Source organism: Coloeus monedula, assembly GCF_965178545.1.
Source record: "Coloeus monedula genome assembly, chromosome: 2".
In the NCBI taxonomy this organism is placed as follows: domain Eukaryota; kingdom Metazoa; phylum Chordata; class Aves; order Passeriformes; family Corvidae; genus Coloeus; species Coloeus monedula.
Genome location: NC_138782.1, coordinates 18234542 through 18378720, shown reverse-complemented (window position 1 = coordinate 18378720; position 144179 = coordinate 18234542). Strand labels below are relative to the sequence as shown.

General features: G+C 41.6%; 2 protein-coding genes across 2 annotated transcripts; one reads left to right on the top strand and one right to left on the bottom strand.

Moving 5' to 3' along the window:
• Positions 1-59493: 59493 nt before the first annotated feature.
• FBXO11 (F-box protein 11) lies at positions 59494-128425 on the top strand. Its single transcript, XM_082302954.1, has 23 exons — positions 59494-59915; positions 94463-94590; positions 94705-94786; positions 100493-100637; positions 101894-102023; positions 103031-103114; positions 103203-103335; positions 108356-108462; positions 108555-108666; positions 113654-113760; positions 113846-113983; positions 119930-120147; positions 120461-120546; positions 120628-120722; positions 121779-121901; positions 122004-122089; positions 122462-122538; positions 122654-122797; positions 123706-123816; positions 124991-125098; positions 126382-126490; positions 126912-127010; positions 127089-128425. The coding sequence occupies exons 1-23, from the start codon at positions 59804-59806 to the stop codon at positions 127216-127218; spliced, it is 2664 nt and encodes an 887-aa protein (XP_082159080.1). The 5' UTR covers positions 59494-59803; the 3' UTR covers positions 127219-128425.
• On the bottom strand, positions 128392-143180 carry MSH6 (mutS homolog 6). Its single transcript, XM_082302953.1, has 10 exons — positions 142912-143180; positions 140772-140974; positions 138170-138345; positions 134453-136991; positions 132876-133141; positions 132213-132330; positions 129971-130060; positions 129272-129426; positions 128909-129108; positions 128392-128548 (listed from the first exon to the last, which is right to left on the bottom strand). Exons 1-10 carry the CDS (start codon positions 143121-143123, stop codon positions 128467-128469), a joined length of 4041 nt encoding a protein of 1346 aa, XP_082159079.1. The 5' UTR covers positions 143124-143180; the 3' UTR covers positions 128392-128466.
• Positions 143181-144179: the final 999 nt, after the last annotated feature.

The following is a 144179-nucleotide window of genomic DNA, read 5'->3' as shown; positions in this document are numbered from 1 at the left end:
AAGGCTGGCCTTGCTGTGCGTTATCCGAGTCCCTCTCTTTAGGGGATATCACATGTACAAATCCAAGACACTGAACTTGATGGCAGATGGGAACTTTGCAGTTGGACTCTGCAGAAAAGCAATTAGGTCATCAGTGTAAATTAGCTTCATTTTATTTATCCAGGAAACATCAGGCTGATGCAAGCCCCATGATTTTGCTACTTAGAGCTGCTTTCTGGTTACCGTGGTGGGTACATTCTCCATTATGTTTCTTCTGAGTTTTCCTGCTCTCTTTTCCCTTTACCCATGTCTTGCAGAATGTTGTGCTGGCTATCAGCATTTAGTGAACTACAAAGAAACAAAAGGGTAAACTTTTCCCATGAGAATTAAACCCAAACACAGCAGAATACTGTTTAGCAACTTTATGAAGAGCAAGGGAAGACAGCAGGGCTCCTGAAACACCTCTGTAGCAGTGTTTCATTAAGTTTTATAACTAAAACAAAGCTTAATGCTTTATTGCATCTGAAATAATGTTGCAGACTCAGGGCAGGGATATTTTCCTCCCAGTTATGTGACCAGACAGCCGCTCCACACAGCCACCTCCAGGCTGCTCAGGTGAAGGCTTCCATCCATCGTCAAAGCCACGCTTTGGAACCGAATGTGCAACCACAAGGACAAGAAAAATGCTCTCCCACTGATGAAGCAACGGTGGCAAAATAAGCCACCAGCACATGCAGAACTGACAGCAGCAGTAGAGTCTTTTTAATGTATTAATCACACTGATTGGGAGAATTTTATCTCTCTAGGAAGAAGGTAAGTTTTATCATTGCGGGTGCTGTCTCTACTGCAATCTTTGCTGACAAAATCCTACCAACAAAAACATCTATACGGAAGCCTTCAGTCACTCCTGGGTCTGTATCTTAAGATGTGGATGCAAATATTCTGTTTGTATTAACTGAAAAAAACCTGGTCTTTCTGCTCCTGGCAGTATTAAACAGCTCCTCACACATCCTCTTAATCATATTAATTTATTCCCAGTTTTAAGTATGTTTTCCCAGCTGCTAAGGCAAACCTTACTCCCACTTACAACAATACAGATTTTAAATCTGTATCAATCTGATAATATTCAGACATTCATCTTGAAAGCACAATTTGAGCCACAACCACAGAAGCAAGTGCACTTGTTTATCACCACTGTGGTTATTTGTAACACTGTGGTTGCTTGAAAAATACAAGATTCTTTTGAGTAAAGTCTTTTGGCATTCACTAAGATGTATGTAGATGTAGGTAGCACATTTTCAACAACTACAGCCATGTATTCTCAATAATGACTGTAACAGTGAAACTGTTTTTCGTGTTTTTACCAATGTGATAATTGGTTTGAATATTGCAAAGTATGGGACAGGATAAAGTGTGGTTGTTACATTCTGAAAAAGCTCTCCATTCTGTTTCCATAACACGGGGAAAGTCATAATTAACGTAATTTGTAAAGATGGTATTACATTAGTGGTGCCACACAAATCAAACAAGGCAAACAACTGGTTGAAAGCGTTCTCAATATCCACCACACATTTTGTGCAAAGTGATACCTCTGTAGCTGCGAGTTAAAAAACCCTTAACCACCTCCTGTAGTGGTGCTCAGTGATATAACTAGAGGAAAGAGCTGGATTTGATTCCGTGTGAGAATGGTGAGCAAGGAGAATTATAACAAATTTCTTTCTTTTTTTCAAATAAACAGCCATTGGAAGAGACAGAATCAGAATAAGAGTATCACAACACTTAATTTAGCACTGAGATTTATAACAAGCTTAATGGCAAGGTGAAGACTTTAAACAAAGGAGCAAACTTTACCCATGCTGTACCTCCAGAGGTGCCATGAAGATGCTGAGCTACTTCATGGAAGAAACGACGCCTGCTGCCTTTCTTTTGCAAGAGTTACATCTTGGAAACTTTGAGCTCCTGTACTTGCATTTTCAGGAGATAAGGCAAGACAGTATTGCCAACTTCCATCCATTCACCTTGAATGTTTCACGTCCAGCCCACTCAGGCTCAGCACACGCTTCCAGGTGAGCCCCTGCTTCCTGTTTTGGTTTTGATGTTGCTTTGATACAGGATTTTTCCTTCTAATAGTAATTTGCTCCCCTTATTACTGAAGCTGGAGCTCACAAGCTTCCCCAGCAGATGCTGGCTGCAGATTGTAGTGCAGATCCCAGCCAGTGAGGGGTGGCAAGCCTTCAGCACAGATGGCACTGCCAGGCTGCCTTGCTGCTGTTTTCTGGGTTTTTTTTTCCCAAAACCCTCAAATAACAAGGTGAGGACTAACCAAAACCCAACTCTCTTGTAGTGGTGGGTTGGAAGAGTGAGTCACTTCAACCTGACTGCAATGGGGAGCAAGGCTGGGGCACAAGCCACATTGTCATCCTGCATCCAAATGAGTCTTTGGAGAGTGGTCCCAGGCCATATGCAAACTACACAACTTCCTCATGAGGGGAAGCAGAGGGGCAGGCACTGATCTGTTCTCTGTGGTGACCAGTGACAGGACCTGAGAGAATGGTATGAAGCTGTGCCAGGGGAGGTTTAGGTTGGATATCAGGAAAAAGTTTTTCACCCAGAGGGTGGCTGGGCACTGGAACAGGCTCCCCAGGGCAGTGGTCACAGCACCAAGCCTGACAGAGCTCAAGAAGGGTTTGGACAATGCTCTGAGGCACATGGAGTGACTCTTGGGGCTGTCCTGTGCGGAGCTGGGAGTTGGACTCAATGGTCCTTGTGGGTCCCTTCCAACTCAGGACATTCCACAATTCTATGATGACACTGTCTACACAACCTGAGTTTCCAGTGGCTGCAGGGATGGAGCTGACATGGAAACTCCACCTGGCCACCCCACTCCTACCACAACCAGCATGGATTAAATGCACAGTAGCCAAGAGTAGGAAAATGATCTAAGGTTTAGTAATCTGTGAGGCACCAAATGTACCAGGAAGAGAAAAAGACAATGCCTTAATTGTTGATAAAAGTGGTGGTAGGGGTTGATTCAGGGTCTTTTTTCCACCACCCACTTCCTAGAGAGATAAGGCACAGACACAGGACTGGGATGCAGATGGACAATTCCTGCACTTCATGACCCACACAGCACTAAAATTACTGTTGCATTTTGTCCACTAAATGAGACAAAGTTTGTAAGAAGAGATCACATCTTTTACTAAAGCAACTGCCCACACAGGAAGAAAATTATCCATCCCTTTCGGTGCACAAGCCCCTTTCCTAGTCACGAAGAGGACTTCAGAATAAGATGCTTGAAGCACCACACAGCTGCATTTGGCAACAGGTCATGCCCAGTCTGAGGTTTCTGCACAAGGGCCTTGCCTGTCTGCCCTTTACCATTGTTCCAGCTCACAAAACCAGTACTGAAGTGCCTGTTTTTTAATAACTCACCACTCCCAGAGGCAATCTGACTACAGGTTCTCAATTACTGCTGCAAAGGAAAAGGGACCTCCACGGTTTTGGGGATTCAGGAAAAGACAGCTCTGCTGCAGCTTCTCAATTAGCTCGAATTGCCAGACCTGGGAATTTTCCGTGCAGATACCCTGGTTTGATCCTCAGGAGATAGCCACTGGCCCACTGAGCACAGGCAGTATGTGTTGGGAAAGGACACCATAGGCATCACCAGCGCTCTGTGTTTTACTCACACAGGGAAATATTATTATGGATCAGCTTCTAAAATGTTTAAAAATTCACCGTACCTCAGTACTCAGACACTAAACCCAAACTTGAAACTATATTCTGCTTGTACCAATATTTCAGAAACTGAGCACCTCATGATACTGTGCATAAACTATTCACAACAGTCTGACTAAAACCACATTGCTGATAGAAACCCTTTATCAATGTCTTTGAACTTGTAAGGCTGCAGGAATGTTTTATCAAGAGGAACATGGCTGGACAGGCAGAGGATGTGGCCTCTGTGACCTTTGCTCAGTCACTGTTTATCTGTGTGATGTGGATGTTGATGGTCAAAGATAACTTCAGCTAGGAGATTTTCATGGAAAATATAAGAACATCTGAATATCTTACCTGCCTCTCTGGCATCTATACTGAACAGGGCAATTTGTGCACTGAGTCGATCCTGTGCTTTTAGCCAAGTGCCTAGCACCAAGAGGGTTTCATAGCTGAGGGTTTAGGGTCACGTACTCGAAGCCTGAAAATGGGCAAGGAGGGAATGTCCCATCTAACAGAAGCTTTCTTCTAAATCCTGACTAATGGCAGTTGCCTCACATCTAGTTTGCAGCTCATCTGATGTAATTGGGGATATTCTCATTGTTCCCATACGCAATCTAACATCTGCTCAGCGCCTGTGTGTACCAAGTCCTGTCACAGCGAGTGCTGTGCCCCTTGGTGCAGAAGTGTCTCCTTCCCTGCCTTCAGTGCTTCTCCATAAAGAGGGACAGAGAGTGCTTTTGGCCCAGGCTCTGTGAACACACAGGTATTTTGTGCTGCAGTCCCTGTGGCTCTCAGCATCTTCCATCAGTTCAGGGCCGTGGCAGGAGCATACACCACAGGGTCACACTGAGGGACACGAAGGAGCGAAGGAACTTGACCTGCCTCTTACATCTGCAATGCAAATGCTCTTTGCCTGACATGTAATAGAAAGTGGAGCCTGTTTCTCTTGCTGTTGCTGTGACCAGTATGAGCAAAATATCAGACAGAGCACAGAGCAAAATATGAGGAAGGCAGTATGGGATACAGATAATCACACCTCGCATGTGATGAAAGTAGACTGTGCCAGTCCATGCTGCCTGCAAGGACAGGGCTGCCGAGACATCTAGGAAAACATTATCTACTCCATGGCAATAAGCAGTGTTTTGTTCCACTTTATTTTTAGCTTGGTTCCTCCTCTTCCTCCCCATATATGAGCCCTCCAGCTCAAGGCAAAGGTCCAAGAACAATAGTGTTTCAAGCCAAGGACTAACCTCACAATTGGAAAACGAGAGCCTAGATATGACAGGCTGCTTTATTTACTAACACAGAGCACACAAAACCAAACCAAACCAAAATAACCTACTTCAATATTTTTGCTTCATAGAGCAAGGAAAGCAAGTCTCCTTTGCACTCAGCTCTGATGTGCTGCCATGAGGAATACCCTGAGAAGTCAGATGAGATTTATTTAGAACACTGAAACCCTTGTGTGCATGTTCTTGCTATAAATTCGAACCCCAAATGGAAATGTGATTTGAATTTAAACACTTAAAGCTGTGGCCTTAACAGTAGCCACTTTTGTATATTCATGCTCCTGCCACTGTCCTCAATCTCCCGTGGTCTTGAATGACGTGTTGTTTTTAGACAATTGGCTTCTTGTCTGCAGGAGAGCAGTTTGGCCCTATCCCTTCCATTGTCTTTTATGTCCAGCAAGGAAAAGGGGGGAGGAGACAGAAAGAGAGAGACAGATTTCAATCAAAAGCACTGCATTGATAAGGGATTAGTAAAAGCCTGCCTTGTGATCAGATGAAACCTAACAGTCAGCCTGAATGCCTTATATTTGATAACAAAAATGATCACTTCCGAGTATTGCCTGTAGAGTCAAGTACCTACGTCACCTGAAGCAGCAGCAGCTCCCAGCAGTGCCTTTTGCTGGTGGGTTTGGGCTCTGGCAGACCCTGCTATGGCCAACTGATCTTAAGGACAAGAATTTGTCAAGATAATTGAGTAATGTAAGGATGGTGTTTAACAGCTGCAAATAACGCTTGAAGACACAAGCAGCTCTTTCCTAAAGGCACACAGCAGAAGTGGTGATGAAGAACAAAGCAGGCAAAAGCAGGTAGTCTGCTGCTGAGCATGGTGTTCCAGTGCTGTGTTTTAACTGTTCCAGCAGGGTTTTAGTGCTCAGTGTTTTAAGGGCCAGACATCCCATGACTGTGGAGGAGCTAAGTGGCACCATACAAAGGAGAGAGCAGCAAATACGGGGCAGACGGATGCTGCAGAGGGAACACGGCAGTTTGGGTGCAGGCTTGGGGATGTGTGAGCTGGGGGACAGGCAAAGTCCCTGGCACACCTTGCTGTTTCTTGGGGTACCCAAACCAGTCCCCACTGAAGAAAGCAGCAGAAGCACCATCAGTGTGTGAGAAATGTGCTTGCGCTATGAGAGCGATGCTCAGAGACTCCAAAGAGAATAAAATGTCATGGATGATCGCACCATCCATCAGGCTGGATCCATCCATGTCTCTGGGGATGTGTGATTCACTCAGTGAGCTAACTCCATTGCAATACCATTCCCACTGCTGCAGACAGCTGGTACTGCACCCAAACCAGTCAGTCATCCTTTATCCCACTCTTCACAGAGACAATTCAGCGCTTGAGTTACTGTCACCATGTGCTGCTACACTTCTTTTCATTCATATTTTTACAGCCATGTGTATGTTTGACCTGGGCCAGTCCCAGGGAGCCACTGAAGGGAAGGAATACCTCTTAGGCAACTGGGACCTGTTTGCCAACTTTGATTTCCCTTTCTGCCCACGGGAAGGGAAAAAGGGGCACATCCCTGTGTCACTTTAGGTTGCCACAATGAAACACATAGAGGTGCTGTGTAGATATCACAGGTAAACATGGGCTTGTTGCACTGAGAAATAAACCAGCTAACAGGAATAACAACTACCCCATGCTTTTCGTAGGCTCCTCCTCCTCAGCCTCTCACATAGATTGCTGGGAGCAATACCTGCCCTTGCTGACAGTGTCCCTGTCAGGACACTTACTGGTGACAAGCCTGTCTGTCACCACTTCCCTCAGCTAGAGATAGCTCAGTCCCAAAGTTTTCTCTGAAGTTGAAATGGGGTCTCTTCCAGACACCCACCTATGGCATAACTCTTAAAATCTGCACACAAAAAAGCAGCACCCACTGCGCGTGCACAGAAAGCCTCCTACATCTATAAGGCATCGCCCATCTCCATGTGCACTCCCAGCATGCCAGGTTCACCACACACAAAATGAAGAGGACTTCCAACTCTTGTGTTGGAAGCCAAGATTTCCAGGAATCTGCCAAGATATTACCAGGAAAAATTGGAGGATGTAAGATTACTGGTAGAAGTGGTAATCCAAAGCATCTGAGCTGTCTGAAAGAGGCTTGACACATCACAAAATCAATGTCACATGCAAACAACACACAAACCAGATCACATAACTGGGAAATCAGTGCAGGCTCAGAGAGCACTAGCAGAAGCACAAACACCCTAAATGTAAAGGCATGTTGGCCCTGGTAATTCACAGTGTCTAGGGATGTTGAACACAGATTGTTTTCTCTCACCTGGCTTAGTTATCCCAGGAACATCAGACACTCTGCACTGATTAAAATTTCCCATTGGTTTCAGCCTGTCACTGTAACCCTTCTAAACAATCCCTTCAGTCACTCCTGTTGCTCAAAGCTTCATAGAATCATAGAACGGTTTGGATTGGAAGGAACCTTAAGGAACATCTCATTTCAACCTCCCTGTGATGGGCAGGAACACTTTCCACTGGGCCAGGTTGCTCAGAGCTCCATCCAACCTGGCCTTGAACATTTCCAGAGGTAGGGCATCATCAGTTTCTCTGGGCAATCTGTTTCCACGATCTCTCCCATCCCCTTCCCTTTGGAGCAGACAAAGTTCCATTACCTGCCTAAATCAGCCCTTGCCACCCACTTACTTTTGTGAGCCTTGATACAGCCAGGACCCACCTCAGATGTGCACAGAAATGTGCTTGGACAGGTATGGGTGGCACAGTGGTTAATACAACAGTTTTCACAGCTATGGTTCATACACCATCAGCTGTGATTCCCAGATTCCCCAGCTCATCCTACAGTGGTACCCATTTTCTCTTTAGACATCTTCACCTCCTACCTCTGGGAGATGAAATAGAAGAACCAACACTGATTCTTCTGTCAGGCTGAATTTGCTAAATATCAAGTTAAACGCAATGGATTTGAAAGGCTCCTGAGAATGACTGCAGTCCTGACAAGTGTGGGTTTGTCAGAATTCCTTTACAGCTGTCCCATGGCCAGCAAGTAATCCACACGTGCAGCCTCTTGCCTGAGTGTGTCCCACAGACCCCTCATGACCACTGTGCTTTGAACATTTTTTCTGGATAATTTGGCCACATCCAACGCTATGGAAGATGATAGCCTATATTTCACCTAGCTCAGGACATCACAAAGGAACGCTGACAATTTCTTGCATGGAAGCACAGTCCCATTTTCCATCCCATATCAGGTGCACGCTGCCCTTAGTGGCAGCTCACCTCTGGAATGAGGAGAAACGGCGATATCCTGGTTCCACAGCCCCAGCCCTCGAACAGCCTGACAGGACTCTTTAAAAATGACACCACAGATGTTTTACCAAGCTCCTGTTCACCATCTGCTCCAAGTGACACCACCAGTTTTCCTCATGAAAGGTCAAACCCGGCGTCAGTGGGAAGACGAATGCGGCTCTCGCACGCTTAGCTGCAGCTGCGCTGTGCCTGGTTACAGGGTGTGCACACAGTGGCCACAACAGCCTGGCCCCTCGGTATGGAAATCAGCCGGCAGCCCGGTGAGCAGAGCCAAGGAGCCTTGGGAAACAGTGGGAAATAAAGGCACGAGCCCTTATCCAGCAGGAGGAGGCACAGCTTCGTGCCACACTGTCCATGTCAGCCTTGGCTCTTGGAGGGTGTGTCATCTGCTGGGCTGGTGCAGATGTACCTGTCAGGGTGATCATTCCCTGTGGGAAACAGAGATGCAGTTTTCCAAGTATGTGTTAATCACGGTCTGAGTTCTGGGAGACAGCGAACACTTTGTGTTCTAGATAATCAAGCACTGCAAAACAAGATGTAGTCATACCTGCAGACTAAATCACAGTATCTACTCTGACACTCATTTGCCTTCTCACATGAGGTGCTTTAACTGTATCTGTATAAATAAACCCACTTCACAGCAGGATAATGTACGCTGTCAGCATATCCTGTCATTAAGGCTACATTCCAACCTCATCTATAACCATTCATTTCAGTGCTTCCTAAGCATTGACAAAACAGCTCCTCTCAGACAGCAATTTTTTATATTCAACTTCTATTTAGAACCATAAGGGGTTTTTTAAACTTAAAAAGGGCTGAAGAAACCTTTCTTTCTATATATGGAATTAGTGAGCTCTGAGCAATAGGTTCTGTTCACCACAGGATGTGCAGTACTGTTAAGTTGTGCTATCACAATTTATTATACTTTTATACAGCTGATATATTTAAAACAAGAGGAACAGAAATATAAAAGCAGCCTGGAGTTACTTTTGAGGCATGAACTACATAAGACTTAGTGCAAGGGAATTTTGACAAACAGAGATCCCAGGGATGGGACATGCAAGGAGTATCAGACAAGAAGTGCCTGCAGGAGCCACCATCACCCAGCCTTTGCTGTCCCAGAAGCTATGAGGAGCTCAACAGCTTTCACTTTGCCTTTCACTTACAGCTTCCAAGCAAGTTTCAAGAGTCTTCGCAGTTCAGCTGAGAAGGGAACAGGGAATGCCTAGAGGCAGCTCAGGCATCTGGGCATATTTATTGATCTGTCTCTGTGAACACACCTCATTCAGAGCTCCTTTCAAAACCAAGCCAGCCAGCAACTCCCAGCACAACACATTTTCTTCTGCTCTTCAAAAGCACTTTGCTTGACAACAAATTCCAAAACAATTTGTATATCTCAAAGGAGACATGCAAGTGGGCTTCAGGAAAAATGACAGTGAGGATGATTGGAAGAAGCCTAAGGAATATCTAATGACACCAGCACGAGGATCCCCACTCACTTCAAAAAGAAGAAAATTAAAGCCTTGCAAACTTAGGAAGATAAGACACTTTGTACATACCTATGTCTTTGGTGGGGGCCTAGGGGGGAGGGCAGCATAGAATTCTGTCTGTTATTATCATAACATTTGCTGTTGTACAGTGCCCAGGTTATTTCTCATGGACTGAGGCTGCTATGGAGCTTTTCATGCCAAGAGAAGACTGCAAGATCTCAAGCCCAAAGATACCTACCCAGATGTTTCAAGGCATTCTTTACTTCTGTTTGAGGGGGTCGGTGTACACACATATATATACATATATATATATATGTATATATATACCTGCCACTGTCAGGCTTTCTCAGACCCCAATAACCTTTAAGCTATTGCAGTAGTGTAGCTTTATAGTCTCATTTTATATTTCAGTATCTAAGGAACAGAGAGATCAGATCCACGTCTACAGGGTATTTTTGGCATCTAACTCCCTTCAAGGTAAATTGGAGGATTAAGGCTACTAAAGGCAAGAGTTAGCAAGGAAGATCTGTCTAGATAAACTTCAAGAAACAGAGCAAGCCCAACAGAAAACAACGCCCAATAATGTCGTCAGTGATGTTTTAGTCTGCACACTTCCCCAGCTCTGGAACTGGTTGGGGATTTAGTACCTCACTTTGGGAGATGGACTACACAGCTCGAATGAAGCAGTAATGGAGCATTAACAGAATTAGTGCACTGAAAGTGCTTTGTAGGCTGGAGTTAGACATTTTCATCCCGGATGATGGGATCACTTTCCTGCAGTAATTAGTGGAGCGGCTGACATTAACTCTGTAAGTGACCTGTTTGTTGCCACCACTGTGAATCAAAATTAGATTAGCAGCCCCCCTACAGGTGTGGCTGCAGTATGGAGGTTAAAAGCACACAAAATGCTCTGCTGATTCAGAGGAAACCAAGCTACATCAGAAGGATTACACAGCATTGGGATCAGCTGCACGCAGCGAGGATTTGGGAGAGATCCTATAGCCCCAGGGAAGGGAGGTGAAGTGTCAATGCAAGAAACAGTTCTTGCTAAATATGGAAATATTTATTCCCAATCCATCATGAAATTTACAGTTGTCCCAGGTTGCACATATGTGCTGTGTTCAAAAGCAACGGATGAAAACAAATAAAAAAAACAGTGGCTTGAATAAATAAAAACCCAGAAACCTTTCAACGTCTTGAAGGGGTCGCTGTAAAAATACATTTTGGGAGAAGATCAGAAGAACTGGCATCTCTCAAATTATATGTCTTGCAGTATTTGGTTGTTTGAAGTGATGACCTCTTAAATTTCAATTTTATAATAAACTATAAAGTTTCAGTCTTCACGGTTGCAGAACAAAGCTTGAAAATGTGACCCAAATATAGCCACAGGACTTCTTAAAAATCCAGACAAAATAAAAAGAGCTCTAATCTCTTAAAAACAGTCTCATGATTCCTGAGCTACTCTCAAAATGCTGTGGGGGCTTAGCAAAATTTATAACACTTCACTTGTTTCAATTCTGTTGACAGGCATAAAATCCAAAGCACAGGAAGAAAAATAATTTAAAACCCACAAGAATTAAAAAATCAAGTAGCATCTTCTGGAGCTGCATCCTTTAACTTTGTTCATGACTCCCTCATGACCGAGACAACAACAACAAAAAAAGAAAAGGCGAAAAATGAATCTGGGAAAACAATATGCAATTTTTAAGGCAGGTCAGTGCTCCAGAAAAGGAAGAGCTCCTGGAGCAGAGACATTGGTGTCAGCACCCAGCAGAACCCGGTGTAAGGCGTGCAGGACAGAGCCTCTTGTAACTGTGGAAGGAATAAAAGATGGGAAGCAAACTGACATGGAATGGAACGGCAGAGGGAAAGGAGAGCAGTTGGGAGAAAGTAAACAGAAAATTGAATAGCAGCAAGTTAACAAAAAAAAATTTAAAGAATAGAAAAGCATCTCTGACTGAACTAGACAGGGAACTTTCACATTGCACAGGCTCCTGATCATGTAATTAGAAGAATATGTATTGACCATAATGGATTTTCCATAAATGCTAAGTGTCTCTGCCAAAGCTCTGGTGTTTCAAGCACACAGATATCAAACTGTGTTTCCCTGAGATCAGATTTCTCCCATGATTTCTGGGTAATTAAGGGCATTCATTGCCATAGAGAGGAAAAGAATTTCCTTATATTTTCTAGTATAAGGAAAAACTGAACAACAGGCCAGATGTAGACAGACTTAAGCCATGTTAAACTGTGCCCAGCATACCAAGCTGTTCAGATAAACTGACATGGTTATTAGAAATAAAGTTCTTACACACACCTTGGACCACAGGATGTAGTAAACAGCCATTTAAAAATAGTCGTGTCACCCCATCCCACCTCACAAAATCAGATTGCTGCCAAACGACAGACTGTGACCAAAGCTACCCCTCCTTCCCCAGACCTGACCTATAAATGGCATTGTTTAAAGTAACCACAAGCGCTACTGCTCCTAATCTACCTTTAAGATGAAAGAAGTGCAGCAAACACCTTAAGTCTGAAAGAAAACATCCTGGTAAAGGTTTTGCTGCTGACCTGCAGCTGAAAAACAGCTGAAGCACCAGCAGGATTGCTCATAGCAATAGGTACCATGGCTCACCCCGCAGCACTGAGACAGGGAGATGTGTGTCCTGAAAGAGAACAGGCTTTTTCCTGCTCATTAATAGTTAACACTGCTGACAACAACAAAAAGGCAAATAGCATTTGGTGTCGTGGCTGTCAGCCACCGTGCAGATTTTGTCACAGATGCAAGTCAATGACAGTATTCTGCCACTGCTTCAGATCAGGGGAGGAGACATTTAGGTCTCATATTTCAGTATGTGTTTCATTGCAAGAGAGGACAAGCGGGACACGCTAGGAAGTGCTGACTCAAATACTAGGTATCAGTGTCTCGCAGTGCCCACGTTTGCTCGAGTGAATATTTTGGGGCCCCTTGTAGGTTGCAGACCAGTTGACAGCACTATCAGTGGTCTAGAAATGTCTAACCAAGCTGGGTCCCTTCCTCTCTCTCTCTTTATTTTTTTGGGGTTTTTTTTTTAACACATGCAAAACTTTCAGCCTTGAGCCTTCAGTCAGTGAGCAGTGGAAGGAAGAGACAGTTTCTAGGTAACAGTGCTATTGAAATCCACCCCAGCACTGGGGTTGACCCATTTGGGAACTGGCCAGAGGAGCAGAAATTCACAGAGGCGAGAAGCTGCTGGTACACAGGGCTGTCACCTGCTGCCGTCGCCCCCTGTACCTCTCCTCTTCACGCCCTCTTTTGGCTCCAATGGGTCCAAATCCTGCTGCTGGTTCACCAACGGGCAAGGTCTGGCTTAGGAAGCCTGAGGAATGGGGTTATTCAGCAGAGGCCAAATGCTAAGCTTGGTGTTAGTTACAGTTATTCTGGCTATGCATTTCTCCCCGGGTTCTGCCTCGTGTTAAGTCTCCCTTGCCTGAGGGGGATGGAAAACACCATCCCCTTCAAAAAGAGGAAGGGAATAAGTGAAGCCATAGTTCACTGTGCACAGCTATTGACATTCACTATCTCAGTGCAACTAACTTCAGTGTAAAAAATCTTTAAAGATGAAAAAAGACTTTCATACAGTCTCCAGGCAAAAGCATTGCAAAGTACCATGGATCCAAACTTGTTAAACTGTGTGGTGGCTCATAATCCTCGAGGAGCTGGTCATCATCTGGTAATGGTTCTCCCCGTATTTATAGTGTCAGAAATTACACACTTCCCCAGCATACTTTCTACAAAATAAGTCGTGGCTGTAATTGCCACATATACAAGATGTGACTGTAAATAAGAAAAACCGAAGGCTAAGAAACTCTAAAGAGAGCATAAAAGCCACACTGGTAAGGGGTTCTCCCACACACACATACACACACAGAGAGAACAAGATATTAAAATGTGGGAAAGCAGATTTGGGACTGCTTCTAACCACTGAAGAAATAAATGTCCACTTATTTTCTGGGGAAGCAAGATCAGGGACATTGATATCGTGGCTGCATTATCAGTTGCTGATCAGCAACATCCTCTAACACAAGGTGCACACAAATTAGGACATGCTTTTGAACATTTAGGACATTGCTTTTGAACACTGCACAAATTAGGGCAGTGTTAAGACCATTTGTTCTAAGTGCTGAACTAATCAACTTCAGCCAGGGTGCTTATGTCTGAGAAATAGCTACTAAACCCCGTCAATTCTGTATCTCAGGGAAAAAAATGTCATCAGGAGCATTAATACTTTTAAAGCTAGCAAGTAAGAGTATCATTTATATGCTGATATTAGTGTGTAATATTGGCACTTTCAGATAAAATCACTGGCATTTATATATATAATATCACACAGTTTCATAATCTTGAGCTCAGATGTTCCTGGATATGAAAAGTTGACTGGAAACTCATTTTCCTTCTGCATTTTATTGACAACGCAACTACTCAAAGGCAATTCTAAGTTGTATTAATAGCATAGGTTGTTGAAGGCTACCCATCTACAAAGCCCCTAATGAACAATTTGCTGCTGTGTTTAGACTTACACTCGATGGATTTTTTAATGTAATATGCTTTAAGAAAACCACAAAAGAAGCCAGACCCTAAGCTGATATCACTGTACATAGCTGTGCTGGAGGAAATGAGGGAAACGCAAAACATAGCAGCTGTAAATCTGTTTCTGTGATCTTACAGTACAAAATTGTTTCACTTTAATTTAAAATAGAAATACATAAAATCATAGAATCATAATCCAACTCCTGGCCCTGCACAGGGCAGCCCCAAAAATCACATCATGTGCCACACGATGGAAACTGAAGAAGAGAATCAATATGAGGAAGATGAACTAGAATAACCCAGGGAGAAGAAAAAAAAAATCTTTCATCTATAAAGCAGTTTTTAGAATGAAGCTCTGTAAGTCAGACATCCTAGTGCTGAGTGTCATGCAACTGAATGCATTGATTTTTTTTGCCTTTCATGATTTCTATCTACTATTTACTGAAACAGATGGAGAAGATTGCAAGCTGATCTATAAAGGTTCTCCACCCCAGGCCTCCCTCTTTCAGAGGTCCATGCAGAGACAGTAGGAAAAACTTCCCAGGCATCCGAGACACATTAAGTGGGACATACCTTAATTCAAATCAACAACATTCTTGGTGAGGGCAAGAAGGTAATTGCAGATTTGGGAGGTTGTGATCCTTCACAATCGTGGGTTGATTTGAGTTTTTGGTATTTTCAGTAAATGCAGAAGGAAACACAACTGTTCACATTACAAAGCCCTCTCTGCCATTGCTTTTTCCACCCAACCATGACAAGGCCCCAGCAGAAGCTGCATGGACATTTGCTAAGCACATCCTCTTTCTCTGTAGCTGCTCAGTACTTGCTCTAGAAGTAACCAAATCCCTTCTTGCTTACTTTTTTTGAGTAGGGAAAATAATCAGAAGGAAACATGGAAAGGGCTTGTCACCTTTCTGTAGCTCCAGCCTCTGAAATCCAGAGGCTTCCACACAGCAAGTTACAAAGGAGGGTCAGTCAGCTGATATAAATCTGCTCAGCTGCACTGGAGGGGAGAGGTTTTAAGCCATTGTGCAGCAGCTGATGCTCTGGCAGGGCAGGGTGGATGATGGCAGTAGAGGAGAGGAGGTGGCATTCACTTGTCTGCTGTGAGATTTGGGGTTTGGTTTCATGTGTGATGTCACTTTGGATCATTAATGTGTTTGTCATAAGGCAAAACAGGAGAGGGAAGAGTAAAAGTGGGGTGCAGATTAATTCATAGTTTCCCAAAGGCTCATTGTTTGAGAGGCTGGAAATCAGCTTCACGTGCAATTTTCAGAAAGTCTTAAGCAGGTTTCAATGCAAAATTCCTGCAGCACTCACATGTGCTAATTTTTCCATAATTCAGAGTATGGAACCAGATTAATTGGTAATAAATCCACATTAGATAAAATGAAATTTTGTGTTTGCCTTGAAATTGCAATAAGTCTAGGAATTTTCGTTTTGTGGATTTAAAGCTGCTGATACTTCTGAATCCATTCAGAAAAATCTCTCAGCTGTCCCCATATCTTGTCTTATAAAGACAGAGGAAAAAACCTCATTTTAGAACAGTTCATCCTCTTCATCAAGATCCAAATCTGCTGGTGTGGAAATAAAAAGAAAGAAACCTTAACACTGCTATGGAGCTGATGAGGACTACCGGAATGGAAGAAGATGAGAGTTTAGGATTGCATACAGAATAAAGCAAGAATTCCCAATGTGTGCCTGTGCCTTCCTCGTGGCTCAAAAGCCATTGGATGAGGTGCACAGACATGCTTTTGAATTGCAAAATCCATGCGATCATTTAGGCTGTTTTCCTGCCGTGAAAGGATGGGCAGGAGTGTCTAGACACTGAGAGGCCGAGCCTATTGATGCCGGCGGGATCCATCCCCATGGAGCCGCCGGCTCTGTGGAGCGCTGCAGCTGCAGGCTCCGGCTCTCCAGCTGTGCTGCGCCGGAGCGCGCTGACAATGCTCCTGCCCAAAACAAAGCACAGCGTTCAGATCACAGTGAGAACTCAGCTTCTGAGGAGAATCACCTCTTCAGGTCCCCAGCACAGCGCAGCGGATCTTCTCCAAAAGCCTCTAGGGGAGTATATTCAGAAATGTGGGGGAAACAAATAATCAACCCTTAATTGTGTCCCACTTTGTGTGTGTAGGGGCATATGAGGCAGAGGAGATTCTGCTTCTGAGCATTGTGGGGGAAAAAAACAACGTGGACCCCCAAGTATCATTTTGCTGAGAAGAGCTGGGGTTGGGGTACCTCTCTTTCCTGTGTCCCAGTCTGAATTAACGCCGTGGGGGAGGCCCAGGGATAGATGTGCTTGGCATTCTCTTGGCTGAGCCTCGCTGAGGGAGGCTGAGGAACCAAAGGGGCTGACAAGGAGCGGCAAAGTGGAATACACAGTAGTGGCATTTTTGATAACTGAGCTGGTGCCAGCCTCCAGTGATTTTTCATGTCCTGGAAAGAAGCAGATGAAATTAAGAATCAAAAGGAGGAGGACTTAGTTTAGCCAAGCTATACAGAACAACAGTTTAATTTGGCTTCCTCAGGTGATTCTGATCAGGTAATGTTTCTTTGGTTAACTTGAACTGAAGTGCAATGCCAAAGAAAATTTGATTTATGGCTGACAGAGAAGTGAAATCATTCAAGAAGAAAGTCAGTGAAGAAAAAATATAGGGAAAGCAGTAAGACTCCGGCACTTGAGCAAATACTTGAAGATCCCAGAATACTTATTAGCAGAATTCAGTTAGCGTTTCACAGATTTCAGCCCCAAGAGCAAGCGTTTGCTACTTTTCAAGGGGGGTTTATACTTGTGACTTGGAAAGTCCTCCAATACAGACCTCCACCTCCAGCTGTTAGAGTTTATTGACTTCAAGTGAGTGTAGAGACAAAGGTTTGAATGAAGTGTAGCTGGTTTCTGTTAAAGGCTGCCATTACGAGCTACTGCAGTGCTTATTCAGTTCTACCATAACCATTGTTGAATCTCTCCCTACAGAAAAAGGAGAAAATCTTTTCCACTGTGAATATACATTAATCAAGAAGCCTAAACTCTGCTCACCATTGATGAATGCCTGCTCTCAGCTGCATTCTTGCACTGTGACCTGCATAAACCCCATTGACACATCAGCTGGGAAATGACTGTCCCCATTGTAACCCTGCACGTGTAGGCATGGTGCACCAGTTTAGCATAAAGGTGCTAGACTGCAGGTGACACCCTTCAGCAGCTGCTGGCCAAATGTCCCACACTTTCAAGGAGAAAACATGACTCACACTTGGGGAATCAATGTTTTAAAGATTTATTCATGTAATCTTCACTGATGGAGCACAGGAGCCTCTGCAACACTCGTCTGCCACCAAATGAAGTTGGTGCTGCTGCCTACAGCAGGAGTGGGGCTGCACCAGCTCTTGCTGGTACAGCAATAAGCTGTGATACATCAGTATAACAAAGAAAACAAAGATTAGCTGTTTCAACTTATTCCTACTGCTTTACACATACAGTAAGATATTATTTGTATGTAGAGGGTAATTCCCCTGAAGGACACCACGTTTAAGTGGCAAATTAATTTGCTGCTTACATTCACTGGCTCTTCCAGCTGGCTTAATTCTCATCAGCCACCATAATTTATTAACAGTGAGGTGAGAAAAGACATGAATCAGCTTAATGTGCTATAAGTAGGGCATTGTCATGGCAACAAGATGCGGACTGTTTTCTACTATTTATGTATGGTTTGTTTTGTGCTCAACCTTGAGACACTGCTTGGAACTGCTAGAATTAGAAACATCTTTTTTTTCAACTTTTTTTTTTCCTCTTCGGTGTATTTTTAATAAATGTTTAAAATAAGCATGTGAAAGGCTCCAGAGCATCTCTCCAGGAAAACAGCTATATGCTCTTCAATGAGTCTTCCTAGAAACAGAAGCCTTAACTCTGATCTCCCAACCATTTTCTCACATTGCCACACAACTGAGTCCATGGATTAGCTCCCAGTTCATACCAGTCTGAGATTAAAAACAGATCTTCCCTGTTCCATGCTCTACATTTAATTATTACCTGGGGGGGGGGGGGGGGGGGGGGGAAGAGAGAGAATTAAACAATATTATTGAAAAAAGAGAAAGCCTTTGTATTTTCCTAAGTGTAATCCATTGTACTTAATACAAGACATGAAAAAAACCCCGGATGTTGCATTTTTACAGACTCGTGATGAAGAAATATAAAGTTAAACATTAAAAATTAATAAAAAAGGATTTTTATTGCCTTCCCAGCTAAATCCCATGCACCTTTTGCATCAGCAATTAATGCTTTTAAATAAAGCTAGTTCTTCATTTATTCATTTTATTTACTACCCTGCTGCATAAAGGGTATGGTTGAAATGCTAACACAGCCCTTTGAAAAACAATTACCAATGTTACTCTTTTGTTTTCTTTTATTTTCTCCACTACCTCAGGAATCTGCTATCAAATAGTTAATGAAAATCAAAACATGTCTAAGATGTGTCAGGAAAAACACATGGAAAAATGAAATCCCTTTCACGAAATATTTTGCAGGCTTTAAACATTGCTTTGTTCTGAGTAAGGACAATAAAATTTTGAAAAAATCGAAGAATTATTCCCCTTTTCTCCATCCAGTACTCATTAATATTTTTTTAATGTGTCTGGGTTTATATTACCCTAGGTATTTGTTTGCATAATATGTAGGGCAACAGGCAACTAGGCCGTACCATAACATACAAGAAAACCGAGTTAGAAACTCGAGAAAAAATAGCAAACAATATAATTTTGAACTCAAAAAATTCTGTCCAGCTATGAATGCAAATGTTCAATTGAACACTATTAAATGCCTGTGGTGGTATTAACAATAAAATATGGAAGGCAAAGTCCTACAGGCAAGGGAAGGGAACAGGATGGTCACTGTGGTGGTCTGTCCAGGGGCAAGGAGTACCTCCAGGCATCCACTGCCACTGGAAACCACCTGGGCTCCCTCCACAGCTGAATGTGTTTTCCAGAGAGCCTCAGCCTCAGTGGAGGAACAAACACTCCTGGGGAAAACCAGAATGGCCATCAGGCCATGCCTGCCCTCGGATAACACACCTCCTGCTGCCGTTGGTGGCACATTTTGCCGCCCACACGTTTATCCAGAGGGAAATAGGTTGTAACCAGCACCCTTCACAAAAGCTCTGGAATTCCTGGAAACTTCTGTGGCTTTCTCCAGCCACTGCTCCAGGCAGCAGAGCCCCCATGAGCCTCCCTGTCCCTCACAAGTGACACCTTTCAGCAATAATGGATGAGCTGTCAGACCGCCAGCTGCTTGTAGGACACGGTCCAGTCCTTCCTGGATACTTGGTCACTGTTCAAGCTACGTCCTTCAAGGCTGCAGTTTCTCATGGACAGATTACATTTCAGCTGCCTTCTCCTCACACAGAAGGTGAGTATAGTTAACTTTGAAAAGGAAGGTTGTTTTGAAAACTGGCTTGTGATCTGTTTTCCTTCCTCATATGTAAGAAGACAGTCCGAAATGTTTCTCCCCCTTTGACATTTTTGACTGCTCAGGGCCACAGGGCATGTCCCTCATGTTGGTGAGATCCTGACTGAGAGGGTGGGAATGCTCACCACTTTCACCAAACACTCACACAAGGAATGCTTTTTTGATGTCAGAAAAGTGTTAACAGCATCCCAATAAAAATTTTCCCCCAGTGTTACTGTGTGTGGGCGTTGTGACCCAGTTTATTACAGGTCATGTCCATCCTGACTGCAGGCAAGAACATTGGATAAGACCTTAAAATAAAGTAAAACAAACTAAATCCCTGCCTTTATGTAATTACCTGATGTTTTCTGCACCCAGAAAATGAAGGACATACAGCCTCACTCTACCCAAAGCTAGCCCTTCTCTGTTAAAAATGAACATATATTTTGATACCAAATCTATCTTTAGCATTTTCAGCCTATGCCTGCAGGAAGTAATAACTGACACTGAATTACTTATTTGTTATTTGACCCTAAATTGATCTTTTCACCTGCCTGGGATTCTTGTTACTGAAAAGTACTGATGCAAGAATCCATCAGGGGAACCAGACTCTGAAAAATTCTTCATTATTTGCCTTAGCTCTGTGTTAGCTAAAACTGCATTTCCACATTAATCAGAAGCATCACTGGTATCACATATCTCTTCCCAGTCCTGACAAGATGACAGAAGGAGAGAAAAACCCCAAGAAGAAGCTTATGGTTCCCAAGATGAGAGGAAGGAGAAGGAAAAGGAGAAGGAGGTACCTGGGCTCAGTTTGACCCTATTATTGGTGATCTGGGAAACACGAGTTTGGGCAGCCATTTGCCGGAAAAGCTAAAGGAACTACATATTCCAATCCCACAGGAAGCAAATAGGAGGCAGGGGACTTCTTCTGAATGTGCTGTACGAGTCCAAGCTTCATGGGAAGGGATTCACCAAGAGGCCTGGAGGCAGAAGTCCCAAGGATATTTTGAACTCCTCACCTTGCTGCAACATCTAAATTTTAGAGAGAAAATATTGCTTTTGGTGGTAAAAAAAAGGTGGTTGTTTCAGGACATTACTTTTGAAATGAGGTGATTAGCCCTGCTGTGTGGAGTCAGGGGAGACCCTTCCCCACTTTGGGAAGTTTGGGCTTCAAAATGGAGACTCTGAATACCATGGGTAGGAGACAGCTCTTTGTCAGTTGGAAGGAATGGCTCTGATTTTGCTTTCAGCTAATGACACTGGATGTAGGGCCAGACAACTGGAAAAGAATTAAAGTATAGAAGATGAAGAATACAGCTCACATGGCACTCATGCCATGCAATTTAAAAGAGTCAGTAAAAGCAAGCCCTATCTTTCATAACACAGTGCCAAATTCTGCGAGAGTTGTAGGATATAGAGGACAACTGATGGGTATTGAGTGACTTAGTAAGTAAGACTTTAAGAGGTGTAAAAGGACTGCCACGACTGGAGAGATGCGAGGAGAACCATATGGAACCCTACAGAGCTCTCAGGATCACAGAAGTTGCTGTGTTAACCACTGTGCTTTGCCACAAAAACACTATCTGCTGTGGTGAAGAAATGCTTTTCCTGGTGGTGTGACACAGAGTAGTGAACTATATTTGTGGAGGAAATGTGATTTATCCCATAAAAGGATCTTGGAGTTGCCATGTTAGAAGTGTTGGTGTTCATAAGGTCAGCTCCTGGTCTAAAACCTGGGCTGTAAGAAAGACAATCAAACAGTTTATTTCTATACAGGGGAGCACATATCTTACACTTGGGTTGGAGTTTCCCAGTATCCACTGAGGAATCTCTTCACACTGAGATAAATTAACTGATTAAAATAAGGCAACACGCATGACTGATGGGGAAAATGAGTATTTTCATTAAGTTCATAAGAAAATTAAGATTGATTTAGACAATTTTTAGGCTTTCCTAAAATATATGTAAGACTTTATGTGCTTTATGTACATCTCACAATATGGCAAGACCTGAGGTTGCTGCAATTCCGGCACCACTCTGATTTTCAGTGTGTGCCCATTTCCTTGGGGATTGATAAAGATCGGGAGAAGACCAGGTTCAGTAGAATTGCTTTCTTACCTTACCTCCTAATGCTTTCTGAGATAACCATCAGGGAGGGAAGTGCAGAAAAGGCTTTTTCCCACCCTACACAATGTCCTGAGCCTTGAAAAACACCTCTGTTCTCCAGAACACCCAGCGCCAGCCTGGGCCCAAGACAGGGAGAAAAGCCAGGGCTGGAGGAGGAGGGACGGGGGGTCTTTGGAGAGTGTCCAGCTGCTGCTGAGACCTGTCCTGCAGAGCCCCGAGCCTGACTGAGTGACCGCCTGGACCTGTGCCCCTATGGCCTTGCTCTGAGCATCACCAGGAGTCTCCACACGGTGGAAAACTGCAGGAGAGCCCTGGTTCCCAGCTTTGGAGGGACAGACACCTGGCAAAGCATCTCATAGCTCTTTACCGTGTAGAAGCTCCCAGGGAAAGCTTTGAGCCGGGTGCCGAGAAGGAGTGGGGCAGTAGGAATGCCGGCGGCCCCCTGGGTGTGTGCAGGGCTGGGACCTGGCTCCCATCCCCATCCCTGGCCGCACACGGCCCCAGGCACGAGCCCCGGCAGCTCCAGGATTTGAAAATTAAAGTTTGCCATCTAGCGGCAGCCTCGGGCTTTTGGGAGCAGCCGCACATCCCCCTCCAGGTTTTTGAGCGATCTGTTTATGATTTCTGACACAGATCTGATTTCTAGAGCTGTCGGAGCCTGTCCGCCATCCTGGTCTGCCTGCAGAAGTGATGGAAGAAGCTCTGAACCTTGTCACTGCTGGCTGTGACAGTGTCACAGCCCTGGGGCAGCTCCCTCGGTCATCACACGGTGCAATGGGGATGGTTCTGGGTCGCATTAAATCCTGAGTAGTTTAAAAACACTCCCACAACCAAACACCTTCAAAAATTTCGCTGGGATTGAAAAACGATGCAATGAAATGCAATCAATTCCCTCCACGCTTTTCTCTTGCTCTGGTGACTGTCTCCTTCTTTGTTTAAGTGTTTTGTTTTCTCTTTGAATGGAGCTGCACCTGGAAGTGACACCCTTGCCCTGGTTTGAGTGATGCTCCCATGTGTCAGAACAGAGCTGCCAGGAGCCAGCACCTCTGCAAGAGCAGCACATGTTCCCTGTGTGGGATCCATATAGGATGTGCCTATAGGATTCATATGGAGACTACCCCTGGCATCACCAGTTACTTATTTTCATAAGAAGAAACAACATGAGGCAGCAGGAGTCTGGGTAGTGTTTTCCAAAGGGAAGAAGTCAAGGATCCTTCACAGAGGAAGGCAGCAAAGAATGGCTGTGGCTGAGGAAAGGGCCTGGAGAGGGAGCAGAGGGAAGGTCTGAGAGGTGATGGGCAGCATGGTCTACTTGGGTGACCAGATTGCAATTAAGGAGCTGCAGGATGCCTGCACAATCTCCCCTCTTCCACATACAACACTTCTATTAGCAGAACTCCAGGTGGGATTAGCAAATTTTGCAGCATAATCACATTGTTGAGTCATATTTAATTTATGAACCACTATACACACAGTATCATTTTCTCATATTGATGCTGAGCTGATTATTTCTCAATTCATATTTATGCATTTGATATCTCCCTCTTCAGTGTAGCACTTCATATTTGTCATTAGTGAACTTCATCTTGTTGATCTGAGACCATCTCTTCAATTTAGCATTTCGCATCCTGATCCTGCCTGCCAGACTGAGCAAATTTTATAAGTGTACTCTATATTTATCCTGAAAATCACTAATAAAAATATTGACTAAAATCAGTTCTGAAGATCTCTGCACATCTGCTTGGAATGCTCTCTTGAAATTTCCTTCCAGTTTGACACTGAGTCATTTGCAATAATACTTCAGGAGTTTTTTCATCTATTTGTATACACACTGATAATCATAATTTTGCATAAACTGCATTTTGCCAGCTTATGTGTATGAATTCAGGTTATTAGTGCCAAAAGTCTTATTAAATATATTTTCTACTGTTTCTCCCCATCATCACTACTTAGAATACAGATATGCAGGTCCTGCTACAAAACTGTGCAGCTATGTCAGAAAGAAGTATTTTTTACCCCTTCCTTCAAATTTATTAATTTCATTAAATGGGAATTAAGTCTCCTTCTCTAATGAAGGAACTTATGAGGCATAAGCTATTCAAATTATGTTGAGAGTCCAGAGGAAAAAAAAAAAAGCTCTGTACCTTCCCATTTCACTTTGTGTGCATTGTCAGCACAATAAAAATATTCGCTGATGATGTAGATGCTCCTTAATACAGCACATAGGACTGAAATGATGCAAGTGCCTGGTAATCCTAAGACAGAATTTCTGGTAAAAGGTGGAAAAAACGAAAAGTGCTTAATAACCATAACTATGTCAGTTTTACTGCTAGCACATAATTAGATCAGAAGAAGATGATTTCAAAATGTCCAGAGCATAACTGCTTCTTGCTATTTAGATGATCTGTTTCTGAATAAAAAGCTGCAGTTCATCTTACATTTTTAAGGGTAAGAATCTTTTTGGGGCCTACATCCCCAGAGTGGTGGCTGCAGGCTGCTTCTTCCCAGCCTCTGCATTTTATAGTTTGCACAGGAAAAGTATCTAAAACAAACAAAAATTACCATGTTTATAAAGGGGGTTTGGTTTTTTCCCTGCATGAAATCTCTCACATATAATGTCTCTGCTTCTGGCACGGGCTGGAGGATTTTCGGGCTGCCACAGATCTGGAATGTAGCATCTGCATGCCAGCCCTCTCAGACAGGTGCTTGGGAAGAGGCCAGGAAAAAAGTTGTCCACAGCCCCACAACGGAAACAAAGAAATTACTCAACAACCTCTTCCCATAAAAACATGAGTGGAGGGAATGCAATCAAGGATCTGATCTGGTAAACAGCTTGAGGGACAGGGCCAGCAAAGCCCGACCTGTGCTGCGAGCAGCGAGGAGGCAGGAGGGATCTGGGCCTGGCCCTGACTCCGAACAGCCCTGCTGCTTTGGGGGCGGCAGCTGGTCACACTGCCTTCCTCTTCTTTTTAAGCTTCCTGCTGCTTTTTCCTGCTGAAGCTGTCCCACTGTGAGCAGCAGTAAATGTCATTTTGTAGGTGTCTGCAAGAGAATAAAAGTGGCCCCGATGCAACACCCCGCGGAAGGCGTCAGTGCAGACAGAGATGAATCACGCCACCACCGAGTCAGCTCTCACACAGAGCCCGTGTAGGTGTTATTATGACTGTAACAGGCTTCAAAAGAATCAATTGCACAAAAGGCAGGCTGGCAGCGGTTCCTGTTAGCAGTAGTTTGGGTAACACTGCTCAGATCACCTTCTCACATTACGCTCACTGTTCCTTGAAGGAGGTTTGGCTGTAAACTGCTCCCGACTCCATGCTAATTCCAAAGGATAACATGAGCAGCAATTAGGCACTACCATGACTCAGAAAATGAAATACTGCCCTTGGTGGGGAGTCAAGACCGCGTGTTTTCCCCTGCCTCCACTAGCACACGTTGTCCTACCCACTAGGTGTCCCTGCCAGCCAGGAAAACAGAACGCCGCAGCCAGGGCTGCATTTGCTTCGTTCCACTTGGCTACAGCTGAAAACATCAAACACAAACAACAACCCAGGAAATATGTCTGAAATAACTTCTTCTCCTTTTTTTTCTTTTCTTTTTCTTTTTTTTTTTTTTTAATTGTTAAAAAACCTCCCTTTTTGAAGCACCTTCAAATTCATGCACAGCACACAGGATGGAAAAGGCAGCTCTCCGTTTTGCCCTGCGGCGTAATGGAAAGTTTTTGGCCCTAAGGAAATGGTTTCCCCTCCTGGATAGCAAGCAGGTGATGGGCTGCTTTAGCCCAAGCACCACCGGCTTAATCCCTCACCTCTGAGTTCTGTAGGAGCCAAATAAATTGTACTGTAATCCCTCACCTCTATTTGTCCATCTTTAGAATAGATCCTGTTCCATTTTGTCTCCTCCACCACGGAGCTGAGAGGTTAAATGAAGAGTGATGATGTTGCTTTTGCTTCCCAATTAAAAAAAAAAAAAAAAAAAATCCGATTACTATCAATCTGTGGATGTTCAAGCCTCACAAAAAAATTCCTATCTCACAAAAAGAAATCCTAATTTGTGGGTAAATAGGGCTAGGTGGATGCAGGTGTTCATAACCTCAGCATGGATTAGGCATAACATACATGTTCAGTGGCTGCCTCTGCAAAGAAGAGACCATATTTCCCCAGCTAAAATTTGCTCCAGTAATCCCTGGAGAGTTTCCAGAGGTCAGCAGAGAATCAGGGAAGAAAGTGAAGACATTAAAGGAAGCGCATATTTGCAGATGTGGCAGCTTCTACCAGCCCAGGAAGAGGGAGAGGAAGCAGGAGGCAAAACCTTGAAGACATGCAGGGAATTTTTCGCTTTGGAAAAGGTTTTGCCTCTTTGTAATTCTGAGCTGGGGGAGAGAGGGGGGAAAAAAGCCTGTTTGCTATATAAGCCAGAGAAACTCATTCCACGTTTTTGTAGTTCTCTTTCCTGATTTGTCACAGAAGGGAAGCAGCATTTCCATGTCTCGTGTTGATGTTGCTTTACGAGCAGCCTGAAATCCTTAGAAAGGAGAAGGAAAAACGCAGCAGAAGCGGGTTTTCTGAACCATCACACAGGGTGACTTTTGTACCAGAATCCTCATCCGAAGGCTCTGTGTTTGGGAGCCATCCATGGGGATTGGGGCCTATTGTGCCGTGCACTGTACAAACACCCACGGAGAGCCATCCCTGTCACAAAGGACCTGCTCTCCAAACAGAGACGGCAGAGGAAGAATAGCAGGAGGATTAGAAATCAGTAGACGAGCTCAGAGTTGCACGGTTTGGCGTTCTGATTTCCAGCCCAGCAATCTGCTCTTTCTCACGGCCAGCCACCTTTTGCCGCTCTGGTGCTTGCAGGGTGTTAATGGCACTAAAGATAATTGCGTGTGGCTCGGTATTTTTAACTCCTGGGAGCTTTACATACAGGCACACACCCGCTGAACTTGGTTGCCCCCAGGGACAGTGTCCCCTCCTGGCCCTAAGAGAGGGTGCTCAGATAGTGACTCTAAGGTGACCTTCGCAGCAGAAATGCCGTACAAGCAAAGGGCCAGGAGGAGGGCACAGCTCTGGTGAAATCCGGCTGTTGAAATACCTTCACATCTTGCAACACGAAGCCAAAAAACTCTTTGTCTTAAGGATTGAAGATTAACCATGGGAAGAGCTGTGTTTGTCTCATGTTAATCACCTAGGCAACTGGGAAAGCAGAAGTGAGCTTCACTTTCTAGTGGGCTTTAGAATCTATCTGCCAGTTCATTCAAACGCCTTTTTCCGGTACGTGTGGTTCTGCTGCAAATTTGCATTTTTAAGATGAAAAATCGTACCTATAAACAATCACTTCACGTTTGTAGCTTTTCCTTTCCCACAGGTGTTGTGTGCCTGCAAACCCAGGGAGTTATTTAGTGACCCAGCATCTGCATTAGAAGCACAGCCTTTTCCCTCATTTTATTTTTTCCTCCCTGGGATCCTGCCACTGGGGCAGCAAGGGTTTGATAGAGACCAAGGAATGGGCTGGGAACTGCCCTCTCCTTTCCCAATCACTAGGGAATGGCTAGAAGCCTCTCATGCATAACTGAAAGGGGTTGTGAAGGATGGGAGAATATATCCCAAAAATTAAGTAATGCCATGCAGGTGCAGACCTGAAGCTTGTGTCACACTACTGCAACACAGCTATCAGTAAGCGAATAACCCAGCCTGCCACAGGGTCTTGCAGGATTCAAGTCCCAACTCATACCCTTATCATGGGCTGCGTCAGGAAAAGGCGGGAAGACTGTCTCTTAGCAAAGAGCAGCAGCAAGGTTGTATTTTTCCTAGTGGCTTATTCAAATCTGGGGTTGTTTTTGTGAATAAATGCTAGAGTTAGCATCTGCTACTTTACAGAAACATGTACAAAAGCATAGGTTGAAAATTCTGTTGATCTTTCGTCAGAAAATGAGACCTGCAAAGCAAAAACCCGCCACAAAAACAACGAAACAAAAACCCACAGACAGCTCCTACAATCCTAAAAAAATAAGGTTAATTATAATTTGATTGTTCCTATTCTTGTCCAGATTGCTTTGGTTCTGATAGATTTTGATAGTTTTTCATAGACTTCTTTATTTCCTAAATGGAAAATACCATCCTTTCTGGATGGTGCTGTGCTAGAAGAAAAACATGGTTTTGGTAATGTCTTTATTTACATTGTTTCAAAACCTATTTTCCTTGAAAGGAAATGTTTATGAGGTTTGGCTTTTCTCCCTATATTTCCTAGGCAGAGTTGCTGGTGCTTTGCTCTGCCTGCCTAAGCCCAACATTAACTCCAAACCTTTAGTATTGTTTTATTCAGCAGAACAAATTTTCTGAGTTTTCTAGCTCATCTACAGCTCCACAGAGGGGGTGTGAAGCCCTGATATTTCATTTGGGCAACATTTAGAAAACTTCCGAACTACTTTGCAAAGTTACAAATAATTATACAAAAGGTGCAAGGACTTGCAGAGACAAGCCAAGTTTATGAGGCCCAGAAACTGAGGGAATTAGAAATTTTTCCATCTGCTTGGATGAGTTTTGGTTTAAACACCAGAAAGCCGGATTCATCTGAACATACTGGATGAATGGAAAAGTTACAGAACTGTGGACAACACGATACATTTCACTCCACATAGGCTGCTGAATAAGGCAGAGAGAAGAAAAAGCACATGATCAGATTCTCTACCAATCTTTTTAGCAAAAGAGCACAAAACAAGAACAAGAAGGAACTGAGCAACCTTGTGAACCCCTTTAGAAGGGATAAATTCATGGTGAGGATGAAGGAGAAGCTGGGCCTGTGCTCACAGCACCCGAAGCAGAAGAGAGCAGGGAGCACAACCTGCAGAGCACAGAGTGCATGGACAACACGGGCACTCTCCTACATCCAACATGCAGGCTGCAAGGTTTGGGTTTATTTTGATTTTTCCCAAGGTCATGCAGCAGTAAAGGGGAAAGAACAGAAGGCCTGGAAAATTCAGGAAGTGAAAGTATTAAAGTAAAAGACTGAAATTCTCTGAACCCAGGGTTCCAACATGAAAGGACCAGTTTTGATGTTTCTTAAGTTTAGACTTAACAGAAGGTAGAGATATACTGCTTAACTGCCAAGATGCAATTAAAATTGAAACATTAAAGGCTAATTCTTGGTTATTTTCAACAACTGGAATTAGTGAACGAAATTCCTGATCACATTACTTCTGCCTTTAAATTATAATAAGGATCATGACACTCACAGGAAAAAAACACGTGACTGTCAGCACATGATGACCCTAGGAAGAAATGGAATCCAATCACTTGCATGTGGAACAATATTTTAGTATTTTAAACCAGGTAAATAAGAATGCCATTTATTCATTGAAAAGGAGCCTGATATGAGCCTTGGGACCACCAATATGAAGGGAAGTTGTGTGTGCAGAGCAACTATCATTTTCAAACAGACTTGTTGAACCTGGGCCCAGAAATTATGAATAATTGGGCAGTCATATGTGCAAAGAAAGACTGGCATTAGCAGACAGAAAGTGTTAAAGTGGTGAAATAAAGGAAAGGGACATTGGAATAAAAAGAGAGGAATTTGGCAAGGAGAGATCCTGTGGCATTGGGATCTAGCTGCACCAGGGTGGAGGGAGGAGGGGATGTCTCTCAGGCTTTATAGTAAGAAAAGAAGTTAAATCTGCAGGTTACAAATGGATGTAATATGAGACAGAAGCCATATGTTGTCGTTTCCACTCCCCCTGCAGAAGACATCCTCCCTAAAGTCTTGATCAAGGACTGGGTTGTAAATCACAGAAGAGGCAGGATGCGAAGTTCAGTAATTTCCATTAACTGACACCAGGCTAACACTGTAATTGGTAAAAAAGTGGTTTGGGGCAGTCTATTAACTTCTGCTTTGCTGCTCATCATTCCCACAAGTTCATAACAGAGTACAAGGCAGTCAGATACCCAGCTGTCTATTAATAATTGATTTGATGTAGGACATGAAGTGTGAGTAATCTGTTTCCTTGTTCCTCCATTTAATATAATCCATGAATCATGGTGACCAGTAAAGAGGTTGATTGACCACACAACGCTAACTTTTTCCCTAATTCCAACTGCTAACTCACACTTAAGACAGTTAAATGTCTGCCAAATACTTTGTGGTTATAACAGGGATGCTATGGAAGAGGGAGACCGTAGTTCATTAGATAGTGTTCATTTCTGGATAAGAGCTTGTAACTCTGCTTCATGCTGCTTCCAGCAGTTCCAAGTCTGCCCAATATTGGATACTAAATTAATTGTTGTCAAACATAGACCTCTCTCTTTTTGGCCATGTCTCGTCTCTCCCAGACCCAAGAGAAGGTTTAACTTGCAAGCAGAAGCTGCTTTTATTCTCACCATACTGCTACAGGTATCAGTCCCATGGTATCTATTTACCCGACAGCCACAAAAGGTCTCCTATTTTCAGTACCTTTTCAAGGTGAGGAACTCTTCCTCTTTTACTCATAGGGAAACAAGGAACTGAGAGTGTGTCAAGAACCTGGCTTTGCTAATTGTGCTATTTCAGTCACTTCTGCTTGTGAACATATGTGTGTTTTTCACCAATGCCAAGATTTTCACTCACTGAGTGTCACTTCCTTTGTTAGCTCCAAATGTGCAGAGGCTGAAAGGGCATCTTTACTAGTGAAAAATCTCTCAAGAACTCTTATAAATCATTCAAGCTTCTGGTTGAAAATGTTTCCTTTCACACACTTCTTAGTGCCAAATACAGGCCCATCTGGAATCATTATTAATTCTGTCTAACTGTTTAATTCCAAATGGTTCTCTTTTTTTTTTTTAAAGAAAGACTTGATTCAGTATTTTATAACCATAATTGGAATAGCACAGTAAGACTCAACAGCTCATTTTTTTATTCCAGGAAATGGCAAGCAACACATCTTGTACTCAATCAGTCACATTAATAGAGCAGTGCTAAAAAGTCTTGTAACATGGAGCTACCCACTAGTTTAATTCCTCTTACATATTTGTTTGCCATACAAACAGAGATTGAAATGATCTTTGTGGGCTTAAGAAAGCTTGTTAAACAATTTGGAGGACTTCTCTGTGAATGCTTCATTGAGCACATCAGCCAGAGAATTAGAAGAATAGGTGCCCTGCCACTGAAACGGCCGAGCAAAGTGCAAAGCATGCTCCTCCAGATACAAACTCACATCAAGATGGTTGTTTCTGGTTCATCATCAGGACTGAAAAATTAAATTCAGTTTGCAAGCAAAGTCCCATTCACATTTCAAAAAGAAAAGCACCAAAAAAACCCCTCCAGTTGTTTTGTGCAAACCTGCTTATTTATTTTTGCATTAAACGTTGCCTCTAGGATTTGAATGCACATGTGCAAGGGAAGGGAACTGTGAAATCTTGGTGTCATTTATATCAACAGCACAATGCCCAATGACTAACACTTGGGACAGCTGGGAAGTTCTCTGCATAGTTCTCCACACACAACTGCTGTGGGAGACACTAAGGCTGCAGTTTGGCTCCTTGACGCTTGCTCTGAGGAGCAGTCACAGATCTCCAGACCTACGTGGGGTTGCACAGGCTACTCAGTGCAGGTAGGCAGGCTGGAAACACAGAGCCAGGGACTGTGGCTGCCCACTGAAGGGCAGAGCTTGCATCCCCCACAACTGGGGGATGAAAGCTCCGGAAGGTTTTCATCCCTAGCAGCTGGTGATTAATGTTCGGCTACAGAGAACTGTAGGTAACCAGTCAGGGCTTAGAGTGATACAATTATAAATTCATAGCCAGACTGTCATGATACAAATTAGTCTCAGCATTCATTTTCTTTGGCAAAACTCCCATTCTTTGGATGCCTTTCTGGTGAAATTTACTGTGACATGAAAGATATCCAAAATACAGATAAAAGGAGTAGTTTTCCAAGTGCAAAATCCACTAGAAGTGCTCACCATAAACTCTCCATAAAGTAAGCTGGAAAGGAGCTTTCATGTCTGGTCCATACTCCTGCTCAAAATAGGGTCAGCTTTGAAGTGACATGGGGGTACTCAGGGCCTTATCCAATTAGGTTTTGAGTATATCCAAGAACAGAGAGCTTAAAACCTCTCGGAGCACGTGTTCTAGTGCTTGATCATCTTCTCCATGAAGCTTTTCTCCATGTATCTAATGGGATTCATCTTGCTGCAGTTGGCATTCACTGCCCCTTGCCTTTTGCTGTACACCCCAAGAAGAGTCTGGCTCCATCTCGTCTATAACCATTCATTAGAGGTAGTTACAGAGAGCAATAAGATACTCCCTGAGCCATCTCTTCTCCAGATGAACAACCAGCTTTCTCCACCTGTCCTTGTACTCCATATGCTCTAGCACCCTGAGCATTCTGGTGTTTTTTGCTGAACTTGACCCAGTATAGAGTCATACCATGGACTGAGTTGGAAAGGACCTTAAAGATCACATTATTCCAGTCCCCCACCATGGGAAATCTTCCATTAGACCAGGTTGCTCAATGCATCATCCAACCTGGCCTTGAACACTTCCAGGGATGGGGCACCCACAATGGCTCTGGGCAACCTGTGCCAGTGCCTCACCACCATCAGCTTGTTGTCTGCCAGGACCCCTGAGTCTTGCCTGGAAAACTGCCTTCTAGCAAGCCCAGCCTGTGCTGTTCCAGGACATTACTCTTTACTGGGTGCAGGATTTTGCATTTGCCTTTGTTGAACTTCATAAAGTTTTTGTCAGCCCATTTCTCCAGCCAGTTGTCATCTCTCTTCAATGCCCCCCTGCCCTTCAGTGCATTGACTCTTCTACCAGTTTTGGGTCATCAGTGAACTTGGAGAGGTTCCATCCCACTCCATTGTCCAGCTTTAATGAAGACATTAAATAACATCAGACCCTGTAGTGACCCCTGAGGAGCACCACCAGTAACCAGTCACTATTTCAGCTCTGACGTGCTGCATGGAATACCTTCAGCCCTCTGCTGCATGAAATACTTGGAGCCCTGTAGTCCAGCCCATTTTCCACTCATCCTCCTGCTCAGTCCTCTTGTCTCCAGCACCTATACTACAGGAAGCTGTCAAAAGCCTCGTTGAAGTTTAGGTAAACAACACCCACTGCTCCCCAGTGCCTGCTGAGATGGCCATGGCCCTCTGGCACTGCCCCCTTCAGTGCACATTGGCATCACTGCCCACGGTGTTGGCCCCAGGTTTTGTCACAGAGACCATGTGAAAGGATTCTAATGTGATTGGTCTCCTGGTGCAGCTCATACAACCATGAGGACTTGATTGAATATCAATGCCAAGAGACAGCAGCAAAGTAAATTTTGTTTGGAAATATCGCTGTAAAATCATCATGTCCATAGAGAAGGGTTTGATGTATTAGTAACCAACTTCCCTGGAATATTCCTGTAATTGTTATGGTTCCTTAGGCGTAAGGAAATAATTTTCTGGATTTGGATCACTGTGTTAGTTAGTCTGACAAGCCCAAAATAAAGTAAATTTTCACACATCAATCATTAGCATATTTGCCTAAGAAACAGTGTGCAGAATTCATGCAAAATCAACAGCTTATTCAAGTAAATACATATTCATAATTATTCTACGTGAAATATTGCTTTCTGAGTTTATTCAGTGAATGCTAACTACATTCCTAACAAATATACAAAAATAACAGTTCCCCTGTTACTATGGAGAGGGAGAGGAGAAGGTACTGTGCTGGAGGACTAATTGTAAAATCTCTGGAGTAAGAACAAGATAGTGTGATTCCCTCAGATACAGTAATAATAATTCAGCAGCCCAAGGTTTTACATTCAAGGTTTTGGAGAGAGAAATGAGAAGTTGCTGATGAGTTTGTCTAGAGATATACTGAAGGGGTGTTTCATGGGAGGGACATTTCCCATCATTCAAGATACAAGAAGGGAAGGTGTAATTCTCAGCTGAAGCAAAACAAACACAAGAACAGGTTTGGCATTAGCAGCTATGCTGCATCTGAAATTGGCTCGAGCGAGCTGGACACAGCCATCCCTATCAGAGCCCATCCCTATCGCATCTCCTGCAGCCCAGCTTGCAAAGCCAAGCGAGGATACTTTTCCTTGAAGGAATCAGTATGCACATGTGTGCACATACCCACCTGCAGCCACGCGGCCACTTGATACCTCATCTCCATAATGGGATTTGCCAAGAGCAAGCAGAACGCGATCGCTCCGCCCCGCCCCTCTGATGCATCGGAAAGAGCCAGCATTACATGTTTTATTGCCATGGGTGCGGAAAAACCAGGCTGCAAGTCACATTGATCAGAGAGCCAATAAGGCGAAGAAGGCACCCTGCAATATGGAGCCTGCAGAAGCACTACCGGGGAGGGATCACAGCACTGCCAAGTGTCACTGCAGCGAGGCACAGAGAGGCTCAGCGCTGCATCACAGAAAGGACGGGGCACGCTGCATTTTATAGGGCAGCTACAGATAGTAATTTACACCTTTTAGCCAAAAATTGCTAAGCACTCTGCACAAATTCCTGACGTTCAGGTTCCCAGCACCAGTATGTGGTAGTTTTCCATATGGCGGAGGGGCTTTTTCATCCCTAACAGCGCGCTGCGCTCATTATTATGCCGTAGATTTTTTTGTTTCTGTACACCAGGCCTGGGATCTTACAAGGAAGTGATTATACTTGCCTAAATAGAGATTCTGGTGACAAGATAATTTACAATGCTCTGTTGCATAATCACTGAGCCAAGGTCAGGGAAACCATTGATGTAGCACAGTCAGGGCAGTTGTAAATAAACCCCACATCACGAAAGGGGCTACTGTCAGTGAGAGCAGACAGGCAAGAAAGGACAGAGAAGAAAGAACCTCCAGCACTGTCACCATGGTAAATTCTTATTCCCCTCCCTTATCTCCACAGATCCCATGGTTGTCTAATTAAAGAAGGAGGTGTAACTATCAATCTAATCTCACTTGTTCTCAAATTTACCATAATTTCTACACTTGAGAGGCCGGTGAAACGAAACAGCACTACTAGAATTTCCCATTCATCAGCAGGAAGCAGTACAACTCTGGGAATTGGGCTAAAAATAATTAAGAAGCAGGATCAGGTGCTGTGCACATGCATCTGTCTGTACATGAGCATGCAGGCACACAAGCATTTACTGGAGGTAGCAGCAGTAGCACAGGGGGAGATGAGCACCACCAGCAATTTTATCTTAACATATGAATGCTTGCAGATGTACTCACAGCATACTTATTAGAGAGGCAAAAAAACACCCAAGAAAACTGCCATCAAATTATGCTACAAGCAAAATCAGCTTTTTAAGCAGATAAAACCCCCAGAACACCATCAGCAGTACTGCAGGGGACACTCAGGAACTGCTAGGGTGGCCACAGCATGCGGGGTACTCAGCACATGGCCCTCACCCCAGCACACTGATGGGCACAGAACAGGTACACCCCCTTTGAGCGGGAAGGTTGACATTTTCTGGAAGCATCTGTGTTATTTCACATGCTTGGCTTTGTTTTGCACTTGTGCAGTAACACTAGAGCTTTTCAGAAAGTTGGAGTGGCTTTTGCCCCTTCTCCATACAGGCAGGCTGGGAGTGAGCTGCTGCCAGGGACCTTGCTCTGCTCAGCGTGGTGCAGCTGGTCCAGGACCTCCTCCAAAAGACAGACTGATCAGACACACAGATATCCTGGATCATCAGAGCTGTTCTTCAAAATCCACTTGGATTTTAAAGGGACAGCTGAGAAGGAGGATCTATGTGAGGGGCAGGACTAGGATGGAGGATTTAACTAAATAAGTAGCTCTTACCTGAGGGATCAGCTATCCAGCAGAAAGATTTTTGAGAAAGATTCCCCAACTTTACTGCTAGTCAGCCTAAACATGCCATTACTTCCCATGGTCCAGGAAAAGCCCTTATCTAATTTGCAGCTCCTCTAAGAAGGGTGTAAGGAGATGCTAATGGGCCAAATCCTCAAGCCAGTGTAAATCAATGCTATTAGTTTCCCTCTGCTAGAACCCCCACTCTCTGTTTCAGTTAAGAGCTAACACACAGTCACTTAATATGCGTTTATGTTAATATTTGCACTTTGCAGGCCTTGGTAGATTGCGTGGCTGGCACATGTCAGACTGAATGTCACTTCCAAAAGCGAGGGGACCTACTGGAAACCGCCACTAGGAGTGACTAGCTGACAACATGTGGAACCTCTGCGGAAAAGCCTTCCCACCTCAAGCCCCTCCTTGTGATTAATCTTTCAACTAGACAATACACATTGCTATTTTAAAAAACTGAATTTTTAAGGACAGAATGCATTAATGAACAGAGGAAAATGTGAACAAATTGGTACCTTCAAGCACTGCAAGACACAGGGAAAGGATACATGGACAGAGTGGCCAGGTCCCTTCAGAGACCACAGCTGTAGCCCCTGTCTGCAACATTGTCTCCTGGCAGCAGTACCACATCCAGCCCGGGAATCCAGACTCCAATCACTCCAGAGCACTATTAAGATGCATGTCATCTTGGTAAAATTCAAATCAAAGTTTCTTTCCTGCACATTGGAGTGGGATAGGTAGCAAAGGTTGACATAAAAAGTGAGCAAGCAGCAGCGATGGGGGGTTTGTATCACACAAGCTTAGAAAATAGTCTGGAATAAAAAATGTGTGCATTATTGCCTGTCACACTGAATCTGATCTTGCACTGCCAGACAACTTAAACTATGAGTATCTGGCAGAATTCAAGATCATTTTGCAAAGACTTGTCATTCTCCTTCACCAGATCGCTCTCAGCAAGACATGATGGAGAAGGAGTTGGAATACATCATATTAGAATGAATATAAATGGTAATGATCATGCTCCTCCACAACACTTCCACTTTAAGGAATCAGTTAATTAACCCTGAATTGAGCAGGCTTGCCAGTCAGGAATAGAGCAGCTCAACTGATAACAGCTTCCTGACCCCTACTTCTCAAGGACAAGATTCAGTAACCCTTATTTATGTTAAACATTAGCTTACCCTGTGAGGAACCTCCAGAAATCAATAGGAATTGCACTACATGAGTAAGACTGGCAGAATCTGATACCAATTATAAACTCAGATTGGCCCTCAGCTGGGTATTTCTGTCTGCTCTTTTCTTTTTAATTTTTTCTTTCCATATTCCTCCTCCCCCATGTCTGCTCCCAAGAAAATACAGAACGTTCCCTCTTATAAAAGGCACTTGAATGGCTGCTTCTCCTCTTTCTCTTTAATCCAAAAAGTAGGAATATTTCTTGTTAAAGGAAGGTAATGTTTGACGAAACTTGGCAGATTTAAGTGTATTTCTAAACCTGGAAGGAGCCCAGCCTTTTTGACAAAATGGAAGCCACAATTTGTGACTTTTAAATGTGAAGTGGTTTATTTCTTCTTGAAGAAAAAAGTGTAGCCGAAACCACTAAAGAAAGCATTAAGGGAAGCAATTGGGACTTTAAAAAAAAGAGATATAATATCTACACTTTTTTTTTACCAAAGCACGTGAGGGAAGAGGTGGATAGAAACAAGGAGATGTATTTTCTATTTGTAGTTCATTTTCCCAAATTTTCCCAGAAGCAGAACAGGCTGTAGCTGGGTAGAGGAACTGAAAGCCTGAAAATACTGGTAAAGAGAAAAATACCCATGTGATGTAAAAGGGAGGTGGGAGAGAAAAATCCTTCAGCCTTTTATTTTGAGTCAGCTCAAAGTTAAATTACATCTCGCTGCACAGGGAAACCGCGTCTCCTGAGAGCTGCAGCCTGGGTTTCTGTGTCTCCTCTCTGGTCTGGCCTCCTACGTTGGGCTCCTTCTCCTAAAATGTCACTGCCACGCACCACCTACAGCAATCTCCTTGACTCAGCCGAGCCAGAAAAGCATGTTTTGCTGTTGGATCAGTCGTTGGGATGGGGAGACTGGAGGATGGCAGGGGCAGCTTCCTGCTGGCCTTGCAGGGAAGCAATTCAGCCTTCAACCTTTTGGGTTAGCTCAACAGGCTGAAGGTCAGTAAGCTCAGGTTAAGCAACTCTAAAAGCAAGACTTCTTTTTACATCTCCTGATGAAAGAGTTGTTAGTGCATTAGAGTTGCCCATGTGGCAGAAACTGAATTTTTGATCAAAACCATGGTTTTAATGGGAAATTTAGAAGCAGACCTATTCTTACTAAAAAGGAATAGCAAAAGCCCCCAGTGGGATCTCAGGAACGAAATCATGCAGAAATCATCCTTCCAGTACTGGTGTGCAGGCACAATTGATGCTGGTGTTTGCTGCTGCTGAATGACTGTTGCTCACGCTGCCTTTTTCAAAGCCAAGAGACAGATTGTGCTGGAATTAGACGGGAGGCATTGCTACCTTGAAGCTATGTAACTGTCTGTGACTTTACAGCACTGACTAGCTTTAAGTGTCTATTTCTCCCCAGTTTAGTAGGTACTTTTCTGCATGAATTAGATGCTTCCAGATTTTTTGAGCTTGTTTTTCACATCAGACACTGTCTGACTTGCCTGAAACTATTGGATACCTAGCAAGCTAAAAAAAAAAAAAAAAAAAAAAAAAAAAAGAGCTGTGTCTGGCTCTGGTATTGTTTTCTGCTCATGTCCTAAAGCCATGTCAGGTTGAAATAAGGTACACAGCATCTCTCCCATCCTCCTTCACTGGCAGCATCCCAGTTTCTGTGGAAAAGAAAACCTGGAGCATGCACTGACAGGGAATTGCAGCATGGTCAAATAGGTTTCTGATACAGAAGAGCAGGGCAGCAAGTCTGCAGGCTCCTCCCTGGCTGCAGAGACAGAGCCAGCAAGCCAGGAGTGCCTTATTCTTTCTGTAGACACAGACAAGAAGATTTACTGCTTAGTGTAGCACTGCCTCTGGGGCTGGAATTGGATTTCTCCCCGAACTGTTACTTCCTTTCAAGCTCCTCTTCTGTGCAGAAAATTTTAGAAGGAAATGCCACTGGATTACACAGCTGCTGTCTGCCTGGGCTTTAAATGTGCCAATTTGCATCAGTCTGTAGGCAGTGCTGAGAAGAAGCTGGAAGTGACTGCAGCCTTCCTTTATTACTAGTGGCATCTTACTTGCAAATCTGAAACAATTGAAGGGAAAAGGTGAAGTAGGACTACAGACAGCCAGCTCTGAGCTACTAGAAGAAAACCTAAATTATTCTTCTCTTCTGAGAAAAGCATGTGTGAAACACAGCACTCTTGACGGATGCCCTACAAGACATGAGGAATGAAGCCCCAGTAACTGATGCAAAACTGAAGCAAAATGAAGTACAAAATGTCCCCACGAAGTAAAAACATGCCCATTTGTGTAATTGATCAGGCTGGGAATTAAAATCGTTGAGAACAAACCTGTCACTAAACACACTGAAAAAATTTTAAAGATAAATTGTAACAGTATCAGTGCACTATGAGAAAGCTGATTCTTACTTGTTTTACAGAAACAAACAAGTAGGATAAGAGCCCAACTGCAGAAATGCTGGCCAGAAATGAAGTGCTAAAGCTTTGCAGGTACCTTTTCTGTTAACAGATAAGCAGGCACATTGTCATGGGGAGCATCACCATGTAGCATCACTACAAAGTCTCCTAATGTTACCTTTACAGTGTGCACGCAGGTTTTCCTCTCTTAGAGAGAGCTGATATCTTGCTGTTCAGTGTTTGGGTTATGCAAGGACTTTGTACCTTGGCAGGCTCAGAAGAAGAGGAGGCAATGTGAACAGCCTGGAAACTGGCTGTCTGCCTTGCTTCTTGTTAAAGTAATTCTGCTGTTAAGAGTTGTCACTTGGGAACCAGACAGAGATGTTGGGCTAGGACTCCTACATGAAGAAACTGCCTTACATGTTGGCTGTACATCCTCCGTTTGGGACTGGGATGTATGTGTGAATAAAGTGATTCAAATTTAGAATATCCTCAGACTTCTTCTATGCCCAAAGGAAAGCATAAGCATCTGCTAGTGATGCACAAGACACCCAGATGTTAGAAGAAAAGTCAACAGAACTTCAATTTACTGTCATCTGCCTTTCTTTGTAGGAGAGACTTTTAAAGGGTAAAACCCTGCATGTGCTCAGTGCTCCCTCAGAGGAGGGTAATAAACCCTTTAGGCCTCATTGAACCAAGTTAGTAAAGCATAAAAATATTTAGTAATCACCATTCTAGAGGTGCAAACCCTTGCTGAACTCTAGCTGTTATATCAAAGCATTTCTAAATATTTATATCAACAATATCATGACTGCAATATCAGCTACTTGAGTGCCTCTCTCCTCAATGGTATGTGCTCCAATTCAGCTGGCACATTTGAGGAGCTGTGTTCAGTATCTTAGGTGAAGAAGCACTTAAAAGGCATTAACCAGTAAATTAACATCCCTGTTTTCAAAGGGATGTGTGAGAGGAAGAAAAAGGCAAACTCTCGAGTTAGCACTTGAAAATATAAGTGAAATCATACAGAATTTTTTAAAGAAACTAACTTGGACAGCTGCTGCTATGATTATCTTATGGGATTCATTAAAGCCCTGTTTGACATTCAAATAAGTTCTTGATTCTGATGGTAAGAAAGAAGGAGAGTATGTACCTTAAAGAAATTACAGGATTTAGAAATGAAGATGAAAGATTCAGAACTACCTTGTAGTTACTTTCTGCTCCCTCTGCCCTCTTGTAAACTGGAAATATTATGACAAGATGTACAGTGACCTCTGATGTACCGCACAGGAAGAAATGAGAAAGTTAATAGGGGAAGCACCAAATTAGACACCTGAAAGAACAGGATTAAAAGATGAATAAGAATATGATATCACTTGTCAGCATGACATTAGAGAGTCCAACTTCATCTTTTTTTCAGGTTTCATTAAGGAAATGACTGGATAGGGCTGTTTCTTTCCCAGCCCTGTGCAGCCTATTGAAAAGGCAGGATACACTCACTCCAGGAGGATACTTTCACTCAGTAATTGCATGCCAACAACATGCTGGGTCTAAAAATTATTCCAGGATGTCCCTATGGATTTGTATGGCACCTCTCTCCCCCTGTCCTAACTGGACACTACTGCTCCATGCAGCTCATTCTGTGGGTGGGACTGAGCACCCTCAGAGCTGCTCCACAGGCACTCCCACAGCCAAGGCACAGATGCTCCCTGTGTTCCCTTTATTAAATACACAGGTGACGGGGGTTTGTGTCACCTGAGCTGCCCATCTCCCTCCCTGACTCTGCCCCACCCAGTCATCCCATGACAGCAGAGATGAGCTACAACTTTCCACGATAGCTTCAGAGGAACTGAAAAATGTGGGTGCATTCTGCTCCTCATTTATTATCCAGCAGCAGTCAGGCTTCAGATGTGGATCTTCCTGAAGCACAATCAGAACTTGCTGCATCTCAAGCAAATGCTTGCAAGTATTAAAGACATCATTAGCCATCCAGGCTTATTCCTCTTGGACTCCTATTTGTTCCTGAATATCTACCAGCCATATACCAGACTATTTTATTCCATATGTGGTCTGTAGGAGGTAATGATCAAATACTATGATGATGAAGATACTCTAAAAATATACAAAATCTGAATAGATTAGACTAAAATAAACATGGACAAGAATATGTTGGGAGATGATCCTTTTACTTGGAGCTTTCACCTTTGTGTGGTAAGAATTAGATTTTTTTTTCTTTCCTGGTATATTATATATCTTGTGCTTTTCCTTAGGCAAAAAGATGTATTGAGAAGAGCGTAAGTGGGTGAAAAATATAAGAACTGGCAGACTGAAGTGTCATGGATGATGTTCTTCTTTTTATCAGCTTATTAGGTGAATTTTATATTTGATTTTTTGCTGGTTTCCCAAGCCTGGGAAAAATGTATTTTATAAATTAAAAAATCAGAAAAATTCCAGCATATTGCGATATATCTTCACCTGTTATATGCATGCAAACTTTTCTTAGAAACAGGTTCTCACATTCTAAGTGGTTTCTGAGAAGTTGATTTTGACCTTTAAAAGAAATTTTAGTTATGTAGAAGATTTGAAGTGACACACATTAACACTCAGATGTTCGGATAGTGTAGTAGTTGGACTGACTGGCTCAATATACAGCTATCAGAAACCAGTAGGATTTTCCTCTTTCTTTTCCATTCATACAGGTTTGTATTGCTTGGCATCTTGGATTAGAATTTAGCTGAAAATAAAGCTCAGTCAAAAACCACTCTTATCAGGATGAATTCCAAATGGTTTGGAAGATGATTGGGTATCCAAGTACCTCCATTCCCACAAGCACTCCTTTCTTGATACAAGAGACTGAGTTTTAAGTTAATTAAAAACACGAGACAAGATTCTAATTGGTCTGATTTTCTTTCAGAAGGCTTGATCTGCACTTCACAAGTTCTGGCACATGCCCCTAAATAAGCAATATGTCACATCCCTGTTGCCATGCTGCATCTGTGGGACTGAATAAGCAAAGCTTTTCAGTTACAAAGGGATGTTCAGCCTAGGCCACTGAATTCCAGTTCTACCTGTATGATCCCACTTGATTTACCAAAGGCTGCTCCCTTAGATATCTGCTCAACCTGTCTGAAATGACTCACTGGAAACATTCTTAGCATATGCCTTATGAAAAAAACAAAAAGAAGAAGCAGAAGAGTGGAAGGAAAATAATGAGAGAAAAGGCAAAACAACTGTTCTGTGTTAGTTAATCTCTCAGAGCCTTATTTCAGCTTGCATTTTGTCACTGTATACCTCTCAAGTATTTAATTACTCCTTTTTTTCTGTTTTTGTTATTTTTACAGGGACTGTGCAGATTGATCTGGAGGATTTCTATTTTGGATGCCATTAAGTAAGTATTATCTGTTCATTCTGACAGCTGATCTCTGACAAGAAATCAGCTGTTATCATTCCTCTGTCTTTTTCCTGGGTTCAGATGGAAACATTTCACTTGAAATATTCTCGCTGCAAATACAAGAATTTTTCTTTACACCTGACATTATCTCATGTATTCTGGCTCTCTGAAAAAAAAGTCTCAGGGTCTTTTTCAACATCTTTCATACATACTGAAGCCTACACTTCAGTAAAGATGAAATGTTTATCTCTTCAACTTTTATGCCTGGAAACCCATCTATGCAACAGGAGAGTGCAGTTACAAAGGTGCTACAGCAAGGATGTTAAATGCCCACAGATGTGTCATGTCATGAAGATTGATTTAGTTTGGTTAAGGCATCTGACACTTCCCTTTTAAGTGGAGATGTTCCTAAAAGAATATCCTGAACTTTAGGAACACCCTTATCTGCTATGTGATATGAATTAATCTTCTCCTATAGCACAACCTCTTGCTTGCCTTTCCATACTTTCTACTTCTGCTGAAAGTTTCACAGGAAGAAAGAATCACAGTAAGCCTTGTTTCTTTACTGCTTATCAAGGCCACTGTCTCTCTTGGAATGAAAATACCATAGTGGAGATCTTCAACTCGTTCTCTTTTAGATCCAAGAAACACATGGGCATCCACGTGTATTTATCCAAAGATAAAACCCCCTTCCCCATTAAAGCATATTTCTTAATCTTCTGCAATGACACCAGGAAATGATACACTGTCCCTCACAACCTCCTGGCTTCTTCCCTGCTTGCAGCTACAATTTGCAATTACAGGGGCTCCAGAGCAGCCACACTTCCATGCAGAGTCACCCCCTCCCCATCTCTAGCCCTGTGCAAGAAGCCCACCCCATTAGGTGCTTGTTCACTGAAGGGTCACGTCCCTCCCAGGACATTTTGATACCTCAAGCTTCATCTTTGTCTGTCAGGAAAGACTTCAAAGCGCTGCTGGGGTCAGGGTTCAGATCCTTCTTTGGAAAAACAAAAGAAGATTCTAACTGTAGCTTATGAGGAATGATGCAAAGCAACTGATTGCATTTTGTCAAGGAGAACGAACTAAGCCCGGGCTACTCAATAAACAAATCACTTAAAACAATTTGCAAGTCATATTGACTCCACATTCTTTTAGGAGGTATCCTGAAGGACTTTAGAGAGACATTTACAGAGGAGTTGTACCTACCAGGAGACAAAGCACTGACTGAAACACTAAAAGACTACCAATGAAATCTAAGCAGTTCCATACAGGAGGGAATTTTCTTCCTTTTCTTGAAATGAAGAAATTTCAAAGTGCTAAAAGTGCAAGCAAAGGGAATGATAGTAGGATCACCTAAATCACTCCTTCAGGAATTCCAGACACAATCTATTATGGAAGTAGGTACCCATACTAAACTGCAGAAAAGAAAAATGTTGCAGAAAAGAAAGGGAAATGCATAAAACTAAATGCTAGCCATATACACTTGTCCATTGTTGAGTTATAATTTACTCACAGCAATACCAGAGAGAATTATTAATCTATAACCAATCTTGAAAATATGAGGAGAGCTGATCAAGTTCCCAGTTGACAACCAGACTACACAATTGTCTCTTGTGCCTGGATGAGATCAAACAAAGGGAGTATAAAATATCCTGAAGGATGCTAAGATGTTTCAGAGGGTGTTTACCACTTAGTAGAATGGAAAGCAGCATAGGCAAAAAGGTTGGTGACGCAGGCTGGACCTGAGACAGCTGGGAAGAAAGGTTAGTATGGGTAAATTTCTCAATGATCCTTCTGATGCCACATGCTTAGAAAAATAAGTAAAGACAACCTGAATTCCTTGGACAAAATCCCTTGCCTTAATGCCAATTTGCTCTAATGACATCAAATCTTGTTTTGAAGCTGATGAGGTTATACAGGGTAAGGGCAGAAACTGGATCCTCATCCAGGGAGATTCTTACAGTTCTCCAGAGGATGATCAGTAATAACACAAATGCAGTTCTTACTCTCTAAACTTGACATCAATAATGGCAAGCTATTCCCCTTTCCACACTCTATTTCAACTTGTTGTTTTTGCTGTTAATAGGAACAATTGCTGTTGGTGCAGCAGCCTGGAGATGTTCACTGGGCTCAGCCCTGTGGTGCTGAGGGCTTCACACACACCTAATAAATGGAACTTGCAGCCTCCCCCTGCCCAGGAGCTCAACTCCAACAAGACAAAGCAATCAAATGGCAGGAGGAGGCCAGAGGGTGGAGAGACGGGAAAGAAATCAGCCAAAGGTCACCTCTCGGTGTCAGGAGGAAAAGCAAAGCCAGGCCATGCTGGCTGCAGATCTCTGGAGCCCTGGCTCATTTGCCCTGGTTGCTTGGTGACACTTTCCCAGAGAGCTGACTCTGACTAGGCCAGCTCTTCTGAAACAGAACTTGCACAGATCTCCAGATTTCTTGCTCATTACTTGCATTTTGTGATGCAGATGTTTATTTGCCCCTAACAGGCAAGGCAGGTCACCTAAACAACCTGGTTGATTATTTTTTCACGCTGATACTTGGTAAACCATTACTGAGCAATCTGAGCCCATGGTGCCACTAACCAGAACAGCTTTGCCTCTTTCTTTGATCCATGCATCCCCAGCTCTCTCCTGTTATTAGCTGGTTATTGATACAGGCAAACAACTGCTGGTCCCAGCTCCAGCTGAATGCCCAGTGAGAGATACAAAAGCACATTTGGTAAGAGGAACTGGAGCCTGAACATCAGCCTCTGTCAGAAGGGAAGGGTCAGCAAAGCACTTTCCAAGACTGATTAAAAGCTCTGCTCAGCTGCAGGAGGGGTGGGAGATGGCAGCCAGGCTGACAGCTGGCACATCCTCACTGCAGAAGGACGGGGAGGTGGAAGTTTCAATCAAGGGTAGGAACACAAATCCTTCTTGATACCAGGAGTCATAAAATCTGTAACAGTGATTTAGGAGAGAACCAAAAGGTTTTGTGCTTTTTTTAACCCCCTGAGAGAATTTCAGCTGTTTCTTGCCCATAAAATACACAGAAATAAACCGGAACACCCTGGAAAAAGTCAAAATAAATATATTTCAAGGAACTTAAGTGTTACAGTATTGTTAAACCCCACCCCCTCAAAAAAAAAAAAAAGAAAAAGAAAAATAATGAAATTTTAAGAGGAGTCAATTATATTTCTTTGGGGATTTTTTTTGGCATACTGCACTCACGTTTTCCAACTTCTCAACTGCAGATGCCAGAACTTACTTTTTTTTTCCTAGAAAGTGATATTTGAACATTATTAAATTATAGCTGAAGTGGGAACTAACACAACGCTAAATAAGAACACCAACACAGACACAAATGCCAATGCTGGTGATGCAAAAAACCACTAAGCCATTTCATCTGACTAAACAGCATAAGAAACAAAAGCCTTTGAATTGCTAACAAGTTAAATCACAAATTGTAGGGTTTGCTATTAAGTATGAGATACCACAAGAAACTTTATCACAAACTATTAGAGCTGGCATTAATTTGTGCTTGGATTCCACGGCATAAAGCCCAAGTGCACCCCTGAGAGGGGAAATCCTTGTGCCTGTGGAAAATAACTGCGAACTTTGCCCTATGGCAAGTTTGTAAGAGGCTGACACAGGAAAAAAGAAGTGAGTGGAAAGGATCTGACTGGAAACACAATAGCAGACTTAAAAGGCTCTGATAAATGAAAAGTCATTCTGAGATTAGGGTCGCATTCAAAAAAATAACAAAGACATTTTCTGGTATGTGGCTGAAAATAGATTCCATATGAAAACGCTTAGTAGAGTTTATCAATACTTTTCATTCTCAGCAGTCTCTGAATAAACGCACCATTTTTAAAACTAAAATGGCATTTTTAAAACATTCTGTAATTTAGATGCAGAAGCCATACAACTAATGTCTTCATTTTTTCAAACCAATAATGCAGTTTTAAAGATTTTGATGTTACAATTCCTTCACACTTTTTCCCCCTTCCATCTGCCTGATCTCGTCCTCACTTCTTGTAAAAATACTACCAGTGAGGAAAAAGAAAACAACTTTCCTTGCCTGAAAACTGAACCGACTTAGAGTCAGTTGATTCAAATGTTCCAGAAGCTTTGAGGAAAACTTAGCGAAAGCACTGAGAAATGGTTATCATTTTCAGACCATCTCTAGTACCCAATGAATCTTTAAATCTCCATTTGCAGGGCATATGTAACATTCTGAACTCTGTAAAGGACTGTTGTGGACAGATTTTGTTTTCCTTTTCTATTAAAAAACAAACAAACAAACAAACAAAAACCCAGCAAACTAAACTGATGGAATTTTAAAAAGACGACGCAAAGTTTTCTCAGGTTGTCTAACATTTGTTCATGCATGTAATAATTCATTGAACAGTAAGAGCACACCTGGGGGGTGGGTGGGGGGGGAAAACCTCATTATTCTGTTGATGCACTGGATATGAAAGCCTTGCAGCACAGAGCTAAACGGCGTGTAAGCACAGGCTTGGCGCTCCCACGTTTCTCCCAGAGCACATGAACCCGGGAGAGAGGAGCCGGTCAGCAGCGGCACACAGGCGATCCCTCGCTCCAGGAACCTCCGCCAAGAAAATAACACCCAGACTCCCCGGGGCGACTGCGCTCTCGAAAAATTCACTCCAGCCCAAGCGGGCCAGAGATGTTGCTGTCTAGCTTTGTGACTGCCATGCTTCCCTTCCAAAACAAACGCCGGCTGAGCAGCGGGAGCCCCGGCCAAGCGGGAATGCGGGAGCGCGCGGGCCAGCGCCACCTGGTGACCAGCGCCGGGGAAATGTCCCCGCGGAGCAGAACAGACGCCCGAACTCACAGCTGAGCGCCACCGATGGATTCCTTGCACCACTCGGCGTCTCTTTTCTCCTCGGAGATGTCTCATTTTCACCAAATAGCGTTGTAAGCCATGAGGAGATTTAGTTTGAGTTCAAAACACTGGGTTTTGGTTAAACGTATCCTCTGTGTTTTCAACCGGGGAGGTCTTCAGTCAGAATTTGCACTCCTATTAAATATGCACGGTAGGAATCTGGGAATCCAAACCACCAAAAACTCAACTCTGCAACCATGACTCAAGTGAATAGTCATGAGACATCTGTGGGACTGCTTCCAGGAGTGGGAAAAGCAGCATATGTCTCCAAAAGTGCTTAGAGCAGTGCAATTCTGCCAATTCTATCATGCATCTCCTATCTGCTGGTTGAAGCTGCAGCTTTGGGAGTCAAGTGCTTCCATGTGAATCTGAATTCTAAGCTAAAAAGAAAAACAAATTTTTAACTCTGTCAGAAAAAAAAGCTTGGGGAGGTGTGAGACATGTGAACCCCCAAAACTAGATGCCGCCATGAGTAATAAAGCAGTATATTTTAAAATTTTTGTGAATGCCACTGAGAGAGCGTGGGCATGGGTGCCTGGAGATGACAATACTGAGCAAACTCTGAAATTCGCTCTGGGATGAAGCAGCTCAGGAAGTCAGCCTTTCAGGAGAGAGCACTGCACCCAAACTCTGCAGGCTTGCACTTCACCCTCTGCCCTTGCTGAACAGCCCTGTGCAAGAGGCTGGGAAACAGTTCTGAATCACTTAGGGGAGGAAGGGGGAGAAGAGGGGATACTGACAAATCCTATTTATTTTCACAGATCAAATGTGGCAACTGTGGGTAATTACAATTGTATTAATTTACATAAATGGTAACTACAATGCATCTCCTTCACCAGAGAAATTGCCTAAATGCAGATATAGCCACAAAATCACCATGTACTGTATTACTCCTCTTTGTGCTTCTATTAAAAATATAAACTAACAAACAAATCTCTTTTATGGCTTGTTTCTTCCCATTTCCACCATGATCCCAGGTTTTCTGCAAGAGTAGAATGAAACAACCTGAAGTAGCAAATGTTTCCTCTTCATTGTCTGAAATCTGGCAGCTCCTAGTGTTGTATGATGCTAGAGGAAGCTTATTTTACTGTTCTTCTGTTGTGGTTTTCACCCTTATGTGATTTTTTTTTTTTTTTTTTTTGGTTGCTGTTCAGGCCAGTTTGTATCTTCTAGTAGGAAGTCAGTGTAGCATAGACTGCATCTTCAAACAAGACTTTTGCAAGCCGATGCTCACAGTGACTCTGTTTAGAGGTTTGTTCTTGTGGGGAAGCAGGCAGGTCCTCCTGGTTGCTTCTGAAAGCATCTCTTCACTGCACTTTCCATCTGCACCGGCTTTTGTTTATCGCTAAGGTCAAGTCTGTGTGATTTTCCCACTCTGCCTGTTGCATCAGTGGCACTCTGAGACTTTCACTGGATGGGAAGTGTTTGGTGAATTTTTAAATACCATTATTGATTTCACATTAATTTTCTTTATGAACCAGGGAAAGATCTTATGCGAGGGTATAACAGCCAAGAAATATTTGACAAGTTGTTTAAAACCTACTGCCTGGAAGAAGCCTGATAGATCAACTAATTTATTTTCCTGATATTTTAGTATATTCTTTAAACATATTTGCACTGATTATTATTATCCATCCTGAAGTGTACAGCACAAAAGTGATCATATATTACCTGCAGCAGAGGTGGCTACCTCCTGGATGTCTGCCACAAGAGATATGGATATTTTACCCAAAGCTGGCTTTTTCCTTTCCTTCAATGAAACATGATTAGAACATAATGAGTTTACCTCTGCTACTGTCCCCACCAGTTCTGTGGCTTCTGTTTCAGGGCATCAAAACTGTAAAAAAGGGCAGATTCTTTTATACAGGCAAATTTCTCTACCTGTTACATCAGTTTATTTCATATCCCATGAGTGTTCTTTTGGATACAGATTATTGACTGCTCTTTAGTGAATAACTTTTTAGTCATTCTTTGGCCTCAGAAAATTACCTTTGAATATTTTATGCAAGAGTATTCATTATGAACAATTAATGTACTGAAAATGTCAGCACCTCAAGAAGGCATTATATAAAAGATGAGTAATTTTATGGTCATGCATCATTCAAACTTCCTGCACTTTTCATTCTTTTAAAATTTATGTCTTATATTGTAGTACAATAGCTTGTAAGAATTTGATGACCTGAATGGAATAATGTCAAAAATGTCTGTGTATTTTAGAAAAGGAAAGCAATCAATTAACAGTTTTCTTTTCTCTACCACTATTTTTAGGTATGACATGTCACAGCTTTATAGTAATTCAAAGTATTTACTTTGGAACATCTCTTCACAGGTTTTTTTAAGCAGAAGCCAAAAAAAATTGGTTCAGAGGAAACTTCAGTCAACATAGAGACATTCACAGAAAATGAGGAAAGTCTTTTGTATCAACTGGAGGGTGAAAGGACTACTTGTACCCGTTTATGTTGATATTTGTTAACTTTCATGATGTAGAACACTCAGAATTCAAACCTCTTAAACTCCTCTCTTTGACTTGTGGAAGGATCTCAGATTGTTTCACTTAATTTAGTAAGCTTTAAGCCTTGAAAGTGATGCATATTTCACATCACTGTCTAAAGGCTCTAAAAAGTATTCTAAAGATACTGCCAGCTAATTAACCAAATCCAGGAGCAGCAGATTCTAATCTAATTTCCAGTTACACTTGAAGTAACAGTCTCAGTCAGCGCACTGGTTGGCAGTGCTGGAAGGGAGAGGAGAGGTCATTTTACATGATTAGCTGCAGTCACAGGCAGCACATACCTCTCTCATCGAGTCACATCACCACACCTAGGAGAAGGTGAGCAGAGGAGTTCAGTGGTTGGTTTCTCCTTGGCAAGAACAAAGTTCCCCCCAAAATCAGAAGAACCTTCAGCTCTGAGCTCTGCAAGTATCAGCTTCCCTCTCTGATTTACACAGTTGCTCTTCCAGGTCACAATACGAGTACCATCTTTGTACCTTTTTGAGGGGACAGATACAAGAAGCCTTGTCTTCATGAAAGAAAGGTTTGTTGGTTGGGCTTTATCCATCTTTCAGCTGACAGAGGTAATTGTTAAGTTTAATACTGAGTTAATACTGAAGTACTTTGGATTTTAGACAGAAGTCATCAGTTGCAGAAACATTAGGAATAAATATAGTGCCAGTTGACTCTCACTCATACACTACAATAAGGGGAATATTGTTGGAATAGGATCCATATTGCAATTCAATTACATTTGGCAGCTCAGTTAGAATTGCTCACTATAATACAGATACTTCCTATTTCAGTGTACTGTAGTAATAGATATTCTTCCCTTTTTATCTCACATATGAGTGATGAACAGGATGTTTCTAATTAAAACCAACGCCAAACATTCCATTCCCCAATCTTCACCTTTTTATGTTCCTTCACTGACTACTCTTCCACACCTCCAAAAATTGACTCATAGATTGGACTGCCACCTTCTTTTTCCACACCTCACAGGCTGAATATGGAAACACGGCACACACACAGCTCAACTGAGTGTGGTGCAACAGAACCAGTGACCTGTCAAGATGCTCACGCAGGCTGTGGAAACTCTGTGATTGTGAGAGCTGGACCTCCCCTTTCCACCCAAATGTGTTCAGAGCTATGCAAAATTCCAGCACTGAGCACCCACAGCCCAGCACTGTCCAACACTGACTACTGCACCTAATGTCATGATGGAACAGAGCATAGAGAGAGAAAATTTGATTTGACGCTTTTCCTTCTTAGTAGTTTTCTGCCTCGCTACAAAAAAAAAAAAAAAAGTAAAACGCCTGACTGCGTTTTTTGTTGTGAACAACTATTAACTAGTCCATACCCAAAGTGCTTCACAGAAGCAATGCCATCTACACAGATGTAAATCTGAAAAAACCCAACCTGCATCAAAACACGCCTGGTTTTGCCAAGCAGCTTACAAGACAAAGTCATCCATTTAATCACACACAGTAATAAGATGACCAGTTTGATAAAAAACAAAGACAAGGATCAGCTGTTAAGAAACAAAGATTACAAACAAACAATAAAGGTTGAACATTTATAAACTTCTAGAGCAACAGCTTCTCTACCGATGTTGAACATGAACTTACAGTGACAGTCAGTAACCTGTTTCTATAAAACAGCATAGAGACATCACTTCCCTTTATCCAATTCCTAAAAGGAAAATTCTCTAAAATATTGCATTAGTCTTGTCTTACTCAAGTTTTCCTTCTCAGCTGAGACTTGAAAATATATGATAATCTTGATTTCCCATTTTCCTCTTCTGATTTGCTGCGGAAAATAAAAACCACCACAAGAACTTAAGCAACGAGAAGATTTAAGACTCAGGAACTCAGTGACTCAGTAAATCTGAGTTTATAGTACTGGACACAGCCAAGTGGAGGAAAACCAGATTTTATTTAACATATTTAAATCAGTTGTTCTGTAAACTGTCCTTACAGTGAATATGCATTTACATATACTACATAAATTTTGTCAAGGCCTAGATCACACTCATGCTCATCACCAAGAGTTGGTGGAGAGGATTTTACAGTGCCATTGATCTCAATTATACACACATTCTTCTGAATGGAAGATGCCTCCTCCATCTCTGCTTATCAGCATAAAATAAGATAATGATAAGAACCTGAGACATTAGGGTTTCACCACAGAAACAGGGTCATTGGGGAATCAAAAAGATAACAACCAAGTCTCTGCTGTATAAAGTTGAGATAGGAAAACCTTCTGGCTCTAGAATAACCTAGGTTGACAGCTGAGCAAACGCAAAAGGAGATACCTGTAGCATGCTACCCTTAAAATCTATTCTATTTTGTCAGTTATTCCTAGCAAAACACCTCCTGTTGTTGATTAGCTGACCCTGCTGAGGTGTAGGAATGTGCACATGGAAAATGGAGGATAAACAGAAGCAAAAATGTCACCACCATGTGGATAACTGGATAAACCACGCAGCACTGGAGAAAGTCACCTATAGGTACTGGCCTGTAAGACATTCCTTGCCAACTCACCTGTCACGTGCCCTCAGCAGCACAAGTCCAAAGCTCCTTGAAGGCAACAACCAACATCACCACCACGTGGCAACAGAGAGAAATTAACTGCTTAAAGTCGTCACGTATCTTAAAGTCTCTGCTGGCTGTATGCTCCCAAGTTGGTCATCTCTGAAGTACCTGCTGCCACCTGCTTGGATGGGCAGCTCAACTACAGAGCAGAACATGGGGCTTCAGCAGCAGCCCAGACAGGTCCTACAGCAGCACAGCTATGTCTGAGAGCATGAGAACAAAACAGATCTAATTAGAAATGACTTTCACCCACAGGTCCCGGGAAATACTAAAGGCATGCTTCCAGGATCACAGTGAGCCAATCTGTCTGCAAGCTTCCTTCACCACATAAGGGCCATCCTTTCCCATCACTTTTCTGCACTACCATTGCACATATCTGAAAATAATAAATAATAATCCAGCCTTCAGATGGATTAGTTTGCAATCATTTTACTTCCTTGATCTGCCTAACTGTGCTGCTGCAGAAGTGCTGGTTGATAGAACAGGGGACAGGGTAGGGGCAGCAAAAATGTGACTGTGAAGAGCAGGATTGCTTCTTAACGGCAACAGCAATTTAGACCATAACTGCAAAACATTCTTCAGGGCATTCAAAACTGCTTTCTGATGAAATATCTCTTGGTCACAAGGATAATTAGACCTTACCCTCACTTACCAGATAGGGCACAACCAAGAGGTCCACCTGAAACTGTAAAATGGAGAAAAAGGACCTAAATTCCTCTCTTCTACCTGCTCAGACTAGAGAAGGAGCAAACTATCAAGACATATGTACACAATATGCTACACATTTTTTTTCCTGGGTGAGTTCAATCTTTCTATACTGGGAGAACTCTTACGGTAGAAAACGATACAGCTTTGGAGGAGGACATTTAAAATGGCATCTGTCTACGAGGGAGCAAAGTGAAAAATTGTAATCTCTCTTTTTACCATTAAGAACTCGTTCCCACCAGTTAACAAAATCAGTTGTTGTTAGGGTTAACACTGTCTGTACCGATAAAACCCACACCCACCTGCTCTCCAGATTTGAAGTGATGGCAGTTATATTCACATGCTGATGGGAAGACCACTTCCATCTTCTTCCCTCCAGGATTGAAAGAAGCATCACTTCTCACTGTCAACCCCTCTCAGCATGGAGATACCAAACCCCATTTAAGCACCCCACCTTTGGATGCTCTACAATGCTGCCAACTGTTTGATGCATTGAAAATGAAGACTGGGATTCCTCATACTCATTTCATATTTAGCTGTTCATAACAAAGGTGAAGCAAAGCATCCCTAACTGTTCCTGCCACTCTAGGCCTGTAATGGATGAGCTTCAGGGAACATAAGTACTTTGTAAAAATGAGGAGCTCAGAATCCCACTGAGATATTTTTAGGGAAGAACCACACCCCAAACCAGCAAAAAATTTCAAAAAGAAGGCATTCTTTTTCCTTTGGTAGGTCTAAAACTGGAGCCAGGCCCTCAAACAACTGCAGCCTCCTGGTATTAAATGATTGATTTTTCCAGCTGGGAGTATTGGATGTACTTCTTGTAAACATTTCTCATTTGGGACCTGACTCAATTCATTATGTTGGAAGATCTCTTCAGGCTGCATCCCCTCCAAGGCAATATAAACAACACCCACACCAGCCTAAAGTGGGGGGCAGAAAACCCCAGCTCTGGAGACAGAACTCATCATATGGACATGCTGCTGATGCAATGTGCAAAACAAAAGTAGGCTCCAAGGAATAAAAATTGAATTAAGCCCATACTTTATATCTGTACCTGCAAGTCTGAAAATGAACAGAAAGAAGCAAACCTTGAATGAATAAGAACAACCAAGTCAAAATAACATCTCAGGATTATATTGTGTCTAGACAGATCATTCACTATGCTATTTTGACAGGTAACCCATGAAATTATGTGATTTATACTCAATGTATTTTAATTAATTTTAACAATGAAGCTTTGTATCAGTTCAGACCATCTGAAACACCTAAACTCAGTATAATCCAGAGGACCAAGTTTGGGGATTTCAGTGGGTACTACCAGGAAAAAAATGGGCTGAAAATATAGATTGGATACTTGAAACAGCTCCATACTCCCTCTCCCTCCCCTGAACACACTCCCAAAAAATCCAGAAGGCAGCTGATGTGTAGAGATTTATCTAGCCGTGAAATTTGTACCAAGAGAGACAATAATGCTTTAAAACTCAGACACAAGCCCTCCAGGACTTCTTTCAGAAGTTACTTTTATTAAAAAAAATTAATGAGAACTGAAGTACCACTCATGCTTCCAGAGAGCTTTTGTTAGGGCAGAATCAGAATTAACATGGTAGATAAACATGTTGCAACAGTCATGTGAGCTTATAGGAAACAACACACATTCCCCACCCTGAGGTCTTTATTTTTAGTGCAGAAACCAGGTTGGTATAGCAACAGAAAACATCCCAGCCACAGACATTCACCCAGAAGGCAACCCAGGAAGGTCAGTTAACATCAAGCTGGATTTCAGGAGACATGGATTCCAGGTAAAAGGAGGAGAGATTTAAGAGTCTTTTTCTGCAGGAGTGGGAAAATTGTAGCTGTGTGAGACCGGGTTGTAAAATGCAATTAAGAGGAACTGAGGGTCAGAGACATTGCAACAAAATGACATTGAAATTTTTGAGCTGCAGAGCAAGCATGTTCAACCAGTTCTAGGTATCCTTAGCTATTTCTGAAAGGCCCACATCTTCCAATCTTAGGAGAAACAACCCTCAAAGTTTAAAGAGATACAAGTCAGAAATTCACACTGGGTCAGTCCCAAATCTTCAAGGCAGCATTTTTAGTCCAGGGACATATTAACAGCATATGAGATGGTTAGAAATAAAAGGCAAAATTCTTATGCTTCCAAAAGCAGTAACATGACACTGTGAAGAAAGCCTTAGGTAAGGACTCCTGTACCCTGGGCTCTGTTCATAGCCCTGTTAATAGCCTGGAAATGCTCTTGGACAAGTCATTTCAGCCCTTTCTGCTTCACTTTCATCCATACAGAGAGGGAGACACATGTGGTTCCTTTGCAAAGCCACTTGAATCGATTAAAAAAGCACAGTAAAAAAAAAAAAAACAACAAAAAAAAAACCTCCTTGTATTTCTTGTTCAAATCTGTGAGCTGTAACTAAAGGCTCTGTGGTGGGCTTTGTGTAACAAACTATAACCATGCTCTCAAAATATTTCTTGTTCTCACACAAATATTAGGAAGCAAAAGCTAGGGAGAATACTGTGTATTTGCCACTTAATTAAAAGCCAGCAATTCAGTGGGGGGTTTTTTGTTGGTTTTTTTTTTTTTTCAATTTTCAAAATTATTGTTCCTGAGTAATTTTAAAATAGAGCTTTAGGCCATCATATACAAGTTGAAGTCTGTCCTTACTTATGTCTTGTGAACCCCTTAGAAGTAATCCACAGATTCACTGAAATGTGTTATCCTAGACTCGTTTTGATCAACTGTTAAAGTGATACCCACATCCTCATGGTAAGTATGGATCATGACAACTTAAATGAATCTGTCCCACATTCAAAGCATTTCTAACAGGCTCTGAAACAAGGCTTTTCAGGTTGCTAGTAGACATGTACATTAAAGGGAATAAAATAGTGGGGATTCCTGCAGATCACCCTGGCCTCAGTCAGCTTTGCTGACTTAACAGTTTACATTGTCCCATAGTTATTTCCCAATTCTGCTTATTCTGCGATCCCACCACCTCAAATCTCTCAGCAATACTCTGAGATTCTAGAAAAGAAATACTGGTTCACTGTCTTGATCTTTAAGTTGTTTTAACTGTCCTCACTTTAGAGCAAGTCAGCTGGCTCAAAGTTGCTCTTCTGTCTCTGCACATCACCCTCACAAATAGGAATCCCCTTCATGACAACTTGCACTGCTTCTCTCTGTGAAGCTGCCTCATCTCTAACTATTCTATGTTAACACATAATTAGCAAGTTACTGTTATCACTAAGCACTCCATGGCATCTCTTCTTCCATGCAGGAAGGAAGGTGATCTCTTCAAAGCAGCAGCCAACTCTTCAAGAAGAAGCAGAGAACCAGTTATCATTAACATTTAAATACACACACATTTGAAGTTCAGCACAGCTTAGAAGATAGTCTGAATATGATGAGCTAGCACTTGACAACTCTGTCCAAATTGCTTATGCTATAAATGCTCCAAGCAAGCTCTTCACCCAGGTCTTACACCTTTCTGTTCATAATGTGAGGCTGTTCAAAGGTCACCAAAAGGTGATTTGTGGCCAACATAACCAGCCCAGCAAGCATTTCTATTGTCGACAATTATGCAAAAAGATCACTGTACAGTTTAGTTCCACTTCCCATTCCCTCTCTTCCCAATTTAAATAAAGAAAAAGCTGTCTTGACAAAGGCAAAATTATCTTGCCAGTATAAATAACACACATTCAGGAATGGCTTATTAGCACATCATACAGGATGGCTTAAAGCACCTCTGCAGTGGTCAATACAATGAAGCCCAAATTATTAATTTGGGCTTTCAGTGCCATTTCCATCACAGAAGTGTTTTCCTTCTCAGAGGCTTTAGAGCAGCAATGGAGGCACAGAATGGCTAAGCAGAACATTTTAAAGACTGACAAACAAACCTGAAATTATGATCAAGTCCCAGACAGGATATATTTAATAGCTATGAGAGGAGATACTGAAATTTAGTCAATAATGTTTTGATGAGTTTTCAAGCTTTCTACTGTCCTTTTAAAGCACAGCCAAGAATGTCAGACAAGAGCACTGCAACTATTTCTTTACTCCATACCTTGTAAACAAACATCAAATACTTACAGGAATCACTTTTTTTGCACCAGTAATTTATTTAGTAACTGAATCAAATCTGTATTATTCAGCATGAGGTTCACATTGTATAAATTCAGAGCATTTATCCCAAACTTCAGCATAACCTTCTATAGATTGCCCTCAATGTATTTTGGTTGCCAGTGAGACTACATCTTGGACCTTAAGGAGCTAATTACAGAAAGTGTTTTTTTAGGCCAAGAGATCAGTCAGTTTCAAACTAGTTCAAGACTTTTTAAGGAAGTTTAGAGTCTACTTCGATTAAATAAACTTTCCTTCTAGTATCAGAAGCTTTAGATTCTTGAAGGCTCTGTGTGAGAGTCAGCTTGTCATACATCCTTGAACAAGCTTTCAAAATTTAGAGGACTAAAAATTTGGAGTATACCTGAAATTGCTCAATATAGGTAATCTTGTGACACCAAGAATTTATTTGTTTGGTGAAAAGAGCACAACTAGAACAGCTACATAGAAATGGATTCAAACTATCAAAATACACTAGTTTAAAGATTAGAAGCTCTTAATGAGGGGAAAACTCCTTAACCATGACATTAAGTTTAGCACAATACTTGGGTAGGGTTATTCTACCCATTCAAGAGTTAAAGCAGAGTTTCACAACGCTATCAAAAGTAAAAATACTTTTATGATATTTACATGTAATTATGTAGCTCTACAGAATGTTCAGTACAATAGCCTGGTAATTGTTATGACAGAAACTGGCCCCAAACAGATTTATGTTTATATTCTTTTTCCCTATGAAGTTCTTCTCACAAGAGCTTAACTTCATTATTTCTACCCCCATTATTAGGGAAGTTGGCAAGAATTACTTTCCTTGGACATGGAAAAACATCCTCCATGGTTTCTCCAGTCATTCTTTAAGGCAACAAAATGTTAAGTCTAAAAAGTGCTCCTTAACAACTACTCAGATTTTTCATACATATATTTTTGGTTTAATATGAACTGAGAATTATAATTTCCCTGTTATTTCCTTTAGAATCACAAGTATACATGTTTTTAAAGCTTTTTCTTTTTAAAAGCTGTCATTTCCTATAGCTATATTATACCTTCATTTGTCAGATTGAAACAAGCTCCTACCTAATGTGTTTTTAATTACCATCATTTATTTACATCTTATACCAGATAACACTCTTCTGCTTTTCAGGCATAGACAAGGGCCCTGGTTCCAGAAGCTCCCAGAGCTGTTCAAGTAGGACTACACACAAACCCACCTTCACAGCATTAGAAACAGATTCCTGAGCAACCCTACACAGAAAAGATCTCTTCCCTACTACTTGTGTAGTGCCATCCATTTTATTAAGTGATTCCTGAAAAGGAAGAAGACCACAGCTAACTTCGTTTACTTTTTTCCCTGCTCTGAGGCCATCAGCTGAGCACCAACACAACAAATATAATAGAGGAAAAACCTCATTCACTGTCTACAGCCCCAAATAAAGAGCATATCGTTGTAGCAGCAAAAGGTGGCACAAACACGAGCGTGCACGCCGGCCAAGGAACATAGAGAAAGCCAGAGGGGAAAAAATGGTTAACAACCAGTGAGGAAACCGAAACGAGCGGGCACCCGCAGCACGGCTAATCCCAGCCCAGGCAGGGTTACCAAGGCGCACGGCACCACAACAAGGCACCTCCGCCAAACGCCCACTCTCTCTCCCCCTCATCACACACGGCCTGAGCGGAGCCTGCCGGGCCCCTCCGCTCCCCGTCTGCTGCGGGCGGTCCCGGCAGCTTCCGGGCTGCCCCAGGCCCGGCTCCCGCGCCGGCTCCTCACGGGCGCCGCCGCCACAGCCGAACCCGAGCACCGCCATTGCCGCCCCGCACGCGCGGCCCCGGCCTTTTATAGGCACCGTGCCGCCCCACCCCGCGCCGCACCGCCCGCCCGCCCCTCCCCAACCCGCGCACCGATAGTACGGCAGCACGGATTGGCCGTGCCGGCGCCGGCCGTTTGTGTGGGGCGCCGCGATTGGCGGAGCGCGGCCGCCCAACGGCCGCCCGCTCGCGAGCGCGTCCCTGGCGGTGTCAATGGCTCCTCCTGCCACGGAGCAGCGACGGGCCTGAGCCGGGCAGGACCGCGGGATCGCCGGGGGCCGGGACGGGGGGGCGCGGCGCCATCGTCCCCCACAGCAGCGCTGGGAGAGCCGGCGGCTCCTCTGCCTTCGAGCGAGCCGGCAGCGGCGGCGGGACCCGCGCCCGGAGATTTCCCCCCCGCCCTTCCCTGCTGCCCGCGCCTGCGAGGCGGCCGCCCCGGGGCTCCCTCCGAGCGCCCCCGTCCCCGCCGAGGCACCGGTTGCCGGAGGATTCCCCCCCTCCCCTCCCGCCGCCCACACGAGCCGGCAAATGAACTCGGTCCGAGCCGCCAACAGGAGACCCAGGCGAGTGTCCAGGCCGCGCCCGGTGCAGCAGCAGCAGCAGGAGAGGAACAACGCCGCCGCCGCCGCCGGGGATCGGGGTAAGCCGGGCTCGGGGCCCGCCCTGCGCGGGGACCGGCAGGAAAAGCCCAGGCTGCTTCACCCTTGGCTCCCGCTCAGGCCGCGCTTTGTTTGGCTCGGGCTCTGCCACGGCTCGGGGGGAGGCGGGGGCTCGGCCCCTTCCCCGGCCGGGGAGGGGGGAGCCGATTGCCCGCGGCCCCTCGGGACAGGACACCCCCCCGAGCCCCCGCCCCGTCCCCGGGGACCGCGAGCGGGCGAGCCGCCCTCGCCCCCCGGCAACACCGGTGCCTCCCCGCGGGGAGCGGTGGGCCGGGCCCCCGAGGGGTGCGGGGGGAGAGCGCCCGGGGGGCTGCGGGGCGGGGGGAGGTGGTGCCGGGCGACTTGCGGCGGCACCTTCCCCGAAATGGTGTCCGGGGGCGGCGGCCCCGGGTCTGGCCGAGGCTCCGCGGGGCCGGGCCCGCCGCGCCGCGCCTGCTGCGCAGTTCGGGCTCCGGCTCCAGCGCCGGCGGGGGGGCCGCGGCCCATCGGCCATTGATCCCCCCCGGCCACACCGTCCCCGAGCCCCCGGAGCGGAGCGGGGGCTCCGGCCGTCTGCGCCTCAGCCCTGCCCGGCCGGGGCCTAGCGTGAAAATGTTGACAATTCGGAGCTAATGGGGGAAAGCACCATTGTGTGAGGGCATGAGGAAGCGGCGAGGTGGGATTCGCCCCTCATGGAGGCCGGAGCGGGGTGCGGGGGGGCTCGGGGGTGGCGGCCCTTCGGCCCTGTCACTGTCGCCCCAGTGGTGGCTCTGGGGGTGCCGCTGTGCGTGTGCTCCGAATGTGCAGGGCTGGTGGTGGCTGGGTTTTTTTTTTTTGAAGGCGAGATGGGGGTGGGATTGGAGGAGACATTTTGCATGTCTTATCTGGTGGATTGGATTTTAATTTTTTATGCATTACCTGTCACAACTCCGGCGTGATAAAGGAGACTGATCTGTGGTGCGGTCTTAGGTGTACAAACGCCTTTTTAAAATTAAAAAAAAAAAAAAAGAAAAAAGGCTTCATTGTCAGCTGAATGTCTTTTGTTTGAATATCTAGGATATCACATTGAGAACAAGGTATTTTAACTACGGAGATGCGTCGTGATAAATATTTCAGTACATTTTATGCAATCAAAACATTTTAAGTAAATGAAGTAAAGAAAATTTAATCTGAGGAAGTATTTTTAATTCTCCATTCCTCCCCCTCCCCTTCCTTCCCCCGCCCCCCCTCGCACGCATTGGTCAGAGCAAAGAATGTTACCCAGACCAGATTGCTGTGTATATAACCAGAGGATGTGATGTCTTATGCCCAATTATGGGTCTTGTGTAAACCTTCCAAAATCTTCAGTAATTATATAATTAAAATTACTTCTCTGGTATACTGACATTTAAAAGAAAAACAACAACACAGAAAAAAATGCAAAACAACAACAACAAAAAGAAGTTCTTCCCCTCAAAGATATACACTGAGGGTTTTCATCATCGATGTTCCGTATGCAGAATATAGATTTTTTTTCAGCCCCATGGTTTACTTTGCCTTTTAAACAGATGAAAACACAACTTCTAAAAGGCATCCAGAATGATGTGCTTATGGATTAAATGCAGTGATTATTCAGTTTTACATTGGACTGCCCCTGTTCATATGGTATTAATTTGCTAAAGATACAGGCAGAAACTTTCTCTATTAAAATGTGAGGCTGCAATGTATTTGTATTACTCTTGACATTTCTGGAGCTCTGGATTTACCTAATTTTTTTTTTTTTTTTAAATTGTTCTGTGCTGTTGACCACTCAGTGATGAAATTATAACAAAATCAAGTTCCACCGTTTGTGGAAATTACTGTTCCGTATGGATCACTGCTAGGTTTTTCCTTGCATTTTTGAAGGTCAGTTGTGCTAGGTCTCGCTTACCCAAAAATGCATCAACAGCATTAAGGTTTTTTTGTCATTAGTGTTCCATCTACATTTGGGGTGTCTCTAGTGCAGTTTCTGTTCTATCTCAGGACCTCCAGGGTCTGATATCTGGGAGATAATTTCAGTTTTACCTGTGACTTTGATCGCTTTGTGCAGGGCTATTGCAGTAAAGGCTGATGAATAATGCTACTAAATTAAAAGCCAATATACTGGGGTAAGACTATGACATGCAAATCAGTGTTGACTTTTTTCACCTTTATTCCCAAGCAATGTAGGTCATCCTAAAAAAGGCTGTACAAAAGAATCAGTATAAGTTATTAGGAAAGGGTTTCTATTGAACTCAGATTTAAATTTGTTTTAAAAAACTCTTACTGGATACTGTGAGTGCAGCTGTGACTGAACGAAAATTATATTTTGTTATTGTTAATTTCTTTCCTCCTTCCTATTACAGCAGTGTATTTATAAGCACAGATATCATGGGACAGAGTTGATAATACAGCTCACAGTTAATCTTTGGAACTTCTTGTTTCATATCATTAGATTGCTTAGTAAAACGTGTAGTAGGTCTTGAGCTTTATTTATTATTTAATGCTGTGTAAGTAGACAGTGTTTTACAACTGAGTAACAGCTGTTACATGTTCACTACTGGGTAAAAATCAAGTTATGACACCTATTGTTAATAAATAGATCACTGGGAAAAAATGCTTTTATAAAAATCCTGCCTCAAAGGTTCCTTATAAGAATTAAAAAATTGTACAAAGCTGTGCATTATACTGAAGCGATTCTCATTTTATGTTTGTAGTAGAAATAACTCTAATGAATACATAACTATACTGTCTATATTATACATTGATAAACAATACCTGTGTACCTGTGTTCTGATTAGTGGGGAAGGGAAATCATAAATGATTGCAGATAAAAATGTTTTCTCCCCCAGACCCACTGTATTGTACAGCCAAGATAAGATGTCATCGGGATATACTTCCCAAGATGTTCTGCCTTATGCTCTGCTGTTCACACCTCCCTCCATCTAAATTAGCCACTCTGGCTACACTATGCTACTTCTGTTTTACCTTCTCCCTCCTGATATCTCCCCAGTCACCAGTGGTTTTGTAATTCTGCATGAAGGATATAGAATAGATGTGTCTTTTTATTTTCTTTAGGACAAAGGTCTACCCAAAAAGAAATCTGGACTGGGTGATGTCTGTGTTTAAATATTCACGTTTGCTTATAGCGCTGGTTTTTTCTCCCTTGAGTGTATAGATTTGGCTAGTTCTAGGAAGAAGACAAGGTTAGACACTTATTTTAAAAAATAAAAAGATCCTGTCCAGAATGCAGCTGAAATTGTCAACCTCAGAGCTATCATATGAATATTTTTTTCTTGTTTCTGTTCTTCTCAAAATAATAACTCCATTAGTGCATATGTGCCTCTGTAAAACCAGCACATCACTGGATATGGTACTAATGAGGTTCTGAGCTGCATGTCCAGAATTAAGCGCTCGTAGGATGGGCTCCTGTGTGCCGATGAGTACCCAGCGTGTAGCGCTGTGGCAGCTGCATCTGCCTCAGTGCTGCGCGCTGCTGTTACGTGGTGGCGGTGTCCATGTGACAAGGCAGGGAGCTGCCTCCGGAGCTGCCTGCGCCAAACGCTAGCTGCCTTTTTTTTTCCCAGGTTGATTTTTGGCACGAGTACTGCTACAAGGGAAGGGATAACACTGAACGCCTGTGGGTGTGGTGGGACTGTGGCAGCTCCAATTTAGATTGGGTTAAGCTGGGTCAATACTTTTGGAGCTGAGGCAAATTTAATAGATGCAGCCTGTAAACCTACCTTGCAAGTTTGCTTCCCCTCCTCGCCCCAATCTATTTGCCAGTGAAAACAAGATACATACACCCATACAGTCTGTGTGTCACTCTGCAACTTCTGAACTTGTTAGCTCATTTCAACCAAGTTGACAAAGGGGTGTGAAGTTAAGTTTTGTGGAAACTATTGGTTGGGCAGAGGATGAAGACAATGAGGGAAAGACATTTATAACTTGCCCTCTCTACCCATGCCAAGAAGCAGCAACCAGCTGGCCTGTCAGCACGCAAGGTAATTGAATTAGTCATTTGTCTGTATAGGGGACATGAGGGCTTGACGTACTGGGAAAAAGAGTAGGTTAGGCTGTGTAAAACAAACATGTAGAAACTCAGCTCCAGTAGAGTCCTTGCTCACAACATTTGAATTCTGTAATGTTGAGATAAATATCTCAGGAATGGTAAGGAGTCTTTTATTTGGCTGTATTTCAAGTGTATGTGTGTAAGCATGTGCATGATTATATATGATTTTTTTTTTTAGTATATGCACCAAAAGGCTTATTTGGTGAGTGCAGGGCAGTAACAGTAACTGAATTAAATTGCTCTTCTTCTGAAGCAAATGCACAGACTTGCATCCAAGCACCTAAATGGGTTTCAGTTTTTGTGGGGTCGTCCCTTAGGGCAAGAAGTCAAGTTGGGCATCGGTTGCTCCACGTGGAAAGAAATCTAGTTAAGGCTTTTCTCTGTTTCTTGAAAGTGAGTCTTGAGCTGGGAAAAGATATATACACATATGGAAATGTAATTTGTTTTTGCAATGAAAAGTTTCCAAAGTCTACCTTACAGTTTAGAATCTGTAAGATTGGTTCTTCAAGTACAACTTTTGTTTCCCAAAGCCTCATTCTGCATTACGAATACTAAGGAATATGTGCGTACCTCTGTTGTCCTTCATGTACGACAAGGGCCTAAACCTATGCTAAAGCTTTCTATTTCATTTGGAGAAATCCAAATCAAATGTATTTGTTCTTGGCATGCACAGTAGCATTCATTGCTTATAGTTTTTGGTATATTTTAGTCAATCGTAAGACTATTAACATTAGTTACAGTTTCCCAGAAATACCAAATTTTTTTTTACTTTGTGTGTTACAAAAACTTGGAGCCCAGTGTTTTAAGAGATAATGGAGTCGCTTCCGTGGGTCTATTTTATATCTTTGTGCTTTGGGGGAAGGTTATGCTCTGCATCCCTTCCTTGCTCTAGTGCTTCCTAGGACAATCACTACTGCAGAGTAGACCGAAGCTGTGCGATGTATGTCAAGCTTTTACTGCAGGTGTACAGGCATGAAGCATCTTATTTGTTGAGCATAAATAAACGTTCTGTGCACTGGATCTGAGGCTTTGATGTATATGCGTAGAATTGGAGCACTAGGAACGCTCTGTCAGCCCAGCAGCCTGCTTTCCATGGGCAGCTCCCTCAGCAGTGTGGTGAGCCTGGTGTGCCTCACAAGTGCTGAACCTGCAGCACCTGTACAGAGCCACTGCTGTGCCACATGTTTGCTCGGTGCACTGAGCACGCACACAGGGGTGGCATCCCAGGAAGTGCTGCTGCAGCCAGAGCAGCTCCTTTGGCCCACACTCTCTTCTGGATCCCTGGTGTAATTGGAAGGAGGATGCGCCAGGTGCATTGTTAACGTGCATCACCTGTGGCAACACTTAAACTTCCTCTTGCAGGCTGTGCCTGTAAACTCTTTGGTCTGCTAGGAAGAGGAGGTAGTGTGCTTCTGTAAGATTTCTAAATTGTGTTGGTTAGTGATTAAATCTATTTAGTCTTATACATTACAGTAGATACAGTAGGAAAATTAAACCAGAGCTGTGCAACATATGGACAACAAAAGCAGAGGTGAAGTGACTGAACTAACAGGAATTGAGAAAATGGAAGGTTTGTTCAGTTGACTTTGTCATTACCTAATCCCATCATGTTTTCAAATTTGTTTTTGTTTTTTACTTATGTGGTGTTTCTGCATTCAGCACTTGGATTGGGGGGAGCGGGTAAAACCTGGTGATTCTTGTTCATGGTACTAAGCTGTAGTATCTGAACATAACTTAGGATTTTAGTCTGAGTTATTCAGTTCTTGTGAAACGGGCCAAGGAGGGGAGAAGGAAAGAAAGTGAAGTAAAACATGCGGTGAAATTATGAAACATCAAAATTTTGCTTTTATAGTATATTACTATTTTTAAATTTTTGTAGAAGAAAAGAGTAGGTTCTAGATGTGGGTTCCTAAGTAAAGAAGATGCTCTAGAGTAATCTTCTATTATGTGCATTGTACTTCCTGTTAGAAAGTTTAGTGAACTTTCCTTGAGGTGATTAAAATCTATGAATCTGGAATCCATCTTAAAAGATAGCTTGAATAGTGGTTATTGTGATTCCTCTCAGTAACAGTTTCCTTGATTATACTGCTGCTTGTTCTTAAAATTATTATTCATCTGTGGGTAGAAGCTGGGAGGACATAGATGAGCAATGAATACTTATAAAACATAGAGTTATTTCAGTAGGCTTTTGGGGACTATTTTTTGTGCTCTCCTCTGAGATACTTCCTTCAGTTGCATTTTTACAAGAGAACAAAGTAATTGTAGAGCCTGTTTGTTAGAGAATAGGGTTGTCCTGTTACTCCTGCTTCTAACTCCATGCTCTTAGCCTTTGCCTTGCTTTGACACTCTTAGCTCCCTGAACCATATCACCATGGAAACTAAGCCTCCAAAACACTCCGAGTAGTTACCTGCTGGTTTAGCTGTTGGTGCTCTCTAACTGCAGGGTTGGGTGGGTGCCGTAAGGGAATTTGAGATCAGTGGGACTGGCCCTTGCCCTCACAGGTCACCCTTAGATCAGCTTGGCTGTTGTGTGGGACTGGAGCCTTTCCCACCTCTTGATGCCAGTCCTGTATTTAAGAGGAGCTGTTGCAATGCTGCTGGGGCTCTGTGCTCTGCTCCGTGCTGTGGGACGTACAATGAAACCTACTGTTCGTTGTAACAGAAACCTGCAGTTTCCATTCCGTTGCCAGGTTTGTCAGGTCCCTCTGATGTCTTATATGTGAGAGTTCAGGCACTGCTTTGTTCGGGGAGCTCAGACTGCTGCATAGTTGAGCTCTGCCTGGAAACCTTGTCACTCAGGCTCCTAGGTTTGTTTCTGTTGAGCAGCTGTACCTTCCTGATTCTATGTAGGTTATTCCATAGAAGCCTGTAGAGATATGCTTCCCATACATACAGGATATCACTGATATTCCAGTATCAAAATAACAGTAGTGTTTATCTTCTCGTGCAACCAGTTCTGTGTTCCAAAAAACTGATTCAGCTGTATCATGTGAGTGCCAGTGTAGTGCTGGTAGAGCGTATAAAGCTTTTAGTCACTTCTTCTGCACTGATTGACTGCATTGAGCTTGGTAGGTACACACAGCATAGAGAAATAAGCACTCCTGGGAATAAGGGTAGGAAGCAAAAGCTTGGGTTTTGTCCTGCTTTGAATTACCATTACACGGCAACCAGGCCAAATCAACAACTGTACTTGGAATTCGTATACTTATTTTAAATAACCACTGGCCACACCAGCAGAAGAGCTGAATTTGCAGTCTCATGGTCATCATGCTGTGTGCATGCTTTTATACCGAAGGGCTGGTTAGCATGGATTGGTCATGTTACAGTAACTATTTCCTTTTGGTGATCCCAGTCCATAGTGTTTGGAAACAGCCTGTTTACCTTAAGGGCTCTCATTTGTGGGTTCTCTTCTGTTGCTTGTTTTCAGCTTACACATCCAGAAGCAAAGGTTCAGGGGTTTAGTGTCTTGCTTTCTGAATAGAGGAGAGTTGTAGCTCTACAGCAGGTCTAAATTTCAAGCTATCTTTGTGTTTGGGCAGGTTATTGTAGGATGAGAAGTTACCATATGTCAGCTGATCTGTGGTATCTGATTCACAGTAATTGTTCATGTGTATGCTCTTAGCCTGTGGCAAATGGAAGGTAATTTGAGTTAGCTTGACCCTCTTTCATTATGCTCTTGCAAGGCACTCCCTTCTCCATGTGGATTGTTAGACCTGTTGGAGAGCCTTGGCTAAAACTGTAATGCAGTTTCTGTCTCTCAGCTAGTTTGGCGTTATCTGTACAACAGCAGGATGAGTACTTCACAATTTCCTGTATTGTTGCTGTTTTGAGACCATACCTTGGTGAAGAAATAAATCCTACAGAAATGCTACCCTGAAAACCAGTCAGATGTTACAACTGCCAAGTGTGTTTTTCTTTAGCAGAACATACAAAGCTTTATTAGTGCATTTTGAAACACGACAGACAAGTTGTTTATTTCACAGTATCTTGGTATCTTCTTTCTTGTTTTTGAATAAGTACATTTTACCTTGATTTCTTTCAGACAGTGCTTGGTAATTGAAATAAGTCTAACACTGCAGTAACAATTGTCGATGTTCTCATTCAAAGCCTACTGAAATCCTGGCTAACTGAAAGATTCCCATTTACTATAAATGGCACTTGAATTTGATCTGAAATGACATGAAAGGTAAATCAATTGATTTTCTTTGTAGTGCTTAGTTCTTACATGAAATTTGATTTTGCAACAGAAAATCCAGTCCAGTCTGGTTCATCAATAATTGTTAAAAATCTAAAATACTACTGAAATGCTTATGTGAAAATATTTTTCAGTAGTCTGATACAGCCACCCTGTCTTGCTGCCTTATTGAATTCTTAAGGCTCCCAGAGAGAAACTCAGAACTGCCTCTTGAATGTATTCCATTTTGTCTTCTTAGACAGATTAATCTCCTTACTTAATTACTGCATTACTGATCCTATGCGTATATAAAGTATCCTCCCTATTTTTTTGTTCTTACTTGGTCAATAAATGTTTTTTTTTCTAGGAGGTAATTGGGTAAAATTTGCAGTTCCCAAGCTTCTTGTTCTTAGAAAAGTGAGAGGAAATGTGTAAATTTTTTCCTTTAATTGGAATTTGAGACACAGGTCTTGGCACAGACTTGATATAGTCCTGTGAGAAATGAATAGTTGGAAAGTTTGTAAACCTGCCTTTAGACAAAAGTTTAGTTTGTCATCATACCTTTAGAAAGAACATTAAGCTGCAGAAGCATAGGAAAGCTTCAGATTTCAATTGCTGTTTCTAAGAGCTGAGGACAAAATGGAATGCTTTTTTGGCTAAACAAGCCTTTCATGATGGTTAGGAAAGCAAGAGGCCAGAAAGGTGACCCAGGTGCTGTTGGGTCATCAATGTAAATTGTGTGTAGTGGCTGCTCAAATTAATGTTTACTATTTCTTTCAATTGTTGCTGTCTTGAAGGAAGGACTGCAGCTCTTAGATGGTTGTTACATTAATCGTCATCACGATGCGATGCATCACCTTTCTCTGAAGGTGGTAAGATCTGTGACCATTTTCTTGGACATTCATCCACGGTTTAAAGAGCAGTTATTCAAAATAAACCAGAGTTTACTCTGGTTTCATATTCATTTGCTCTATTTTGACCTGTGTTGGCTGCAACTGCCCAAGTTGAGACCATGGGTAGGGACAAGAGACAGCTGAGCTCCATCTGTTAAGAGCTTGGAGGACTGAAGGTCCAGGGTGATTGCAGTATATGAAAATGAGTAGTGGTTTTTCCATCACAGAAGAGCCCCTTTTCATGGAATCAAAGGCTGGGTTGGGTTGGAAGAGACCTTAAAAATCATCTAATTTCAATGCTTCTTGTATTGAGATCCATTTGGAACTTCCTCTGGTTCCATTTTTAAGCCTCTGCAAAGCTCTATAATAATTGAGCCTCTGAGGTACATGTCTCGGATTGGTGTCGAGAGAACCTCGTTCAACACAAGAGTTGTTTGGCCAGCTAAGCATCAGTGGGAGGAGAGAGGATTAGTGCTTTGGGCTACTGTTGCTGTCTGGATGATTAGAAGAAGAATGGGTGTGATTGTGATAATGGGTGATATTTGAGCAACTTTAAGTGGCCTTTGATAACAAGGTTAGAGCCTTTCATATCTTGCCAAATTTTTTCTTACTGATCAGCAGCTTGTGATCAATAATCTGGTGATACACTTGACAGTATCAGTATGGATGTCCGTCATTGTCAAATTTTACCTTAATTTGAAAGGTTTAAGTAACTGAAAAAGGCATATCCCACTAGGTTCAGTGGGTGTCTTTCTAATGAAGCTCTGTTCTGAAGATCACACAGGACCTATCAATGTGATGTTGGATCTCCCATTTTGTCTAAATAATGCTTCAGCATCTGAGGTTGTTAACTTTAAAAGTCTAAACAGGAAATAATGTTTACTTAAACAGCCCCATCTCCTCTAAACCTGTTTTTTAAATGCCAGAAAAGAAGAGGAGGTGAAATTATTCGGATTTTTCAGTTACAGGCAACCTAACTTTAATATGTAAGTTTAAAGGAAAATGTATTGGTTATACTAGTGTTGAAATCTTTAAATTTGTAAAAATGTGGGGAAAAGAAAAAGAAGAACAGAAAATTAATTTCAAACAAAATTTTATTTGAAAATTTCAATCTTCAGTGGTATGTGGTGTTCCAGTTCAAGATCAGTTTTCAGTTCGCTTTGTTAATTTTTCAGCCTATGTGTTTCTGGATAACTTTTTTGAGAAACTGAAGATTTGAGCGTTCTCTCTTCTGTGGGTTGCTCTTATGCTGATTAATACAATGGAAGTTAAAAGTAGGTAGTGTGTGGAAAAAGCATGATTTTTAACTCCTCTCTTTTAAAGGCCTACCAAACAATACCTGTTATCCATTGGTGCTCACAGCGGATTCATTGCCGTGTTCTTGAGTAAATCCCAGCAGACTGACTGCTTAGTTTTTAGTTTATTTCAGTTGACTCAATGACCAGTATCACAAAGAGTGCTATGAGCTGCCAGTGTATTTTTGTGCGTGTGTGTAAGATCTAGAAATGTTGTACAATTGCGTGGAGTCAAGAACATTACCTGAATTGTAGTGAGTTGGGCACAGTGATTTTTCAGACTAAATACACTTTAGTTGTCATCCCAATGTTTCTTCCTTAGCAGCAAGGTTGGCCCTGAGCATTTCTCTGGGCTACCACTATTAGCAAACAGATAGTCTGGTGAAGTGGTGCTGTAATGGCTGTGAAAGGCAGAAATTTTCAACTCTTTGTCACTTGCATGGTGGAAATAATTGCCACTTTCATAATGAGCAAGTTTTAAATAGTAAAACAGACCATTTTTTATTATCTTTATGATGTTTTGGTGCAGAGGTAGTCACTAAAATTATATATATATACACTGAGTATTAAACATTACCTATGATGTATTTCTTGTAACATGTATGTAGGGTCCTGTTGGCGGAAAGATTATATTTTGCAGTAATATGAATGCTTTGTGTTCATTATGGTGGCTGGAGAAACTGCTTGAGCCTGGTTAAGATTTCCTTAGGATTTCTGGGACGTATTTTGAATTTTCCCAAATTCATTAGTACTACAGAAATGGCCAAATACATTACAGAAAATGAATTTTAATTTGTCTAGCTTTTGAAATCCGTATATGGTTTGAGAAAGGATAAGGGAATCAGAAGAGCAAGGTTTGGAAATGTGGTATCCTGCTTGTGTTGGGTTTTTTGCTCAGTTTAAAAAAAAAATCACCACGCTCCTTTTTTATTAAAACAGGTAAGCGATATATTTCCTCCCAAAGCTTGCCTCTTCCTCCCCTCTGTAAGGTATTTTTCACTATATATATGGAGACAATTCTTAAGTATCCCTTTCTGCAAACCTAGCTGGCAAAAATCTCCCCATCTAGATAAAATTTCTCTTAGAGAGAATCACTGTAGTAGACTTAATGACCTTAAGAGTTTAAATTAAATAAGAAATTTTTTTTAAGAGTAGATTTGTGTATATGTGTGCATATTTAATTTGTAGAGTGAGAGGAACAATTCAGTGGTTCTTTGTTTCCTCTTGTAGTATTTCTAGTAACAGCACTGCAGTGGGTGGAGTAAGACTAATGAGCAGTTTCTAGTCCAGAAGGTTCCTGACTTACTGATCTTTTCACAGAAATCCTTACTCTTGTATATGCTAAGAGTTTACTTGGGAAAGAGCTGTTCAAGCATTCAGAGATGCAAAAAGAATACTAATCAGTGCGCTCAACTTTAATCCTTCCCTTCTGCCTGAAGGTCTTGTGCTGGAGTTGTGGTAAACATGGGGAAAATACCTGCTGTTCCACCACTTGCAGCGACTGTAGTGATTGCCTAGAGTAATTTCAGATACTGGTAAAGGATCCCCTTTGTTTTACTAATTTGGGTATTTGTATTGCAGAACTTGTGTGTCTTGCAGGCCTTCAGTCATGTCTGTAGCTGTCATCATTGCACACCTGGGATGGACTGATGTACCATTGTTCTGACATCAGCAGTGGGAAACGAAAACGTGAAGAAATGGCATAACTTGCCCAAAGTCACCAGGGAAGTCTGTAGGCACAGTTTCACTGATATTTTAAGCAGTGTGATTGCAAATGGCCACCAAAAGAGATTTTCTCAGTGGTTTTCTTCTTCCTTCCTTTGTTTTAATGACCGTGTACCTGTACAGTCACTGGGTATTGTGTGTGGGAGCTGGTGAAAAAAGGTCTGCCCTCTCCTTTCTGGCAGTATTATACTCTTAAATTGGTTTATCTTTATCATGGAGCCACATCTGTGGCACAGCACAGAATTGAACGTGATGTCCTTGGGTTCCTGTGGTTGGTAGTATAGTTGTGGACCACACAGTGTCCCTTAGCACAATATCTGTTTTCTTTCTGGACTTACGTTAGTGCTCAGCTTGTCCCAGGCTAAAATCTGGATGGGTGTTCTGGGAGTTGTTGCTCTCAGTTGTCCTTTGTCCTGTGCTCCCAGCTGATCCTTGTTTGAGGATCACCGAATGGCTCAGAATATGGCTGTGGTGGTGCTTTAATCTTTCAAGGCAGCATATGAAGGTGAAGGGGAATTGCAGTTGGTTGGCTTAATTATGCTGGGCTGAAAACTGGAGCTGCTCTTGCAGTGCCACGTGAGCTGTACGACCATCTGTCATTGGGGCAACAACTTATATTCTGAGGGGCAGCTGGCAGGGTTGAGGCTTGCTTCGCCTGGCAGACTTTCTTTTTTTTTTCTTTATTTGCCAGTGTGTGTCAGTCAGAGCCCTTATTTGTGGGTAAGGCAGAGAGTAGGGGTTGTTTTAATTGTTTGTGCAATTAACTTTAAAAAATCCCAAGAGGAACAGTGGGCATTTCTGTGAGAATAAATAATGTTCTTATAACTTGTGTTCTGTGCCCTTACGGATTCTTTTTTTGTGCTTTTGAGATAGAACTTCATGACAGTTTTGAAGCCATAGGTGTGCTTGTGGGTGCGCTGAACCATACGTATGGCACAAGAAAATTACTCATACTAAAATGCAGTGTGACATTGTGAAAGCACAAATAGTGAAGGAAGTGCATTGAGAGACAGCCTACAGCTCGTGTGGAAGATCTAAACAGTGAGATTTTACACTGGCTCTTTAGAAACTTTATGATACGCTTCTGAGTAGGGATGTGGGAGCTCCTAATGGTATTGATCATATTGGCACATTGCTGTGAACAGAAAGAGAAAAAACATTGGTAACATTTTATCTGAGGAAGATTGTGTGAGTTTATAAAAGGTAGTTGCTGAGAAAATAAGTAGTTGGAAAAAACACTGCAGTTGGCAGTCAAACAATATATGGCTTTTAATTTGAAATGCTTTGAATATTTTATCAGAAGGGGAAGTACTGCTCCCTCTCTTTTTGTTTGGTGGTTGGCTTTTTTGTTTTTTCAAGACTAGGCATGAGTTAATGGTTTAGTGGTTCTGGAAACTCTTAGGGAGTCCAGCGTTTACACTGGCTCTTGCATAAGTCTAACTGCCATAACTTGGTCATCCCATACAGCCAGCTGATGTGCTGGGGGGAGATGGTAGGAAGCAACATAATTTAAATAATGGATTCCTAGTACTCAATGATAATCTGAACTGGTATAGATGATGTTCTGCTCTAACTTGGACCTGCTACTGTCTGCCCTAAAAGGACCTTTAAAAAGACGGTACCTGGCACATGGGTGCTTTATCTACTTCTCTCCATTTCTCCATGCGTTAGACTGGAGATTGTTAAAGGAAGTACGTGCAGCATGCATTTATTGACTTTGCTCTGGTGTGAGTCCACAGTTTGGTCTCAGAATCTGTCACAGTGTGGATTGTGCCTTTCACAGTCATGTCTAGGAGTAAGTGGTAGGGCTTCCAGGCTGTTAAGGTTGGAGTGTTATGAATGTGCAATAGAACGTGTCTGATGCATCCCCTCATTGCTACTTGTGGCTCAGAGAACAGTCTGGAATTAAAATTTTCTTTAGATCTGTCCTACTAAATTACATTGTTTGCTAGGGGAAAGCAAATCTTTGATGGCAATTTTTTTTTTTTTTTTTTTGCTTGTAGATGTGGTAGAAACATTTGACTTTAATAATTGCTTCAAATTTGCAGGAAATGATATTTAGTTCTCTGTACTTTTCAAAGTTGATTTAAAAAATAAAGTTGTAATGACTTGGAATAAAATATTACAACCGTTCAGAAAGGGCACTGACGAAGTATTGCACTCATTTGTAGTGGCAAAATGAAGTTCAGTGGCACTTTCAAAATTACTTAAAGTGTAATTATTTCTGATAAAGAACTTGCCTGATATTGTCTGTATTTTGAGATGTTCAAGTCCATGGCTTAGTTGTCTTGCTTTTGGTCTTTACTCAGGCACCATGTTCCCCAATAGATACACATCAGAGACAATGTTACGTTGGCAGCTCCTGTCTGGGACTGTCCCATTGCAGGGGGGACTCCTGGTATTAGTATATTTTAGAATGGTTTTTAACTTGTGTTTTAATACACATGTGCCTCCTGTCTCCAATGTCATTTGTGGTCAAGTGGGGAGGAATGGGGTGGTGGTACTTGGTCCCTCTTATCTCAAGTCTCTTCTTTGTTGGGATACCAGAAGTCTTCTGTGTTTACAGTGAGCAAGCTGACAGTAGGGTTTGGCTTTATAAAAGATGAAACGTAATTTTGAACTGCTCTTCACTGAAGATGAGTGCAGCTCTGCATTTGTCCAGTAAGGGCACAAAACAGATCTTTTTGGCACTTGTATCATTGACAATTTTATTGCCATGTTTGTTCTAGAAGTTTTCACTTTGTAAGATTTTCTTCCCAACACTGTCATAGCTGAAGGTGTTTTCAGGTCTTCAGCCACAATTTATTACTTTTCATTAAGGGAAAACTTCTCTCCTTTTCCATCTAGTTCCTAAAGAACATAAGATATTTTCATAAAGGTTTTTCTTCTGTCTTAAAATCTAAGCTTAAGTAGCCAAACTGGATTTTGGTTTTGAGATGCACATGACTTCTTTTATTTTTCTTCTTAAGTCTGAAGGCATTGGGTCTCAAGTGTGAAATGTTATTAACAAAGTTTTCACAACTTGTTATTTCATAGCTCTTCACTTTGTTCCCAGGAATGATGACATTTTCTGACTAATAGATGGCACTATGTATAGCATAAATGGTTCTTGCCCTTGGAATATAGAAGACTCTGCTGCAATGAAAGATGGTTTTAGTCTTTCACCCAAGTGCTGCTCTTAAAGTCTTGTTAGCATAATACTGGTTTTGCGTGCTTAATTATGTGTATTCAGCAGTTTACTGCCTGGCAGTAAATCTAGTCTGAGCTCTAAATATGACTTTTACTCTCCCAGTCTAGGTTGTTACAAATGTTTAATTTTTTTTTTTTTGCTCTGATAACTGCATTTGACTAGTGCACTTGATCAGAAAGTATCTAATTTGTTATTTCTGTACATGGTATTTCTACTGGGGCTCAATCTGGTCCTGCACAATGTACTTCTCTATATGTTTAATTAAAAGGAGCAGGTGTATGTTGCTTATAGGTGCCAACAGCCTCTTGCCTCTTGTATGCAAGGCCTGGAGTTGCCTGTGGACTGTTCCTTCTAGAGAGTACCTATGTTTGTTTTTTCAGGAGTATGGATTGCTAGATTGCCCGTGTCAATTAAGGTAAAAGTTCTTGGAAGCAACACTTGTTCCTTCCAAAATACTAGTTTTTGAAGTTGTGAACAAAACCTGAGTAATCGTGTAAACCTCAGAAAGTGAACCCAAAACACCATATTTACAGCATCTGAATTTAGGATGGATGTTGGTATATGTGGAGGAAAATGAGTAAAGGTCACTGTAGGTAACTTCTTAACTACAGAATGGTGAGACATAATGCAGTATTTTAAAGAATTATTCTTACAATTTGTATTCTGCGTAAAACAGTCATAAAATTACATATGAACAAATGATTTCAATAAATATACTAGCATTTTTCATGTAAGTTTATTTGTTCAACCTATAGAATGTGAACAGTTTGTTTTTTAAATTAGCCATAGTTTGAGAAAAAACATGTCAAGAATTCAATCTGACAGTTGCTTAGAATACATCTTAAGACAATTTTTTAGTCATGTCGAGCATGAATATAACAAAGATGACTAATAATCCGTGTGCTCAACCAAAGTACAGGGGGGAGCCATGGCAAAGCTCAATGCACTTCTAAACTATCTTTGATACATATTAGAACATGGAGAATATCCCAGTTTTGCCTCGAGAAAAACAGTGAACAGAGATGTAAGAATGCTGTGCTTGATGCAGTATAATTAGTAGTTGACAAGTATTGTATATTTTAGTTCAGTGGGGAGTGATATCCATTTATTTAGTAGGCTGGATATAACTGTGTTCGTGACCCTTGTGGCATACTTGAAGGTGAGTGCACAAAATATATTTCACTTGCTAGAAATGTTTTGAATGCTTGTGATTTAAGAGCAACTCATGAAGGATTCTTTTCTTTTGAGTCTGTAGCAGTACCGAATCTGCTCATGTCTGTGTTGGCACTTCAGATCTCACAGACTAGGTAAACATGGTTGTGTAATGCAGGGCTTTTTGTGCTTCCAAATAGACAGTGTCTGCACATTCTGCCTGTGTAGGGTTTGAAACTCGCTGTGATTCGTTGTTCTGAGTTTGCATCTATAGTCTTGCTACCCCATGATAGGCATTGGTCTGCAGAGAAGGTGGATGTGGAGTGACTGTGTAAAGATGGGATCATCAGTCTGTAGATGCTTTGCATGCAAGGTTTTTCTCTAGGAACACTCAGACACTTCAGAGGCTCCCTTCAAGGTAAAGATGCTAGGTAGTCAATAAAAACCCTCTTGTCTCTAGAAGTGATGGTTAGTATTAGATTGGTGCTGAATTGTTGGCATTGACCCGTGTTCCCTGAAGCACTGCTGTTCTCCAGGATCAAATTATACCGGAAATGTGAGAAGACAGGAGCAGAATGAAGTGGCTCTGACTCTTCCTCTTCTAAGTATTTAAGGTTGGCTCTTATTTTGTTTTTAATTAGCTAGTATATGTATTCACACATACATAGCTCTTGCTGTGTGACAAGAGTCTTGAACTTTCCTCCACTGAAGACAGGACCTCCTGTAAGTCCTTTGAGAGTCTGAGATGTAAAGTAGAATATTTTTTTCTGGCAGTATTTTGCTACACGTGGTAAATGAGAGGCATCTGTTAAGGGAAATTAATCTCTACAGTGATGTCTCATCTTTGTTTAGTTGTTGATTTCTGGTTATAACTGGACAGTCCAACTACCATTATATTTCCCCAGAATATCACTGTAGACAGTGCAATGCATCCATCTGCTACTAGTGTCTACTGTTTATCAAATGAAAGTAAAAATTCATTCCATCATAGTTCAGTCACTGGCCTGTTTCTCATCTTGTGCCAGTATCAGAAATGCACACAGCACTGGCATGAAATAATTCACTGACTGTTAAGTACTACACTTCAAAGATAGCAGCGTGGTTTGATGTCAGGCTTCATGGTTTTTCAGCCATGGTTTGACTGATGCACCAAAATTTCTTTGTGTTCCTTATTTGTTAGTCATCAGTGATGGCATATGGTCTGACATCTTAAGGAAAAAAAATATTGTCAAGCAGCCTGGTGTACAGTGACAGGGTTCTTCAAGGTGTATTTCTCTGTAGCCTACCTTCTAGCTGTGCTGGCTGCAAGCTTTTGGGTTCACAGGGTTTGGATAATGCCCACGTGTCCAGCCCTTAACTGGGAGTGTAGAAGCCATCGGCTGTGTGTTTTCTTCCCAGTTTAACTGCTGCCCAAAGCCCATTTGGGGGTGGTATTTCAGAAGCACATGAGTGGCATTGAGATGGTTTTGGTAGCTTTGGGTTGGAGGGAGGAGGTGCTGCTCTATGAAAACTTCAGTTGCACTGTAGCAAGTGTGACTGTATAGTTGTCAAGTTCAGTAAAGAAAAATGTGGGATAAGTGTGGTTAATGAAATTAAGGACTTTTGGTACTGAATTGATCTCCTAAGTGCTAACACATGGTAGTGTAATTCAGATCAAAGATTGGAAACTGGTTGACTAGATCCTCCGTTATTTTCACCAGCAATTTTCAGTAGTATTTAAATGAGTTAGTAGAAAATACTTTTCCTACCCTTGCTTTACAGTAGTCATGTGTGAAAGAATATAAGTAGCAATGTCTTTTAAATCCTCCTTACCTGCTTTTGAAAGATGTTAATCCTTTAACTCGTGAATCAGGTGAAGTGTGCCAAGATGGCAGCAGCCACTTCTGGTTTGACTCTAGCAGTTTCAAGCTAGTTTTTGAGAGTAGAGTTCTTAAAACAATGTGTCATCATCTCATCCCAGATTATCATTTAGGAGAAGGAGTGGCTGTAAGCAAACCAGCAGAGACAGAGATGTGAACGTTGTTCATGTAACCCCAAAACACTGCGTGGTCAACAAACCAGTCTAAGCCCATATGAAAACAAACTCACTGTGCCTCCTTGTTGTCTGCTTTCTCCTGTTCTAGTCTTGCTTGCACCCGTGTCCATGAGCTCTTCAGGGTAAGTTGGGTTTCTTCCCCCTGCTGCAAGTGTTTGAAGTGACTGACTTGGCTGTGTTTCCAGCTGCTACTGCACACTAATAACAATGGAACAATTGAGTAGTTTGCAGGTGTGTCAGATTGGTAAATTCAGAACAGGTGAAACTGTGACAGGATGACTTGATGAAGGAAACTGAAACTGAGGTGATGATTATAAAGACTGACAGAAAATAGGGCCCAGAAAATAAATTCAATTTGGTGATGTTATATAACCATCTTAGTGCAGCCTGTAGATTCATTAGTTTCAGAACATTGTAAGGGAGAGTGATTGTGTGTGGCTTCGCTTTTAGCAAATTGACTGTAATTTAGAGTGAAGGTGTAGGAGGTAGAATATATTATTACTCTGACTTTCTAGCTGGTGCGATCTTGTCTAGCAGGTGAGTTTTTCAGTGTGTTCAGCCAGCATGTGTTCCAGCATACTTCTATTTACAGCTGCAAAGATCCTTGCAACCATGAATTGGCACAGTAGCACTTCTTGATTTTTTTTTTTTTTTAAATTTTATTTTTGTAAATGCGGAGAGCTTAATAATATGGAGAAAAAATGGTTTATCTTTCTGTACCAGCAGGACACTCACAGATTTGTGCAAAGATGGTGTACAGTAATAGCATAAGTATTGCCTCATTCCAGGTGAAAGACGTGGGGGTGGGGGGGTAGACACTATTTTGAAGATCACCCTTAAGTAGGTGGCACTTGTATGTCATTCATCCTGGCCTGAACAGAAATGGCTGGAAGAGCATGAGATGGGGAGAGGAAGAGCAGGAAGAGAATGTAGCTTGCTGCAGATATCCTGGAGTCCTTTCTGAGCCATGAGAGAGCTCACAAGGCACTGCTCAGGGGTACCTTCCTGGCTGGACCATGGCCTCTGCTCAGCTCACTGTGCCTGGGAGGGCTTCACTTCTGAACAGAGATGGAGGTTACCCCTGCTCTGCTACCACCTTGCAGTGCAGATTTTGAAATCTTAATTCTCTTAAAGGTCTGATAGATGTCTTCGAGTTTATGTTCCCTTCTTTCTCAGCTCTAACAGTAAGGGATGAATCTTCTCCTGTAGCTCTGTAATCAAAGCTTTTATTTCAGTTATAACCGTGTTTGAGCAGTGTAAACAAGATCAGACAGTCATGCAGTGGTTTGTTTACTTCTTCATGTTGGTCATCCAGGTAAATGCAAATACCTCATTACCTTTTGGTCTTTAATGTGGAAAGGTGAGGAGAGAAGCAGCTTGAGTCCTCCTGTTTAAAATTTCTGCAAATTGTCTTTGAGACTGACCTCTTCAGATTTTTTTTTCTGTAGATACAATTAAAGATATTGAAAAGGAAGGATGTTTCTATCAGTTACTCATCGGCATTCAATTTTGTAAAAACATTGCTGCTTCTCTAAAACAGCTTTTTGTTACAAGTACCTTATCAGTTGCTCTCCCTCTACAAAAACACTGTTTATTTAAAAACAAACAGATAAAGACTCGGTAATGTTCCACTTCCCTGGTCAAGTGCATAGAAGGGCCCTGGGATGTTTTACAGCCTAACTCTGGATCAAAATGCACAGTAGTGGTGTTTATCTCCTCTCAAACCTCTGGACCAGGAAGATGATGAAATTAAACTGGGTCCAACAGTTGGGAAGGAATGATGTAATGTATATATTATGGAAATCTAAGAGAAGGAGGGAGTTTCTGTAACTTTAAGAAGTTATATTTTAGTACTTCTAATCAAATCTTTAAATTGTTGTGCTGAGGATGCTTTGACTTAACCTAAAATAGTATTGCTTCATAATAGATTTTTGCTGACAAAATGTATTTTGATACAGATTATTTGACAATTTAACGTAATAACACTGGTGGGGAAAATATCCACATTCATGTAGCAATGTAGTTTTACATGCGTATGGTTGAAAATACTGCAGTCTGTCTTCCTGTCATGATGTCTGGGATTTTTTTAGAAGTGTGGAGTACTCAGCAGAGTTAAAATGGGCTGAGGTTTTTGAGATGCTGAAGTACTACAAACTTGTGGTTTATAGCAAAACAGTTGGATTGGAGCATCAGTGAAGGCCAGTGGTAAGGCCTTGTGATAGAAATGTGGAGGGTAAATACTTCAGGTCTTGGTATGTTAAGCAGGAATGGGAGAGCATTTCCATGATGAGAATGCTGAAGTCAAGCAGTGATTGAATTGTTCTCTGATGGTGCCTTCTGCCTTTGCTGCATTAGCAAAGCCATGGCCATGGTGGAAAGGGTTCACTTAGTTTGGAGACTCCACAAACTCCGGGCAACGTGTGCCAGTGCTTAGTCACCCTCACAGTCAAAAAAAAAATCTCCATATGGATTTTTTTTTTTCTGGTGTCCCTCCAGTGCTTAAATGCTTTTTCACCTTGTTTGTATACAGCTGTAAACTCAGTGAGCTTCTGCAGTGCTTTGGGCCAAGAAAGTCGTTGTTTTTAGTTTAAATATTTGAGCCGTTTGTCCTACAGAAGAGATAATTATCTATAAGATTATTTGTCATACAGAACTTATCTGAAGGTTTGTCGGCCATCTGTCTCGTTTGTAATACGATGTTCCTTCTTAATGTTAATACTCTTTATTCCTGCAACCTTTTAAGGATGTAGTCAGATGACCTAAAAACCACAATAAATTAGTACTATGAAATGATAGCCCTCTTCAGCCAAGTTATTGTGACTGACCTAGTCCGTTGATGTACTAAGTAAAATTAGTTTGGCTGAACAGGGGCTGTTATCTGTTCTGGTGGATCAGTGAACTGTTTCAGGTCTGTACACCTGGGACTCCTCTCCCACAATGTGTTTTTGTGACTATATCAAATTTGTCTCCAGAAGAATGCCTTGACAGCTATGCATATGCACACGGCTACATTTTGTTTTGTACACATTTAACTTTTCATCAATACTAAAAATTATTGAAAGGGTCAAGATCAAACTGGGTAGGCTCATTGGGAATGTGGGGGTAGAGGGGGTAGTCAGCACTAGTCAAGATGTGAAGGGGAACCTCAATGTAGGGTGGCTGTCATGGCACATCTTGACATCTTTGAATACTTTCTAATCAGTCTTCTAATTTTTTTTAATCTTTCTTTGGAAAAAAAATCGGGAAATGTAGGTAAAATAACCAGAAAAAGAGTTTATCAATTCCTTTTTTTCTGCATGTATTTTGTCCACTGACTCTCTAAAGTGTCCTGGTGTGTAAATATGCTGCTTGGTGTGTAGATATCTGAGAGAAGATATTTGACGTCAGTGTATAATGATGGAGCTGTGCAGACATGAAAGGAGGAAACTGACCATCTTAATGTGCAACTTCTAGATTATCTCTGATTTTTTGGCATAGTGAGAAAGAACATTTCTTCCTCTTAAAACCTCTTTAGGTCCTTGTGGCCTTTTAGCATAGGGTTTATATTTTGATGGCTGTTTCAATCTGTCTTTTAATGGCTCACAACACAGGATTACTGTGTGTGGTGAAGGGCTTTGAGAGTCTGGATGGAAGGCGCTGTTACTGGGCTCTTCTTCAACCATACTGTTTCCCTATTGCTTTTTGCTGCATGTGTTCAAACAGCCTTTACAGTTAATGCACATGATTTAAAAATACTTTCTTGAATAGAAATTTACCATGGTGAGGCATGACAAATTTATAGGAAGTTTGTAGGAAGTGTAGTGGCTCAGACCTTCAAAATGGATGCAGAATAAATGACAAAACCCCCTTCTGTCTGGTTGTAAAACGAGTGAATATCCAGAATTTGGGAAACTAAAAATGGGAGTTCAGGTACATGAGAAAGAGGACCTGTTTAAGAAATAAAAAGTTCAGGGTTCTGCTGTAGATATACAGAAAGACTAGACATACAAGACAGTGGAGGAAGAAAAACAGCCCTTTTGAAAACTTCCATTATTTCTGGACAATTTTGACAAAACCAAAAATTAGTAGTTTCTTTCAATTTTATGACTTAATGCTTGCTCTCAAGTGATAAAGCTTTACTCTGCCTGCTTAAACTTTATTGCCTCTTAATGTTGTTAAGAATAAATTTGAAATGGAAATAATAAGCTTCTACTTCTTTTGGCAAGGAGGAATCTATAGGGCTTTTTTTTTTTTTTTTTTTTTTAGTTGGGCATTTCCATATTGTTCAGTGTAACAGAGCTTTAGTCAAATTGGGACCATAAGAAAAACAGTTGAGAGATGCTGAGAAAAGAAGCTAGATTTATTTTTAAATGAAATTGTCAGTAGTTGAAAATAGTTCATCAGATACAGGACATCATCTGCGGTTTTAAACTTGAGAGTGTTCGGTGCAAAAAGTCTCATTCTGGAAGCTCTTAAATTATGCAGCCATTACATTTAACTTCAGAATTTATCAGGAAAAATGTATCTGCAGTTAGTGTAATTAGTTACCAAAAGATATCATTAACAGCCAAATACACAGATTTTTGCCCTGCACCACCACCCACACACCTTGACAGTTGCAGTTGCTGGTGTTTTAGTCTCTGAAGTTTTACCAAAAGCAGAGTTCCTGTAACAAAATCAGTTGTGTTGTATATTAAAAACATGTTTCTGAAGTTTGGATGCACATGGGTTTACGTGTATAGATATCTAACAGCTCCTCACGATGTGAAATGACAGTGTTAATAGAAAATACTAATGGAAATTTAATAGCTACTTTAAAAAAAGCTTTTAGAAGTTCACTGATGCAGCATTTCATGCATGATATTGCTTTTAATGGCAAAAATACATAATCAGTCAGCATCTGACAACCTGTTTTCCTTGCAGTTGAAAACGGGAAAGTTAAAACCAGCTGAGTGTCGTGGGATGGTTGGTTATGCAGTGCTGTGGAATGGGCTGGATAACTTAATGTGTACAGAATTCACTCAGTGTTTAGGTTTGAAAAAAGAAGTGTGTTTCTGTAAAAATAAACCTGGTTTTAAAAAAGTTCTGTTTAAAAGCAGAGAAAACAAAAACAAAGGTAAAAACTTGATTAATGTATCAAAACTGTGCCATTTGGTTTTCTAATAAAATCAGGATGTAATTTTATTATTTTTTTCCTCTCCAGATATGCCAGAGCAGTAACTTCTGGATTGGGGTGCGTAGGAGATCCCTAGTCTACAGGGCAAGGAAAAACAGTGTCCTCCCTGTGCTACAATTTCCTTGAACGTATAGTACCAAACCTTCTTTGCAGCTTTCCTCATGTTTGTTTTGCAACACATGTTGGCAGTGGAAAACAGATGATCCTGTTCTTCCAATTTGTCTTTAAATTATGTATTAATACTGTAAAACTTGTCAGAAAAGCTATTTAGCCTTTATCTCCCAGAGCAAAAGGTTTGAGTAATGATAGTTGTGCTCTGTATAGGATTCACTTTGTCTCAAAGCAGCTTAGGTTTAGGTAGGGCCTTAGTCCTACAGTAGTTGGTGTTACCAGCAGTTTTTTATTTTTACTGTAGCTCTTAACAAATTTAGTTTTGAATCAGATGCTGACTATTGCAATGGTGTTTTATAGTTTGATGACAGATTTCTTAAGCCATCTTAATAACATATATGCTGGCAAATAAGTATTTCCCTCCTGCACCCCAACGATACTTGGCATTTGCTCTGGTTCCACACATTATTTTCTCAGTTATTTCCCTGAAGCAAAACAGAACCATGCCTTCCTGCTCTTGACAGGCACCTTGGAGTTGGTAATTTAAGGAATAGAACAATAGGAACAGTCGTTGAGAAGTTTTCAAAGTAAGGATCAGATAAGTCTGACTGTGTAAACCTTCCCACAGTTAGGCTTGTAAAATTCAGCCTTGCTACAGCATATATTAGGTACAACATATTTTTGACTAATTCAAGGATAATAAATGCTTACTTTCCTTTCTGTATGTGTGCATGTTTCTGGCATAATAACACACATATATATATTATTTTCATTAAATAGCCTTGCTTGAAAGGTTAAAAATATCTATATCTTATAATAGGGTGTCTCTTTGGTGAATACAATAATTTGTCAGAAACTAATGATTTCTTAAAATTGTTTTTTTCCTCTCCAGTCTAACGTATTTAAGTTTTCAGTATACTGTTATTAGTTATGTTGTTCTTGTAATGGTATTTCACAGTTTCTTTGCGGGGTGCATGTACTGGATTTTCTTTGCGTTTTGTTTGGGTTTTTTTTCATTTCAGCTGTAGCATTTGAAATTCTGTGTAAGTGTTGACTGTAGTGCTAGGGCAGCAGGAGAAGGCAGTGTGCTTGTTTAATATCAATGTATTAGTAAGGGGAAATAGCCAAAAAAGGTAGCAGGATTAATATTTTTTTCCTTTTGCAGTTTGCACAGTTGTCTTTTTCTAGAGACATGCTGTTGAACATCCAAAATTGTGAGGAGTATTAGCAAAAGGTGTGTTTTCCTCCCAGCTATCTGTCAAGGTTACAAGGTCCGTATTTTTCCCCGTGGACTGTTTGGTGTTTCTCTGCTTCTTCACAGACTAATGGTCAGCTTGGAAACTTTGCTTGGTATAGTAGGGAAGAAAGACAGCTGAACCCAGTAAGCTATAAGATACTATTAATATAGTTTTCCTCCTCATGCTTCTTTCTTAGAGGAAATAATACTGACTGTACTCCTTGGAATCCAGCACACAAAAAGAATTGTCTGGCCTTTCATCTTGGTTGTTTTTTTCTTTAGCCTTTTTGCCACTGCAAGACAGATCCATGACTGCCTTTCCTTGTCATGCTAGGCATTTCAGAAGCTCTTTTAATTCTGAAACACTAAACCAGGAATTTCCTAAGGTTCGTCAAAACTGCTCTTTGACATAATGAAGTTTCAGCTGGGCCAATGTATTGATAGATGTCAGTCACGTCTGATGGAGAGTCCACAGAAGGCAGATGGCTTTGCATGGCAAGAATCTCCAAATCTGCTACTACTCTTTGTAGCAGGAGATAACGTTTTTTTTTTTTTTCCTGCCTGTGTTACAACAGTGTTCTGCAGATGTGGCTCATGACAGCGAAATCTGTGGGAGGCTTTCATTTCCTGAAAATTGGGTGAAATGATTGTGCCCTGAGATGGTGTTTTACAGGGGTTATGCTTAAGTAGCTGCAGTAGTATTGATTCATAATAAGACTTGTGGATTGTTTTATTGCCCTTTCAAGGGGAGCCATGTTTCTCTTGGTTTCGCATGGATCACAGCAAATTTCTTCATCTGGATCAGTTATGGACTGTAGAAAACTTGGAAGTGTAAACTGTGGATGTGTTAAGTGAAATCTCTGCATTCTCATGGAATTTACTCATTCCTATACTGTGGGTTTGCCCCAAATTTTTTCAAAGATACCGGAAACTCAACTAGAGAAGAAATGAATAGTGTCATGCTCCTTCTTCAGTTCAGCAGTGCTAAAGGAGGTGAGGCTGATAATAATTGCTGCTAGAAGTTAATACAAAGAGGAAATCACATACTTCTAATTATTTTTCTGGAGTTACTGGTATCAAGAATATCCAGACTTAGTCTAATTAAAGAAGGTAAGGTTCCTGCTTCATAGTTCAGCTACTCTCTGCTTATTAGAAAGAATCTATTCTCACAAATAAGTATCTCTTATTAATTTTACATATGCTAGTTAGAACATTTTTCTCCTGAGTCTTAGAGGCTGGTTTTCATCCTATTAATGTCCAGCCATTTGACTGACATCATTGTTCATGGAAATGAGTTCTCTGGGCTTGTTAATGTATTTTTTTTAATGCTTTGTTTATTTGGTTGCTTGTTTGTTTTGGTGGGGGTTGTGTTTGCCCCTTTTTTTTTTTTTAATTTTTTTTTTTTAAGTACCAGTGACTGGTTCCACAATTCCTCTGTTCACATGTTCTGGTGACTTTGGTGTTGCTATTGGAGAATATCTTAATTCCTTCCTGTCTGAGAGACTCTTTATTTCCTGGTAAAATGGGATTTTGGAATTTTTTGTAGCCCCCAAGGGTGTGGTCACAGGCTTCCATTCTCACCTCTTTGTTCAGGCACTTTGAAGTACTGCCTGAAGTTGAAATATGAGGATTTATCAGAAACATCTTTCTGGTCAAAATAAAGTAACCAAAGGTTCAATACTTGAACCTATTTGAGTGTGTTTTTATTGTTCTCGCTGTCTGTGCTTTTCTAATGAGATGAAAGTTGCTGTATTTCAGCCAGAGAGGGAGATGACCTTTGAGACTGGTAATTTGACTGCCCTAACAAATGAAGCAATATGGCTGGGTAGAAATTTTAATTGGTCCTAGTTGGAATCTTGAGTATAGTAGTCACAATAGACAAAAAAAAAAAAAAAAATCAGCTTGTAGTATTAGTCTTATTTTATTTAGTGTCATTCAGAAATGTAACAATGAAAGGCTCTTAACACTGTATTTCTGAACCTTAAAATCCACTTCTTCGGCTTTTTCACTGTAGCAGCAAGGCCACAGCTTTGAAAGTATTGCTTTCTTAATGAGGAATGCACCCAAAAAGGGTTCCTTGTCCCTTCTCAATGAAAGCTTGTCAGTGCAGAAGTCAAGCTGCCTATTAATCAGGGAGGGAAGTTCCCTTAATACTTGCACAGCAGCCACCTGGAGAGCTGTTTATTACTCTGCTAAATGTTATAGATGATGCTATAATACAGTTTTCATCAGTTTGGGAAAACAGTGTAATTTAAAAAAAAAAAAAAAAAAAAACAGAAAAAAAGTCTGTCTTCTAATTCTAGTTTATCAGTTCTACATGCTAGTGCTGATCATTAGAGCTGCTTGTTCTAAGAAAAAGATCTTTTTCTTCCCTCTATAAAATGTGTTGCTTAAAAAGTACCTCAAGTATGCAGGTACTTGCACTATTATTCTGTATGTCTAATAAAAATGCGCATGTTAGTGACTTTTTTAGAAATTCAGTCTTTAACCTGATGTTAAATAGCTGTTTTGGGGGCATAGTTGTGGAAAGAAACCAGATTTTTTCATCAAATCCTATTTATCACTTTTTGCTCCTGGCTTCTGTAAAGGAATATATTCTTCATAGTACCTGGAGGGTTTTTAAACTAGTGTTCACACATGGTTTTTGTGCTAGTTTTGGTTTTGGACTGCAAACTCCCCAGGGAGTGAAGTGTAAAGATGTGAATAGCTGTGACTGTTGATAATTTTTTAAGAAATATAGATGTGGACAAGTCTTGGGCTTGCAGCCAGTTTATCTTTCCCAGTTGTCTCCTTTTCTATTAGTCTGTTTTGTGCCAGCTCTAAGAACTGAAGTTTTTGCCTTGCTGTGTAAACCATGTTTTCCTATGCAGCATTTTGGGGGGGGCAGCTGACCTAGCAGACATTTGAGGGAGTGTTTTCTCTCTGTCTGGTTGGAGTGACCTGTGTGTGAAGACTGCTGTAGTGGGCTTCACAGTGTGCTGAGGAGGAGAAAAGATCAGATTCTTAGGTTCTCATGGAAATTAACTTTTATCTAAGAATAACACTAAGAAATAATCTCAGCTGTAAGAAACTCTCTATGTCGCTGGAAGTAGTTACTTTTCTTCTTGTAGCGAATACTTCTGAATATGTTGTAAAATTAACATGAGCTCCTGGATAAGTACAGATTGAGTTTGAATGTCTGATCTATTCTTACTCTTTTTAGGCCATCGTGACTGCACGACCTATTTCCAGAGAGTAGTAAGATGTCTTACTTGGGTATTGATGTTTAAAAGCTTAAAATGTAAATAGAAAAAGGGTGCTGTTTGATTCTTGAGGTGGAAGGTGATGTGGCATGTGTGTGTTCTTAAATTTTGCTCTATATAGGTCCTGTGACTTATAGCTTAAGCATAATTTTTTTCCTCTCTTTCAAGTTAAGAAATAACTTTCATACAGGAAAGTTTCAAGGTGTCCCACACAATTTTTGTTTATCAAAGAAACTTTTACAAGCTACAGTGTGCTTGCATATTGTTGTATATCTTTGGTTTATTGTCAGTAAGAAATTGTATGTATATTTAAAATATTCTAGTAGTCAGTAATGGTTATTGTGTCTGATTGTTGCTTCCCAGAAGGCAGAATCTTTATTCCATATGGCGTTCAGGAAGTCTGATCTTTCTGTAGTCTTTAAGAAAGCATACATTTTTAATGTTAGGTCTGTCCTCTTTTCTGACTGAGAGCTTGCTACTCTAAGTAGCAGTTCTGACTCAGAATCTTCTTCTTGCAGGGTCTTCTCCAGTTCCAAACAGCTTTGTCTCCACTCAGAGGTTAATCCTTCTCATTGACCAGTGCTATCAGAACCTTACAAAAATATTACCTTTTAGATTTTATCTTTCTGTGAGCTGAGCTGCTCTGGATAATGCTTGAAAAATACTGCAGAGTTTCTTTCCATAGTAATTAAAATACATCGCAGTATTTATTAAAGTCTTTTATGTTAGTAGCAGAAGAGTTTGCAGCTACTTCTTATTTTAATACCATGTTTTTAACATTAAACATAAAATGGAGTGGCTGTATACATGCCTCCTGTTTCTTATGGACTGTTTTTTTTTTTTCCAAGTCCACTGTAGTGAAGTGGAATATGACTGTAAAGGACCACCACAATGCTCCTGCCTTTAGGACATATTGGATCTGAGCTCAGTGAACTTTGCATGTCATGTTTTTCAGTTCTGTAGGGGTTTTGTTTGCTTGTGGGGGGTGGGGGTTTCTGGGGGTGCACTTGGTTTTTTTCATAGTGGTGATATTCCTAGCTAGTGTATTTTTCTCTTCAGAGAGGTCCTCAGCTCTCAAAAGAAAATGGTCTCCATTTCAAAAGCAACCTTAAGCCATCCATAATTTAAACTAACCCTTAAATGCTGCCTGGAATCAATGGGAAAGCCTGTACTGGTGTGAGAAACCTTTGCTCTGAGATGCAGAGTAGAATGTACAATTTCTATATTCAGTATCTTTCATGTTTTGGTACTGTATCTGCTTTCAAGTGTCAGCCACTTGTTAGGAATGTTTTCAAGGACACAGGATGAGTGTCAGTCACACCACTGATACATGCATTTATTTAACAGCTTGCTCCCAGAGACTTGCTTCTTAAAGGAAAATGGTGGGTGGGTGTGTTCTGCTTGTTTTTTGGGTCGGCAGTTTGTTGCAGAGATGTTGTTGTAGGTGCAAATACAGAACTGCCGTGTACTTCTGTTCTGTAAGTTATTTGCCTTCATTGTTAGCTGTGTTGGGGGCACCTTCCTCTCTACTCCCTTAAACTTTTGTCATCCTCTCTTCTCTGTTGGAATGGTGAGCTAACCCAGAAGTGGATCCAACCAAGTAGCTGGGGCTGTCATCTCACAGGCTCGCAGGATGCTTTATAGGGGTTTTGCCAGATTTATGGCAAGATGTGCTCAATCCAGAGCAATTGAGCTGTATCAGTTAACATTTTAGTTCCTTGCTCATGTTTTCTTCTAGTTATGAAGATGGACAGTGTTGGGATTTTTTTTGTTTTACTAGATTATTATTTCATTCTGAAGTTTTACTGGTTCTACTCAAAACACTGTAATGAGCTCTTCCTGTTAAAATTTGATAGACAAGATGAATCATGGCTTAAATAGGTTCAGTATGGATTAACTTTATTTTTCAGAGCTGCTCTTCTAGGATCTACTCCCAATTTGATATGGATTTTTCTGTCTTAAAACTAGTTGGTTACACTTCTCATCACTTTCTTCCCTCAGCCTGCAGGAACAATTTCAATGCTGTGTCTCTTTGGAAGTATCTGCCACCCCCAGCACTCTGCGTCTCTTGACTAAAAGTCTTTGTTTTGTTTTGCTCCTCCTGCCCCATTTGGGGAAGGCAGAGAAAAACAGCACAAAAATGTGATGTTGCAGAGTAAAAACTTAAGTGATCAACCTCTACAGATTAGTGTATGAACTGCTTCCCTTGAGACCCTCTCCCTACTTTTTTTTATGATGAGTCTCTTGGGGCAATTTAAAGCTTTTTTCTTTTTATTTTAAATAATTTGTCAACCTTACAGTTGTCATTTATATTTAAGGTGCTTTTTGGAAATATTATCTGAACACATATAAGATAGAAATGAAACAACATGCACATCTTTTGGGAAAGGTGTTGTGGACATGATAAATTTTCTCTGGAAGTGACCTAGGTGTGTATATTTTTTAATAAATAGCTCTTGACAGTGCTTTGTCACTTCTCTTTAACTTAAGTCTTCATGAAACAAAAGAAGTCAGTTGTGTGATTTTATTTTTTCTTTATTTTAATGTACTCACTTCCACGGCATCTGTGGAAATACAAAGCAGTCATGACAGCAGTTGCCAGAACGGCAGATTTATTTTCTTCTTCTTTTCCTCTTGGAAGTATTTGTGCTTATTGGTCTTTTGTGGGTCTTAGAGCTTACAGTGTTACAGTTCAGGTTCATGAGTCATTTCGAACTATCAGATGAGATAATTCTTAATTTAAATTTAGGTTTTGACATTTCAGCGTCACGAAGTTCAGTAAACATGATTTTATTTGAAATTATTTTATCTTACTATACAGTATAATTGGTGTAAAATATTCAGGTAAATATTTTTGAGAGCAGACTCAGCTTAATTTAATCTCTTAAAAACTGCAAACATACTGACTTGGTTAAAACTGTGACAGCATCTGGCAGTCATTTCAGCAGGTGTTTGTATGATGATATTAATATTACACACACTCTTCCAAATTTGTTTATTGACTTTTATGCTTCTATTATCAACAAATGTGACTATAATGCTTTTTATGAATGTTACTGCCTTATACTGTTACACTTTAAAATACAGTTATTCAAAATATTTTGGAGGCACTGAGCTTCTGTATTTTAAAATAGATATTTCTGCTCTAAAGCAGGTATATGTATTAAGTGTTTTTTAGGGAAGGATTTTCAAAATAGAGCTCTTGGAGTCTGTTTTAAGACTTTTCTTGCTCAGGGAAGGGCAATGTGCAGTGCTGAAGAAGCATTACTTTGTGAGCAGCATCTCTCTCTGAAGGCTCCCAGTGTAGCTGCTTTAGTCTGTTCAGGGCTTACAGGGAGTATCTGGAAGGCTAAAACCAAGCATCAAGGCTACTGCTGTAAGAGATCACTCAAGACCTTCAGGTTTCCTGGTACTGTTTCACTTGGCAGTAACTACACAGGCTGCGTCTGGAAAAATAGGATCGGTTGTTTTTCCTGAAGTGCCAGAAATCTGTGCAGAAGCCCCTCAGAAGTGTGGCAAAAACTGCTGGTGAGAGAAATCATAGTACCCTTCCCTCATCTTCCTTGCTGTTCAGATGGAAAAAGGAAGATTTTAATTCTTCTGATACCTGATGTGAATGTGTGCATACCCCTTAATGTCATCTGTGCTAGCAAAGTGATCTTTGAGTGGGACTCCTGCCATTTTCCTAAGCACACTGCAAGAAAATGAATATATTTCTCTTCTGCTTAGCCAGTCCTTCAGTGTTTCAGCCAAACTGACCTTTACTTCCATTTTACCCCTCAGGCTTCTGTCTTCTCTTTCCAGCAGTAATATATTTTGTCCTTTGTGGCCTCCATGGGTGTTCTTCTGAAGACCTGATTGGGGTTTATCCGTCCCCTTTTCATCGCCTACTGAGAGATCAAAATTTTTTGCTTTGCTTTTTTTTTCTGTTATCTTTGCTTATTATGCTTCTGCTATGTTTCATGTGAATTTTGAGCTGTTGTACCGACTGTCCAGAACAGGGGGAAAACCCAGCTGTTCTGACAGTCATCTTGTGTCTTCAATGCAAAATAGGGGAGCAGTGGGGGCTTGAGACACCATGCTTAACGTCCCCAGGTAGCTTCTGGGGTGTATTAGCAACAGTAATCATAGTCACTGTATCAAATCTAAAATAGAAACAAGGGCTGCAAAATCGAACCGTGCTGCAGCGTCTGAGTACATTTGGGTGTTTTGCTGTGGGGAGCCTTGGGACTGCTGGTGGTGCCTGAATTCTTCCTGGCAGGGCCTGCTTCACACCCACGGCTCCTTTTCTGTTCTGGTGTGCCAGGGAAGGCTGGGAATTCTCCTGTAGCAGCTTCTGTCTTCTGCCTACCTTGTTAAATTGAGAGGGTGTTTTCGATCAGAGATGCAAAGAAACGGGTAAATCCAAATGACTGAACCATGAGTGTGCACTGAGTCTGCTCTGAGGTCACTGACCTCCCACAGGCAGTGATGCCCACGCTGGGCCAGGCACACCTTCACAGGAAGATTCACTACAGTTCATCTATCAGTGTGTCCTTTAGGCTTTTTGCATAAATACTTAACCTTCCTAGGTAGTGAAGTGGTCACATGCAAGGTGTGCCTGGTTAGCAGTAGACAGGGAGTGTGAGCCAGCTTCTAGCTGAAGTTTCGGAGGTCGCTGTCTTTTAAAAAGCGGCGGGTCTTGATAGAAGTTTCACAGTTCACTTCTGTCCTTAAAAATCTGTGCTGTTGCTGCAAAAGCGTTGGAGGGTCTCCCCAGTCATGGGATCTTGTGGCTGTGCTGAGCTGCACTAGCTGCTGGGCTGGCTGAAGGCTGATCATGGAGGTACTTGCAGGTTAATTTTTAGGTGGATTAATGAGCTGATGAAGCTCTTCTCTATTGCTCTGAGGAGCCTGTGTGAACTTCATCTTCACACCAGGTTTTGTCCTCTATTTGGATGTTGTGGCAGTGTTGTGATCTCTAATGGTACATGGCAAGGTTGCAGTCTATAAATATCTGATAAGGAAGGGGAAAATAGTTTGGGGTTTTGGTTTTTTTTCTCACTGATGTAGCAGTTCAGGCTGCATGGTATGTATAATCTAATATAAGCACAATGTTTTGTAATTTATGTCAAAAAACCCCAAACCAGAAACCCTTAGGAAAATAACGAGATTAGGGTTTTGAAATGTGAGTGAGTCACTTCAGAATTGCATTGCTTTGTGTTTTAAACAGACTACTGTAGTATTATAAGAGTAGGGGAGTTTTATGGTGGGATATTGGGTTCTTTTTTGTGGATTTTTTTTTTTATTAGTCTCTTCAATCTAATATATTCAGGAAAACTGCTGGCTCTATGGCATTGCTTTTATGGCTATTACTTTCACATCACATTTTGCCTAGTTTAAGAAGAAAAAAGCAATTAAAATGAAAAGGAAATACAAAATTGTTTCCTCACAGTGAAGTATCTGCAGGAAGTGTACCTTTTACTTAAGTGGAGTTTGCTTTAATTTATTTTCTAGATGCTTTTTGTTCTGGCCTTTTTAAAATTCTTGCAGCTTTATAATGTAATGTTAGTTATAGGGCATGAGCAGTGAGTAATTATTTCTTGCTTGTTTCAAGTATGTTCCATAAATATATGAACAGGGAAAATTGAAACTGATGAATCAAAACCTTTAAAATTATACTCATGACACTTTCTGCACTTCTTTTTTAAAGGGCAGGGAGAAAATATGCTCTTACTTTTTCAAGTATAATTTAGGTAAAGAGACTGTACGTATTTAAAGCTACCTCCATTTTACAGAAGGTTTTGTGTGCTGGCTGGAGCTATTCCCAGAACGTTTGAGGAAAACTCAGTCTTGAGTTTTGTACTAAGTGCTATGTTTACTAAAGGATTTCTTGATAACATCTACTTAATAATTGACACTTCAGTGTTCCTCATTCTGCTGATAGTGTTAGGTGAAAAATATGAAGTAATGAGGTGATTGAATTAGCATAGTGAATTCATTGCTTGCATAAAACCAAAAACGTAGGTTTTTGGTTGCTTGGTTTTTCTTAAGCAGCTTTTGGTGTAGCTGCTGTGTCTGTATGGAGAAAGTACACATGAAGAAACTTAGATTCTCGTGGGTTTTTGTATGCTGTGTATGTTCTGACCTTTTTTTTAGTAGAAGTTCTCTGTTCTTCAGCACTTCCTCCCCACCCTTCTGACTATGTACTTACCTGAAAATTTCTGTAGCATTTTCCTGGTATAAAGCAGAACTACAATTCCAATTATCGAATTAATTTTTTTGTTTGCAGATGATGATGTACCTGCAGATATGGTTGCAGAAGAATCAGGTCCTGGTGCACAAAACAGTCCGTACCAACTTCGCAGAAAAACTCTTCTACCTAAAAGAACAGCTTGTCCTACAAAGAACAGTATGGAGGTAACTTCTTTGGTTTTAATTGTAAAGGAAATTTTACTGTTTCAGGAATATGAAACTAGTTAGTATTTTTCTTAAGTCTAATGACTGAACTAATTCTTATTTATTTCATTAAAGGGTGCCTCTACTTCAGCTACTGAAAACTTTGGTCACCGAGCAAAACGTGCTAGAGTATCTGGGAAATCCCAGGATTTATCAGGTAATAACTTTTTTACAAAAAAGGGAGCAAGGGAGAAGGAGTGGGGCCATTTTAACATTGCACGTTCTCCCTCACACATTGTCCCCAAACTGTTCTCCTGTGTGTTCTCCAACTAAGAAACACTTGTGGGGAAAACAAAAAAAAAGCAAAAACAACAAGCTTGTTCTGAACTTCAGATTCAGTAGCTTGATTTTAATCAGAATTTTTAGAATGTGATTCTTTGTTCTGGCTGCTTCACTGCAGGCATATTTTCGTTGTTTTTTATTCTCACAGTGCTGTGTAGTTGCATCTAAGCTACCATTAGGAGCAATAATACTGCAATGGTGCCTTATTGACTATTTCTCATATTGATGGCATTGTTTCATTGCATTTTTAGGGGTAGTTTGGGTATGTCATTATAGCACTTCATTGTGGAGAGAGGGGGAGACTGTGTGTTTGTAAATAAAAATACACATATACCTGCATACATAATATACATAGATTTTTGCACACATTTACAGTATATGTACATTGTATAATAAATAGACATCCAGTACATGTGCATATAACTACATTGTGTGTGTATTTTATTTGTGTGCACACACTTTGTGGATATATACAGGCACACACCCCCTGCTTTTTCTGTTCTGTGTCGTTTTTCAGTCTCTCTGCTTCTGTTCTTTTTTGTCTCCTGACACATTCATTAGTTCCAGGAGATCTGCTGTCAATTTTCCTGGAAAATCAACACCAGTGCTTACCAACTCCCCTTGATGGGGTTTCTCCTGCTTTTCTTGCTTTTGGTTTTTCTAGTCCACATCTTCCTTAATACTGTGAATTAAAACTGAGCAGCTGGCACAAGGCTTTGGGTCTGTTTTCATTGCTTCTGTTGAGGTCTGCTCTTTCTGGTTTCCTATCTTCTCCATAATGTAGTTTTTGTCTTTTGAGCTCTCTTTTTCCCCCTTTGTTTTATTCTCCCCCTCTTTGAGCAACTCTTAATTTCAGCAGCTGTTTAAGAACCATTTAACTTCAGATTTATATTCTTGAAATAGCCAGAACCAATTGGACATCAACCTATGTCATTTTGCATTGATTCCTTTCCTGATTTGCTCACTGGAGCCTTGTGCAGAGTTATCTTGTCACAGACTCTCTTTCTCTTGACAGTTACTAGTTTTTCTTCCATTTAATTCACTTTTTTTGCTGTCTTCTTCATTGTGCTTTTACTCTCTTCCTTGCTTTAGTGAAAGTCTGTAACTTTACAACAGGAATGACACTGATTTCCAGAGGAATTCTCTATGCTTTCACTGCACATTCCATTTCCTAGATTCTTGAGCTCATGTGGGGAAAGTACAGGGATTGTGGAGGCTTCTCCAGCATGGAATTAATGGAGGAACTGTTACCAGTGATTTTACAGTTTTACTTCTAAGACGATGTTCAAACCAGTTGCAGTGTAAGAAGGGCGTGTCATCCTCAAACCATTTTTTATTAATCTCTTTCCTAGTACAGGTGACGGTAATTTTTTATTCTTCCTGTTGAGTTTCTGAGAGATTCCTGTAGATTTGTACAAGTATTGATTGTGGTGAGATTTATTTTAGCCTGCAGCCCCATCACGTTTTTTGTTGGCATAGGTAATGAATGATAGCTGCTGTAACTGAGTTGTGAGCATGAGGCTTTCTGGATTGTCATGAGTGGTGACTGTGTATTGTCATTTGGGCTGTACAGTTGTTTATTTTAGAACTGTAGATGAAATGAAGGCATAGGACTAGAAATACAGGAAAATTTCTTGGTGGAAAACCATTCCTTGTTGTACACACTCTGAGTCAAGGAAGATTCAGCGAAGTTGAAAGGAGAAAGGCCAGTCAACTAGAGTTTCCAACTGGAGTGGAGCCAGGAGTTGGAAAAACATGTGTTTTAATACAGATTTCAGAGTTAGTTCTGCTGGGAGCGTTGCTGTTTTAAATTTCTCTTTTCACTGAACTATGCCTTTGCTGTACATACTGAGACTGGAGGTTACTCACTGATTGTTCTGTACACTAGGAACATGCATAGCTCATAGTTTACAGAACTTACTGACTTTTTAAATGGATCTTTTTCTTTTCCTATTGATTTCCTAAGATACTTTCCCAAGAACAATGCATGCTATGTTTCTGACGTATTTCTGCTTCTTAACAAGAAAAGATTTTTAGTAAATACCTCCTTAAGGAGCACACGCTATTTGTCTCCATGTCCTTCACTAAAATGGACAAAAAAGGCAACCATATAAGACATAATTTACAATTCTGGATTCTTGGGATGGCATTCTTGGTCTTTGTACAAAGAAGGGAATTCACTTTCAGGCAGCTTTCCCTGCTCTTTGTCTTGGTATTACTTTGCTAGTCCCTATCAGCTAAATGATCACAACTGAAACTGAATTAGCTTCATGCATATCCTGTGGAAACTGAATGACATAACTAGCTGTGCTTCTGACTTTCAGATGTGCAGTATATTAACACTTACTAAATCTTAAATAGTTCAACCGTCAGCTTACGTGAGGGCAAAGATAAAGATCGGTGATGACCTCTTGCACTTTGTTTTTATTCTTGCCTGGTTTTGATGCTTATTTGGAAAACTGGTTGGGTTTCTTTTAATATGAGTATGTATTTTGTACGTTACCTTCACTTCATCAATAGGCATGAAACTGTCAGGAGTAGGAGCGTGCAAATGCTTCTGATTTGGTGGTCAGACAAGCCTTTAGAACTGTTTTGGCTCATTTTTGTAAACTGAGAGAAAGAACACATTGATTGTATCCTTGCTTTGACACATTATCAAAAGATATCCAAGATGTGAAGTGTGGATTTATAGAACAAAAGCACGTAGGTCTCTCTTGGATACAGAGAAAAGTCTTCACATTAAGAAGCGAATTAGCTTTTTGAAATTATACTGGAGAACTTCACTTGGTAGTCGCTGTATCAGTGATTTGAGTGGAGAAATCTTTAATCAACCCCTGCTTAAATTGAGTGGAAGGGAAATTTAAATTAAATTGCTCACTTTTACAGGATTTTAGATAAAACTGAGTGAGCATAACAAACACCTGTAAGATCCTCATCTTCATTTTGAGAGCGGTGCCTGAGTTTCCAAGTAAATGCAACTTGAAAAATTGCAGGGGCGAGGGTGTTTATTGAGACTTTTTAATAATTTTTTTTTTTAATATTTTATTTTCAAGTGTTTTGATACTTTATCAAAGTTGGTCCTTGTCCCCTGCAGTAAGGAAACACAGCTGGATTTCAATTTTAGTTTTGAAGTAGAGCCTAGGGAGGAAAACAGGAGTATGAACTTTGGAGCAATGGGAAGGCATTACATTAGTGAGCTTCCCCCTTCAATAAAAAATTATTCAAGGTCCTAACAGAGGTAAAGGAAGAAAAAAACTTGCAGGTTATTTATAGAAGTAACTGCTTCAGTTGTATGCCTCAGGGATTTGTGTGTTAAAAGGAGAAGACAGGTCATGGAAAACTTGGGAGGATTTACTGTTTTGCATCTGCAATATAACATTTCAGCTTTTAGTAAAACAGTAGAAGTCTACATCTAACTGGAAAGCTACCAGAAAAAGATGAATTCAGAAGCAGTGTCCAATTATCCTGTGATGCATTTCAGGAGTAATTAGGACAGTAGAATGAACTGTTCCTGCCTGTTTGACACAGGGAAGACCCTTTATATCTCCACTGGAAAAGGATATTTTTAAAAGCCAGCATTGATAGTGCATGTAACATTTTTTTGATGATGCCCAGCCATGCTCCCCTTACAGGCTGCTGTTATGTTCTTCAGACTTCAGGCTCCCCAAGTGTCTCGAGCAGAAGGCCTTTCCAGACTACTTGCATTTCATAAGTTTTACCAACTTACTGGCTTCAGTCTGGCTCATAAGCCTTTGTTTTGTTTTTTCTTGAATAAAAATAATTTTGTAATCTGCTGTTAATAATGCTGTTGCAGAAGAGAAGTGTCTTGGCCAGCTTCTGGGCATTCATTCTTGCCTGCTTCCTTGTGATCCAAGCTAGCAATTCTGTAGCTTGCAATGAACTACAGCAAGGAGCTGCTAATAAAAAAATTCTGCGAGAGGATGGGATACTGTGGGAACAAATATCTGTGGGCATGTGGAATGATGGCACTTGGGCCTTTGGCACAGCATAGATTTTTGTTGGCTTGAAGTGGCACGTACCTATAGTTTATGGCTCTAATCTGTGATGCTGCTGTGAGCAGCTGTCAGCTGTGTAAATGCCCCTCTGGCATCTTAGAAGAAATTGGTATTCAGGTATCACTAAGAAGACATTCATACAAGGGCACAACAAGGAACATGTTCAGGGAAAGGTGCTGCAAACTCAGGAATATTTCACAATTTCTGCTACCTGGTCTGATCAGAGATGTAAGCATGACCCTGGAAAAACAGCTGTAATCACTTCTGTCGTAGTACACACGTTCTGGTGGTGTGGTCTGCAGACTCCAGTTTAGTATCTTTGTAAAGCCACAGTTCTGGTCCCTGCAGTTCCCGTCTTCTCCCTCTTACAGCTGGAAATAGCACATTGCTTTGTGCTGCCTTGCCCAGGGAAATCCTGGGGCAGTTTTAGTTTGTTGATATGTGAAGTCTCACATGGATATATTCTTCAGAATGTTATTCCTTCACATTTAGTAGGTCATCTTTCTTAAGGTCACTTTAGTAGGCTTCTTTTAGTAGCCAAAATGGCAATCCTATTGCTCGTTAGGCTCGTCTCTTCTAAGAAAAAATAATGTGAGGGGCATTACATGGATGTAATTGTGCTGTGAATTTAGCAGGCAGGAACTTTGAATGCCTTACATACAAATCCTCTAAACTTTGGAGGCTGCTTTGTGTGGTTGTGTCTTTAGAATCATAGGATCCTGAAGGCATTAACCAAGCAAGTGACCTTTGCAAGGAGAACTCGCTCGCTTTGAGGATTCATGCCCCAGGAGGGTCTGGTGAGAACACAAACTGCAGGCAGGGCTTTCCCAAAGGAGCTGTTGTTTGTGGAGTGTCCAAGTGCCCAAGAGCAGGCTTAACAAAGTGCACTCCTGTCTCCACACAGTGACATGGGAATACAACTTTCTCCAGCCTCTCTGAAGAAATACATCTGGCAAAACTAACACTTCTTTTGGTTTAGGTTTTTCATTTTAAAAGGAAGAACATAAATGGGAGTAAGTGGAAGGAGGAGATTTCGGAATGATTGCTGGCTGTTGGTTTCCTACATCCCAGATGTCCTCTTTCCCTAATGTGTTCATTGTGGGAGAACAAGGAAGTCTTCCTAGTAGTTTTTCCAGACAGTGACTATTTCTGATTAAATTCTTTTGTGTTTGAAAACATTTGCAGAGATTTTGGCGTTGGGACTGCATTATTATTATTGTATGGTTAATGTGGGTTAATTGAACCACAATTAAGCTAATAGCAGTGAGAAGCCAGCATATCTGGAACATGCACAGTAGCCTGCTTAACATCTGCACTTGTTGGCAGAATGGTTCCTCCCATGGAAAAGGTGAACTAGGAAGTTTGGAAAGAGGACTTGAAGTTTGTAACTTTTATTGGATTTTTTGCCTTTGGTTTTAGAAGAAACATGCTTTAAAAAAAGGCTGCCTTGAGATAATTGGCATTTTAAATGGGAGTCTTTCAAGTGACAAGTTGGTAGTCTTTTTCAGTCAGAATTTGAGCTCGCTAAATATGTCAATAACCTTGTATTGATTACCGTTTAATAGCAGCACCTGCAGAACAATATCTTCAGGAGAAGTTACCAGATGAAGTGGTTCTAAAGATCTTTTCCTACCTGCTGGAGCAGGATCTCTGTAGAGCAGCTTGTGTGTGTAAACGCTTCAGTGAGCTGGCTAATGATCCAATTTTGTGGTAAGTGAAAAGCTATTCCTCATTATCTTGAGAAATACTAGATGTGCTGCTCAAGATGCCAGTACAATAGAAAAATTGAAATGTTGGTTACAATTAGTTGAAGTAAAACTAGTTGTGTTTTATTAGGTCTGGTTTAGTTAAGCCTTATTTGTTACTTATGAATATCTATGTATTAAGGAGTAAAACTTGATTCTCTAGTAGTGTAGATAACTAGTTAAACAATGCCTGCTTTTAATAAATCAGTTCCTTTGGTTGCCATTCCTTCTTCCCCCTTTAACCTTTTCTAGGCTACTATGAGGATTGTGTTACTTCACGCAGAAGTAGAAGTTAGATGCAAGCTTCACGTTAGATGCAAGCTTTGTCTAGTGTTACTTAAATGGGTTTTTTTGTTTGGTTTGAGTTTTTTGTTTTGTTTAATAGTTGGATACTTGGGCTGTTTTCCCCCATGTGAATCTGCTCTAGCCCGGGTTATTGAGAGTTTGAATAAATGGGATCTAAATTTGTAATTTTTTTCTAAGGGGAAAAAAAACCCCCAGCATGTTTCTTAAGCTGTTTTGTTTTAAAAGTAAAAATTTAGACTAAAAGAAAAATAATAAAATAACATCACAGAACTACCCCTTTTTTCCTGTCCTAAAGACAGCTTTGTGGATACCTTGTCAGATGAACCACAGCCTCTGATTCAGTGGCGTCCTGTAAGTCTGGGCTTAATATCAGCAGGCTCAGACACTGCAATTATTTGCATTCTGGCACTAATGAAAAGAATCCAACTGCTGTGTGCCGTTTTCTTCTTTTTAAACCACTGTAATTTGTTCACTGATGAACTCTTTTTTGGAATACAGTGCATCACTTGTTCTCAGTGAATGCATTTTTCAGTCTTTTTTTGGCAAGGTGAGGAAGAGGTGGTGGCACACTTGGTCTTAAGTTTTGTTATACTTGTGCTACTAGCTTTTGTAAGTGTTAAAGCAACGCTGTAGTTAATGCACAGTTGGATTCACAAATAGTGTAACTTAAGTTTCTTCATAAAAAATGCATGTTGAGAGCCTTTTCTCTTGGATTGTAAAACAAAAATTTTTGTCAGAAAAACACAAAAGTCAGTACAACATAAAAATTGGTTTTAAGTGGTAGGTACTGATCTTGGTCGTATTCACTGTCACTGACTGGCAAATTCTGTTAGGAAAAACCCCAAGTTTTAGCCTTTGGTTTTATATTAAAATGGAAGCGTAATCAGAAACACATTCATTTTGTCTTCTGCTCAGGAAAAGATTGTATATGGAAGTATTTGAGTACACTCGTCCAATGATGCATCCTGAACCTGGTAAATTTTATCAGATTAATCCAGAAGAATATGAACATCCAAATCCCTGGAAAGAAAGCTTCCAGCAGCTGGTAACAGTTATATTCATTTATATTCAAATTTATAGGTATTTATAAAAGTAAAAACACCAACTTCTGAAATGTGGATGACAATAGTAATTATCTTGGGTTTAGACTTTAAGATCCTTGTGGTTGTTATGCAGCAGGGGGAATTCAGAAGTTATTTCCCATTTTAAGGCACACTTTAGAGAGATACCACATGGTACAGTGGAGTCCTTGAGTATCCAGCTCTTCTATGCTGGGTTTTGCATCACAGAAATTTTGTGTAAGAGACTGTCATGGTCTGACACTCACAACTTGAAAGATGTTGTTGTCATATCTTACTAAACCAGTGTGTGTGCTGGTTATCAGATTTGTGTGCATCTTCCTCTGGTGAACCAAACATATATTGATAATATCACTTGGGCTAAACAGTGATTTACAGCTGGCCTGACTGGAGGTAAACAAGTCTTCTTTAAGGAACGTGATTGCACCTCTAATCCAAAATTTCAAAGGTATTGAAGGAACAGCCAGGCATGATATTAGGTAAACATAAGTAAGAGAAATAAACATTGAGGTGAGTGTATCACACAATGCCGTGTGTTGGTGGTTAATGAATTTCTGAAGTGAATTGAGGACAAATGCTTGACTTGGCTTCTTTATTTAGTATTCAATCACAAGTGAAGGTGTGGAATTCTCTTTTCCTCACCATATAAACACAGTTTTTGTGGCAAGCTGCTGGAAAACCAAGAGATGGAAGTAAGGACGGGTAAATGAAGCTTTTCGGTCAGTTTCGAGGCTTCTGCCTGTGTAAGTAGTTGGTCTCTTGGCTTAGTTGATCACTTCCTTAGGCTCAGACATTTTTTGGTGTTGTCATTTCAAATTGTGTGCCTACAGTGGGAGGTCAGTATATGATCCTTACTTCTCGGACGAACTGTTTCAGCAAATTGCTTGTTAATTAGGGAATTAGTAGATCTCCTGTCAGTGCATTCAGGCCCACCTGTCTGCAAGCTTATCACAAACTCTTTTCCTTGTTTCAGTACAAAGGAGCACATGTAAAGCCAGGTTTTGCTGAACACTTCTACAGTAATCCTGCAAGATACAAAGGAAGAGAAAATATGTTGGTATGTTTCTAAAGCAGTTCTTTAAAATGTTTATATATCTATATAAATGGAAATGGACATTACTCTAAATTTGTCCCTTTTCTTCTAGTATTATGATACCATTGAGGATGCTCTTGGTGGAGTTCAAGAAGCTCATTTTGACGGACTTATCTTTGTTCACTCTGGCATATATACTGATGAATGGATATATATAGAATCTCCAATCACCATGATTGGTGCAGGTATGTAAACTGGGAGCATCACTGTCTCAAGCTTGTGTTAATTACCACCTTAATTACCATGATACTCTGGTGTGTTAAATATCCAGTATAAATGCCCATCTTTCTTCATCTGCCTAGCAAATAAGTGTTTCTTGTACAAGTGTCACTAACTCAAAAGTAGCTCATGCTTCAGAGTTAAGTACCGTTGTCTGCTTGCTAGTTCCCAGAATAACTTAATTTATTTTTTTATTTCATGAGGAGAAAAAAAATGGAATTTGTTAGAAAGCTTACTCAGTTCAGGACTGCAGTTGAAGTTTTTACATTTATATATATATAAAATATATATATATAAAACCCATCTCCAGAGAAGAAACCAGCAGTGGGAACAAGCCCAAATTAGTATCTGTCCCATTTTCTTCAGCATCATAATTCCATCTTGAGGAAGGAAATGAGAGCATCCAGCAGAAAGATTCTGAGACTGGAGCTTCTTTCTCTATTCTCTGCCAACTGTTCCTCTGAACAGAAACCTTTATGGTGAAGGAAATAAGACTTGGAGAATAGGAAGGGATTAGGAAGTTAATATAATATACCAGGCTACAAACAGTGGAACTTGTGAAGCTCCTTGCTTTTCCTGTCATTAGTTAGGAGCATGCTAATTCCCGGTAGCATGATAACTGGTGGGAATTCAGGCTGCATTACTGTCTGGTAGAGATTTTGGTTAAGGGATCTCAGACCTCTTGTTCCTGTGGTGACCCGGAAGTGAATTACCTGCTGTTTGTGTTTTCTGAGAAGCTCTCTCTCTGGGTTGGATGGGTTTACTGGGTTGTAGGTTTTATTGAGAGTGGTGGGTTTGGGTTTTTTTGTTTGTTTTGGTGGGTGTGTTTTGTATGTGTATTTTCTTTGTTTTGCAGAGTCCCTCTTTTTGGGTATTTATCTGTTCTCCATACCAACTGTTTTGTTCTTGAGTGAGGCTGTTCTGGCACTTCTTGCCTGGGTTTTGCAGCCTTGGCAGGGAGAATGGTTTTGAGCAATGCAGTCAGATTGTTCCAGTGTTACTCTCAAACTTGTCCCCACAGATCTGCAAGATGTGGCTGTGTTAGTATGTGAGTTTGTCAGTTTGTGACTACGTTTCTGGAGCTAACATTCTGAACATACCCACTTACAGTGCTTTGGTTTGTGTTGTGGAGAGCTTTTGGAGCACAAACTGGATTCCTTTTGGATGAGACTAATTTAAGAGACATATTCCTGGAATACTCTTACTGCCCTTCTGTAGCCAGTGTGTGTTCAGTCAGAGGGACCTGCTGAGGACTAGTCCTAAGTCAGTCTCTTCTCCCCTTGCTGTCCTGCAGTGTGTGCTGGGAATGGCTCATCCTCAGCACTGTTTCCCTCTGTGGTACCACTCCTGTGTTAGGCTGCAGTGCTTGCTAATGGAGATGTGGCCACAGACAAATAACCCCTGGCTTCTGTTTCACAGAGAGGATGAAGAGTCATATTCATGAAGTGCTTCAAATACAGAGAAAATGTATTTTACTGTTTATTTTACAGTGCAGTGTATTAACTGCACTGTCCTAAGATATAAAATTTCTCAATCGCTTCATGACACTTGAAATGATATCTTTGATATCTGGGTAAACTTCTGCATGTTCTGTCTCCTTTTAAGTTTTGAAAAGCCATCTGCTTTCCCTTCCTCTGGAATTAACCTAAGTTATTCAGAAAAACAGTCATCTTAAGTACAGTCCTTTAAAAGCCAGGGATCTTCATTGTGTATTTTTGTAACTGAATAGCTGTCTTGGGGAACAAAACCTCCAAGAGGAATCCAGAAATGCTAGATGTATTTATATTTCAGTTTTTGGCACTGCTGATTTCACTTCCTCAGACTTTCTCCACTGAATGGTGAGTGACATTGTAGAGAGAGTCAATTTTCATTTGACTGGAAAAGAAAACAAATTAAAGTGAACCGCTAAGCCTTGGAGAACTACCTCTTCTCTGCTCAGTCTGGCATGCTTTTCAGAATGGTGGGATTAAGGCAGCACCAAATCTCTCTGCATTTCTACTCAAATTGCTTTAATAGTTTCTTCTTCTGGCTTCAGCAGAAGCACAACACAGTTGTTAGAAAGGCAGCTTAACATACCTTGAGCTTTGCAAGAAGCTTCTGCTTTCACGTAAGCAAAATGTGCTTACAGAATAATGCCTGGTATTCTGAGTTTGTTGTTCTGTTTAATTTTGGGGTTATTTCTTCTCTTAAATATGTGTGAAGGTTCAGTTGGTTCAGAAGGAAGGCTTTGGAAGTATTTGTGACATATCTGAATTGACAAGAAAGAAGCAAGAGGAGAGGTTCTGTAAGGAAATGGTTGTATCTGGTTCGGCAGACAGAAATACCTTTGAATTTCTTAAAAGAATTATGTTTTCCAGGGTTGGAAAGGGGGGTGTGTTTGCTGCAGGAATAGGAGCCTTCCATGGAGTGCTCATCTCACTCAAGACACAAAATCTCCCAACTGGCTAAGTTTCAGCAGTTGTACAGACGTGTCCTGATCTGAGAATCTTCACTGAATGTGTATTTTCAGAGCTACAGCTTTCATTTTTTCCCTTTATTTTCCACTTGACTTAAATAATGTGCAAGTAAGTGAAAAGGGATTATCAACAGATTCTTCAGTCAAGGGAAAAGAAATCAGTAAAACCAGTAAAAATTTTTGTTGTTATTGTAAGGGTGGAAGAATCTGAAATGGTAAGGAAACTATCATAATTGGATTATTTTTTTACTTTAGAGTGCAAGAGTACTTTCACATGCCTGAGCTCTTCTTCAAATACCCATTCTGCATCTTTGAAATGAAAGCTTTATTTTGGAATGGTTTAGACATTTGTGGTGTAGGTCTTGTAGACTGTAAGATCTAAAAGAGTATATGGTTTTTGCTTGGTACAGTTGGACAGTCACAGCTCCTGTAGAATGTGTAGTGATTTTTTTGTCTTCTAATGCAGTGAAAAGTGAAATCATTTTATTCCTTTTGAGGAATTAAATAATTCTGAGGCAACATCCAGTTAATTTATATTTCTTTAGGCAATCCCTTACTGTAGGCTTTCTGTTCCATTATTTCTAAACAGTCTATACATGGTCCTTAAACTGAGCATGAATTCTGATCCTGGGGAACATGACTCCCTTAGGTTTCAGCAAATTGACTTCTTGGGAGCTGTGTTTTGCTTGATTACAAAATTAGTGGCCCTTTTCTTCCATTTCCGATTCTTATACTGGTTTCTTTTTTCTAAAGTGGCCTGAGCCAAAAGCTAAAATAGAGATACTTCTCTGAAGGATGATTTTGCGAAGATTAAGTAGAACATTGCAGAGAATTTCCTCGGTGCATTTAGAATGAAACTAATGTTTAAGGAAGTCTTCTGTATTTTCCTGGGGAGATCTAAGTGCAGTGATCTTACTGACTGGCATGTTCCATGATGGGCATTCTGGGACCTTGCCAACTCGGAAGTTACTACTTGTTTAGGAACCTGTGGGCTGAGAGGAACGTGTCTGTAGAGAACATGATCCAAGTGCTTTGCAAACAATTCCACAAATGTCTGTTTAATAGTGTTTCAGAGCATCCAGAGTGAAGTGCAATTTTTCTGTGGCACCCTGAGGGAACACAATTCTGATACTGATTTATGGCTTTCATATCCTCCTAGGAGCTCTGTTTATTTCCTGGGTTTGGTTCACCTGCAGTACTGTGGTGCTGTTCCTTTTCATGTGCTGAAATACATGGATTTGTTTATGCCGCTGCATTTGCACCATGGCGAATATATAGAAATGTTACCAAACCACAGAAACATATTTTGCATGGTGACACAACTCCTCATCAAAGCCTCTTCAAGTTGTTATCTAGTATTAAGTGAATAGTGGTGTAGAGGAGAGCCAGACTACCTTAAAATATTTGCAGTTCTGCAGTAATGAAAGCGGAGACTGGGCTTTTAGATAGTGAGAACAAGCTGGATAATACTGTAAATGTTGCTTCATTCTGACTGACATCTTTCTGCCAGAGTGACAAAGAACAGGACATACCACTTGTCTCTACTAATGTCAACAGACAACAGAAAAGGATCTGCCCATGAGGAATCCTGTGTGCAGGCTTTTCAATTAAAATACAGAATTTAGGGCAAATGCCTGCTCATGTTTGTGTTGAGTTGGAAACAGTTTAAAATCTGATAAGTTACCTGCTACAGTACATGGAACTTCCACCTTTGTATTTGGTGTATTGAGGGAAGACTGCTTCTGGCTTGCATGTTTAATGTGCAGGTTTGAATCAGACAAACGATCCTGCTTGTGAATGAGCGTCATTGAATTTATTCCAGGGGGTGGCTGTTGTTAACTCGTGCTCCCTCTGCTGGCTCATGCCATCCCAACGTAAATGTCGCCTGCCTTTGGATTAAGGGTAAAGAATCGACCAGAGCCTCGCTGATAGCACAGGAAATCAAATGGCACATTATGGCATTTTGCAAGTGAACCACTTTACAATCTTCTGTACATACAGCCAGTGGTATAGTTCAATCTAATTCCTTTTTTTCCTGACGAATAATGAGGATATCAGTTCAAAACTCTGAATCCTACATTTGAGAAGTGTGGGGAGGTCACTTGTAGGTCATGGGCAGATTAGCAGATAGTGGTTCATCTCAGTGATGAAATGTATGTTTTTAACATTAATAGAAGGGTTTAGAATACCAAAAGAAATTGTGCTTGGAACAGAGTTAAACTGCCTCTAGCCTAGTATCCGTGTTTAAGCTGTTCATTGTAAGTAGTAGTCCAAACTAGCTCTGCAAAAGAGAAGGCTATTCTCATGGTACTAGATATTACTAAACTGGTGCTAGATTGTCTTACTTAAAGACTAGTTTCTTCGTTGTCTTTGAAACTTCCTTCTTTAAGATTGTTTTGACAGGAAGACTATGTGCCAATAATAGTGTTAATTTTCCTTTGTTGCTTTGAAGAGAATTCTGTAAGTATTTTGAGGATTTTTGTTTTTTTTCAGCAGCATAAACTAAGACTTACTAATTGTTCCCTTTGCAGCACCTGGAAAAGTAGCAGATAAAGTTATAATAGAAAACACTAGAGATTCCACCTTCGTTTTTATGGAGGGTTCTGAAGATGCCTATGTTGGATATATGACAATCAGGGTAAGAATCTCAACCTTAAGAACATCTTTTAAAAAGTTTATTTTAATGCCTGAGCAGTTAAATACAACACTTTTGTTTCCTTCATTTTTCAGTTCAACCCTGATGACAAATCTGCTCAGCACCACAATGCACACCACTGCTTAGAGATTACCGTGAACTGCAGTCCAATTATAGATCACTGTATTATTCGAAGTACTTGTACAGGTTAGTGGGCTTTTTAGTGTTTGAAGGAATACAACAAATTGTGTATGATTACTATTGGCATATTTTTATTTTTTGATGCAGGTATTCAATACAGGTCTGCAAGCCTTAATTGCCTTGGAGCATCACTATTAGAGTGACTTCTTTGTGTCCAAAACCTCTGTGATAATGTGTAGTTGGTCTTCTGTTAGAACCTGTTTGGACTCTTTGGCCAGTTGGTTTGAAACTGAGAAGTGACAGTTCAATAAACATACCTGGGTTTGGTGTATAGTTGCAGCTGGCAGGATGGGGCATTTGAAAAGGTTACACATGGGACTTGTTCATTAGGTTTGTTGTGATAATTCAGTATTGGGATCGATGTCATTAAACAGTCACGAGATGTAACTGCTAAGCTCGGCTCACTTCCAAGTGGAATGATTTGACATACTCAGAGGATGAGTAGCAGCTCTACAGGCAGAAGTGTTGGAAGACTCATTTCACCATCAGAGACAATGAGGAATTGATATTGCCCGATTTGGGAAAGATCAGTAATGTAGGCTCAGGAAGAATGGGTCAGAGTCTGGAAATGAGGAGCTGGATTGCAGTTAGTCACTGGCAGGAAGACATGACAGTTTGCAATCACTAGACACAAGACATGGCAAGTTTAACATCTTTGAACACAGCCAGATGGAGTGGAGTTGGAATGTCAGAAAGAAGAGGTTCTGGAGAATTAAGATAGTGAGTCTTCACATGGAAATGGCCATATGAACTTCCCATTGCCCAGGTCAGCTAGGGAGAGGGAATGGATCTGTGCAGCAGACTGTGCATGGAGATTACTCAGCTCAACATAGAGACAAGGAAAAAGAAAAGAGTTCTTCCAACTAGATATAAAAACTACACTTTTCTGGTACTGCCTGTGAAGAATACTGCAGGGAACCATGATGAGCATGGTGGATGGACTCCTGGTCTGTGCCTTCTAGAGGAAGATGTGCTTTCTTGGAGGTTTTGGGTGATAAAGCACTGCACTTGGTCAAAGCAGTTCTATGCTTTGCAGCTCTGTGTTTTGCATCACCATCTCTTTTATTGGAGACACATCAGCAAATACTTGGAAGTGTTAAAATGAGAAAAGAGGAGCAAAGGACAGTGAGCTGCTTCCAGTGTCCCAGTATCCCAGTGTTAATGCTAATACTGGGAAATTGGAGTATACAAAGAAAAGGTGTTCTGGAACTTGCCATAAAACAATATTGGGGACCCTGAAAACCAGTGAGAGGAATTAGATAAGACCACATTTAGCTAGATTATTAAAGTAGTTTGAAGAGCTGCATGACTTCATATTCAAACATGCTTATAGGTAGGCTACCTTCTGTGAAAGTTGCTTATTAAAATTAAGTTTTGAGTAATTTTTTTCATGATCACTTCCCATTTCTGAGAATTTTGAAGTTTTGCTCCCTCCAAGACTCTGGTTTTCTGAATGTTTACTGTATTGAATTGTTGATTCTCTTCTCCAAAATTAAAATTTCTAGTCAATTTTGGAGGCTGTGTGTAGGCTACACTATCATCACTTACTGATTAAGTTTTATTGGCTTTTTAATCCTACCAAGCCGTACTATAGCCTACTCAGGAAGTACTAAGTTTGTGTAAAAAGGAAGAAAGAATGGCAGTCTGCCAGAAAAGGCATTTACTGTTTCCAGATAATTGACGTCTCTGAAGTATTGATCCATAGGCATTCAAAACCTCTTTCCTAGCACATGCTTGATACCCTTTCTGTAGATCTCCTAATTGCATTAAAGCATATTTCTACATTATGTCATGTGTAAAGTTCTTAATGTTTGTCATATGTAAAGATGGGAGCTGTGTAAGTGCAAGTGAATTAAAGTTGGAGGTTCCTTCTGCCAGTCCAAAGCATCTTTAGAAATATTTTCAAATAAAGTTTCAATGGCAAGATCCTGAGTCTAGAGGTTCTGTTGCATCCATTGTGGAAGAAATCTGTGTTGGTCCTCACCTTGATGGATAAAAGTAGTAGTGGATGGCAATTTTCCTTTTTTTTAAAATTTTAATATTGTTAAAGTGTGTGCAGTCATTATATTCTGAGTAAACCAAGCAAAGCTTAAAACCAATACAACATGTGGTTTGTACTCCAAAAGGACCAATTTCACACAATCAATACTCAAGTCCAGTGAAGTGAGTCACAATAAAGATTGCTTTCATTTAAATTAGCAAAATGTGATAGAGGTATGCTTTTAGAACATCACACTGGGTTCCAAAAATCCATAGCTCCTCAGTCTCACAAAAAGAAAACAGAAAGAGAGGAGTGAAAGCAGTTATAAAACACAAGAAACAAGATGTTGTTAACAGTTAATATAAATAGGAAATTAGGAATTGAAGGAAACTGGGGATCTCCCTCCAAAATAAAAACACACGATCAAAATACCACTTTACTGCCACAAAGAACTTGATAACCAAGACAAGATGCAACATCTGTCTAGAAGCGACAGTGCTTGTGTCTTAATTTGGGGAACAAAGGGAGTTTTAGCAGTGATGCTGATCCATCATAGAATGGAAAAAATTGAATGGCAAAGTGTTGTGTAATTTTTGTTCCATATTTAATGAGAATAGGCAGGAATGATAAATGCCCTCATCCCCTAGAGGGGTAATGAAACATGTTCCACTCTTGACAGTAACTCTGGATGAGGTTAAACAGCTGTAAAAATAGACATTCTAAAATCATGCAGGAGTTTAAAAAGAACTGGCCAGAAAATTCTCTGGCTTCCTTATTGTGTATCAATGGGAACTTGAAACCTCGCTGAGATGGTCTTTGTCCCTGGGGGAGGTGGCAGGGAGGAGACTACACAGGATGAAGGATGGCAGGAGTACTGCCTATTGATCCTGGGTAGAATGATAAGGTATAAATGCAGGGGTTTGGTCCATCAGGAATTTAAAATTTATGATGAATCGAATTAGTGTGTATTTACCGAAAGTTATAATGGTTGCATTACACTGTTGGCATTTTTGATTACTTTCTTTGACCAAAAGAAGGCAGCAGTCCCAGTATAATTACACAGATCCTTGAAAAATGTTTGACTTCAACACATAGTGCCTTAAAATATTAAAGTTCTACAGAATGACCAGAGCACACACCATATAGATGAAAAATAACTTTCAGGATAACTAATGGATTTTTTTTTTTATTGTGGCTGTTTCAAAGATGACTTCTTGACTTGCAGAAAGGAAAAAAGATCCGTATTGATGAGTCCTGTAGACAGTGAGGACTTCATTATAGAGTATTTTAGATACAATATGAATGTAATATAACTACAGTTGTATAAATAAGCAGGAGATGGGTTGCTGTGACCTTTCTGATAGGTGGACTGTCAAGCATCACTCACATTAGTCTGACCAAGTGCAGAGTTATACACACAACTTGCTTTTGTTCCTATTTCTGATAAACCTCTCTCCTGGAAAGCTGGGAAAAGCTTGAAGAGTCACCGTGGATAAACTGCTAAATATGAGCCCTCATGTAGTTGAGTGGCCAAAAGAACTGATGTGATCCTTAGTTACACCTGTGGGAATACTGAGTAGAAGTAGAGAGACTGTGTTAACGCCTCTGCTTAGTCCTGCTTCAAAATGAAGTGCTCCTTTCTGGTGACCATAGCAACATGCTGGAAAATTTAGAAACTGTTCAATGAAAAGTCATATAAGGTAAAGCAGAAAAATTCAGTTGTAGTGAAAAGCACAGTGACTGCAATTTGTTACTTTATCAGGGAGAAAGCTGAAGGAGCAAATTGCTTGCACTTGAACACATGTGTGCGTTGGGTATGGCATACACCGGTGTAAAGAGAACGGGTAACTGGGTGCCAAAGCTGGAGAAATTCAGATGAGCAATTAAAGTGTAAATTAAAAGGGCAGCAGCTCTCTAGCCAGCTAACAAGCTTTATACTGGTTTCTCAGTTGCTGGAAATCATCAAGTTATCAAAATTAAATATGTTTCTATGAGATATGTGCTGAAGTTCCTGCTGCTAGAACTGAAGCAGGACTTAATTCAGGGAATTAGTATAACCTGTATTATTCATGAGGCCAGACTAGACAATCAAAATAATTTCTTTAGGAATTAAAAAAAAATAAGCTCTCTGTAAATGAGTCTGTGAATTATTTAAGCATAGTCTTTGTGGAACTTTGCTAGAAAGATACATGAAAACTGACTAACAGAGCAGGTACTGGCTTGCTTATTTAGTGATGTTTAATTGTGGGGAATGTGTGTTATGTAGGCCAGGTTCCCTGAGACAAGCTCTTACCTTTCAGAAATCACTGTTGATTTTAGTGGCTGTGGAATTTCATGTTGTCATAACTTCCTGGAGTTCAGGGAATTGAGCTGATCTGCTGAAATCCTGAGCAGTTTGAGTCCTAGTTTCCTGGAAAATATGTGTTTTCTGGGTTATGGTATGGTAGCTGATCATTCAAGGGGCTTTGTAATTCAGCTGGGAAGAGACCTGTTGGTTTCTGATGTTTAGTTCTGTACTTGAGATTGTGCATTTGTGTCCTGCTCAACATTGGGTAGACAGTGTGTCTTTGTATGCTACAAAATTACTGTTTGGCCTCTTTGAAGTACTGAGTTGTGAAACTTCAAAAGGGAAGTAAAACAAGGCAGTAATTAGCAGAGAATTTTGTTAGATTTCTGTTGTCCTCTGCTGTGAACAGTCAGTATACAGTGGGCCTAATGCAGGGAAATAAATGAGTGAGAACTTTCATAAGCATGAATTATTATATAAACCGTTGTCCTGGCAGCTGTTTAACCTTGGCAGGGTGATTTTAAAGCGACTCCTACAGTGGTTCTTGCATCTGCAAAATGATGACTTAATGTTTTTCTGCCAGTGGCTTGCAATGCTTTGGCTCTGTGCATGCCAGATCTTTTTTAAATATCAGTTCACACTAACTTTTCTTGCGAAAGCACTGCCAGACTATTTATAAATACACTATGCTTTGGAGCTATGGTAACTGTACTGTTTTCTTCCAGTTGGCTCTGCAGTATGTGTTAGTGGCCAGGGAGCTTGTCCTACTATTAAACACTGTAACATCAGCGACTGTGAAAACGTTGGACTTTATATTACAGACCATGCACAGGTAATTTTCCATATTAATTTCTTTATGTCGATAAAATTGTTTACTGTTCTTGATTCTTGTCTTAATTTATGTTTTTATTTCCCAGGGAATATATGAGGACAATGAGATATCCAATAATGCGTTAGCAGGAATTTGGGTTAAAAACCACGGAAATCCCATTATCAGACGGAATCACATTCACCACGGACGTGATGTTGGCGTTTTCACTTTTGACCATGGCATGGTAACCTACATGTTTTCTTTTGAAGAAAGAAATACAGATGTTGTAGAACTAAAGTCTTCAATTTTTGCCTGTGATTGGAGAAATGTTTTTTTTAAAAAGCGTGCATTTACTCCTGAACAGATACTTTAAAATATGCCTACTGCTGTTCTCTTGCTCTTAGGTGGGAGATTTCACTTTAAAGACAATTTAGGTGAAAGAGGTTTAAGCAAGTTTTTTGCAATTGATTGGCATCCTGTTACATTGTATTATGTTGCAGTGACAAAATACCTCTTGAAATAGGATGTAAATGGTAGGCTTACATTATTCTTCATTCTTTTCCCTTTGAAACGGAACAAGAAATAAGGTGCTGGATGATTTAGAAATGAAAAAAAATGCTCTGTGGAGACTTAGCCTTCCTTTAATGTTAAAACTCTGAAACAGGGTATGTATACCTTCTCTGGGAAGAGGACTTTTGTAGCCGGGAATTAGTTGTGGAATTTTAACACAGAATTTCATATCAGAATTGAGGCCTCCTTTCATAAATATGTTTACTTGTGTGGGGTGAAGGTGATAACTTCTAATTACATGTAAAGTAGTGAACAATGAGATTCATAGCCCTTGAAATAAACAGAATAGGTTTTTGTCACTAAAATAAAAGGTAATTTGCTGATTTGTTTTAGGAAAATATTCTGCGTGTCTTCCAAAGAGTGCCAGATCATTGTTTTTCCTGCTTGAATGACAAAGTTGCAATTCCCCACGCCCAGATGGCAAAACAAGCAGTTTTCTTTTAGTCACTCTTAAAATGGCAGATTTCTAAGAGTGCTTTCCACTGGGTATGAAAGCTCTTGATCCCCAGATGTAAGAAATCAGGAAAGGGAAGGCAAGAGGCCTCCTGGGTTGAGACTAAAGGGCAAGAAGGAAATGCACAGGCAGAGGAAGCAGGAACAGATGACCTGGGAAAAGTCCAGAGACACCGTCCAATTGTGTAGTGATGGGGTCAGGAAGGCCAGGGCGTGGATGGAGCTGAACTTGGCAAGGCACACAAGGAATGACTGGGAAGGATTCTACAGGTATGTCTTTCAGAAAAGGAATGTCAAAAAGAGCAGCCCCTCATGCCCCCCAAAATGAGCAACACTGGTAACAAAAGATGAGGAGAAGGCTGAGGTACTCAACAACATTTTGCCTCAGTTTTTAGTGGCAGTCTGTCTTCCCACACCTCTTGAGTGGATGGACCTCAAAGCAGGGACTGTGGGAGCAAAGTCACTCACACTGTAAGAGAAGATCAGGTTTGTGACTGCCTGAGGAACCTGAATGCACATAAGTCTATGGGGCCCAGTGAGATGCATCCCAGAGTCCTGAGGGAACTGGCTGATGTAGGTGCCAAGCCACTCTCCATGACATTGGGAAAGTCATGGCAGTCAGGTGAAGTCCCTGGTGACTGGAAAAGGGAAACATTGCACCCATTTTTAATAAAGGGTAGAAAGGAGGACCCTGGCAGGTACCAACCTGTCAGCCTCACTTCCATGCCTGGAAAGGTCATGGCACAGCTTCACCAAGGACAGGTCCTGCCTGACGAACCCAGTGACCATCTGTGATGGAGTGACTGCAGCAGTGGAGAAAGGAAGGGCTATGGATGTCATTCATGTGGACTCCTGTAAGGCCTTGACACATTGCTGTACAACATCCTTTTCTCTAAACTGGAGAGAAGTGGATTTGATGCAGGGATGAGGAATTGGTTGGATAGTTCCATCCAGAGGGTAGATGCCAGTGGCTAAATCATGTCCCTCAGTGGTCTGTACTGGGACCAGTACCATTCATCAGTGATAGAGACAGTGGGATCAAGTGCTCTCTCAGCAAGTTCTAACCCAGACCTATTCAGGTTTTTGAGAGTTGGCAGACTGGAAATAGCATTAACAGGAAATCCACTATGGATAGAAACTAGTGAGGCCTTTCTCCTTTTTTGCCCAGGTTGCTGGGGAGGCAGGGATAAAGGACCAAGGCAGTGCTAGTGGTAGCTGTTGGATTTGTGGTTTTCTGGTTTCAGTGGAAGGCAAACAGGTCACGGAGTGCTGCCATTTTTGCTGCTGGCATAAAGTCTTGTGAGTGGAAGGTGAAATATGGTGGGATTCTGCTGGTAGGTGCCTCTTGTCCACTCTAATAGTTAGATCCTAAGGACCATATTTGTTCTGTGTTGGGCAAGATTGTACCAGCTGAGAATGCCCTGCTGGCAGCTGCCTTCTGATGGATGGCTTTACATCATTTTCTGTTCTCTAGAGATGATGTTGTTTGGCTGGTTTGCAAAGAGTGGTGGCAGATGTCTTTGGTTTATATTATCTCATTGTTTGGACTGCATTAAGCTGTAGTAACATATTGTGCAAACACTTCTAATCCGCTTCACTGGGTCCATATATCTGTACATCCTTTCAAGACTTAAACATACTTGGAAACAGGGGATGAAGTGATTTCAGCTATTAAAAAAAATGGTAAAGGAAAGTGCTTCAGTAACTCCTGCAGGGGATGTGTCTGTGTGTAGGCTTGAGGGTTAATTGGAAAGTCTGGGTAGGAGCTGCTTCTTGTTTAAGTACTGAAGTATAAATATTAAATACATGAGCACTGAAATATTTAAAAAAGTTAAAAAGTCAGGCTGAATTCACTTGATTAATTTTAAATAAAAGTGTATTTGATCTATTTTCTGAAACGCCTGTTTCAGAGCTGTGATCAGTGTGGTATCACAAGCAAAGTGGAATAGAAATAAATGTTTCTCTTTTGTTTAAGGGAAACAGTAGCACATTAAAGAGAATGTGTGAATAGCGTCTATCTCAGCTGCAAATATTACTGAAGTATTTCATAAACTCCTTTGAAAGATTCAGTGCCCTCATGTCTTCAAAGTCTGCTTTGGCAGCACCTTCTATCTTTGCATCATGTCTAGTGATAGAGTCAATGAAATTACATCATTGGCAATGTTTATATGCTCGTTAAGTGACAGTGACGTGGTATCCTTCAGATACCAATCCTATATATGTAAACAAATTAATGGATTTTCTATGTTTGCTTCTCTCACTTCTTTTCTGTTACTTTCTGTAATTTTTTTTTATATTGTTTCTGACTGTGAAGTGGGATAAGTACATTCCAGTGCTGAATTCCTACCCTACACATTCTTTTCCCGTGGGCTTCTGTGCTGGAATGCTGTCTCCAAATGGTTCAAGAGTGCTTTGTTTTTCACTTTCATGTTCTCAGATTGTTCTTTGTGTTTTGATACTTGTAGAAACTTAACCTCTTTTTTTAAACTGGCAATATCCTGACATTTGCCTTGGTGCTGTGACAAATGTTTAACAAGCTGGCATTAAAAATGCAGCGTGGCATTGGCAGCCCTGGGTGCCTTACCCTGACCTGTCAGGTGCCTGAGATGAGTTACCAGGCATCTGTCATAAATTGTATTTTGTAGTTCTATGCAAACAACAGAGAAGTTCCAATTTAATGTAAGAATAAGCATAATTTTACAGTTGAAAGCTGAGCTCTTGGCAAAACCGTATTAATTTTCGTTGCTCCCAAATGAGAAGCTTGGGGGGTTTCTTTCTGATGAAATAAAAGTGTAGCAGCATGTGTCTAAGTTGGGTGATCATGCCTAGTTTACAGCTCAGTCTTCTAGATACTACAAATCATATAATTTTAAAGAAATGGGTATATAAATCCAAAAGAAAATTAGGCATATGCCAGTTTCTATACAGACTACATTAAAAATTCAATTTGCCTTTTGCTGTGCATAAAAATAAAGGGTTTGTTTTGCATCTTGGATGTGATTTTCATCATATGTTGCATTTGAATTTTCATAAAATGCACTAACTCTCAAATAAGGACCCTTTCAGGGTTTGGAAAGCAAATTTTTATAAGCATAAGTAGTTACTCTTTTTTCTCTCTTGGTTTCCTGTTGTCTTTTTTTTTTTAATTTTGGTTTTTTTTCTACCCTATTGGGGACACCAGATTCAATAAATATTTAGGAAATGTTAAATCTTACACAATTATATCTTTTTTTTTTAATACACGTGTTGTTCAAACAGTAACATGAAATGCGTCTGTGTTTCTGTAATGTTGTGATCTTCAAAACAGAGAAAGAAAAAAAAGCCCTTTTAGAAATAAAGAGGGGAAAAATCTTCTGAGAAGAAAAGCAGCGCCAAAATCTCATCAGATAAAAGTTTTGACTCTAAAGCATTTCAAAGCAGTGTTTGTTAGACTAGACAACATGCAGAAAGAAAAAATAACCATCCAAGTTCAATTACTGAGTTAGTCTTGATGTAAAAAGTCTTCTGAGTTTTTCCCTCTGTGCAGGGTCCCATCTTTGTGATCACATCTTTTTCTGTACAGTGTGTGCCAGGTGGGAACATCAGCGTTATCATTGCTGTGGTGTTTGTTTCTTACTCCTTTGCCTGCCCAGATCTTACCAGGCTGTAGCAGTGTTCTTGCCCGCACAAACTGTCACTGTAGCTGTTATTTTGTGTCCACAGCTAATGCTTTGCCTGGAATTGTAAATAAATTTGATGTACAGACCTGCTTTTTTAATATTTAGGATTTTCAAGCAGAAAGCTACTTGGTATTTTTGTGTAAGATAGTAATACTTTTTCCACATGCATCCCTTATTCCTTCTTCCTTATTAATCATAGGGGCCTCTTTTCCCTTAGCAATCCTGGCACTGTCTGGTGCCAGGTGCTGTGTCCTCCAGGTTCTTCTTCAGTTAGCTGTTGAACTGTAACCAGAAACCCCCACAAAGCCCAAGTCAGATACCCAGCACACTTAAAAACCATTCTTAGAAGGAGGTGGAGGCAATGGAAGGCTTGAAGTCCCTCTGTGCAGAGGAGGGATGTTGACCTTCTTGGCCTCAATAGCTGCCTGGCAGAGTCTCCCAAAAGGATCAGGGCTTGAGCTGCCAAACAGCTGGACAGAGCTTAAGGGTTGGGCAGCTTGAGTGTGCTGAGAGACAGAAGTGATGAGATGCTTCCTCTCTTTCAATTTAGTTTTTCTTCTGGCTGGGCAAAATGGATGTGAAATACCATTAAAGTTCACCTTAAGAATAGGATGACTTGGAATATTAAAATCTTCTAGGACTGTGTCAAGAAAATGCTGTGAAAGAGCTGACACAATTAATTGGCAAGGCCCTGGAATGAAGTAGAATCAGAGAAATCATTGGGCAGGGAACAACTATTTTGCCAGGTGAATTTTCAGATGGGCCAATTCATGGTTGGTGTGGAAGGAGTGTGCCTGGGATGGCTTTGTGCAGTGGCCTTTTTTTTCCCTGCCCATAGCAATGCTGTTCATAATGCTCTTGTTTAAATACAGTTGTGTTGTGGGCCTGCTGCTACTGTTACAGTGTCTAAGTGTACACCTTTTTAAAAAAGGGAAAAAGGAAAAAATTGTACTACTTGGCCACTCAGACCAATCCAACTCTGGAAAAATTACTGAACTCCCACATTCGTATAATTTATTTCGATCAGTTGTTTCAAAGAAATTTAGCACACTTCTTCCTAAAGAAATGGTATTTTTGCCAAATGTATATAGTTCCTGGTCTGAAAACAAGTAGGTAGTTTTCTCCTTAGCACTGTCTTTTCTGTGTTGGGCCTGTGGGCTTTCTGGCCTTAGAAAGGAGTCTGATCCTTAGGAGCTGCTGAGGAAACCTGATACTGAGTCCTATTTAATGTGCTATATCTAGAGTTGCCATTTTTTCGTGGTATTTCTTGAGTAGTCATAAATAGCGATGAAAACACAGTTGTCTTTGAAACAGTATTTTATTTTTGGAAAAATGAAATTATATAGTGTCAGGAGTTGTTTTAATTAGCTATATAAGTACTTACATGTTGTCAATTTTGGTACAGTTTCCTTTTAAATGAGGGTTGTATTTAAAGGGAAGGGAGGGGAGGGAATAACCGTCATTTAAAAAAGGACTTTTACAGGAAACTGCATGTTTTATGTCTTCAGGGTTATTTTGAAAGCTGCAACATCCATAGAAACAGGATAGCAGGCTTTGAAGTGAAAGCATATGCCAACCCAACAGTGGTGCGTTGTGAAATCCATCACGGCCAGACTGGAGGAATCTATGTGCATGAAAAAGGAAGAGGACAGTTCATAGAGAACAAAATCTATGCAAACAATTTTGCAGGTGTTTGGATTACCTCAAACAGTGACCCAACAATAAGGTATCCTTTTGCTCACTGATATTTTACTGCATAGAGGAAGAAGAGATTTAATGGGGATAGGATTAGTGCACTTTAATTTAATTCATGAGGAGCTGTAAATACTCCTGTATATGTAGAAATGAAATTGTCTGTGTTCAGTTGAACTGCATTTTTAATTTGTGTGTACACTTAGAGGTAGGTCTTTCTCAAAGCAGCAGAACATAAGTTCTTTATTTTAAATCTGAATGGTGTACAGTCCTGGCCACTACATACATATGTAGTGTTGTACAGTGTATTAGAATCACTTCACAATGTGGATTCTTTTCTTTCTTAGGGGCAATGCAATTTTTAATGGGAATCAAGGTGGTGTTTATATCTTTGGTGATGGAAGAGGCCTTATTGAAGGAAATGACATTTATGGTAAGCTGATTTGCTTGCTGCATATTGATTTCTGAGAAAAATGAATGTGTAAGTTGTATTAAATAACACTTTTGTTGACAGGTAATGCATTAGCAGGAATACAGATTCGAACAAACAGCTGTCCCATCGTTCGACACAACAAGATTCATGATGGTCAACACGGAGGAATTTATGTAGTAAGTGCAGCCTACAGACAGGCACAAACTTGTGTTCTGTTTTAGAAATGTTGGGAAAAAGTACCCTGTGTGAAATGTTTGTCCTTACAGTGCTTGAGTTCCTTAAATTATAAACCATGTTCATGGTAAGAGACTGAAGCTGGTGCTGCTATTTAAAAGATGAAGGCTTTTATGAACGCCGCTAAATTATTCCTGTTACAGAGTAAAATATTTAAAATGGGATAGATTACAGAATTTCATCATTGCTTGGTTGAAAGCTTTGTGAAAAGGCTTAGTTTTCATAGTAGTATGTCATCACTTTAAAAAAAAAAGTCTTCTCAGCTCTTTTGGAGTGTAATGTGTTTACCACTAACCTCAGAGAAGATTTTTTTCCTACTGCCTTCAGGATGATAGAAATTGGAATTGTTGTATTGAAAAAGTGGGGCATAAAGCACAATTCCCAATGTGTGCAAGGGCTCTGCTAACTGAACTGAAAGAGATGTCAGGTTCCCTTAAGCAATACCAGATTTTGAGAAATATGTGTCTGTCTTTCTGCCAAAGGTTACCTAAGGTCCAGCTAACGCTGCAAGTGTGCAGCTTCATCTCTTCATTGAGTAAATTTAACCAGCTTCTTCCCCTGACTTAGAAAGCTGTTGTTTGTCCTCTGAGCCCAGACATGTGGTAGGGATGGTGACCTTCAGAGCCATGCCAGCTTTTTGTCCAGCGGGGGGACGTGGCTGGGTGTAGGTTTAAGAACCATGAGCCAGGGCTTTCATGTGAGTGCACAGCACTGGGGAGGCACCTGTCCTACCAACAGCCAGCAGACATTTGCAAATACCACTGCAGAGCCTTGAAACAGAATGATTTAGATGCAGGGTGTTCTTTGTTTCGTGGCAAACATTCAAAATCATGATACACTGTTATTTAAAAAAAAAAAAAGTGAAAAAACTTACTCAAAATGGAAAGTAATTACTTTGCTATGGTAGAGAAGCCAGAGGTGGGAGGGATGGGTACAGCAGGAGAAAGAGTATTGGTGATTAGCAGGTTTTCTTAACTCTTAAACCGTCTTGTATTTAGCATGAAAAAGGACAAGGTGTGATTGAGGAAAACGAAGTTTACAGCAATACATTGGCTGGAGTCTGGGTGACAACAGGGAGCACTCCAGTCTTGAGGAGAAACAGAATACACAGTGGGAAACAAGTGAGTTTTGCTCTGTGGTTACAAGGGGGCCACAGAAAAGAAAGTCTTGTGGTTTTATGCCTCATTACTTTGGAACTAATAATATAATTCTTGATGTGTTAGGTTGGAGTTTATTTTTATGACAATGGACATGGCGTGTTAGAAGACAATGACATCTATAATCACATGTACTCAGGGGTTCAGATAAGGTAACATTTATTCTGATTTTATGCCAAAACAGACGTAGCTTGTTATGTGCTCTATTGTGTCTTTTTAGCTGTTCTTGTCAGTTTGTTTATAAAAATAACTTTTTTTGAAATCCAATATGTCTGAATACCCTCTGCTTTAACCTACAAGAAAGTTACCACAAATACAGCCTGGGTATTGACTGGAATGTGTGGCTCTTGAAGTCTGTAAAGATACTGCATGTTTGGAAAGAACCATATTTTACTAAGATTTTTAAGCAGTGAGATCCATGGGGCACTTCTTTAGAGGTGTTTGAGATGTTTGGCCTTGGGATGTAGTAAATGACTTATTTTTAATGACTTTAAAATTACTTCTTTGCCTACATTTCACTCTAGAACTGGAAGCAACCCCAAAATTAGACGCAACAAGATCTGGGGTGGTCAGAATGGTGGTATTCTGGTCTATAATTCTGGTAGGTTTGGTTTTTATGTTTATCCCGAATTGTTTGTGTTCTGTGGTGTTATATTATCTTCTCATTTATTATACTTTTTGATTTTATTTTTTTTCCACCCTTCCTTCAATTTTAGGGCTTGGATTTATAGAAGACAATGAAATTTTTGATAATGCCATGGCTGGTGTATGGATTAAAACAGACAGTAATCCTACATTAAGAAGAAATAAAATCCATGATGGAAGAGATGGAGGCATCTGTATATTTAATGGGGGAAGAGGTAGCTTTTTCCCTTACTGTTTTACACTGAATATTCTGGATAAGAGTTAAATTTCAGTTTAAGCAGTGTTCTTTTTGAAGTGCTCTTTAGAAACACAGCTCATGTCTTCTGAAGTGATAAAATAGTTATCGCGAACATACCCTAATGCTTTTTAGCCTTAATTACATTAGTAATACTGCAATCTGTGGGAGGCCGAGAGGTAATTAATCTCATCCAAGATAACTGTTAGATTGCTGCTTAGGACAGTCCTTTTATCCCATTTGCTTTTGTAAGCTTTGCCAGTTGACTGAAACACAGTATTGAATTCAAGTCATGTAGCCAAAATCATGCTCGTGAGTAGTTCAGGTTCTGCCAGTGTCCAAGATTCAGGGGGAAAAACCCACAGATCTTTAAGGAATCTTTTGTTCACTTGTAAATGTAGAAGTGGTCCCTGTCTGAAATCCCCGGACTGTTGTGTGTCCTAATACCAGCTTCTGATACTCTGCAGATAATCACTTGCTCTAAGTGAGCTTTAAGTCAGTGTTTTAAAGTAATCCTGTCCTGCTGTAACAATAAAATGCAAGTGAAGCTTGGCTTTGACAATCCGCTCATTTTAGAAGACAAGAACAGAGAGGTGTTATAAAAACTTAAGAAAAATTTGGAAAGCAGAAAGACTTAGTTTTCTGCAGTGGTGCCTATGATCCCAAATTCCATGCTGTGTACTGAAAAAATGCACTTCCAAAATTATACACTGAGAATTACTTCAAACTGGTATCACTGATGTCAGTGCTGTTGGTGCATATTCTCCAAATGAAAGGAGTTATTAGGAGGATTATGACACGTAAGATCCTTTGAAAACATTTCACAGAAAGGTTACAGGTCAGAAAATGTTCCCAAGCTCAAATGTCACATTTGTTGGTCTGTCATAGGTCTTCTGGAAGAGAATGATATCTTCAGGAATGCTCAAGCTGGTGTTCTTATCAGCACCAATAGCCACCCTGTGCTAAGGAAAAACCGAATATTCGATGGATTTGCTGCAGGTTTGTGCTGTTTAAATCAAATTTGGAAGCTTGGAGTGAGCTCTTCACAAAGCTTACTCTGAGTTTTCTTCCCCCATGGTATTTAGACGTTTTAAAAGAGACTGGGATATCCTTCAGTGTATACTAAAAGTCACTTGAGAATTCAGAATTGTAGTCAGGGTATATTTACAGCAATCTTGGAATTACAGCATGTTGGGAGATGACACGTACTCTTGTCTTCTTTTTTTTTCTATGAAATACTTTCCATTATTTTATTTTAGAAGCAATTGGTAAAGTTGTCTACAACATATTCGTAGTTGATGTGCTGGATGGTGGTATGAATATCTTATCACTGCTTTAAAACCTAGGAAACAGAGCAAATACACATTTTAAAGACATTTGAATTGCATCTCAAGTTCAACTTTCTCACTCCACAAAGTTGAAGAACTATAAAAATGAGCGTTCCTTGCTCTAAAAGAGATGAAAAATGTTTAACAGTGATTTTTTGCAATTTTACTGTTTAATCATCACAGTTTCATACGTCTTGCATTCCATTCCATTTCAACTAAAATTGCATTCTTGAGTTTTCTCCCATCTTTCTTTCAGAAGAACCAAGTTTTCTGAGAAGAACCTCTAAAGGTGTTGTTTCAGTGTGGTGGGGGGGAAGGATAGGTTGCTGTCAAGAGCAGTCCTGGACAAATGACTTGGAAGACACGGGTTACTGATAAAAGCTAAGAATTAAAGAAATGAATTTTAGGTGCCCATCTTGAGAACTTTTTTTAAAAGATATTTTAAAAAGGGTAAGGTATGTGCACAAGAACTTTCAAATGTACATGAAGATGACAGCTCTAAGAACCCAAAAATCATATCCCCTTTGAAAATGTACATGATCATAGTACCATTATATTATCAGTTAAACTAGTAGTGTGTTGTTCCTCCCAGAAACCATGCATGCCAGCTGTAGCTCTTTGAAAGGATTCAACAGCAGCACTTGAACCTTAGTTTGGTAACAAATTACAGTGCAGTTTTGTAGCTGTGTCATTTGCCTTTCTTCCCCTTGAGTTTATGATGGCTTAAAAAAACCACCAACCAACCAACCAAGCTGTAGATCACGAGAGAGGTACCAGTGCACAACCACCAGGGATTTAACTTTGCCGCTCTTTTTTCTCCCCTTTGTTCCCCTGACCCACTAAAGGTATTGAAATAACAAATCATGCGACTGCAACATTAGAAGGCAATCAGATTTTCAACAACCGCTTTGGAGGTTTATTTCTAGCATCTGGTGTCAATGTCACGATGAAAGGTGAGCCCGAGTCCTCCTGGCTTGTGTTTGGTCATTTGTTTGGTGCTGGGTCTTGGGTTTATCGTACCCTTTGGGGCTCACAGTTGGTACCACCTTAGGCTGAGTTGTGACTAAGGTTCAGGTGAAGGTAATGAGCCACATTAAGCTGTGTTAAGATTTTTAGACAGACACTTTCAAAGGTAGCTTAAGGCTTTGCTGTCATATTAAAACTGTGATAAGCTCTTCTCTCAAAATCACTTCTGAACTGGTTCCTGATCTTTGGCCATCTCACACTTCTGAGTTAGTACAATGGAAAGTCTTTTTCTTGCATATCCAAAAACAAGTACCCAGTAAAGAAACATGCCTCACTTGGCTTTTAGGATCTAAAAGCATGAATACTCACAATCCCAAAACACTTTTTTCAGAAAATATGAACAGTTTACGTACATAAAATTCTCTTGTATGGTGGGGAAGTGTGCATGAGACAGGAGCCTCTTGGACGAGATAGGAATGATGGTTTGAATGCCAGACAGCTCCAGGAAGTTGTTCTAGAAGAAAAAGATTCCGTTTGGAGGATTTTTACATACTTGCCTGTGTCTGTTAAACCTTTTCCTGTGGATGCTTTGCACCCCTTAAAACACAAGCTCTGGCTCTCTGCTTCCCAGCTCCTGGGCTTCCTGATGGCATCAGTCAGTGCTGTGATACTGCTGGGAGCGGGCAAAACTTTTTGAGGTGCACTTTGGTACTAGATGGAAGATCAGGTAGTTGAGTAACAGAGCAGATTATCAAATTCACTGTACCTTGGACACATCTTTGAAGTACTAGAGCTGGTCAGACCTAATTTCCACTTCCACTGTGTTGGAAAGTACCTTATTCCTAAACGTTCCTGAGGAAAGAGCCATCCTTTTCCTCTTTCTAAGGGATGTGTAAAAGGCCTTACACTAAATGAGAGGCTTTCAAACATTGGGTTTCAAGCTCCTCAGCAGAAAACCTAAGCCTGCTAGGAAGGCTTGTGTGTCTCTAAGCATTTATTAACAGCTCAGTTCGTAAAGAGTATTCAAATAGAGGCTATCAGGTATTTTATGCCTCATGTGCAAAGAGGAACAAGTGTTGCTTGCTTCAGGAGTGCATGGCACTCTGGGCATGTGGGCATGGAGGATTTTGTATACTTAAATGCCAGAACTGAAATGTAGGTATAGGACTAACTGTTCCTAATGGGCCCTTTGCTTCAATGCCTCAAGCAAAAAAAAAAAGGTCATTGATCCAGCTGTGATTAGTTCTGGATTTTTTTTTCCCCCCAACAGATAACAAAATAATGAACAATCAAGATGCCATAGAGAAAGCTGTCAGTAGAGGCCAGTGTTTATATAAGATCTCAAGCTATACCAGCTACCCGATGCATGACTTCTACAGGTAACAGGTTCTTTCCCATCGCCTAGAGTAAGGCTTTCCAATAAACCCAATTTCTCTTCCAGCAAGGCCCCTACAACAGTTGCTGGGTGTCAGTGAATACACAAATGTGTGCTCTCTCTCAGCTGCAACAGAAGAGGACTAAACAAGTTCCCATTGTCTGGAATTAACTGTGGGGCTGAGGAAAACAGATTGTTTCTGTAAACCTGAGCCCAAGGGGTTGCACAGCACAACTGTATTTGCTACACAAGTAACAAAAAAGTGTGCTGTGAAATCCAAGTTCATGTAAAACTCTCAAACTTTACAGTCCTGTGTACCCTCTTCCCTTTAATGCATAGAATTCTGCTCCTCCACCCTCCCGGAGCACTTCCCTTGAGAGCTGCTCAGGTTTTGGTACTGCCTAATGTGCTGTTTTTCCCTCCAGATGTCACACCTGCAACACCACAGACCGTAACGCCATCTGTGTGAACTGCATCAAGAAGTGCCATCAAGGACACGACGTAGAATTCATTAGACATGATAGGTACGTTTCCAGCAGGGCGTGGGGCTGCTCCAGGAGCAGGAGGGAATGGCCACTAAGAGCTGTCTCTCTGTGTTGTAGGTTTTTCTGTGACTGTGGTGCTGGAACACTGTCCAATCCCTGTACGCTCGCCGGAGAGCCTACACATGATACAGATACACTATATGACTCTGCTCCACCTATAGAATCTAATACATTGCAGCACAACTGAATTCCTTTTCAGAGAGAAAGTCCTGCCATTCTAATATCATAACTATTAAAACTTTTCTTTTGGAGGAAGTTACACTTGCCCATTTCTGCAGAAAGAGACTGTATTAAAGCGGATGTGTGAGGTGTTGACACTATGGAGCTCAACCTACCAAAAAAGAAAGTGGCAATATGTTGACTCAGGATAACAGAACTGGGCGTTTTAGCATTACTGTGTAAACAAAGACTTTGAAGGGACAGAAGTGAAGAAAAATAAGCTGCAATTTTGTACAGATACCAACTTCTGAGAGCTGGTGTTTTTACAAGTAGCATTGAAACGCAGTCCAATTTGCAGTAGTACTATTCTGTAGACAAGCAGCATTCTTTGTTGCTGCCTTTATGGACATGGGTACCAATTGCTTTTGTAACATGGTAAAAATGTGAGCTAGCACTTCTGCATTTCTTTTGATTTTTTAACATTTATTCAGATTGAGAAATATGATTTTAATGCTTTAATCTCATGTAGTTTGTTTCTAATTTCAAGCAAAAAATCTTATTGTACTTGAATGTGTCCTGTTTTGTTAGCACACCTAGACTTGCTGTAACTGTACTCATGTCCCAGTATGTACGTTCTTTCTATGAAAGAGAAAACACTAATCTTAAATTATATCCAGCAATTTTTCTGGTGTCCTCTGAAGTTAGAATAATCTCCTCCCCTGCCCCAGCAATAGTCTGTACTCAAACAACCCTAACAAAAGAAAGGAAAGCGAGTGTTTTAATGAGACTTCCTAGACTATAATGCACTATAAAACAAAGTACCCATGTAACTAAGTTTTGTGAAAGAAATTTTACTATGTTTTAAAGTACGCAGTAGAAAGTCTCCTCAAAACAGTCTTGTACTTTACTCTGTTCATAGTTTTTTTTGAACAGTCTGGACATTACTTACATAACCTGCTGGAAATCACAGCAATTTCCTGCTCTAATGAAGCTGAGACAAGTATATATACAGCCCTATACAGTTTCATAGCTTTTTTCCATTTATGTGTATTGGTGACAGTGGGTAATCAACAGCCTGAAAGTGTATGCATGTACCATAACATCTAGACTTAATATATTGTGGAGTACTCAATAACCATTATGTAGAGGGTAGGTATGAATTAAAGGGTTTAATTTCCTAGGAAAGACAATGGAAAAATGGTCATTTTTAAAAAATAAAGTTTATTAGATCATAATGTTGTCTGCTCCCACCTTCTTGAGAAACCCATGCGAGTTCCTAAAGCCGGTTGATCATCGCTGTGAGTTTCTGAACCGCGTTTGCATCACTGGTTGCTCCATCCACCACCTGGCACAGGTACCTGAGGGAAATAACCACTTTTACTGACATGGGACACTGAGGGGTAGAGCTTAAGATTCCCATTCCTGCAACAGCTTTCGGAGATATGGATGCTGGGCCTGGGGTAAAGGCTGCCAGCAGTGTCCCCCTGTAGCACCTCTGTGTGCAAATTCACATGGGCACAGTGGCCCAAGGCTTAAAATACTGCTCATCGTATCTGCCCTCCCATAGTACCTCCCTCCCTCCCTCTGAACATCTGATGTTCACAAAAGTAATTGTAACTGCCCCCTCTTGCTGTGACTGAGCAAAAGCCACTGCCCAAATGTTAAAATGGATGCCTGTAAACCATTTGCAACTTAGGTACAGAAACCCAGGGCCTTACCTAAATACTCTAAGTGAGAGGGTTGTTTTTTCAAATTCTTTGGCTTTTCTGTGCCCCTTCTGAATGACATCCTCTGGAATATCTGCAAGTCTTGCCGCATTGAAGCCGTAGCTCTTTGGGCAGGCTCCTTCAATGAACTTGTACAGGAACGTAATTGTTTCCTGACTCGGATCTTCACTCTCATTTTCAACCATGCATGCCTGGGAAGAGCAAGTCACAAGTCAAGCGTTTGCAGTACTGACCTGCAGCCTAAGAAATGCATGGGACGTCATGTCCTGTTCTCAAACACCCGTGACTCGGGGCAGGAGAGCACAGAAAAGCAGGGGAAATCCCACAAGGAGAATCCCATCGTCACACACGTACCATGTGGCCCAGGCGCACAGCCCCGCTGTGGGAATAGTCCTCCACCAGGGAGTGGTAGTGAGTGGAGAACAGCGTCCGGCACCGGATGCTCTCCGCCAGCTCCTTCACCACCGCGCTCGCTATGGCTGTTCCGTCAAACGTGGCTGTGCCTCTGCCTGGGGACACAACGGGACAGCGTTGGCACACTTGGGAACACGAGTGGCACAGTAATGTCAATCCACAGTTCACGTGCTGCTGGAGAGACAGGCACCCTGAAGACACGTGCAGCAGTGCAGTTGCGGTGTTTGTTTCTTCCCCTCCCCACTGTATGGAGGGCAGACAAACAGCAGTGAGGGGTGAGAGCCATCTCTGGGAAGTGAGAGAGTATTGGCCCCATAACAATCACCCTCCTCTGCACTGCAGAAACAAGATGTTTATGCTCTCCTGAGGTTTGCTGCAAGTAATTATGCAAAGGAAAAGCAGGAAACCACAGCTGGAAATAGGGTAATGATGACTGAGGGTGGGAGGTGGTGATGGGTTCCCAGGGCACCCAAGATGTGTTTGTTAGAGAGGTTGAGACACTGACCAGTTAAACACCAGCAGCATTAAGATGAAACTGGCCCTGTGTACTTGGCTGCCATTCAGACAGCCTAAAAACCTTGCAGCCAGTCTTTAATCTCTCAGATTTAGTTTCCATCTATTACAAAATAGTCTAATTACCCAGTTCATCCACGAGAACAAGGGAATGCTCTGTTGCATGCTGGAGAATGCTGGAAGTCTCACTCAGTTCAACAAAGAAGGTACTTTCACCTTTAAAGGAAATGACAAAAAAAAAAAAGGCCATTAAGTAGTCAGAGAACCACAACTAAAACCTCATTTAATCTGCACTACTATCTTGGGTTAAGCTAAAGTGAAACTCAATAGCAAACTGAAGATGAACAAAAACATCACACTTTTTTCCCAGTGTGAAAATGGCAGGTTCCCATTTGCCAGAAAAAACAAGTTTTGGCTCCTTTAGAGTACAGGTACAGGCACAAGCACAATTAATTAAGTTTTAAGGGCAACACACCTGTTTACTTTTAATAGCACCTGTCAAAAGTACCAACTGGACAAAAAGAGGGGCACAAAGGATACAAGATGGGGAGAATTTTTGTCCCTTTTGTAGTGGTTCTTGCTCTAAATGCACAGGGTAGGCCTCAGGTGTGTGTGGCTTTCCAGTAAAAAAAACAAGCAGAAAGTTAAAGACTGAGAGACTGGAATTACTGGTTTCGTTGTGATGTCATGAGGGAACTATCTGGATAATAAAGGCTTTATTTGTATGCACTCCCCTTGAACCAAGTATGACAAAAGCAATATTCTGCTGCTAAGGCTTGAGCATCTCATGGGCTTTTCAGCAAACCAGATAATACAAGGGCCGAAATTTACACCTGAAATTAGCAGATTACAAGCAGAAGTAGGCAATTATTCACACCCTTACACATGATAAAGCCACACTTACAAAGTCAGGATTTACTAGTTCCTTGTGGGGTTCATTACAAATAATCACAAGTAGCAGCAATTACTGCCATTTATTCCATTAAAGGGAAGCATTTATTTCCTGTACTCATGCTGCACGAGCACTGCTTTGCTCTAACCTAAGTTTTCCAACATGAATTATTAAGCAGTGTCCACCAATCCTAATTTTCTGTGCTTATTTAAAGAAATGTCCAAGATTTAATATGTTTTTAACAATATTTAAGAATAACCATTTATTATCTTTAGAAAATAAAGCCCTAAAATTGTACAGGCAATTTAAAAATTGCTTTACTAAAAAAATTAACTTCATAAAAGTCCTGCTGACATCCATTACAAAGTGACTGCCATGGAACAACTCTTGCTGTGCTTTCCTATCTACACAGTGTGCAAACAAATGCATCAAGGACAGATTTCAAAGCTCATTCTGTGACGTGTTCACCCTCACAATCTGAAATGTTAAATCAGAAGTATGGTTCTCAGCTAATTGAAAAAAAACTGAAAATGCTACATTTTGCTAGACCATCTCTCATGAAGGAAGGGCAGTTCTCATCTCTACCATAAGCACTTAAGTATTCTTCCACACTTTTGACTCCTTCTTGTACTGAAATTAAACAAAATGGAGACGAGCTGGGCAGAGAAAGCCTTAATAACATTCTCTAGCTGCAAAGAAAAGCCTTGATTTGGGGAAGTGTAAATATTTTTTTTAATTAAGAACTCTGAATGATTCACTTCCAAATTCCTTCTGTGCAATGAGTTCAGTGGGCTTAACTCCTTTCATATTCACTGACCCACATTTTTCAGCAGAGAGATCACAGAAAATCTGTGTCCTCCTTAAATGAGCAGCAACACTACTCTTCTTACCGCAATAATTTTATTTTTCTAGGCCAGTGGCACTTTGCCCACCACCACTGGCAGACTTTCCCTTTCCAATTGTCATGTCATCCTCCACTTGTGTCTTCCCCTCCATTAAAGCAACAAAATACTCTAACTACTGTTTCCAAGAAGGACACCTGCCCCTCCTACTCATCAGAAGAAATCAGATTTCAAACATAAGGCATTCTGATTGAAACAAGGGACTTCTAGTCCTTGCAAAAAGGTACAAAAACAACTCCTGTGCAACAGCTGCCCAAACATCACTGTCCTGTTTCAGAACACTTAGATACCAATGTGAGTAGAATATAATCAATTCTACAAAAATATTCCTCAGACTTGCATCTGGCTGGGAGTTTGGCTTTTAGTATTAAAATTCATTAAAAAGTGATCTTGTGTGTCTGTCAAAAATAACAGACACGCAGAGAAAGAAACAAAGAAACTACAATCCTGTCTCCACTCTGAACAACAAGAGAAAAGAGTGCCCAGAATACTGTCCCCTTTCCAACTTGCCACTGGGAGCAAGAGCAGAGCGTTGGCGGCACCAGCCCTTCGTGCAGCTGTGCCAGACACTCACCGGCCATGATCCTGTCGGAGGCGCCGAGCCGCGTGAACACGCGGTCGATGGGCGTGAGCCTGCAGGCTTCCGCGGGCACGTAGCACCCCAGCTGGGCCATGACCACCAGGAGACCAGCCTGCACAGCAAACAGGCACACACACATTTTCACTAGCGCTTGCAGCTTCAGCTCCTCACACACAACAAGGGCAGGAAGCTGTGTTTCCCCTAAAACAAGGACTGGAGTACATAAAGCTTCCTGCTGCTTTAACAGCTCCAGGCTGCAGCAGCATCATCTCTGGCAGGACTGAACCACTCTGAAAGCCTTCAAAACACAAATTACCACAGCAAGCAGTGTTTACAGAGCAACCTCCCTGCTGATGTCTAGTTTCATCTCATTCAACCTGCAGAAGTATGTTTGGCAAGATGATACCAAGTCCTGGGACTTGAAAAAGATAAAAGGTACTCCTATCACTTCTTCCCAACCACTTTTCCTAGGAGAAATAAAACTTGTCCTCCCCTAAAGTAGAAAATCTGTCTCAACGTGGGCATTTTCTACCTGCCCGTGCAATTGCTGCACACCCTGAAAGCCACTTCTGGGACCTCCTGTGATACCCATAATAGCCAGGCCCTATAATTCCCTTACCCAAACCCCAGAGGTACCCTGGAACACCTGACAATCACCTGTCGCATAAGCGTAGATTTGCCACCCATATTCGGGCCGGTTACCAGCACACAGGAGGCCTCACTGCTGCTGCCTTCATCCTTGATGCCAATTACGATATCGTTGGGAATAAAAGCATCCCCAAAGAAAGTTTTTGTGATGCACGGATGGCGGGAATTTCTAAGTTCCAGGAAGGGAGGAGCATTTTCCACAGGCAGCAGAATTACAGGTCGGCACAGGGGTCCATCACCACCTTGACTGTAGTGAGCAAGGGACATCAAGACATCTAGAAAATTAGGAGAGATTCCAGTCAGTCACACTTTCAAATTTCTTCATACACTGGAATTCATTTACTCATTGAACATTAATTTTGTAGACAACATTTTCTATTTCATTCCATTTTCCTCGTAAGGGAAACGCCCAAGTAGCACTCCCAAGTAGCACTCCAGAACAAGTAAAAGGTGAGGTATTTCCACTGCCTTTCCTCATTCCTTCCAGATTTCTACAGCTATCAGGATAAAAATCCTCCCCTCTAGATTTTTTTCGTTTAGAAGTCTTTAAAATCCACATCATTCCACTTCGGAAATGCATGTATAAAATATCATTTTCTTACCATTTTTTCATTTAGAACAAGTACGGAGGAAATCAGCTTTTGTGACGGGAATTACTTTGTGAAGAATTGTAATTCTGCTTGAAAGTGGCCAGAGGAAAACCATATAAATATTAAAACTCTGTTGGTCCAGCAGAAAACAAATCCCCTCAGTTAGCTGAGCCCTGAGGTTCTAAAAGCTGATCACCTATGAAATGACTTTTATGACTTTTAGAGGCTTTATGTACACACAGTACAGCTGAGCCTGGATATGGAATTCCTCTCTGCTGGGAACCAATTCAGCACTTGCCCTGGGCTGTGGTGTAGCTGATGTGACTGCTTCCCAGCTCTCCCAGCAAATCCATTCCCAGCCAACACTCCCTGCCTGCCTGTCCTCCCTTTTCTGCTCTAGTGGCATTCAGAGAGTGCTTTCATTTTCCCCTGGAACAAAGACATCCCAGAGTGCCTCATCTCAGCAGAAAATCCACAGGACAGAAGTATGCCAATCCTGAGAAGGGAATACAAGAGTCTGCTCTATCCCAGAAATTTAAGCAAGGAAATCTTCTACTAGACTACTTTCTCCAAGGCTTGACACTGAGCAATTTTTTATTCTTAAGGGCTGCTGAGAGAGCAGCCTGCTCAGATGGAAAGAAGCTTACCAACAGGTTAGATTTTTATACCTCCATTTAATAAGAAGCCACTAATCCATACACAAGACTCTGGAAGCAGTGAGGCCCACGAGGCTACGCTGAACTGGGAGAAATAGCTGCACACCTACAACCACACAACAGGAATGAAGAAAGAGTTTGCAAACATCAAGGCCCAGCAACTGTTCTGCCGTTTAGCGACAGGAAGGAAACAGGGAATCACTGTTAATTACCAAAGCTGTTGACCACAATCAAGAGTTTTCAACCTACAAGTTAAAAGCTGGCAACAAGCTTACCCAGATCAGATTTCATCACCACAGGGGTAGTCTTACTGTGTGCCAGAACGAGGCAGAGCTCTTACCCAGCACAGCAATGCACTCCACAGCTGTCTGCCAGTCCTTGCTGTTCTTGTCGAAGTTGTAGAAGAGGCGCCTCATGCAGTCCTTGAGGGCGGCGTCGCGGCGCTCCTCGGCATTCACCATCGCAGCCAGCATCTTCTCAATCTCCTTGGTCCAGTAGCGCTTGTATCCCTTCCTGCTCGACCTCAGCTCGTATTCCTCGGGCAGATTACGAGATATGGCACTTTCTGGGATTTCCATCTGGTACCGGTTCTTGCCTGTCCCCCAGTACTGCACAGATTTGAACCCAAGCAGCTTGCGTTGCTTATCCAGGTACTTCTGAAGATCTTCCTCGACAGCTTTGATATCCTGTAGTGCTCCATCATAATCGGGGTCAAAACCTGCCTTTGGGGTAATCACTCCTGTCTTCCGAGCCTGGTTGTGATCAAAGGCAGTGTCCCACCTCGTGAGCTCTGCACTCAGGTCAGGGAAGCGGCCATCGGGATTTTTGGCCTTGCGGGTGACCAGCTGCTTCAGGACTTTGGATTTGAAGTCACTGGCAACCTCCTCCATGACATCGACAATTTCATTCATTACTTTAAATCCCTCCAGGGCAGACAGGAAGTCAGCGATTTTCTTTTTGCTGTATTTGAGTTCTTCATAGAAGATGGCCCTGCTGTCAGGATGGTTCTGACTTTTGAGTGGTGACCCAATGCTGTGAATTTTGCTGAGCAGCCTTTCAAGGTCAGGCAGTTTCTTCAGGTGCTCACTGACTTCAGACATTTTATCTGGCACTGCCAGGAGGTCCTCAACAGCATCCAAACGATCGTTGATGGATTTAGGATTACAAAGCGGAGCGCAGAGCCACTGCTTCAGGAGTCGCTTCCCGAATGGTGTACAACAAGAATCAATCCTTTCCAACAAAGTACCTTCTGTGCTTCCATTGGTTCCGTTCTGCAGGACTTCCAAGTTCATCAGGGTGACTCCATCCAGCACCATCCGCTGGCTGGTTCTGGCAAACAAACTACTTGAACTCACGGTTTTTGCAGTAGTGATATCCACAGGGACATATTCCTCAAAGTTTGCCTGCGATAACAGCTCCTGATCAATCAGACATTTTTTGAGATAGAAGACACATCCCCCAAGAGCGGACAAAGCTAATTCACTGTTTTCGCCAGGAGTTAATCCCAGGGAGTCACTTTCTGAAGTCAGAGATTTGATTACAGAGGGCAGAGAACACCCATTTTCAGAATTCTGCTTCTCCTTGAAATATCCTTCCTCAAGAAGGACTTTTAGTGTTTTAGATGCATTCCAGAACTGGGAACCCGAGGTCAGCCCTTCCTGAATGCAAGAAACAAGTGAGCCCTTCAGTATCTTCTGTGTGTCCACAGACAGGTTCCCCTTCTCAAACAGCACCTGCACAGGAGTGTAATGAGCTACCAAAGTCCTAAATCTGGAGCAGTGACGGTCGTCTGGGAACTGGCCAACGTGGAACTTGCCCACGGAGGTGTCGACAAAGCAGACCCCGTACACGCGCGTCCCGGCCGAGTCGTCCTTCTCCTTCACGCACAGCAGGAACTTGCTGTGGTTCTCAGAGGGGTCGCAGTCCATGACGCTGTAGGTCTGGGTTCCCTTGGTGATGATCCTGCAGATTTCCCGGCGCACCACCTTGTCAAACCTGGTGGAGTGGCCCGTTGACTTGCAGCGTGCTTCCATCATTTCGGGCGTTTCCGTCTGCTCCACGCGCGCCACCTTGTAGCCCTTCTGCACCAGCACATCAGAGAACCGGCCAAATGCAGTTTCTGGGAAACCTGAGTGGGCCCAAGTGCCCTTCATAAAGATCAGGCCCAGCTCATTCACGCCAGTGACTGCATCCATGTGATACAACTCATAGAACTTTCCAACCTTGTAGCAAATCACAGCATCAAAGTTTTGGCTTTTGAGCTGCCACCACCTCCGCACCCCCGGCGTGCACTTGTTGAGATAATCCTCAGGCACATACAGAGTACAGGGGTCGTAATCAGGGTCACCCTGGCGCCTCCTGTGCGCATCCTTCCTCTTCCCTTCCTGCAGCCAGTCAAGCTTTTCGTGCTCCCACACTGAGAAGCCACCAGTGCCTCCACTGCTAGCATTTGCTTGAGACTCAAAACTTTCAGGTGCTGCAAACGATGTCAGCTTAGACTTGGCTTCTGAGGAGACTGTTGGGGCTCTTTTGGGTGTTTCAGAACATTCATTTCCCAAGCTACTCCTTTTAGCAGGCTTTTTCACCTCTCCTCTCTTTCGTTTAGAAGGGACTTTTACGGGGCTCTCTGCAACACTCTCTGCCTCTGTGTCAGAAGACTCATTTTCATCCACCCCACTGCTGCCTTCCTCACTGCTTGCTGCTTCTTTCCCATCAGGCTTGAACTCCACATCAGAGCCATCGTGGTCACTGTCAGAATCCAGCACTCTCCTTCTCTTGGCTTTTACAGCTCTTTCCCTGCTCATCACTCGCTTATTACTTTTCGCATCCTCCTCACTATTGCAGTCTTCACTGTTGCCCGATGCATTTTCACTCATCTCCTGGAAAAGTAATTATTTTATCTGCAGATAATTCTGGCTACAAAGACACTGCTGCATAAAAAAGTGCAAAAATGTGCAATAACGCAGTAGCTATGATACTTCAAGCAAGAGAGAGCAGAGCCCCAGCCAATTCCATTCGCCTTAACAGAACTCAGGTTTTTTCTGGATAACTAACTGCTACTAGCCAGTGGCATAATTACTGTTATTTGTGTTCTTTAGAGTCTCATTCACTACTGTGCATATGTGATGCTGATGAACAAAACACTTAAAACTGCACAAAAAAGAATATGGCATGTGTAGGAGAAAGAAAAGCAACTCCATTATTTGCCTTTCCAGCCTCAAACTTTAATAACTCCAGTGACAGCTCTGGAAAACCAGCAGCGGAGGGACTGTAGTGAGTACAAAGTGCCACTGCACGTAACACAGTGCCTGGAGTGGCACCTGTCCCTCAGGGCACTGTCACACTGGACACTGAGTAGATGAGGAGCTAAGGGAAACCACCATCCCACTGAGTTTCCTCATACCATTAGTTTCCAAAGAGATCTATTCCAAGGCATATGGTGCTACTGAAATAATAGTTCAATCAACCCAACACGAATACAATACAATAAAACATCACTTTTTAGTTACTCCACCAACAGACTGGTGTTAACAGTGCGAGAACTGTTATTTTAGTGCTACTCTACAAGATGAGGGCAGGCTCCAAAAATTCAATTTAATGCCTTAGACAAATACTCAAAAAGCTAGAAACTGATACATTATGACACACTAAAACTTCAGATCAAACTTAGGGCAACTTGGACTATGAATAGCAGATAGAGAAGATAAAACAATGCACCAGAAAAAAGCATTTCTGAGTGAAAAAGTAGGTCACCAGGGAGTGATGAGTGAAGAGAGTCAGAGAAATAAGGTAGATTCTGAGGTCAGTCCTTACCATACAGAACACCAGAGAGATTTGTCTTTCCAACTAGAAAAGATGAGAGACCGGAATATGACCTGACAACACAGAAGCAGTACAAAAAAAGGCACATGGATACATATGTGTGCATGGTTAACGAGGAGATAAGCTGTGATTACTGTACCAGAGAACTTCAGGATATTCCGTCTTTAGTTCCAAGTCACAGCTTCTAAGTTCTAGCAATATTTCTGAAAATGACAGCAATTAAGAAACATTTTACCTCCATTTCTTCCTCTTCCTCCTCCTCTGTGTCTGAAGGTTCATTGCATACTGCCAGTTCAAGCCTCTTGGTTTTATCTTTGTTCATGGCATCGTCTGCCAACACCATGGCTCTTTTAATTTCAGGCTTTGTGCTGTAAAACATACCTCCCTTCATTGTCTCCCCATCTGATGAACCTGTAAAAACCACAGATTTGTTAGGAACTGAAGGCAGTCTAGCATTTAGCCAGTGTTCATAGTTCACTGTTAAATGTATTCAGATAACTAACATTCTGTGCTGTTACCAGCCATTCCCACCACATCTTAAATACAGCAACCTATCACTCACTCAGCCTGATAAACTACCCCTGGGGAAAGTATACACATTCACAAATGAAAAGCCTACCCACAGGAACACTTCAAGAATGGCTTCTATTTCTGTAGCTCATTAGCACATGTGAGCACTCCTAAGCTGAGCTCTGAACACCCTCACACTGTAGTTAGTGGTGAATTTAACGCTTCACACTGGCAGTGCACACAGACCTGGCTGAGACCACAGGGCTGTTTTAGCAATGACAGGTAAGTTCAACCACTGAGTTAACTTCCCTTTCTAGGCACAAGCCACCTGTGGCACAGAGCTCTTGATGAAAGCTCTGCTGGCCTCCAAACTGCTGCTGTAAGTGCAGCCAGGCACCCAGCCCCAGCCCATTAGCCAGATTAGCTGATGGCCAATCGCACTGGCCACTCAGCCTGACACTGCAGGGCAGTGAACAAAGCCTGCTATTAATAACTGCTCCATTCCCTCATCCTCCTGCACAGCCCCTGAGCACCACGGCACCACCTGCACACAACACAAACCCAAAGCCAACCAATCTGCAGACTGATTTCTAAGAAGGACGGGTCCTTTTTCCCACTCTTGTGCATCCCATTATCCACCACTACCAACTGAAGCTTCAGCTCTAAGCCAGTGGCAGACAAAAGGCAGCTGACTCGGAGGAGGACAAATACCTCTCAACTCAAACAATATTCTTACAATCATCTGGGAGTTTGCAATAGCAAAGCAGGGAGTTACAAGTAGCTGTTCTACAGCAAAAAGGCAACACATTAGCAACCCAGATTTCCCTTTTAGTTTCCCAAATGCAGTGAGGCAGTCTGAAGATATTTTGCATTAATATTAAATGCAACTGAACAATGGGAAGAAGAAAATCTCCTCATATACTGCACACTTAAAAGTGCAACACTTGCATATATTCACTTAATCAGCTGCTGTGCACCTCCCACTTCTTCATGCCCACCTGTCAGAGGCCCTGTGCAGTCTGTGTTTACTCAGGTACAAAAAATAACACAACCCAAGAAACTTCTCCGTTTTCTTACCCAAAGACTCTAACACTCTTCCTTTGTATACAAAGATGCTTTTTGTTTGAATTTTAAAGCAAACCAGGTATTTTAAATATTTTTACTCTGTTCTGCATTCAACAGTTTTTCTGTGGATAGACCTGTATATATCTGTGCTTAAACCTCTTACTTTTTGGCAATTTTCTTTCGGTAAACAGATTCATTCCCCTTAACTATATTTGCTTCTAAGTGACCCTGTAAGCTCTTAAAATACTTTGGTTCTTCTCAAACACTTTCAGGAAAGACACACATAAACCATGGACCAATTTACTTGCAATAAATTATGCTAACACTCATGGCAAGAACATTACCATTTTAATTTAAAACTATGGCTGAAGTGCAGTACACTGAAATGTAGCTACACGATCATGAGATGGAACTCTGACTTGGAAAAAGGAAGAAACTGTTTAAATTCGGGTTTTTTTCAGTGACACAAGCAAATCCTACAGGGTATCAGAAATACTGTATTACATATGAAGTAATTGATTGACTAACAAGACAGTTTACAGCAACATGATTTACACATGACAGTTTACAGCCAATGATTCAGTTTTCAGCAGCAGTAAAATCATGACTAAAAGGGAAAAACAGATTATGATTATTAAAAAGGTGAGGATTATGCAAAACGTTAATTCTTGGTTATATTTGATTTTCACTAGTTAGCCAAGTCATTTCTTCAATACAACAAACACCAACTCTGCTCTGTAACTACAAGCACTGTCCTCACCAACACTCAATTCTCAAGTTATATATTTAATTTACAAAATCATTGCATTGCTTAAAAGAACCACAGCAGAAGTAATTTTATTTACCCAGTATCTTGGGCCTAGCCTTTTAATTCTGGACAAACTGCAGTTCCCAAACAGCTGCTTAAAAACTGGGTTTCATATTCCTAATATTTTAAGGATTTCAGGGCTAAAAGTGGAAACACTGGATTTATCTTTTACATACTTTGTATACTAATGGGAGAAATAAAGGAAATACCTTTAAAACATAAACAAGCTTTAAGTTTGCTTAGTTAGTTGTTCTAATCTAATAAACAAAAGGGCTTAGTGTCTTGTTTCAAGAACTGTATAAACACAAATGTACCTGCAACCCTCAAAAACTTGTCACTTAGCACAAAACATGCTCAATTCTGCTCTTGGTTTTGCTGCTCTTTATGGAGAATAACATATCCTATATTCCAAGCCTGTATTTCCATTTTAAGAAATTTTGTTTCTATCTCTTACCTTTATATGGCTTCAGGTATTTAATACTGATCCAACCCCTTGTAGGGCTGTCATCAAAGAACTGCACATGGATACGAGTGGATTTTCCTTTTCCTCTGACTATTGTTCTTTCAATGGGGTGGTTGTAAATGAGACATGGCCACCAGGGATAACCTTCCATCTTGGCCCACACCAAGTCCCCAGGAGAGTACTCACAGGACACACTGCAGAGACAACAAATGTGTCATTTAAGGAACACAGACATTTAGAACAGCTCTTTGTAAATATAACTGCACACCACTGCTGAGCATTTTGCCCTCTTATGGTCTTGGAAGGCTCCCAGGGGGTGCAACCTGGATTACACAGTTCTTCCACACCACCGTCTCCTAAACTTTTTTGATTTGCTCCTCCAAGTTCTGCTGGATCCCCACAGAGCTAGAGCTTCATCATAGAATGGTTTGAGTTCAAACAGACCCTAAAGATCATCTAGTCCCAACTCCCTGCCATGGGCAGAGACACCCTCCACTACACCAGGCCCCATCCAACCTGGCCTTGAACACTTCCAGGGATGGGGCATTCACAGCTTCTCTGGGCAACCTGTACCAGAGTCTCACCAACCTACCAGCAAAGAATTTCTTCCTAAGATCTAATCTAAACCTCCTCTCTACAGTTTGAAGCCATTCCCCCTTGTCCTGTCACTACATGCCCTGTAACAAGTTGCTGCCCAGGTTTCTTGCAGGTCTCTTTAGATACTGGAAGGTGCTCTAAGGTATCCCTGGAGCCTTTCTCTTTTCCAGGATGAACAGCCCCAATTCTCTCATACTGTCTATACAGGAGAGGGGCTCCAGCCCCCTGAGCATCTCTGTGGCCTCTTCTGAGTTCACAGTCACAGAAGACTGGCTGAGATCAGAAGGGGTCTCTTGTCCAAGCCCTCTCCTCAAGCTGGGCCACCTACAGCCATGTGTAACCCAACTCTTCATGCACTTAAGGGAGAGGGAGAGTACCTGGGTCCAACCAGACCTTAACTAAAAGATTGCAGACTAGGTATTATGAATTATCAATGTATATAAGTAAGACAAGCTTCCCTGGAGAGACTAATTATCAACCAGGCACCTAAAGGAAAAGAGTAAGACTTAAAAAACCCTCAGGCTACAAAAAATGAATAAATAGAAAATTCTGTCTGCACTGCAAAGCATGTGATGCAGCTTCTATTTGCTTCCCATAGATTTCACCCCACTGCCACACTCTGACAGATGTGTGGGATGGCTGGGATACTCCTGCAGGCTGTGGCCCAACAACCAGTGACACTCACTTTGCTGACACGTAGGACACTTGCCATCATGATGTTCAGCCCAAGAGAGACATAGAGCTCCCGGAGCGGGCCCAGCAGAGGGCAACAAAGATGGTTATGGCAATGGAGCATCTCTCTTACAAGGACAGGCTGAGGGAGCTGGGCCTGGTCAGCCTCGAGAAGAGATGACTGAGAGGGGACTTCATCAATGTGTCTAAATATCCAAATGGGGGGTTACGAAGAAAATGAAGCCAGGCTTTTCTTGGTGGTACCAAGCATTAGGACAAGAGGCAATGGGCAGAAACCGATGCACAGAAGTTCCACCAGACCACAAGGAGGAACTTCTTGACTGTGTGTGTGACTGCGCCCTGGAACTGACTGCCCAGAGAGGTGGAGTCTCCCTCACTGGAGGTATTCAAAACTGTCTGAAAACAATCCTGTGCCATGTTCTGGGATAACCCTGCTCGAGCAGGGAGGTTGGGCCAGATGTCCCACTGTGGTCCCTTCCAGTCTAACCCACTGTGTCATTCTATGCTACAGCACGGAAAGCAAATTTAGCGCACGAGTCAAACGCTATTTCCAAACAGCAAAACCAGACCGCACGCCCCCGTCCCCGCAGGTGTCCCGTTGTCCCGCCCGCCCAGGCCCGCCGGGAGCACAGGCCGCTGCAGGCGGGCCCCGGGGGCCCGGCCGGGCACCACATCCAGGGAATGAGGAGTGTGGGGGAGAAGTGGGGCGGCGACAGGGCTTCGACACGGACAGCCCGAGGGTCCCTCTCCGACCGCCGGCGGCTGCAGCCCCGTCCCGCCTCCCTCTCCCTCTCCCCTCCCGCGGGCCGCACTCCAAGGCCTCCCCCGTCCCCGCCGGTACCTGGGGGCCTTGGCGGCCGCGCCACCCCCCGCGCCCTTCACGCCGTTCTCGCCGCGCCGCGCCGCCGCTCGGCCCGCCCCGCCCGGGGGGCTGCCGGCGGCCTGGAGGCCGTTCCGCTCCCCCGAGGAGCGGCGGCGGCGGGGCTCGGTGCCGGCCGGCGGCGGCGGGGCGGCCTTGGAGAAGAAGCGGAGCAGGGTGCTCTGCCGAGACATGGCCGCGGCGGGAAGCGCGGGCCGCCCTGCGCGCCAAAGCAGCGCCACGCGCGCGCCACCCGCGCGACTGGCCCCGCCCCCCCCCCCCCCAGCTGTGGCGGGAAACGCTGAGGGACGGGACGGGGCTCGCCCGGCCCAGCCGGTCTGTGCCCATTGGCCGTGGTGCGAAACGGGGAAAATCTAAACGTTTCCTTAGGAAAGCACGTTCTTCGGCGTTTGATCTTCGCATGCTTTCAAGCCTAATCAGCAGGAAAGGAGATTTAAGCCGTGAAACAGCAGCTAACAAGCAATCCCTGAGTGATGGCCAGGTGTCGGACAAAATACCTGTGGGAAGAGTTACCTTGTTAAGGTTTAGGGCTCGAGGTGTTTCAGTGGTCTCCGACCTCGGGGGAGGTTAACAAAGCTTGGGGAGAAGGATGCGCTGCTGATAGTGGACATAAAGAATGCAGAATTTATGGGCCACAAGGACATTTGGCAGGACCCCAAAGATAAGGAAGAAACTAATAAAGACAACTCAGCAACTGTGCGGAATCAGCGCCAGTTGGGTAAAAGGCAATTCTGGCAGGGGGAGATGGTGACCACCAACTCACGGCCATGGACCCAGGAAACCCATGGACCCAAAAGAAGAGAAAGACTGAGTATGGGACTAATCAGCAGGAGAAGCAAGAGAATCATTAACAAGCAGAAGATAGAATACTAATGAATAAGAGAATGTAGGAACCCAGAGTGCCGAGAATATTTCTCTGCCTGTTTTTAAGGGTTCTTACCCCCCTGAACAACACTGTTTTAGCCTCCAACCTTGGAAAGAATTACCAACAGTCAGACAAGAGCTAGAAAATACAGTGGTGTGAATTAGGTGATAGAGTACTATGTAAGATTGTCACAGGGTGAAAATTTAGAGGTTTTGGGCTTCTCTTTGTAGTAAATAGATAAGAGTAAAAAATATCAAAATGGAGGATTGTTGTTGTTCTCTAAACCTTCTTCTTCTTCTACTACTCCGTGTTCTGCAGTAAAAGTAGTTTGGAATGATTGGATAGAGAATTCCACAGTTCCTAG

Bases quoted from the DNA above. Each gene is read 5' to 3' on its own strand.
- MSH6 (XM_082302953.1), bottom strand. From the start codon at position 143,123: ATGTCTCGGCAGAGCACCCTGCTCCGCTTCTTCTCCAAGGCCGCCCCG. The intron at 136,992-138,169 runs GTAAAATGTTTC...TTACTTTTCCAG, and splicing joins AGGAAGAGGAAGAAATGGAG to GAGATGAGTGAAAATGCATC. The intron at 129,109-129,271 runs GTACGTGTGTGA...TGCTCTTCCCAG, and splicing joins CTGTGCGCCTGGGCCACATG to GCATGCATGGTTGAAAATGA.
- FBXO11 (XM_082302954.1), top strand. From the start codon at position 59,804: ATGAACTCGGTCCGAGCCGCCAACAGGAGACCCAGGCGAGTGTCCAGG. The intron at 113,984-119,929 runs GTAACCTACATG...TTATGTCTTCAG, and splicing joins TCACTTTTGACCATGGCATG to GGTTATTTTGAAAGCTGCAA. The intron at 122,798-123,705 runs GTAGCTTTTTCC...GGTCTGTCATAG, and splicing joins TATATTTAATGGGGGAAGAG to GTCTTCTGGAAGAGAATGAT.